We start from the raw sequence: 113,288 nt of genomic DNA, 5'->3' as shown, positions 1-113,288 counted from the left end.
GTTTCTGAAGGCCAGGGTTTTATGGTGGGATGCTCCCTGCCTCATGCCTCGCCACAGCTTCTGGTTGAAACCTGAGGAAACTGGAGTCGAGAGTGGTTAGTGAGTTGGGGTGATGCTTGAGCGTAAGGCTGTGTGAACTGTGTGGCAACAAGGCTGTCAAGTACATGTGTGAAAATGCAGAGGGTGCAAGAAAGAGTTGGGGGACTGAAGAAGATGCAAAGATATACAGGACTCAGATGTCATCAGCAACGAGGGACAGCCAAAGCAGAGCTCACAAGAACTTCCAGGTACGAGGCCTTCTGAAGGTCTTACTGCACTTCCCTGGGGTTGCTCCCATGTGCAGGCAACAATCTTCCTTTAATGTGGAGTGGGACACTGAGTATTAAGTGATCTCAACCAAGCCCTCCTTCCCCAGTCAGGATCACCTCACTGTGAAAAAGAGGATGAAGAAAATGGGTCAACATATATCCAGCTCATTCCATAGTAATATCAGCCTACCAGGGTGGGAGTCTGGTGAGAACAAAGACCACATCCTCTTTCTACCCTTGTGGAAATTATTTTCTGACCCATTGAAAGGGTGGCCCTGTCATTTCTAGGAGTTGCCAAACTTTTATTTTTTTCTCCTCTTTTGAGTCAGGGTCTCTGTGTAGCTCACTCTGGCTTTAAACTCACTACGTAGCCTATGCTGGCCTTGAACTCAACACTCCGGTTTCTGCCTCCAGAGAGCTGGGAAGACAGGTGTGCACCACCACATCTGGCATTGCTAAGGCTAGGTCAAGGTGAAGGCGGCCTGTGGACAGATCAGGAAGCTTTGCCTCTGGAAGATCCCTGACAGTGGAGCAAAAGGCGAGAGCGGCTAGCAAAGCTTCTCTGCGTGGTCAGCACTGTGAACCATCGTCTCATGTGCAGGGCCACCCCCGAGGCCAGCCTCCTTTTGATTAATACCCAAAGCTTTGGGTCAGTGAGGCAGCCTGGTTGTCTGTTTTGGGTGGATGCTGTAACTTTGGTGTGACAAGATTGCCATGTGTGTGTGTGCATGTGTGAGTCATGGGTATGTGCCCGTGCAGTGCCCAGTGCACTTGCTTGCCATGCTCAGAGGGGAGCGTCTGATGTCCCCTCCAGTACTCTTCCACCCACCAGATCTTAATTAAACTGGAGTCTCTTTTTTTTTTTAACAATTTATTTTAAAAAGAATATGACTAACACGTGATTTGCTCATACTATAAAATTCATAATGATAAAACAATTTTAAAAATTATTGGTTGCTGGGCGTGGTGGCACACGCCTTTAATCCTAGCACTCGGGAGGGAGAGGTAGGAGGATAACTGTGAGTTCAAGGCCACCCTGAGACTACATAGTTAATTCCAGGTCATCCTGAGCCAGAGTGAGACCCTACCTCGAAAAGCCAAAAAAAAAAAAAAGTATTGGCAATTAGCTCCATGCATATACACAGGGTAAGTACCCTGATCATAATTTCCCCCCTCCACCCTCCTTGTCCCTTCTCCAAGCCCCTCCACTGAAGCCTCTCTTTCCAATTAGTTCAAATGTATGCCACAAGGGGGAGCCTCTTACTGATTCTAGAGCATGCTACAGGTTGCCCCCCACTTCCCATTGGTGATTCCCCAGTCTCTGCTTCCCACAGGACTGGGGTTAAGACTTGCCTGGCCATGCCCATCTGTTCATGTGGGACAAATAGGAGGCTCATTTGTGGGGACAAGTAACGGTTAAATATAATTCAGGTACTCAAATATTTTATTTTTATATTTATTTATTTGACAGAGAAACAGAGAGAGAGAATGGGCATGCCAGGGCCTCCAGCCACTGCAAATGAACTCCAGATGAGTGCACCCCCTTGTGCATCTGGCTTAGGTGGATCCTGGGGGTTTGAACCTGGGTCCTTTGGCTTTGCAGGCATGCGCCTTAACGACAAGCAATTTCTCCAGCCCCCAGTCTTTCTTTTCTTTAACTAAGGAGTAATTTATTCACTCATTTACATGCCATAACCGCTAAGCCATCACTCTAGCCCTTTTTTTTTTTTAAATTTTTGGGTTTTTTTTGTTTTGTTTTCTAAGGTAGGGTCTTGCTCTAACCCAGGCTGACCTGGAATTCATTATTTAGTTAGTCTCAATGTGGCCTTGAACTCACTGCAATCATACCTCTGCCTCCCAAGTGCTGGGGTTAAAAGCATGCTCCACCATGCGCTTTTTATTTTTATTTTTTTAGGTATTTATTTATCACTTTTTCAAGGTAGGGTCTCACTGTAGCCCAGGCTGACCTGGAATTCATTATGTAGTCTCAGGGTGGCCTTGAACTCATGATGATCTCCTACTTTTGCATCCCTAGTGCTGGGATTAAAATCATGCACCACCATGCATGACTCTGGCTTTTATTTTATTTTATTTTTTATCTTGGGGCTGGAGAAATTGCTTAGCAGTTAAGGCACTTGCCTGAAAAGCCAAAGAACCCAGGTTCTATTCCTTAGGACCCACATAAGCCAGGTGCACAAGGTGGCGCATGCATTTGAAGTTCATCTGCAGAGGCTAAAGGCCCTGGTGAACCCATTCTCTCTTTCTCTCTCTTAAATAAATAAATAAAATTTAAAAATAAAGACATTTAATTTTTGTTATTTATTTATTTGCAAGTACAGAGAGATAGAAAAGAGACAGACACAGAGAGAATGGACATAGCAGGGCCTCTGGCCACTGCAAATAAACTCCAGATGCTTGTGTCACTTTGTGCATCTGGCTTTACATGGGTACTGGGGAACTGAACCCAGTTGTTAGGCATTGCAGACAAGTACCTTAACCACTGAGCAATCTCTCCAGCCCCTGTTTTTTTTTTTATTTTATCTTAGGAATGTCTTTTAATATCACCTTGATGGTTTTTTATTTTTGTAGAAGGGCCTCACTCTCACCCAGGCTGATCTGGATCTCATGCTATCTCTCAGGCTGTCCCCCAACTCATGGGGATACTCCTGCCTCAGTCTCCCAAGTGCTGGGATTAAAAGTGCGTGCCTCCAGCCTGTCTTTCTTCTTCCTTTTTTTTTTTTTTTTTGAGGTAGGGTCTCACTCTAGCCCAGGCTGACCTGGAATTCACTCTGTATTCTCAGGATGGCCTCAAACTCATGGCAACCCTCCTGCCTCTGCCTTCCGAGTGCTGAGTGCTGGTATTAATAGGTGTGCACCACTATGCCCAAAAGTTCCTTTTTGAATATTTTATTTTATTTATTTATTTGAGAAAGAGAGAGAGAGAGAATGGGCATGTCAGGGCCTCCAGCCACTGCAAATGAACTCCAGATGTGTGCACCCCTTTTGCATCTGGCTTAGGTGGGTCTTGGAGATTTGAACCTGGGTCCCTTGGCTTTGCAGGCAAGCGCCTTAACGACAAGCAATTTCTCCAGCCCCCAGTCTTTCTTTTCTTTAACTAAGGAGTAATTTATTCACTTATTTAGTCCCAAGTTCCAGTAATGCTTGTCAAAAGCTTACATCAACAAATAGTTCTACACTAAAGTATTTAATTTTTTTTATTTTTATTTTAGAGCAAGTGAGAGAGAGAGAATTGGCGTGTGAGGGCCTCAGCTTCTGCAATTGAACTCCAGATGTTAGTGTGAACTAGTGGGCATGTGCAATCTTGCACTTGCTTCACCTTTGTACATCTGGCTTACATGGGATCTGGAGAGTTGAACATGAGTCCTTAGGCTTCACAGGCAAGCGCCTTAACGACTAAGCCATCTCTTCAGCCCCACTAAAGTTTTTTTTTTTTTTTTTTTTTTTTTTTTGAGGTAAGGTCTCACTCAGGCTAGCTCAGGCTGACCAGGAATCCACTCTGTAGTCTCAGGGTGGCCTTGAACTCATGGTGATCCTCCTACCTCTGCCTCCTGAGTACTGGGGATTAAAGGTGTGCACCACCATGCCTAGCCCACTAAAATTTTTTAAAGATATTTTTCATTTATTTGCAAGCAGAGAGAGAGAGAGAGAGAGGGGAAACAAACAGATGTGCCAGAACCTCCAGCTATTGCAAATGAGCTCCATATGCATGTGCCACATTATGCATCTGGCTTTATGTGGGTATTGGGAAATCAAACAAGGGTCATTAGGCTTTGCAGGCAAGTGCCTTAACCACTGATCCTTCTCTTCAGTCCCTAAAGTGTTTATTTTTTCTTCTTTTTTGGGGGGGACAGGAGAGTATTTTCAAGGCAGAGTCTCACTCTAGCCCAGGCTGACCTGGAACTTACTCTGTAGTCCAGGCCAGCCTTGAACTCACAGCAATCCTCCTACCTCTACCTCCCAAGTGCTGGGATAAAGGCATATGCCACCACTCTATAAAAGTTGTAAAAGAACCACTGGCAAGTGAGCCCTCAGCCTATAAACCCATGATTGTGCTAATTTCATAAATCAGCTAATCCACTTATAAGAACCATAAAAATAAATAAATAAATAAATAAATAAATAAATAAATAAATAAATAAATAAATAAAAGTTGTAAAAGAAGAAAAGAGGTCTAGAGCCTGGGTCTGGTGGCTCATGCCTATAGTCCCAGCACTCTGGAGGCTGAGACAGGAGGACTATCATGAATATGAAGTCAGCTTGAACTACAGAGCAAGACCCTGTCTCAGAAGAAAAAGAATGGGAAGAAGAAAGGCGAGGGAAGGATGATCAGAATGACAACAACACATACCCAACAGTGGACACTGCAAGCCTTAAATTTGGCCAGCCAGGCCAAATAAGCCAACGGGTACAATAGTGGCATGTTGGTTATGGGGAAAACCAACTGCCCTCTAACTGGAGTGTAGGCCTACTCCATGGGAGGGAATATATCCCTGATACTGAAAATCTACAACAGGGATAGTCATGAGCCGTAGGGGTGTAACATCTGCTGCTGTCTGGCTAAATGTATATACTGTGCTCACCAAACTGCCAGCAAGCACTTCTCTTAATGTTCATACCCTTATATTAATGCTACTCTCACTTTTGGTTAGAGAAGCTTCTCTTTTCAGATGGCAGTGACCTTGGGATGACTCAGAAGGCACCATGGTGCTGAGAAGAAGTGACAGAGGAGTGCTCAGCACTGAAATATCCCTATTACATCCTCCAAGGGTCAGAGTCCATTGTGGAAGAGGTGGTGGGAAGAATATAAGAGCCAAAGGAAGGGTAGGACTCTACAACAACACAAAATGGTCTGGATATCCATGACCTTTCAGTGCCTGACACTACCTACACAAGACCATCATAATAGGAGAAAAAGATCATGACATCAAAATAAAAGAGAGCCTGATTGAGATGGGGAGGGGATATGATGGAGAGTGGAGTTTTAAAGGGGAAAGTGGGGCAGGGGGAGGGAGGAACTTACCATGGGTTATTGTCTACAGTTACTGAAGTTGTTAATAAAAATAAATAAATTTTAAAAAGCAAAAACAGGGCTGGAAGGATGGCTTAGCAGCTAAGGTGTTTGCCTGGAAAGCCAAAGGACCCAGGTTCAATTCCCCAGGACCCACGTTAGCCAGATGCACAGGGGGGCCCATGCATCTAGAATGCGTTTGCAGTGGCTGGAAGCCCTGGCACATTCATTCTCCCTCTCGCTCTCCCTCTTTCTCTGTCATATAAATAAATAAATAAAAAGAAAAAAAAGGAAAAAAAATAGTAGCAACAACAAAACAATTGAGGGGAAGGGAACTGCAGACTTAGGTCTCAGAAACATGGCTGACATTTTAGAAGCACCAAGCCATTGGGGAGACGATACGGACAGGTCAGCAACCATAGGATACACATGAATCACATTGGTTTGTGAAATGAAGTTAGCCAACATACCTGTGTGCATTGTTTTAGCTAGGTTCCTAGAACCCTGGGGTGAGAATGATCAGTAAAATATTCTAGTTGGGGAACATTCAGATCACTCAGAGGACAAACTTACAACTTAAGTTCAAAATTATTAGCTGTGCATACATGTATGCTGTCTGGGGACTCAGCCAGTCATCTGTGCCACCTGAATGCCCATGGGACTCGGTCCCCCAGAAATGATGACACCCATTTCTGCCTAAACTTCAGTGCTAAGCCCTCAGCATAAAGTAGATGAGCCAGGGGTGGAAGTGGTTGCCCTCCACATCCTGTCCTCTTACCTCTCCTTCCTCCTTCCTGGACACCATTCCTTTGGGAAGTGGGAAAAGGAGGGTCAGTTGGTGTTATTTATTTTATTTTATTTTGATTTTTTGAGGTAGGGTCTCACTGTAGCCCAGACTGACCTGGATTTCACTATGTAGTCTCAGGGTGGCCTTGAACTCATGGAGATCCACCTACCTTTGCCTCCTGAGTGTTGGGATTAGAGGCGTGCATCACCACACCCAGCTTTCATTGCTTTTAATATTTTATTATTTTTATTTATTGGAGAGAGAGAGAAAAGAGAGGAAGATGCAGATAGAGAGAGAGAGAGAGAGATTGGGCAGCTAAGACCTCCAGCCACTGCAAATGAATGCACTACCTTGTGCATCTGGCTTATGTGGGTACTGGGGAAATCAAACCTGGGTACTTGGGCTTTGCAGGCAAGCACCTTAACCACTAAGCCATCTCTCCAGCCCTCTTCTTGTCATTGTTATTATTATTTTTTTTTCCAAGGTAGGGTCTCACTCTAGCCCAGGCCGACCTGGAATTCACTCTGTAGTCTCAGGGTGGCCTTGAACTCATGGAGCTCATGGTGATCCTCCTACCTCTGCCTCCTTAGTGCTGGGATAAAGATGTGCACTATCACACCTGGCTTGTTGTTATCGCGACAAGGTGTCACATGTATCCCACACTGGCCTCAGGCTTGCCATCTTCCTAACTTGGCTTCCTGAGTGCTGGGATCCAAAGACTTCACCACCACACAGGCTCAGTTACCGCTTTACACCCTGGTGTGCATGGCATGGCATGGCAGCTTAGACATTCCTCTTTGCCTTTGCTGACACACTGGAGTGAAGCCACAGTTTTGGTCTAAGGTTCAATGTCCCCTAAGCCAACCTGCCTTGTTCTGTTCATCTTCCAGTATCCTAATTTTTTTTTTTTTTTTAGTTAGGGTCTCGCTCTAGCCCAGGCTGACCTGGAATTCACTATGTAGTCTCAGCGTAACTTCAAACTCCTGGTGGTCCTCCTACCTCTGCCTCCCAAGTGCTGTCATTAAAGGCATGCACCACCATGGCGGGCTGTCAGTCTCCTATGTGCAACCCTGAGTTTAGCTTGTTTTTATTTATTTTTCTTAATTAATTTATTTATTTGCAAACAGAGCGAGAGAAGAGAGACAGACAGAGAGAATGAACACACCAGGGTCTCTAGCCACTGCAAACGAACTCCAGACACATGTGCCCCTTGTGCATTTGGCTTACATGTGCCCTAGGGAATTGAACCTGTGTCCTTTGGCTTCAGAGGCAAATGCTGTAAGCGCTAAGCCATCTCTTCAGCCTACTAGCTGTTTTTATTAAGAGAAGTAGGAGAATATGTCTGCTTCACCCCCAACAATATACTCTTTCTTTGTTTTGAGACAGTGTCTTTCCATGTTGCCCAGGCTCAAATGATCCTCCTGTCTCAGTCTCTTGAGTAGGTAGGTACAGGCTTATACCTCTGTACCTGAGCAATGCACTTTTTTATCTTTACTTTTTAAATTTATTTATGTGCAAGTGAGGTGAGAGAGAGAGAGAGAGAGAAAATGAATATGGGTGCACCAAGGCCTCTTGCCACTGCAAACTAACTTTAGATGCACACACCACTTTGAGCATCTGGCTTACATTGATACTGAGGAACTGAGTCCAGGTCATCAGGCTGGGCAAGCGAGCACCTTTAATCACTGAGCCATCTCTCCTGCTGGGAACGTACTTTTAATTACTATAGTATTAGATTCTGTTTTGACACTTGATGAAAACTTTTCCTTTTTTAATTTTCTCTTTTTAAAAATTTATCTTGATTATACTGATGATCTTGTCCTCTGAGTGAACTTTTAGACTTAACATTTCAAATTCCCTTTAAAGAAATACCATTGAGCTGGGCATGGTGGCGCATGCCTTTAATCCCAGCCCTCGGGAGGCAGAAGTAGGAGGATTGCCATTAGTTGGAGGCTACCCTGAGACTACATAGTGAATTCCAGGTGAGCCTGAGCTACAGCAAGACCCTATCTCGAAAAACAAAACAAAACAAAAAAATGTGTGTGTGTGTGTGTGTGTGTGTGTGTGTGTGTGTATTTGGGGGATGCTAGAGAGATGCCATAGCAGTTAAAGGTCTTGCTTGCAAAACCTGATGGCTTGGGTTCAACTCCCCAGTACCCACATAAGCCAGAAGCAGAAAGTGGTGATACACCTGGATTTCATTTGCAGGGGCAGGAGGCCCTGGTGCACCATTCCCCTTTTATTTCTCTCCCTTCTTGTAAATGGGTGTGTGTGTGCATATATGTGTATGTGTAGGCACATGTGCACCATGGCATGTGTGTGGAGATCAAAGTAGTTTTCTGGGTTCCACTTTCTTTAAGACAGGGTCTTATTTACTTATTTATTTTGGTTTTTCAAGGTAGGGTCTCACTCTAGTCCAGGCTGATCTGGAATTCACTGTGTAGTCTCAGGGTGGCCTCGAACTCACAGTGATCCTCCTACCTCTACCTCCTGAGTGCTGGGATTAAAGGCATGCGCCACCATGCCCAGCTTTTGTATTTTCTTTTCTTTCATTTTTTTCGTTAGAGACAAGGTCTGTCTATATAGTTCTAAAACAGGGTCTTTTGCCACTGCAGGTGAGTTTGGCCCTCAAGCAGCTTTATATGATTGTTGGTGAATTAAACTGAGCTTTGCAAGCAAGAGCTTTTAACCACTGGGCTGTCACCCTAGCCTCAGGTTCTCACTTCTTTTTAGGTTTATTTAGCATAGTCACAGGTGTGTGTGTGTATGTATGTGTGTGTGTGTGTGTAGAATGTGTACTGTGTGTGTGGTGGTTTGAATGTAAATCACCTCATAGTCTCAGGGATTTTTTTTTTTTTTTTTTTGGTTTTTCGAGATAGGGTCTCACTCTAGCTCAGGCTGACTGGGAATTCAGTATGTTGTCTCAGGGGGGCCTCAAACTCACGGCCACCCTCCTACCTCTGTCTCCCAGGTGCTGGGATTAAAGGCATGTACTACCACACCCGGCTTTACTTTTGTTTTCTGGTCACAGGATATTTAATATATTTCTATTTATTTGCAAGCAGAAAGAGTATTGCAGTCAGGGTCACATTGCTGGCAAAAATCAACCGATCAAGAGCAGCTTGTGGGGGGAAAGAAAGGGTTTATTTTGGCTTACAGACTAGGGGGAAGCTCCATCATGACAGGGGAAAGCGATGGCATGAGCGGAGGGTGGACATCACCTCCTGGCCAACATAAGGTGGACAATAGCAACAGGAGAGTGTGCCAAACATTGGTACCGCGACACTGGCTAAAACCCATAAGCCCGCCCCCAATGATACACTGCCTCCAGGGGGCACTAGTTCCCAACTCTCCATCAGCTGGGAGCCCAGCATTCAGAACACCTAACTTTATGGGATACACCTGAATCAAACCATCAGAGAGAAAGTGAGAGAGAGAGCCAGCCAGCCAGCCAGCCAGCCAGACAGACAGACAGACAGACAGAATGGGCATCCTTGGGCCTCCAGTTGCTCAAACAAACTCCAGACACCTGCTCCACCTTGGGCAACTGGCTGTACATGGGTACTGGGGAATCAAACCTGGGTCATTAGGTTTTACAGGCAGCCACCCTAATCACTGACCCATCCCTCCAGCCCTTGTCACAGGATTTTTAAGAATTATGAATGTGTGAGTGGGATATTAACTAGCACTTTATTTTCTTTTAAGTATATTTTATTTTATTTATTTGACAGAGAGAAAGAGAGCGAGCGAGAGAGAGAGAGAGAGAGAGAGAATAGGTGTGCCAGGGCCTCCAGCTGCTACAAATGAACTCAAGACTCATGTGCCACCTTGAGTATCTGACTTACGTGGGTCCTGGGGGAATCAAACCTGGGTCCTTTGGCTTTGTAGACAAGCGTCTTAACCACTAAGCAATCTCTCCAGCCTCCCCCACTTTTTTTTTCTAAGATAAGGTCTCACTCTAGTACAGCTGACCTGGAATTCACTATGGAGTCTCAGGCTGGCCCCTAAATCGTGGCGATCCTCCTACCTCTGCCTCTCAAGTGCTGGGATTAAAGGTGTGCGCCACCACGCCCGGCTGGTATTTATCTTTTGTCTGGCCACTTTACTCAGTCCTTCATTCATTCTTTCAGTTGCTTTTTTTTTTTTTTTTCCCTGTACTAAGCATCCCTTTGACCCGAATTTCTCCTAGTAACAGCCACAGGAGTGTTTATCTCACGTGACCTGAGATCACCCAGTCAAAGTCTTTCTAGGGGTTCTCACAGCTACAGTAGACAGGGAAGAGGCTTGTTCTTCTCTGGTCATGAAGTCGTCAGCTGAAGTTCTGGGTGCTGGGGGCCAGCGGTAGCCAGTGTTCTCTGCTGGCATAGAGAAGTCATTCTAATTTGGGTGATTTGGCTTCACAGTGTGAAGCCAAACCAAGATGAGCAAGTGGGAGCGACAAAGAGAGAGGGAAGGAGGAAGGGGGAGAAAGAGAAGAGAGAGAAACTAGAATTTTGAATTTTGGTCCCTGTTTTTTTGTTTCTTTCTTTTTTTTTTTTTTTTTGGTTGATTTTTATTTATTTATTTGAAAGTGACAGAGAGAGAGAATGGGCACGCCAGGGACTCCAGCCACTGCAAACGAACTCCAGACGCATGTGCCCCCTTGTGCATCTGGCTAACGTGGGCCTAGAACCAGGGTCCTTAGGCTTCACAGGCAAGCGCTTAACCGCTAGGCCATCTCTCCAGCCCCATTGGTCCCTGTTTCTAATGCACCCATCCATGGGCCCATAAGCCCCCACCTTTTTTTTTTTTTTTTTTTCTCAAGGTAGGGTTTCACTCTAGTCCAGTCTGACCTGGAATTTACCATGTAGTCTCAGGGTGGCCTCAAGTTCATTGTGATCCTACCTCTGCCTCCCGAGTGCTAGAATTAAAGGTGTGTACCACCACACCTGGCACCTTTACCCATTGTTTTTAAATAATTATTTTACTTTTATTTATTTATTTTGGTTTTTTGAGGTAGGGTCTCACTCTAGCCCAGGCTGATCTACAATTCACTATGTAGTCTCAGGGTGACCTCAAACTCAAGGCGATCCTCCTACCTCTGCCTCCCGAGTGCTGGCATTAAAGGCGTGTGCCACCACACTTGGTTAAACCCCCTTTTATTCAAATTAATCTAAGTGGACTGCTTTATTTGCAGTGGAAAGATCATTGGCCATTGACCTAGCTTGTTTTTTTTTTTTTTTAGAATTTTTTTTAACAAATATTCTTTTTATTTTATTTTAATTTTAATTTTTATTTATTTATTTGAGAGCGACAGACACAGAGAGAAAGACAGATAGAGAGAGAGAGAGAATGGGAGTGCCAGGGCTTCCAGCCTCTGCAAACGAACTCCAGACGCATGAGGCCCCCTTGTGCATCTGGCTAACGTGGGACCTGGGGAACCGAGCCTCGAACCGGGGTCCTTAGGCTTCACAGGCAAGCGCTTAACCACTAAGCCATCTCTCCAGCCCCCTAGCTTGTTTTTTGTTTTCTGTCCCTCTGTCCTGCATCCTCAGAGCTGGCACACTCTCCTAATCGTCCACCAGCTCCTAAGGCTCTGAGCTTCCTTCTTCAATAGCAGCAAGAAAGAGCAAGTCCTGGCCAGGTGTGGTGGCTCATACCTTTAATCCCAGCACTTGGGAGGTAGAGGTAGGAGGACAGCTATGAGTTTGAGGCCAGCCTGAGACTACATAGTGAATTCCAGGTCAGCCTGGGCTAGAGTGAGACCCTACCACATAAAACAAAACAAAAAGAGAGAGAGAGAAGAAAAGAAGGGCTGGAGAAAATGGCTTAGCGGTTAAGGTTTTTCCCTACAAATCCAAAGGACCCAGGTTCAATTCCCCAGGACTCACGTAAACCAGATGCACAAGGGCACATGCATCTGGAGTTCGTTTGCAGTGGCTATCGGCCCTGGCGTGTCCATCTCTCTCTGTCTTTCTCCCTTCTATTTCTTTCTTTCTCTCTCTCTCTCTCTATCTCTATCTCTCTCTCTCTCTCTCTCTCTCTCTCTCTCTCTCTCTCTCTCTGCTTGCAAATAAATAGATAAGTAAAAGGAAAGGAAAGGCTTCAATCAGAATCTGGAGTGGAGACCTGATATACCAGACTTTTCTTCCTTTTTTACCCAATAAAACTTTGCCACACACACACACACACACACACACAGACACACACACACACACACACAAAAAAAAAAAAAAAAAAAAAAAAGGAAAGGAAAGGAAAAGAAAAGAGCAAGTCCCTGTGGCTGGAAAAGCACTTGCCATACCAGTGTGAGAGCCTGAGTTCTAATCCCAGCACCCACATAAATGCAGGACACAGGGGTACAGGCCATACTCCCAATGCTGGAGAAAGAGAGACAGGAGAACCCCTGGGGCTCACTGGCTGGCCAGCCCAGCTGAAAGCACAGGCTCTGGATCCAGTGAGAGACCCTGCCTTGACAGTCAAGTAAGCTGGAGGAAACATCTGATGTCGATCTCTGGCGGGCCTCTACACACACGTGCATACTTGTGCACATGTACCCATGTTCACATATGTGAACACCCCATGCATACAAACATGCACATACAGACACACACACACACACACACACACACACACACAAAGGCAAGAAAGAGCAAGTCTTCATCTTAGCATGCCCAGAAAAAGTCCTATGACTCACCCTGATTGGGCTGCCACAGACCATGAGCAATCATGTTGACTACAGAGATGGAAATAAACTCATTGGCACACCCCTAGATTTGGGAGTATAAAATGATTCTAGATCTAATATCCAGCCTGAAAAGCTGGTGTGGTGGCACACGCCTTTAGTCCTTGCACTCTGGAGGCTGAGGTAGCAAGGATTGCCATGAGTTCAAGACCAGCTTGTAAACCAAGCATGGTGACGCATGCCTTTAATCCCAGCTCTCAGGAAGCAGAGGTAGGAATATTGCCAAGAGTTCAAGGCCACCCTGAGACTACATAGTGAATTCCAGGTCAGCCTAGCCTAGAGTGAAACCTTACCTCAAAAACCAAAACAACAAAACAAACAAATATATATATATATATATATATATATATATTGGGGGCTGGAGAGATGGCTTGGTAGCAAGGCATTTGTCTGCAAAGCCTGAGGACGCTGGTTCAATTCTTCAGTACCCACATAAGCCAGATTCACAAGGTGGCGCATGCATCTGGAGTTCATTTGCAGTGGCTAGAGGCCCCAGCACACCCATTCTCTCTATCTGCCTCTCTCTCAAAATGAATTAAAAAATAATAATTTTTATCTCAGGAGGCAGAGGTAGGAGGATTACTGTGAGTTCAGGGCCACCCACCCTGAGACTACATAGTGAATTCCAGGCCAGGTCAGCCTGGGCTAGAGTGATACCTTATCTCAAAAAAAAAAAGATAAAGCCAGGCATGGTTTGGTGAACACATTTAATCCCAGCACTCAGGAAAGCTGAGTAGGAGGATCATCATGATTTTGAGGACACCCTAAGACTATATAGTAAATTCCAGGTCAGCCTGGACTACAGTGAAGCCCTACCTAAAAATGTAATAATAATAATAATAATAATAATAATAGTTATTATTATTATTATTATTTTTAGGCTGGGCATGGTGGCACCCACTTTTAATCCCAGCACTTGAGAGGCAGGGGTAGGAGGGTCATTGTGAGTTTGAGCCACCCTGAGACTACATCAACTTGAGTTAGAGTGAGACCCTACCTTGAAACACCAATAATAATATTTATTTGAGAGAGAGAGACAGAGAGAAAGAGGCAGACCGAAAGACAGCATGGGTGCACCAGGGCTTCCTACCATTGCAAATGGACTCCAGACACATGCACTACTTTGTGCATCTGGCTTGCCTAGGGAATTGAACCTGGGCCATCAGGTTTTGCAAGCAACTTTAACCTCTGAGCCATCTCTCTAGCCCCTGTCCACCTTTATTTGAGATGGATCTCTCACTGGCCTGGAACACACCAAGGAAACTAGACTGGCTGCTCTGCAAGCAAGAGATCGCCTGTCTCCACTTCCCTAGGATTACAGGTGTGTGCTGTCCTACCTCCACCTCCCTAGCATTGGGATTTCAGTGGTGTGCCATCACGGCCAGCTTCTTTTGTGGGCTCTGGAGATCAAACTTAGGTCCTCATGCTTGCAAGGCAAACATGTGAGCGACTGAGGATCGCCTCATCTCTACACGCTCTCTTGCCATGTTTCTTTCCATCACCTTACGGTACCCTTGCTAGATGATGCTGATACGTATGCCCTTAGACTTCCCAGCTTCCAGAACCTTAAATTACATATATTTATTGTTTTTCTTTTTTTCTTTTCTTTTGTTTTTCGAGGTAGGGTCTCACTCTAGTCCAGGCTGACTTGGAATTCACTATGTCATCTCAGGGTGGTCTTGAACTCATGACAATCCTCCTACTTCTGCCTCCCAAGTGCTGGGATTAAAGGTGTGTGCCACCATGCCCAGTTTACATAAACTTTTTAGTTACCCAGTTTCAGGCATTGTTATAGCAACAGAAAATAGACTAAAACCTAACTACTAATTTCTAGGAAACCAAACAACATAGAAGGTTATGAAGTGAACTATCTATTCCCAAGTCCTATCCCATGATGTCTACTCCTTACGTGGTGGGGTGTACCTTTAAGAGTTAAGAGTTGACAACAGTGGACACTGTGAGCCTTATAATTGGCCAGCCAGGCCAAATGAGTCAACGGGTGCAATAGTGGCACGTCTGTCATGGTGGAAACCAACTGCCCTCCAATTGGACTGGAGGCCCACTCCAAGGGAGGGAATACATCCCTGATACTGAAAACTTAAAACAGGGGTAGTCATGAGCCCTGGGGGTGTAACGTCTACTGTTGTCTGGATAAGTGTATATACTATGCTTATCAAACTGCTCAGTAAGCACTTCTCTTAATAGTCATACCCTTATATTAATGCTACTCTCACTTTGGGTAGAGAATCTTCTCTCTCTATCTCTCCTTTTTTTTTTTTTTTTTGAAAAATAGAGAAACATTTAAATTTCTCTGGTGGAAGTGCAGGAACACAGGGGCCAGAACATTATGCTTGAGAAAAAATTTTCAGACACATCATTTGAGAGAATGATTAAAAAACAAATGATCAAGGCCGGGCATGGTGGCGCACGCCTTTAATCCCAGCACTCGGGAGGCAGAGGTAGGAGGATCGCCGTGAGTTCAAGGCCACCCTGAGACTACATAGTCAATTCCAGGTCAGCCTGAGCCAGAGTGAGACCCTACCTCGAAAAAAAAACAAAAAACAAAAAACAAATGATCAGTCATGCAAGGCACACCCCTTTGCTTCTGTTCCATTTTTATCACTCCAGTCTCCCTTGCAAAATTCAAGTTGGTCGAGAATCTTCTCTTTTCAGATGGCAGTGACCTTGGGATGACTCAGAAGGTATCATGGTGCTGGAAAGAAGTGACTAGAGTACCGAGTAACATCTCGATCACACTTTCCAAGGCTCAGGGTCTAATGTGGAAGAGGTGGTGGAAAGAATGTAAGAGCCAAAGGAAGGGTAGGACTCCTTACAATGTGCTCCTTCAGACACAAAATGGCCTCAATATCCATGACCTCACAGTGCCTGACACTACCTACACAAGACCGTCATAAGAGGAGGAAAAGATCGTGACATCAAAGTAAAAGAGACTTATTGAGATGGGGAGGGGATAAGATGGAGAATGGAATTTCAAAGGGGAAAAGGGGGGAGGGAGGGTATTACCATGGGATATTTTTTATAATCATGGAAAATATTTTTAAAAATTGAGAAAAAATAAAATAAGATTAAAAAAAGAGTTAAGAGTTGAGGGCTGGCTCAACTGATGAGTGGATACTGAAGATGTGGCACATTTATACAATGGAGTTCTACTCAGTGGTAAAGAAAAATGAAGTTATGAAATTTGCAGAAAAATGGATGGATCTGGAAAGGATTATACTAAGTGAGGTAACCCAGGCCCAGAAAGCCAAGCACCACATGTTCTCCCTCACATGTGGATCCTAGCTATAGATGATTGGGCTTCTGCATGATATGGAAAATACTTAGTAGCAGAGGCCAGTAAGTTAAAAAGGAGATATAAAGGGAGGAGAAAGGAAGGGAGGAGGGTACTTAATAGGTTGGTATTGTATATATGTAAGTAGAATGATTGAGATGGGGAGGGGATATGATGGAGAGTGGAATTTCAAAGGGGAAAATGGGGGGGGGGTAGAGACGGTATTACCATGGGATTTTTTTTTTCTTGCCCTAGGGATTTATTTTCACAATAAACCAGTAAGTAGGAACATTTTAACATTTAGAATTTTTTGTTTGTCTTTTAAGGTAGGGTCTCTAGCCCAGGCTGACCTGGAGTTCACTATGTAGTCTCAGAGTGGCCTTGAATTTACAGTGATCCTCCTACCTCTGCCTCCCAAGTGCTGGGATTAAAGGCATGGGCCCAGTTGTCAAGAAACAATCTCATGCATACATTGCAACATGTGAATATATATATTCAATGTATGTCATTGACATCACTTTTTTTTTTTTTTTTTTTTTTTTTTTAGGTAGGGTCCTCCTACCTCTGCCTCCCCTAGTGCTGGGATTAAAGGAATGTGCTACCACGCCCAGCAATTTTAATTTTTTTTTAATTGACAACTTCCATAATTGTAAACAATATCCCATGGTAATTCCCTCCCTTCTCCCCTACAGGTCAGTTTTTTTGTACTTGGTGTTACATGGGTGCTGGGGAACGAAACTCAAGCTGATGGCCTTTGCAAGCAAGTGCCTTTAACTGCTCAGCCACTGTATGCGACTGCATTGTGTCCTTGCAGGGCCCCAGATGCTGGCCTGTGGTGTGGGTCACTGGCCTGTGGAGGCCCCAGTGGAACTTGGGACGAACGGCTGTGGCGTGCTTTCACAGGGTCTTGTTTTGAGATTCTCAGGCCTTTGTTCCAGAGGGACTGGGGTTCCAGGTGCCAAGCCCAACCATACCAGGCCCCCTCTGGCCCTCAGAACACACCCTCATGCTTGTTCAGGAAGCGCGCTTAACCACTGAGCAACCTCTCCAGGCTAAGGCCGCCTTATGTTTTGTGAGTCTCTCACTGATCCTGGAGATCACTAATTCCGCAAGACTAACTGGCTAGTAAGGCCGAGGGAGTCTCCTGTCTATGCGTCCCCAGGGCTGCACACTGCCACATTCAGCTTTAAAAAATTTTTGTTGTTGTTGTTGTTTGTTTTTTATTTTGTTTTGTTTTTTTGAGGTAGGATTTCAATGTAGCCCAGGCTGAACTGGAATTCACTATGTCATCTCAGGGTGCCCTCAAACTCACGGTGATCCTCCTACCGCTGCCTTCCGAGTGCTGGGATTAAAGGCATGAGCCACAATGTAAATAATAATAAATAAATAAATAAATAAATAAATAAATAAATAAATAAATAAAATTATTTATTTGAGGGAGAGAAAGAGACAAAGAAGGTGGGAGGAGAATGGGCATACCAGGGCCTCTAGCTGCAAGTAAACAAACTCCAGATGTGTGCACCACCTTGTGCATCTGGGGAATTGAACCTAAGACCTTCCTTTGGCTTTACAGGCAAGCACCTTAACCACTAAGCTAGGCATGATGGTACACGCCTTTATTTTTTTGTTGTTGTTGTTGTTTTTTTATTTATTTATTTGAGAGCAACAGACAGAGAGAGAGGCAGAGAGAAAGAGAGGAGAGTGGGCACACCAGGGCTTCTAGCCACTGCAAACGAACTCCAGATGGGTGTGCCCCTTTGTGCATCTGGCTAACGTGGGTCCTGGGGAATTGAGCCCCGAACCAGGGTCCTTAGGCTTCACAGGCAAGCGCTTAGCTTAACTGCTAAGCCATCTTTCCAGCCCTTTCTTTTTTTGACATGACTGCTACAATTGGAGTTCAGGTTCTCACATTTGCATGGCAAGAATTTTACTCATGAACCACTGCCTCAACCCCCAGAAGTAATCATTTAAATTAGTTCCCCCCCTCCCCACCCCCAGGTAGGGTCTCACTCTAGCCCAAACTGACCTGAGACTCGCTCTGTAGTCTCAGGCTGGCCTTGAACTCATGGCAAACCTCCTACCTCTGCCTCTGAGTGCTGGGATTAAAGGTGTGCGCCACCACACCTGCCTTAACCATTTTGCTTTTCAGATTTCCTGACAGCAGTTAGGCTGTGCAGGAGAAACATTTCAGTCCCTGCCTCATTTATCAAGACTAAACATCAGCTCTTAGCTCCCTGCAATGAAAGTTGATAAGTTTCAACTCGCTTTCACTGCTTCCCCTCCTCCTTCCATACCTGTCAGTCACACAGTGATTTGCTTTTTCTCTTATTTACTTTTAGGGCTTTAAATAATATTTGAACAACTGTATCCTGACTTCTCTTTGGATTGTTGCCTGCTCAAAATGATTTTGTTTTCTTCTCATTACTTGATTGATGCTTTTGGCTAGGTAGAATTTCCTTTCAATATCAGCTAGGATTAAGTTTAGCTGTACATCTGAGTGACAGCAGTCACTTCAACATGCTGAAGTTTCCTTTTCACATAAAAGACTGAAGGAAGTGAGGCTCCTGGTATACTTGGGACCACTCTGTCCATCCTCATGGTCCATGGTGATGGCCTCAGATCAGCTTTTTAGGCACTAGAATGAAGGCTGTGCAAAGAAGGAAGGAACAGATGGAATCTAACCACATGGCAAATGTAGGTGCAAGTGAACTTTTCTCTGCGTGGCTGTGCCCCCAGCTACAAATTTAAGGTTCTATTGCTAAGGAAGAACCAGAGATTGGGTGTTTTTAGATTTCCAGGAGCCCCACTCCTTCCTCCTCTTGTTCAGGCGATCTGTCATCTTTCTTTCTCTTAAGCTCTAAAAGACCCCCAAATGTGCCAGGGAGATGGCTAAGTGGTTAAAGGTGCTGGCTTGAGCCAGGCATGGTGGCACACGCCTTTGATCCCAGCACTTGGGAGGCAGAGGTAGGAGGATCGCCATGAGTTCAAAGGCCACCCTGAGACTACATAGTGATTTTGTTTGTTTTGGTTTTTTGAGGTAGGGTCTCACTGTAGCTCAGGCTGACCTGGAATTCACTATGTAGTCTCAGGGTGGCCTCGAACTCACGGCGATCCTCCTACCTCTGCCTCCCTAGTGCTGGGATTAGAGGCATGTGCCACCACGCCCAGAAAAATTACATAGTGGACTCCAGGTCAGCCTGGGCTAGAGTGAGACGCTACCTTGGGGAAAAAAAGAAAAGGTGCTTGCTTGTGCAAAGCCTGCCAGCTCAGGTTCAATTCCCCAGTACCCATGTAAAGCAAGATGCACAAAGCGGCACATGCATCTGGAGTTCATTTTCAGTGGCAAGAGGCCCCGGTGTGACTATTTCTCTCCCTTTTTCTCTGCAAATAAATGAATAAAAACTATTTTTAAAAAACAGTCCCCCTCACGAGACTACAGAGTGAATTTCAGGTCAGCCTGGACTAGAATGAGACTCTACTTCAAAAAACAAACAAACAAACAAAAAAAGCCCCCCCCCCACAAAAACAGGAATGGTGGTACATACCTTGTTATTATTTTTTTTTTTTTCTGGTTTTTCAAGGCAGGGTCTCACTCTAGTCCAGGCTGACCTGGAATTCACTATGGAGTCTCAGGGTGGCCTCGAACTCACAGTGATCCTCCTACCTCTGCCTCCTGAGGGCTGGGATTAAAGGCGTGTGCCACCACGCCAGGCTTTCTGTTGTTATTTTTTTAATTAACAACTTCCATGATTGTAAATAATATCCCATGGTAATGTCCTTCCTCCCCCCTCCCACTTTCCCCTTTGAAATTCCATTTTCCATCATCTCCCCTCCTCCTCTCAACCAGTCTCTCTTTTTTGTTTTGATGTCATGATCTCTTCCTATCATGATGGTCTTGTGTAGGTAGTGTCAGGCACTGGGAGGTCATGGATATCCAGGCCATTTTGTGTCTGGAGGAGCAAGTTGTAAGGAGTCCTACCCTTCCTTTGGTTCTTACATTCTTTCCGCCACCACTTCCACAATGGACACTGAGCCTTGGAAGGTGTGATAGAGATATTGCAGTGCTGAGCACTCCTGTCACTTCTTTCCAGCACCATGATGCCTTCTGAGTCATCCCAAGATCACTGCCATCTGAAAAAACAAGGTTCTCTACCAAAAGTGAAAGTAGCATTAATATATGGATATCAACATTAAGAGAAGTGCTTACTGGGCAGTTTGATGAGCATAGTATATACATTTAGCCAGACAGCAGCAGACATTACACCCCTAGGGCTCATGAATACCTCTGTTTTAAGTTTTTAGTATAAGGGATGTATTCCCTCCCATGGAGCAGGCCTCCAGTCCAATTAGAGGGCAGTTGGCTTCCACCATGACAGACGTGCCACTATTGCACCTGTTGGCTCATTTGGCCTGGCTGGCCAAATCTAAGGCTTGCAGTGTCCACTGTGGTGGTACACACCTTTAATTCCAGGAGGCAGAGGTAAGAGGATTTCTGTGAATTCAAGGATAAAGTGAGTTTCAGATCTGCCTGGGTGAGTGAGACCCTACCTTAAAAAAAAAAAAAAAAAAAAAAAGTTTGGAGAGATGGTGAAACATTTAAGGCATTGGACTGCAAGCCCATTACCCCCCCCCAAAAAAAAGGTATGTATGCGCAGTGGAAGAGGGGCAGAGTCTACATCCAGCTTTATGTGGGTGGCAGGATAACTGAACCGGCCGGCAGACGTTCCAAGCAAGTTCCCTTAGACGCTGAGCTATCTCCCAGCCCCACTTTATACTCTGAGAAATTTGTTTTGCCTTCTTGTACTAATGCTGCAGCTGAGATGTGTGCTGGCAACTGATATTCATTCTGTGGCAGTGTGGTGACTTGAATCAGGTGTTCCCCCATAAACTCTTGTGCTTTGAATGCTTGGTTCCCAACTGATGGCAATTTGAGAGGTGGAGCCTTGCTGGAGGAGGTGTGCTGTCAGGGGAAGGCTTAGGTGTGTTAGAGCCCGCTCCCCTTTGCCACTCTCCTGCTGTGGCCGAGGTAAGGTCCAACCTCTGCCTGTGCCATGCTGCCTCCTGCCATCATGGAGTGACCGCTCAAGACTGTAAGACAAAATGAAACTTTCCTCCCTTCAGTTGCTTTTTGTCAGATGCTTTATCCCAGAAACAAGAAGGTAACTACAACAGGCAAGTGATGCATTATTTTGCTTGGAATCTTTTTGTTGTTTTTCAAGACAGGGCCTTGCTCTAGCCAAGGCTGACCTGGAATTCACTCAGTCTCAGGATGGCCTCGAACACATGGCGATCCTCCTACCTCTGCCTCTGAAGTGCTGGAATTAAAAGCGTGCAGTACCACACCTGGCTTTTTTTTTTAAGGCAAGCCCAACAGACTGGCCTTTTTTTTTAATGTGAGAGAATGAGAGCATAATCAAAAGAGAGAAAGAGAGAGAGAGAGAGAATTGGTGCACCAGGGCCTCAAGCCACTGTAACGGGACTCCAGATGCGTGTGCCATCTTATGCGTATGTGCGACCTTGCACGCTTGTGTCACCTTGTGTATCCGGCTTACATGGTACCTGGAGAGTTGAACATGGATCCTTAGGCTTCTCAGGCAAGTGCCTTAAGTGCTAAGCCATCTCTCCAGCCTTTTTTTTTTTTCAAAAAAAATTGACAATTTTCACACACGTACATAATGTATTTTGATCATAAACCCCTCTTATTAATTCCTCTTGCCCTTACCTACTCTTACTCTCATCTTCTTCCCAATTAATCCCTCTTCTATTTTGATCTTTTTATTTTTTCTCTCTCCTCCAATGTACATGATAGAATGTTGGTGGCCTAACATTGTGCAGATGACAACAGACACAGAGAGGTCATGAATGCAGCAACCACTCCGTGACTGAACAACATCATTCCAACCCTCCGCCCTCTACCCCCCAGCTCTCACAGTCTTCCCGCCCTCTCTTCCCAGATGCTCCCTGAGCCTTGGAGGGCACGGTAGAGATGTCTCATTTGATGCTGACCACTCAACGGTCACTTATTCTCAGCACTTGGGTGAGTTTTGAGTTTCTCTAGTAGTCACCATCATCTGCAACAAGAAGCTTCTTGGTCTGGAGAGATTGCTCGGTGGTTAAGGCACTTGCCTGCGAAGTCTAAGGACCCAGGTTCAATTCCCCAGTACTTGCGTAAGCCAGAGGTTTTTTGTTTGTTTGTTTGTTTGTTTGTTTTTTGTTTTTCAAGGTAGGGTCTTGCTCTAGCTCAGGCTGACCTGGAATTCACAATGTAGTCTCAGGGTGGCCTCAAACTCAACGGCAGTCCTCCTACCTCTGCCTCCCAAGTGCTGGGATTAAAGGTGTGTGCCACCACGCCCAGCAAATTAAATTAAAAAAAAAAAAAAAAAAAAAAGCTTCTCTGACCCACGGTGAAAACTGGCTTGGGAATTTTCATTTTGATTTAATTTAGGTAGGTCATATAGATCAAGGAAATCATCCATTTCTTTCAGATTTTCATACTTTGTGGAGTATATGCTTTTATAGTATGTCCCTATGATTTTTTGAATTTCTCTGGAATCTGTTGTGATGTTACCTTGTTCATCTCTGATTTTATTAATTTGTGTCTCTTCTCTCTTTCTTTTGGTCAGATTTGCTAAGGGTTTATCAATCTTGTTTATCCTTTCAAAGAACCAACTCTTTGTTTCATTAATTCTTTGGATTGTTCTTTTTGTTTCTATTTCATTAATTTCTGCCCTAATCTTTATTATTTCTTCCCGTCTACTGATTTTTGGTTTGCTTTGTTCTTCTTTTTCCAAGGCTTTAAGGCGAAGCATTAGGTCGTTTACTTGCGACCTTTCTAATTTCTTAATATAGGCACTTAAGGCTATAAATTTACCTCTTAGAACTGCCTTCATTGTGTCCCAGAGATTTTGGTATGTTGTGTTCTCATTATCATTTGACTCTATAAATTTTTTGATTTCCTTTTTGATTTCTTCATTGACCCACTCATCATTTAGTAGTGTATTGTTTAGTTTCCATGATTTTGTGTATGCTCTATAGCCTTTCTTGCTACTGATTTGTAGTTTAATTCCATTGTGGTCAGATAGAATGCAAGGAATTATTTCAATTTTCCTGAATTTGTTAAGATTTGCTTTGTGTCCTAATATATGGTCTATTTTAGAGAATGTTCCATGTGCTGCTGAAAATGGCTTGGGAATTTTCAAATGAGAGATAATTACACCTCCAGTACCCCTGGAGACTGGAAACCACAAGCTGTTGGATGACAAGTGCTCACGTGGCCTGTTCTCTCCCACCTCCTTCCTGTGACTGCCTTCCAGGTTCATCTGCTTGGCAACCACAGATATGCTATCACCCTCCCTCCTCGGAGCACCGCACTCTCCTGTGGCTTTGGTTCCCTCCCACTGGGATGCATTCCAAGTTCATCTCCACATTTCCTAACCTCAAGATCCAGCGCAATCTTGTCATCTGCTGGCTATCGCCAACTGAGGGACCCACAGCACCTCACTGCCCATGTGCCAGTGTGGATCCCCCAGTTCTTCCCTCTCCTCTCCTCCCCTCTCTGGGAACTGAGCAACTCTTTATCCCCTTCCTCCAATCCAAAGCCTGTGGCTTCCAAGGTCTATGCCTCTAAACGTCCTCCCCGCCCGCCAACCGAACTGCGTCCTTTCTCTCCTTGGCGAGTTCTCCCTCATTTTCCATAACTCAGCCGAAGGGCAACATTTCTGTCAGTTTGTCCAGGTTTCTTTCTGTCTCTGTCTAAGGTTAACATCAGATGTTTTCCTCAATGGCTCTCCACGTTTTTGTTTGTTTGTTTTTCTGATAACGTGTCTCACTGAAACTAATGTGCACTCAATCAGCAATCAGCTAGCAAGCAAACTCCAGGCACTTTCCTATCTCCTGTCTCTGTCTCCCCAGTGCTGAAATTACAGCCATGCACCACCTTTTACATGGGTGCTGGGGTGCTGGGGTCCTCATACTTGCATAGCAATGACTTTACCAACTGAGCCATCTATCTAGCCCCCTTGTTTTTGTTTTTGTTTTCAGATGAGCTCTTGCAGTAAGACCCCGTCATGTAATGGTCAGCACTGTGCACTCCGAGATGAGCTCTTGCCCTGGCACCCAGGCTGTCCTCAACTTCACAATTCTCCTGCTTCAGCCTCCTGGGCACTGGGATTGCAGGCATGTGCCACCATGGTACTGAAGGACTTGAGTTGGGTGGGTGTTTCTTAATTCTGTTTCCTCTGTAAAAGTGGACATGTCGGTTGGAAAGATGGCTTAGTGGTTAAGGCACTTACCTGAAAAACCAAAGGTTCCAAGTTCGATTCCCCAGGACCCACATAAGGAAGATTCACAAGGTTCACATGCTTCTGGAGTTTGTTTGCAGCAGCTGGAGGCCATGGCACACCCATTCTCTCTCCCTCTTTATATCTCTCTCTTAAATAAATAAAATAAAAATAAAAATTAAGCAGGGTGAAAAGGCCCTAGTGAGGTCAGGGGAAGATTGAGTAAAGGAAAGGTGGAGGAAGGGCTAATCAAAATCTAAGAGGATATAAATAAGTCATATGGAAACCTACTTTTTTGGACAATGGAACACATAGTAGCCATTGATTGTTACTAGAAAATTTTCAGTGCCAGGGATGAGATACCTTCCAGTGAGTTGTTGGCCAGAGAGATCTCTGATGCCCCAAATACATTATAGGCCATTGCTGAGTCCCTTGGTTTCCCACCAGGAATACATGGTAAGACCCTATTGCTGAAGACTCCACATACTTGGGCTGCAAGGCCACTGAGAAATCCTGCTGGAACTGAGCTGATAACCTCCTCCATGTAGACCAGCTGACAGAAATCTGGAAGAAGCTATTCTGCATGTAGTTCAATGGGAGAAAGAGAAATCACCAGCGAAGATACTCAACAGTGGACACTGAAAGCCTTATATTTGGCCAGCCAGGCCAAATGAGCCAACTGGTACAACAGTGGCATGTCTGTCATGGTGGAAACCAACTGCCCTCTAAGTGGACTGGAGGCCTGCTCCATGGGAGGGAATACAGCCCTGAACTGAAAACCTAAAACAGGGGTAGTCAAGAGCCCTAGAGGTATAACGTCTGCTGCTGTCTGGCTAAATGTATATACTATGCTTATCAAACTGCCCAGTAAGCACTTCTCTTAATGTTCATACCCTTATATTAATGCTACTCTCACTTTTGGTAGAGAATCTTCTCTTTTCAGATGGCAGTGACCTTGGGATGACTCAGAAGGCATCATGGTGCTGTAAAAAAAGTGACCAGAGTACTCAGCACTGCAATATCTCTATCACACCTTCCAAGGCTCAGTGTCCATTGTGGAAGAGGTGGCGGAAAGAATGTAAGAGCCAAAGGAAGGGTAGGACTCCTTACAACGTGCTCCTCCAGACACAAAATGGCCTGGGTATCCATGACCTCCCAGTGCCTGACACTACCTACACAAGACCATCATAAGAGGAGGAACACACCTTTAATCCCAGCACTCGGGAGGCATCGCCAAGAGTAGGAGGATCGCCAAGAGTTCAAGGCCAGCCTGAGACCACAAAGTGAATTCCAGGACAGCCTGGGCTAGAGCAAGATCCTACCTTGAAAAAAAAAAGGTTAATGAGAGCATTAATAAACTGAGTGGGCCATCTCCAGTGCCTCGTGCCTGGTTTCCCCCACCACCACCACCACCACAGGAGTGCAGGGAGAACCTGATGGCATGCTCCAAGGGGAGTGATTGGATTCCTTGCTTGTACTTACAGCACTAGTCAGAGCTCAACATCTCTGCAGTCCGACTCTTGCGCTCTGACCCCAGCTGTCGGGCCAAATCTCTCCTCTCCCCAGGTCGTCTTAGCTCATGTCTCTGAACCCACCCTTGTCTTCAGACTATGGGACTTGATGTGTGTGTGCGCGTGCGCATCTCACCTGCAGCTCATCTTGACCCACCCTCCAAGGCTGAGCTCAAAGGCATCTCCTGCAAAGCCTTCCTTCCTCCCTCAGCCTCCCCTTGTGCAGTTATCACCTCCTCTGAGACGACCGACCTGCTTAATCACAGCCATGTTGACTCATCGTCCCTCCTCTGCCACAGGGTCCTGTAAGGCACAGCTCTGCTCCTCACTCGTGCTTGCTCCACACCCACGACACCCCATCAGCAAGCATGTGATGAGTGGGTGCTCTTGGGAAGAGGCTGCATTTCCTCCTCAAGGCGCCTCGTTCCCCCACACACACCAGGGTTCCAGATTTCAGAAGAGAGGCAAGACTTGTGACCACCCACTAGGACCCTCTCTAGGTCCGGAGGGTGTGAGATGAGAAGGCAGCGTGGTCCTCACCTGATCACTGGTGTCCACCTTAGCTTCCTGTTCTTTAGTGAGAGGTGCATTAGCATGCTCTGGCAGCCCGGAGAGCCCCCATTTTCCACCAGAAGCAATTGAAAGCAGCCATCCATAAGAGGGCTGGAGAGATGGCTTAGTGGTTCAGGCACTTGCCTGTAAAGCCTAAAGACCCAGGTTCCATTCCCCAGTACCCATGTAAACCAGATGCACATGATGGCACATGTATCTAAAGTTTGTTTGCAGTGGCTAGAGGCTCTGGTGCTCCCATTCTCTCTCTCTCATAAATATATAAAAATAAAGTATCAGACTAGAGAGATGGCTTAGCAGTTAAGGTGCTTGCTTGTGAAACCTAGACTCCCCAGGTCCTACATAAGTTAGATGCACAGTGATGCAAGCATGCAATGTTGCATATGCCCATAAGGGGATGCACATGTCTGGAGTTCAAATACAGTAGCTGGAGGTCCTGGCATGTCAATTCTCTCACTCTCTCTCATAAAAAAAAAAAAAGTCCAGTGTGGGGCTGGAGAGATGGCTTAGCAGTTAAGCACTTGCCTGTGAAGCCCAAGGACCCCAGTTTGAGGCTCAATTCCCCAGGACCCACGTTAGCCAGATGCACAAGGGGGCGCATGCATCTGGAGTTCATTTGCAGTGGTTGGAGGCCCTGGCATGCCCATTCTCTTCCCCCCCCCCCCGCCTGTCGCTCTCAAATAAAAAAAAGTAAATCAAAAAAAATTTTTTTTTAACTCTGACAAGACAGAGCCATCTCAGGAAGGTACAGGGTGAACTTTGAAAGTCAGAGAAGAGGCTTGGGGAGACTCCTGTTGGACACACAAACATCCCTCGGCTGTGACTGTGTTACTGTGCAAGGTTTCCTGCACCAGAGAGAGGCAGCGTGGGGAAGTTCTTAATAGCAAAACATCTGGAATCCAGAGGAGCAGTGTGGCCTTAGGCAAGTCACTTAACTTCTCTGACACATTTAGCTGTAAGATATAAATGACTTATTTATAAAAAACACGCACTGATTGCAATGTGACGGGTTGTTTACGCAACCATGGCATTTTGTATGTTGAAATTCTGTCTGGAGATCCCGTGGTAAAGGAACTTCTTCCTGTGCTCGTAAGTGGCCTGTGGATGGTGTACAAATGTTTACAGAACAACTTGGGGGATGGAATAAACACAGTGGAATTCCTCACGTATCCACACCAGGGCACCCCAATTTTCCAAAAGAGCCCCGTTCACCATCATGTAGCCCCATGGGACTGGGCGACCTTCTCTTATGTCACTTTTCTTGGGTGTCTCCACCGAAGCAGGATCAATGGAGGTCACAAATGTATGACGATGGCTGAAAGTCTGCTCGGTCAATAAATAACCGTTACAGGAGGGCTGGGGATGCTGCTGAGGGGTCAGGTGCTGTCTTAGCATGCACGGGGCCCTGACCTACACCCCAGCACTGCATAAACCAGCTGTGGCCCACACCTGTAATCCCAGCACTTGGGACGAGAAGGTAGGAGGATCAGAAGTTCAAGATCATCCTCCACTACATAGCAAGTTAGAGGCCAGCCTGGGAATACATGAAAGCCTATTTTAAAATGAAGGAAGAGCTGTGACATAGCTCAGCAGTTAAAGGCAGAAAGATGCCAGGCATGGTGGCACACATTTTTAGTCCCAACACTCAGGAACCCGAGGTAGGAGGAGGATCGCTGTGAATTCAAGGCCAGCCTGGGACTACAGAGTGAGTTCCAGGTCAGCCTGGGCTAGAGTGAGACCTTACTCAGAGAAGACCAAATAAAAGTGGGCGGGGGGGGGGGACAGAAGAAGAAAGGGAGAAAGGGAGGGAGGGAAAAATAAAGATAAGCTTCATATAGAGGCTGGAGAGATGGCACAGTAGTTAAAGGTGCTTACTTAAAAAACATGAAACCTGATGGCCTGGGTTCAAGTCCCAGTACCCATGTAAAGCCAGATGCCAGATGTATGAAGTTCATTTGCAGTGGAAAGCAAGAGGCCTTGGTGTGTCCATATTCCCTTTCTCTCTCTCTCTCATTCTCTTCTTGAAAATAAATAAATGGCAATATGTCCTACAGAAACATCTCCAAACTCATGCTGTGTGCCCTCTCCCACTGTTCAGAGAGCCAGAAATCCAAAACTTTCACACCATTCCAAAATCTGCTACCCCGAGAGCTGCCAGGATACTGGGGACAGGGGGCATGAGGTCCTTCCACATCTGAATGTGCTAGTTCTTCAACCCACATTCCTGCTCCTGAAATACAGGACCCTCCACTGGCCTTATCCATTGGATCTTCATAATTCTAAATCTTAAGCCACCTCTCCGGCCTTCTGTTTTCCCAGCTGCCTGACCACTGGGTCACCTGGGTCTAGCTCTCGACCTCCTTTTGGCCATCTACAGAGAGCTGTCAGTGGAGTTGGAGAGATGGAAGCCTTGCTGAGAAACGTGAGGCTTGGACCAGAACCCCCTATGTACTCTCAGAAATTGCTTTTACCAGTCACAGTAGTTTGACATCAACTCTTCATCAGGAATTCCTCTTGTATGCGGCTTGTGAATCTCTTTTGATTATATCATCCCTGAGACATGCTTTCATTTGGTTTGTTTCAGGAATTAAAAGGTCTGGACACCCATTCTTAGGCCAGCAGCTTTCTTGTAAGTCCCCCCTTTCAGCCACTGGATAACTAGTCAAAGCATTGTCTGTGAAATTGGACAGTTTCCTAAAGGTTCTATAAAGCATACCTCATGTGCCATCAAGAAGGTTGAGACTGGGCTGGAGAGATGGCTTAGTGGTTAAGGCGCTTGCCTGCAAAGCCTAAAGACCCAGGTTTGATTTTCTAGGTCCCACGAAAGCCAGTACACAAGGTGGCACATGCGTCTGGAGTTCATTTGCAGTGGCTAGAGGCCCTGGTGTGTCTATTCTCTCTCTCTCTGTCTGTCTCTAATAAATAAATAATAAAATAAAATATTTTTAAAAAAGAAGATTGAGAGCCGGGCATAGTGGCGCATGCCTTTCATCCCAGCACTTGGGAGGCAGAAGTAGAAGGATCGCCATGAGTTCGAGGCCACCCTGAGACTCCATAGTGAATTCCAGGTCAGCTTGGACTAGGCAGACCCTGTAATCTGGTTGTCCAGTGGCAGGGAGTGGGGCACAGAAGACAAAGGCTTCTGCCTTCTCTTCTGCTGATAGAACAAGCCCAGCGCAGAGACAAGAAGCATCCACACCTGACCCCAAACTCCCAACAGTGCCGTTCCCTTCCCATATGACCTGGAAGGCCCCAGGACCAAAATCCTATCTGACAGGAGAAATGCAGAGTCAGGGCCGCCAGAAAGATAGCGTGGTCATTTAAATATGTGTCCCCCAGTAGACCCAGGTGTTTTACTAAAGCTTACCTCTAGCTGCCTGGCTGGAGGAGGTGCCTTTAGAGTGGGATCGTGGGGTTCAGCCCCGAGGTGTTACTGGGGGTGGATCTGAGTTTCAGGCCAGAAGCATGCAGAGTGAGTGGCTTGGCCTCTGCCTGGGTCCCTGCTGCCTTGCTGCCTGTTCATGCTTGCATGCGGCGCTGGCAGGTGATGGCTCCTCTCTGCTTGCATCTGTGAAAAATGGGGGAGGTGGGCAGCCAACTGCCATTATGGAGCTTCCCCCTGGATCTGCAAGCTGAAATAAATGTCATTCCTCCCATAAATGGTGTCTGTTCGGAAGTCCATCCCAGCAGTGTGGAGCTGACTACAGTAGACAGTGACCATGTTGGCCATCACTGGCACTGTTACTGGAATCGTCCCCTGCTGTGAAGCCTTAAGTCACTGGCAAAGATTTCAGGGCAGAGACGAAGTGGAGGCAGGATGTGTGAGCAGGGATGCAAAGCCTCCCAGGGACCCCAGAGTGCCTCTCCACTGTCCATGGTGCTGGTGGCTACAAGGACCTTGCTGTGAAGGACACTGAAAGGGCGCTGGCTATGACATGTGTATGGCCTGGTGATCAAGAGCCTAAGGAAGGGGCTGGGGAGATGGATCGGTGGTTGAGGGTACGTGCTTGCAAAGGCTGCTGGCCCAAGTTCAATTTCAAGGCCACCCACTTAGGTGGCATACAAAAAGAGCCACAAGTGTCTGGTATTCATTTGCAGTGTGACATGAGGTCCTGCCATATCCATGCACGCACACACTCACACGTGCAAAATGAATAAAAAAAAAAAAAAAAGTCGGGCATGGTGGCGCATACCTTTAATCCCAGAATTTGGGAGATTACGTGAACTCCAGGTCAGCCTGGGCTAGAGTGAGACTTTACCTGGGAAAACAAACAAACAAAATATAGATACACATATATATATGTGTGTGTGTATATGTGTGTGTGTGTGTGTGTGTATATACTTTTAAAAAAGAGCCTAAGGACTGGAGAAATGGCTCAGCAGTTAAGGTGCTAGCCTGTAAGCCTAACAACCTGGGTTTGATTCCCTCTTACCCACATAAAGTCAGATGCACAAAGTGGGACATGCATCTGGAGTTTGCTTGCAGTGGCTGGAGGCCCTGGTGTGCCCATTCTCTTCCTCCCTCCCTCTCTCTCCCTTGAAAATAAATAAATAAAAGATTTTAAAAAGAGCCTAGGGGGATATGTGAAATTTCTCCAAGAGGAGGCCTCTCATCTTGACCTCATCTTACCTAGCCCATTGCACAAGTTTTGGCATTTCCACTGGGATGAGGCATCCTGAGTGTCTCACACTGGACTGAGCTCGGTAAGGAGGTGACTCAATTATACCTTAGAGCAAAGATAAAAGTTCCAGCCAGGTGTGGTGGCACATGCCTTCCATCCCAGCACTTGGGAGGAAAGGTAGGAGGATCGCAGTGAGTTTGAAGCTATTCTGAGACTACATAGTGAATTCCAGGTTAGCCTGAGCTAGAGTGAGAGAGACCCTACCTTGGGAAAGAAAAAAAAAAAGTCCAGGGCTGGAGGCACATGTGTCTGAGTTTGTTTGCAATGGCTGGAGGACCTGGAGCATCCACTCTCATTCTCATTCTCTCTCTTTCTCTGCCTCTTTCTTATTCTTTCCCAAATAAATGAATAAGTAAATAAAATTTTTTATTTTTAAAGTTCCAACAAGCTTCAAAGAACAGGAGTCATACTCATTTCACTATATGACCATAATGCAATTATGTTAAAATTTAATAATGAGCCAGGTGTGTGGCACACTTTTAATCGCAGCACTTGGGAGGCACAGGTAGGAGGATAGCCATGAGTTTGAGGCCACCCTGAAACTACATAGTGAATTCCATGTCAGCCTAAGCTAAAGTGAGATCCTACCTCAAAAAAACAAACAAACAAAAAATAATAATGGAGACAAGTATCACTCACCATGTATTTGAAAATGAAAACACCTCTAAATAATCCATAGGTCAAAGAAAAAAGCCTAGTAAAAATTCAAATATTGCCAGGCATGGTGGCACACGCCTTCAATCCCAGCATTTGGGAGGCAGAGGTAGGAGGATCGCTGTGAGTTTGAGGCCACCCTGAGACTACATAGTGAATCCCAGGTCAGCCTGGGCTTGAGTGAGACCCTACCTCGAAAAGCCAAAAAATCAGCACCCAGCACCCAGCACTGGCAACCAGAGCAGTGATCCAACAACCCAGCCAGCCTACTTGGACCCACGGTGCACCAAAGAGGGACCCAGGCAGGAGTGCAGCATAACTGAGACCAAAACCATCCCAAAAGGTAACTGGCATTACACCAGGTCAGTACCCACCAAATAAATCTGGTATATAGGCTTGAACTGGAAGTGCTAATTGCACCTTTCATATCAGGATAAATTATATGTTAAATCTAATAGATGGTCAGATTTGCCATTCCTTTTTGGTTTTTCAAGGTAGGGTCTCACTCTAGCTCAGACTGACCTGGAAGATTTGCCATTCTTAAATAAGCTATATTTTGGGCTTGTTATTTGTTGCTTCCTGGTTTATAGTGGTTTTATTTCCTCTTCTGTTGTACATTAGAGAAGGGTCTCACTTGGTCACAAGCTGACTTGGAACCTTCAATAGACTAGAAATCTTAACCTGCTAGTTGACAGATTAAGGGTGTAGGGCAATACACACCCTAAGGGATTGAGACTTTGTTAGAGGATCTGGTTGTCATAATACCTACTTTTGCATAAATACTCTGTGCTGTTTCTCATTGAATGCGTACATTGTTTAGTTAAATTTCAGAATAAATGTATTTTGTTCCACTCAGCCTACTTGAATACTCTCATAGTAGGCAGACCCAACATCTAGGGTCACTTTCGTAGATACTCTGAGTGTCTTAGGAGCCACACCTACCACATTAAGCTCCTACACTGAAGATATATAACACCAGATTGATTGATACATCTAATAATACTGCAGTTCACTAGAAAATCCAAGCATTAGATTAATCCAAGATGCAAAAGTATGTACATTATAACACAAGAAACTCCAAAAATCAAGACAATATAAATCCACCGAAAAGTATTAATGCATCAGAAATGACCTCCAGTGAGAATGAGTTACAGAAAAAATGCCTGAGAAAGATTTCAAAAGAATGACTATAAATATGCTCAAAGAAGTCAAAGAGGAAATCAAACGGATGAAAGAAGAAATCAAAGGAATCAAAGAAGACACAGGAAACCAATTTAATGAAATAAATACGTCAATACAAGACATAAATAAGGAAATAGAAATAATAAAGAAAAACCAGTCAGAATTACTAGCAATGAAGAACAGAATCAATAAAATTTTTAAAACTCTGTAGAAAATCTCACCAGTGGAATGGATGAAGGAGAGGACAGAATATCTAAACTAAAAGACCAGGTGGCAGATCTAATACAGTCCAACAAAGAGAAAGACAAACTAATAGGAAAGTATGAGTGGAAATTTCAAGATATTCAGGACACTATGAAAAGATCAAACATAAGAATTCAGGGTATAGTAGAAGAAGAAGAATTTCACTCCAAAGCATAGTAGGTGTTTTCAACAAAATCAAAGAAGAGAACTTTCCCCAAATTGGGAAGGAGATGCCAATGCACATACAGGAATCCTTTAGAACACCAAACAGACAAACCTGGAAAGAACTTCTTCTCATCATATTATAATTAAACTATCAAACGTAGAAACCAAAGAAAATACATTGAGAGCAGTTAGAGAGAAAAACCAAGGTACATACAAATGCAAGTCCATCAGAATCACAGCAGATTACTCAACACAAATGTTAAAAGCCAAAAGGGCTTGGAATGATGTATTCCAAGTTCTGAAAGATAACAACTGTCAACAAAGATTAATTTATCCTGCAGCTATCCATTCAAACAGATGGAGAAATAAAGACATTCCACTAGAAAAGCAGGCTAAAGGAATATTTGAAGACAAAACCAGCTCTACAGAAAATACTTGAAAGAATACTCCATGCTGAAAGAAAAGCACATATATAAGGAACCTGGAAAAAATAAACCATACTCAAATACTAGTTAATACAAGAGAGCAAAGGTAAAACTGGAAGAACTACAAAAAAAATGACAAAAATAAATACACACCTTTCAATAATATATCTTTTTTTGTTTGTTTGTTTTTGTTTTTTGAGATAGAGTTTCACTCTAGTCCAGGCTGACCTGGAATTCATTATGTAGTCTTAGGGTGGCCTCAAACTCACAGCAGTCCTCCTACCTCTGCCTCCCGAGTGCTGGGATTAAAGACATGCACCACCATGCCCGGCTCAATAATATCTCTTAATATAAATGGCCTCAATGTCCCAACCAAAAGATATAGGTTTGCAGACTGGGTTAAACAGCAGGATCCTTCAATTTATTGCCTCCAAGAAACTCACCTTTCTACAAAGGATGGTCACTATCTTAGGGTAAAAGGTTGAAAAACAGCATTTCAAGCAAATGGGCCTAGAAAACGAACAGGGGTTACTATCCTAATATCTAACAAGGTAGACTTCAGTCCAATATTAGTTAGAAAAGATAAGGAAGGTCACTTTATATTGATTAAAGGCACACTCCAACAAGAGGGCATTACAATCCTAAGCATATATGCACCTAATATGGGGGCTCCCAACTTCATCAAACAAATGTCATTAGAACTAAGGTCACATATAATATCAAACACAGTTGTAGTGGGTGACTTCAACACCCCACTCTCATCAATTGACAGTCATCCAGACAAAAAGTAAAGAGAGAGGCATGTGGATTAAATGAGGTCACAAAACAAATGGACCTAACAGATATCTACAGGACATTCCACCCAAATGCTGCAGAATACACATTCTTTTAAGTAGCACATGGAACATTCTCTAAAATAGACCATATATTAGGACACAAAGTAAATCTTAACAAATATAGGAAAATTGAAATAATTCCTTTCATCCTATCTGACCACAACAGAATCAAACTACAAATCAATAGCAAGAAAGGCTATAGAGCATAGACAAAATCATGGAAACTAAACAATCCACTACTAAATGATGAATGGGTCAATGAAGAAATCAAGAAGGAAATAAAAAAATTCAGAGTCAAATAATAATGAGAACACAACATACCAAAACCTTTGGGAAACATTGAAGGCAGTCCTAAGAGGGAAATTTATAGCTTTAAGTGCCTAAATTAAGAAATTAGAAAGATCACAAGTAAACAACCTAATGCTTCAACTTAAAGCCTTGGAAAAAGAAGAACAAGGCAAACCAAAAATCAGTAGACAGGAAAAAATAATAAAGATTAGAGCAGAAATTAATGAAATAGAAACCAAAAAAAAAAAAAAAAAATCCAAAGAATCAATGAAACAAAGAGTTGGTTCTCTGAAAGGATAAACATAAACCCTTAGCAAATCTGACCAAAAGAAAGAGAGAAGAGACACAAATTAATAAAATTAGAGGTGAAAAAGGCAGCATCACAACAGATACCAGAGAAATTTAAAAAATCATAGGGACATACTATAAAAAATACACTCCACTAAGTATGAAAATCTGAAAGAAATGGATGATTTCCTTGATTTATATGACCTACCTAAATTAAATGAAGATGAGATTAATCACTTAAATAGACCTATAACAAGTATGGAGATCAAGCAGTTATCAAAAATCTCCCAACTAAAAAAAGTCCAGGCCAAGATGGATTCAAGGGTGAATTTTACCAGACCTTCAGGAAAGAACTAACACCATTGCTTCTTAAACTTTTTCATAAACTAGAAAAAGAAGAAATCCTACCAAACTCCTTCTACGAAGCCAGCATCACTCTGATACCAAAACCAGACAAAGATAGAACAAAAAGAAAATTACAGACCAATCTCCCTCACGAACATAGATGCAAAAATTCTCAACAAAATATTGGCAAACAGAATACAACTATATATCAGAAAGATCATTCACTCTGACCAAGTAGGCTTTATCCCAGAGATGCAGGGATGGTTCAACATATGCAAATCGATAAATGTAATACATTATATAAATGGACTGAAGGACAAAATTCACATGATCATTTCAATAGATGCTGAGAAAGCATCTGACAAAATCCAACATCCCTTCATGATAAAAGTACTACAGAGACTGGGAATACAAGGAACATATCTTAACAGAATAAAGGCTATTTATGACATGCCTACAGCCAATATATTACTAAATGGAGAAAAACTGGAAGCTTTTCCACTAAAATCAAGAGCAAGACAAGGGTTTCCACTGTCCCTACTTTTATTTAATATAGTACTGGAAGTCTTAGCCATAGCAATAAGGTAAAAGACACACATAAAAGGGATACAAATTGGAAAGGAAGAGATCAAAGTTATCATTATTTGCAGATGACATGATTCTATACATAAAGGACCCTAAAGACTCTACTAGAAAACTGTTAGAGCTGATAAACACCTATAGCCATGTAGCAGGATACAAAATAAACACAGAAATCAGTAGCCTTCCTATATGCCAACAACAAACACACAGAGGATGAAATCAGAGAATCACTCCCATTCACAACCGCATCAAAAAAATAATAAAGTACAGCCAGACGTAGTGGCACACGCCTTTAAACTTAGCACTTGGGAGGCAGAGGTAGGAGGATCTGTGAGTTTGAGGCCACCCTGAGGCTACATAGTGAATTCCAGGTCAGCCTGGGCTAGAGTGAGACCATACCTCGAAAAACCAAAAAAATTAAATAAATAAAAAATAATAGGGCTGGAGAGATGGCTTAGCGGTTAAGCGCTTGCCTGTGAAGCCTAAGGACCCCGGTTCGAGGCTCGGTTCCCCAGGTCCCCAGGTCCCACGTTAGCCAGATGCACAAAGGGGCACATGCGTCTGGAGTTTGTTTGCAGTAGCTGGAAGCCCTGGCGTGCCCATTCTCTCTCTCTCTCCCTCTATCTGTCTTTCTCCCTGTGTCTGTCGCTCTCAAATAAATAAACAAAAAATATTTAAAAAAATAATAAAGTACCTTGGAATAAATCTAACCAAGGAAGTGAAAGATCTCAACGATGCAAACTTTAAAACACTCAAGCAAGAAATTGCAGAAGCCGGGCGTGGTGGCACACGCCTTTAATCCCAGCACTCAGGAGGCAAAGGTAGGAAGATTGCCATGAGTTCAAGGCCACCCTGATACTCCAGAGTGAATTCCAGGTCAGCCTGGGCTAGAGTGAAACCCTACCTCGAAAAAACCATAAAAAAAAAAAAGATAAAGAAATTGCAGAAGACACTAGGAAATGGAAAAACAACCCTTGTTCTTGGATCAGAAGAGTCAATATTATGAAAATGGCAATCTTACTAAAAGCAATCTACACATTTAATGCCATCCCCATCAAAATTCCAATGGCATTCATTCTTCATGGAAATAGAGAAAACAATCCAAAAATTTCTGAGTTGGGCCTCTAAGATAAATAAAAGCAGGATGAGGCCCTGGCATCCACCCAGATCTCGGTTTTGCATGTGTGTCCTTTACTTTGGGTCACCCCCTTGGCTCTCAGTAAGCAGGTTAATCACTCAAGGGGCATCATCCAGAAACAGATGATCCCCCACTTGTCTCATCCCCTTTCAAGGGTGACGGTACAAAGGTGAGAGCAGCTGAGGAGCTGAGAGATGGCTCAGTGGATAAGGTGTTTATAGCGCAGGTGTCAGCACCTCAGCTGAAAACTGGAAAGTGTGACAGGCCCCTGTCACCCCGGGATCCCTACAGCGAGGCGGGAATCCGAGGTGGGAGCAGTTCTCGGGTACTTGCCAAACCGCTAGCCTGGTGAACAAGAGACCCTGCCCCAAGTGAAGTGGACGACGAGGACTGACACCCAAAAGTTGTTCTCAGGCTGGAGAGATGGCTTAGCGGTTAAGGTGCTTGCCTGGGAAGCCTAAGGACCCAGGTTCAATTCCCCAGAACCCACATAAGCCCGATGTACATGGTGGTGCATGCATCTGTAGTTCATTTGCAGTGGCTAGAGGCCCTGATGCACCCATTCTCTCTCTCTCTCTCGTAAATAAATAAAGATAAAATATATTTTTTAAGCCAGGCATGGTGGCTCACACCTTTAATCCAAGAGGCAGAGGTAGGAGGATCACCTTGAGCTCGAGGCTACCCTGAAACTACATAGTAAATTCCAGGTCAGCCTAGGCTAAAGCGAAATCCTACCTTGAAAAGCCAAATACACACACACACACACACACACACACACACACACACACACACAGCCTGAGCTACAGCAAGACCCTACCTCACTCTAGTACAGGCTGACCTGGGATTCACTATATAGTCCCAGGGTGGCCTCAAACTCACACGATCCTCCTACCTCTGCCTCCCGAGTGCTGGGATTAAAGGCGTGCGCCACCACGCCTGGCTCTCTTCCACTTATATTCTGTCACCATTGCAAATGGGCACAGTATTAGGCACAGCACTAGTACTGTAGACCTAAGAATGAGTACCTAGGGGCCAGAGGAGGTGCCTTAGTCAGTAAAGTGGTTGCCTTGAAAGCGTGAGGACTCAAGCTCCATCGTCAAAAGTCATGTAAAAAATGCCAGGGGTGGGCTGGAGAGATGGCTTAGCAGTTAAGCACTTGCCTGTGAAGCCTAAGGACCCTGGTTCAAGGCTCGATTCCCCAGGACCCACGTTAGCCAGATGCATAAGGGGGTGCACACCTCTGGAGTTCGTTTGCAGTGGCTAGAAGCCCTGGCGCGCCCACTTTCCTCTCTCTCTCTCTGCCTCTTTCTCTGTCTGTTGCTCTCAAATAAATAAATAAAAACAAACAACAACAACAACAACAAAATAAAGGTGTGTGCCATCATGCCTAGCTCATTGAAAAAATTCCAGGGGTAGCCTGGCATGGTGGCACAAACCTAGCACTAGGGAGGCAGAGGTAGGAGAATCACCACGAATTCGAGGACACCCTGAGACTCCATAGTGAATTCCAGGTCACCTTGGTCTTAAGTGAGATCCTATCTCAGAAAAAAAAAAAAAGCCAGGGATGGTGGCACATTATTATAACCTCAATACTGGGGAAGCAGATTGCTGGGGCTCCCTGGCCAGCAAGTCTACCTGCTTGCCAAGCTCCAGGCCAGTGAGAGACTGTCTCAAAAAAAGATGGGGGCCGGGAATGGTGGCGCACACCTTTAATCCTAGCACTCGGGAGGCAGAGGTAGGAGGATCACCAAGAGTTCGAGGCCACCCTGAGAATAGTGAATTCCAGAGGTCAGCCTGGGCTAGATCAAGACCTTATCTTGTAAAACCAAAAAATAAATAATAAATAAAATAAATAAATAAATAAATAAAAGAGGTGGGACACAGTGGCTAATTCCAGCACTCAGGAGGCAGAGGTAGGAGAACTTAAAATATTAAATATTTAGGGAGAAGCTGGGCATGGTAGCGCACGCCTTTAATCCCAGCACTTGGGAGGCAGAAGTAGGAGGATCACCATGAGCTGGAGGCCATCCTGAGACTACAATAGTGAATTCCAGGTCAGCCTGGGCTGGAGTGAGACCTTACCTCAAAAAAATTAAATAAATAAAAATTAAAAATCAGGAAAAAGAAGAGGAGGAGGAGGAGGAAGGAGGAGGAAGAGAAGAAGAAGAAGAAAACGAGACTGAGAGACATTACAATGGGTTAGAGGCCAGTCAGTCCAGGATTTCAGGGTCATAGGTACCCGGAATGCTATCTGTGAGGGACCAGGTGAATATATTTATACAGTATACACCTGTGGAGAGACAGAGAGGAAAGCCAAATAAAGCCCCAAGCAGAAGGCCCTGAGCCAGTGCTCCTTTTGTTAAGATCTAAGGACAGCACTCTTCTTAGGCCCCACCCTATCTACCTTTCTTCTTCTTCTTCAATATTATTTATAGATAGAAGCAGAGAGAGAGAGAGAGAGAGAGAGAGAGGGAGGGAGGGAGAGAGAGAGCGCGCGAGCGCATGCCAGGGCCGCCAGCCACTGCAAACGAACTCCAGACACATGTGCCCCCTTGTGCATCTAGCTAATGTGGGTCATGGAGAGTCAAAGGGGGATTCTTTGGCTTTGCAGGCAAACGCCCTAACCGCTAAGCCATCTCTCCAGCCCTTTATCTACCTTTCTGTTTGGAAGCTCCAAGTTATAGGATTAAATTGAGCAATGCCCATTCCAGTGTGTGATGGTTTCTGGGACTCAAGAGAGATATTCGTGGTTACTAAGGGGAAAGGTCACTTACGCAGGCTCCACGCGGTGGAGGGCTTGACTCACCTTTCTGGGGCCCTGTTACATGGCAGTGAGGGGAGCTGACCACCCTCCATTGGGGTCTAGGTGACATCCACACTTTCCAGGAAAGGGAGTTTTCTGACTCATGAGTGCTCTCTGAGTCTGAAGGAGGCGGTAGTGGAGTGACTAGACACCCGCAGGAATCTGTCTGCTACTGTCATTTATCTCTGCTGATCTGCACCCCAGGGACAGCCACATGTTTGGGATACTCTGGGGCTCAAGATGTGGCAGAACTTCCTTTTCTTAAGTCTCAGACGCCCTCCTGAGGATTATTGGAGAATTGCACCACCTGGTCTAAGACATTAGCATCCTCTGAGCTCTGGGCCCTGACCCTTCCAGTCTCTTCTTCCACCCTCAGCCTTCAAATAGCCATGCCCGCTTACCCATCCTCCTCGGGACAGACCATTAAACACACACACACATTTTATTTTGTTATCTTTTTGTTTTGTGTTGTGTTTTGTTTTCAAAGTAGGGTCTCACTCTAGCCCAGGCTGACCTGGATGCACAGGCTACTATGTGCATCTGGCTTTGTGTGGGTACTGGGGAATCGAACCTGGGTCATTAGGCTTTGCAGGCAAATGACTTAACTGATGATCCAACAACCCTTTATTTTGAAAGGCCTCTTAAAGTAGGAATCAACCATGTCCTCCCTGTCCAAGGTTCTGAAACCACAGGGCATGATGCCAAAGACTCCCACCCCATCCATGTGTGCTGAAGGTGACCAAAACTCTCCAAGGGCTGCCATGGGCCCTGGACACTGTCTATGGAGCCCAGTCTGGAGGCAGCACTCCCAACTCCCATCAAGCTGGCCTCAGCTCCCTCTTATGAACAACCCACCAAAACCTGGGCTGGTATGTGATGGGTGCCTGTCATTCCAGCACCTGGGAGGCTGAAGCAGGACATTGGGTTCAAGGCCTGAACTACAGAGAAAGACCTTGTCTCAGAAAAAAAAAAAAAATTTTTTTTGAAGTAGAGTCTTGCTCTAGCTGAGGTTGACCTGGAATTCACTATTCAGGGTGGCCCCAAACTCACATGATCCTCCTACCTCTGCCTTCTGAGTGCTGGGATTAAAGGTGTGTGCCACCATGCCTGGTTTCAAAAACTCCTAAACTACTTTATCTATTTATTTGAGAGAGAGAAAGAAGAAGAGAGAAAGAGAATGGGCACATCAGGGCTTTTAGCCTCTGCAAATGAACTCCAGACACATGTGCCACCTTGTGCATCTGGCTTATGTGGGTCCTGAGGAATTGAACCTAGGTCTTGTGGCTTTGCAGGCAAATGCCTTAACCACTAAGCCATCTCTCCAGCCAATGAATTTTATTTATTTACTTGAAAGAGAGAAAGAATGAGCACACCAGGGCCTCTACCACTGCAAACAAACTCCAGAAGCTTGCACTGCCTTGTGCATCTGGCTTTACGTAGGGACTGGGGAACTGAACTTGGGTCTTTTGTTGTTGTTGCTGTTGTTATTTTGTTTTGTTTTCCAAGGCAGGGTCTCACTATAGCCCGGGCTAACCTGGAATTCACTCTGTATTCTCAGGGTGGCCTCGAACTCATGGCAATCCTCCTACTTCTGCCTCTTGAGTGCTGGGATTAAAGGCGTGTGCCACCACGTCCAGCGGGTCCTTTACATATTTTTCTGCCTGTGTGTAGGTGCACCAGGGTCTCTTGATACTAAAATAGAACACCAAATGCTTACACCACTTCTTGCATCTGGCTTTACATGGGTGCTAAGGAATAAACCCAAGGCTGGAAGGCTCTACAATTGTCTTTAACCACTGAGCCATCTCTCTAGCCTCTCAAACATTTTTTTTTTTTAAGTTCTTTGAGGTAGAGTCTTGCTCTAGCCCAGGCTGACCTGGAATTAGTTTTAGGCTGGCCTCAAACTCACAGCGATCCTCCTACCTCAGCCTCCCAAGTGCTGGGATTAAAGGCCAGGCTGACCTGGAATTCACTATGTAGTCTCAAGGTGGCCTTGAACTTTATGCAATCTTACTTCTGCCTCCCGAGTGGTGGGATTAAAGGCGTGTGCCACCATATCCAGCTCTTTTTTTTTTTTTTTTAAGAAAAAACAGGCTGGAGAGATGGCTCAGCAAAGAGTGCTCATCACTTAAGCATAAGGGTCTATTGACTAAAGATTACCAAGGCCACAATCCACATAAACAGCTGCGCATGGCCATGTGTGACTGTAATCCCAGTCCAAAGAAGGCAGACAGGAGAATCACTGGGGCTCGCAGTCAAACAGCAGCCTCAGGACTAGAGGAAAATACTGTCTTGAGGAAAGAAATACATGGATGAGCGATAAGAGAACACCTGATGTTCCCCTCTTTAAGCATGCACATGGGGCCTGTGCATCTGCACACACATGGGCATACAGCACACATCTCTCGCTCTTACACACACACACACATGCAAAAACAAAACAAGTCCTTCAGGGCTGGAAGAGTTAAGGCACTTGCCTGCAAAGCCAAAGGACCCAGGTTCTGCCGGGCATGGTGGCGCACGCCTTTAATCCCAGCACTTGGGAGGCAGAGGTAGGAGGATTGCCTTGAGTTCTGAGACTACATAGTGAATTCCAGGTCAGCCTGGGGTAGAGCAAAACCCTACCCCAAAAAACTATAAAAAAAGGACCCAGGTTCTATTCTCCAGAACCCACATAAGCCCGGATACACATGGTGTCAATGCATCTGGAGTTTGTTTGCAGTAGCTGAAGGCCCTGGCATACCCATTCTGTTTCTCAAAAGAGAAAGCGAGAAATAAGTCCTTTAAAGAAATGGTCATCAATTATGGAAGTTATCAATAAAATTAAAATTAAAATTAAAAAAGAACTTAGGGCTGGGCTGGAGAGATGGCTTAGCTGTTAAGGCACTTGGCCTACAAAGTCAAAAGACCTCAGTTCGATTCCCCAGGACCCATGGGAGCCAGATGCATAAGGTGGCACATGGGTCTGGAGGTCATATGCAAGGCTGGAAGCCATTCTCCCCACTGTGTCTTTCTTTCAAATAAATAAAAAGAGAAATGGTCATTATCTGCTGGAACTGGCAAATGACCAGTCTTACCTTCCCACCTCACCCCATCTGCAGCTATTAGCCACACGTGGGCCAGCCCGGAGAGGACATGACTGCAACGGCACAAACCTCAGAGGACTGCTTCCACGTCCACTGGGACATTAGCACTGGGATTTGGCTTAGTCTACATGGAGGGTGAACACAGGCTGTGCTAGCACTGTGTGCTGCTCAGAGGGGGAGGTGTTGGAGAAGGAGCACACACTCTCAAAAAAAAAAAAAAGTCCTGATGTATTTAGGTTTTGGCTGGCTTGAGGTTATTTCTGGCACATGATGTTAGAAGGAGCATGTTCATTTTATCACTCTCCATAAATAAACTAGAAATATGAGGCAGAGGGCCCTGAGTTGGATCCAACCCGGGCTACATAGCAAGATCTAGTCTAAGAAATAGTAAGAAACAAAACCAAAAAAAAAAAAAAAAAAAAAACCAACAACAGCAACAAAAAAAAATGGTAGTTGGGCATGGAGGTGCATGCCTTCAATTCCAGCACTCAGGAGGCCAAGGAAGGAGATCTGCTGTGAGTTCAAGGCCAACCTGAGACCACACAGTGAATTCCAGGTCAGCCTGAGCTAGAGTGAGACCCTACCTTGAAAAACTAAAAACAAAACAAAAATAAACCCCCAAAAAAATGAGGGCTGGAGAGATGGCTTAGCTGTTAAGTGTTTGCCTGTGAAGCCTAAGGACCCTGATTCAAGGCTCAATTCCCCAGGTCCCGCGTAAGCCAGATGCACAAGGGGCGCACGCATCTGGAGTTCGTTTGCAGTGGCTGGAGGCCCTGATGCACCTGTTCTCTGTCTATCTGCCTCTCTCTCTATCTCTTTCTGTCACTCTCAAATAAACAAAAATAAAAAAAAAATTTTTTAAATGGAGCTGGCATGATGGCTTGTGCCTGTAATCTCAGCACCTGTGAGGCTAAGGCAGGAGGACTGCTATGAGTTCCAGGCCAGCCTGGACTACAGAGTGAAACCCTGTCTAAAATAAATAAAACTAAAATAGCGCTGGAGAGATGGCTTACCAGTTAAGGCACTTACCTCTGCAATCTAAGGACCCAGGTTTGATTCCCCAGAACCCATCTAAGCCAAATGCACATAGTGGTGCATACATTTGGAGTTTGTTTGCAGTGGCTAGAGGACCTGGTGTGCCCATTCTCTCAAATTAAATAAGTAAATATAAATAAAAGTTTTTTCTTTGTTTTTGTTTATTTGTTTGTTTTTCGAGGTAGGGTCTCACTCTAGCTCAGGCTGTCGTGGAATTCACTATGTAGTCTCAGGGTGGCCTCGAACTCATGGCGATCCTCCTACCTTTGCCTCCCAAGTGCTGGGGTTAAAGGCGTGTGCCACCATGCCTGGTAAATTAATTTTTTTAATTAAAATATTATACACAGGGGCTGGAGAGGTAAGTTAAGTTTCTTGCCTGCAAAGCCTAAGGACCCAGGTTCAATTCTCCAGTACCCACATAAGAACAAGGTAGCACATGTGTCTAGAGTTCATTTGCAATGGCAGGAGGCTCTGGTATACCCATTCTCTCTCTCTCTCTCAACTAAGCAAATATTAGAAGAAAATCTAGAAATGAGGAGCCCACTTCTCCTTGGGGAGGAAAGGACCATGATTAGGAATACCATAGTCCTGGGACCCCTGCCCTTGCCACCCCAGGCATTTTCTCTCACCCTTCACAAGGGAGCAGAGAAGAAGGGCCTGTTGTAGAGGGAGGCTTTGGAGAGGCAGTAAAGGGAAACAAGGAGCTGAGGCACCTCACTAAAGAAGCCTGCTGAGAGGTGGAGGTGTCAAAAGATAAGGAACCCGGATCAAGACCACATAGCTTTGGAAACAAAAATTTGATTTACTTGGGCATGTTAACACTCAGGAGGCTGAGGTCGGAGGATTGCTATGAGTTTGAGGCCAGCATGGGAAGAGTGTGCTCCAGGTCAGCCTGGGCTAGAGTGAGACCCTATGTCCAAAAAAAAAAAAAAAAATGACTTACTTGCATACATATGTGTATGGGCACACTAGGGTCTCTTGAAGCTGTAAATACTAGACACCACGTGACCCAGTTTGCATCTGGTTTTATGTATGTGCTGGGGAATCAAATCGTGGCTGGAAGGTTTTACAAGCCTTTAACCTCTGATCCATTTCTCTGCCCGAGACTGCCTAGCTTTGGAATGACAGCTGTGATTGGCCTCAACCCAGTGGTGGGGGCCTGTAGCCTACTGTTCTACCGTTCTCTCTTCCTGAACACTCGCTGACCTTGGGACAGGGGACATAGGTTGCCTGAGGACACTCTCATTGCATGATATCTGCATTCCATGCCAGATAGAGAGACCATGCAGCTTTCTACTTGGCTCAAGATGTTTATTTTTGCCTCAAGGCACTGGGAAGCAATGGAGGCATGTTAAGCAGGAAAGATGCCACATTTTTTCTTTTGAAATAATCACCCTGAAGCAAGCATGGTGGCTTGTGTACACTCAGTACTTGGGAACTGAGGTGAAAGAATTGTTGCACGTTCAACATTAGCCTGGGCTACATAGTGGGTTCTAAGCTAGCCTGACGTAATTTGAGACCCTGCCTCAAAAAAAAAAAAGGGGGCTGGAGTGATGGCTCTGTGTTTAAAAGTGCTTGTTTGCAAAGTGTGATGGCCCAGGTGTTTGACTCCCAGTACCCACATAAAGCCATATATGCAAAGTGGTGTATGCATCTGGAGTTTGTTTACGATGGCAAGAAGCCTTAGTGAGTGCTTATTCTCTCTCTCTTTCTCTCTGCTTGCAAATAAATATTTTTAAAATTTATTTTTAAGTAACGAGAGAGAGAGAGACATACAGACACAGAGAGATTATGGGCATGCCAGGGCCTCTAAGGAGCCCCTGCAAAGGAACTCTAGATGCATGTGCCACATTATACATCTGGCTTTGTGGGTATGTGAGAATCAAACTCAGGTTGTTAGGTTTTGCAGCAAAAGCCTTAACTTTAACTCACTGAGCCATTTCTCCAGCCCATAAATAATTTATTTTATTTTTTATTTATTTGTATTTATTTGAGAGTGACAGACAGAGAAAGAGGCAGAGAGAGAGAGAGAGAGAGAGAGAGAATGGGCGTGCCATGGCCTCCAGCCACTGCAAACGAACTCCAGATGCATGTGCTACCTTGTGCATCTGGCTTACATGGGTCCTGGGAATCGAGCCTCAAACCAGGGTCCTTAGGCTTCACAGGCAAGTGCTTAACCATTAAGCCATCTCTCCAGCCCCTATTTGTTTTATTTTTTATTTATTTATTTTTCAAAGTAGGGTCTCACTCTAGCTCAGGCTGACCTGGAATTCACTCTGTAGTCTCAGGGTGGTCTTGAATTCATAGCGATCCTCCTACCTCTGCCTCCTGAGTGCTGGGGTTAAAGGCGTGTGCTACCCACCACATATGGCTATCATAGATTTTTTGTTTTGTTTTTCCAGGTAGTCTCACTCTAGCCCAGGCTGACCTGGAATTCACTATGTAGTCTCAGGGTAGCCTCGAACTCATGGCAATCCTCCTACCTCTGCCTCCTGAGTGCTGGGATTAAAGGCGTGCACCACCATGCCTAGCACATAAATATTTTTTTAATGAAAACAAAAACATAAAAATTGAAGTGAGGCTTGATAGCACACAGCCACAACCCCAGCATTGAAGAGAGACAGGAAGATAATAAATTGGGGGCTAACCTGGGGTACCTAACCAAGCCCTGTGTCAGAAACACCCAAATCAAACAAAAGAATAAATAGGAGGCTATGGAGATGGCTCAAAAGTTAAATGTGGGCTGGAGAGATGGCTTAGCAGTTAAATGCTTGCCTGTGAAGCCTAAGGACCCTGGTTTGAGGCTCAGTTCCCCAGGTCCCACGTTAGCCAGATGCACAAGGGGGCTCACGCGTCTGGAGTTCGTTTGCAGAGGCTGGAAGCCCTGGCGTGCTCATTCTCTCTCTCTCCCTCTATCTGTCTTTCTCTCTGTGTCTGTCGCTCTCAAATAAATAAATTAAAAAAAAAAAAAGTTAAATGTTTGCAAAACCTAACGGCAGTTATCCGATACCCATGTAGCCAGCTGCACAGTGGTGTATGTGTCTGGAGATCATCTTCAGTGGCAGAAAGCCCTTGGTACATGCCTATTCTCTCATTCTTTCTGCTAGCAAATGAATAATCAATAAAAACACTGGGGAAAAAACAGGGATGGAGAGATGGCTTAGCGGTTAAGGCACATGCCTGTGAAGCCTAAGGTCCCCGGTTTGATTCTCCAGGTCCCACATAAGCCAGATGCACATGGTGGCACATGTGTCTGGAGTTTGTTTGCAGTGGCTAAGAGGCCCTGGCGTATCATTCTCACTCTCTCCTTCTGTCTGTCTCTAATAAGTAAATAAAAACAAAATCTTTTTAAAAATCAAAACTTAAAAAAAAAACAAAAACAGCCAGGTGTGGTGGTACATGCCTTTAATCCCAGCACTTGGGAGGCAAAGGTAAAATAACAGCTGTGAGTTTGAGGACATCCAGAGACTCCATAGTGAATTCATCTTCCTGCCTGGGCTAGCATGAGAACCCACCTTAAAAAACAAAATCAACCAAACACATACACACACACACACATACACCCCAAATAGGGCCTGGGGTAGGTGTAAAGAAGTGACTAAAGGTACTTGCTGGCGAAGTCTGTTGCCCGCCTGGGTTCAGTTATGTAACAGGATACAAAGTGGCGCCCGCATCTGTGATCCTAATGACAAGGGGAGGCTGAGCTAGGAGAATCCAAAGTCAGAGGGCTAGCTAGTCCAACGTTCCTTTGCAATCTGGCGGTTCATTTGCAGTGGCAAGAGACCCTTTGAGACACCTCAAACTTGTCTTCTGACCTCCACACATGCACCATGGAATGCGCATCCCCTCCCACACACAAACTAATGAAGTCAAGCCAGGCGAGGTGGCGCACGCCTTTGATCCCAGCCCTCGGGAGGCAGAGGTAGGAGGATCACTGCTGTGAGTTCGAGGTCACCCTGAGACTCCATAGTGAATTCCAGGTCAGCTTGGGCTAGAGCAAGACCCTACCTCGAGAAAACAAAAACAACCTAATTAAATAAAATTAAAAAAAAAAAATCCAGAAGTTCTCTCACAGCTCAGGCTCAAGGTCTGCAAGCACAGCTTTCAGGGGGACATGATCCAACCCGTGGCAGTGGTTATGTATCTTCCCCAAAGCTTGAGAATATGTAGCTTTCAATGAGTGGGGGGTCACAGGCCAAAGTCTGGGACAGTCTTTATTGGAGCTTGGAATGTCATAGCAATTCACCTGACTCAGAGGCAAACTGAAAAAAAAAAAAAAAAATTGAGCAGCAACAGTGAGGACACCCAGTGCGGGGGATGTCCGAGCTACATTAAGGAATCCTGCTTGCCCGCAAGTAGGACACGAGTGCACACACAGGCGCGCACGCTCACGCTCACACACACTCTCTCTCTCCTACACAAACTTACACTCACACTGGCTCCCTCTCTCTTGCGGGGGTGGGGGGTCTGAGCCAGGCTCCTGAGACTGTTACCTGCCTCTTGGAGAGGCTAGTCTACACTGGGACATTGGCCAAGCTGAGACCAGAAGGACCACTGGAGGACCAGGGACAGAGGAGCTGGAAGCTGCAGGCGCTGTGTGGTTTTGGGAGAAAGGGATAGTAAGGACAGGGGCTGGGGCCTGCCAAAGGGAGCCGAGGAAGCCCTGCTGGGCTGGGGGAGGGGGCAATGCTGGAGACAGGCCAGGTGGGGGAAAAGGCATCTACTGTCCTTCACTCACTCGAACCTCACAGTGGGGCCAGCGCCCTGGGCACAGAAAAGCCTGGGGAGAGTCAAGTGGTCCTCTGTGTCCCAGGAAGGCACTGAAATGGGGAATACATCTAGGGAGACTAGCGTCTCACCCAAACACTCCCGGGGGAGGAGGAGGATGGCAAGAGAAGGGCTTGACATGCCAGTCGCTGGGGCAACAAGACTGGGGAAGCACAGGTTCTGTTTCCACCCCAACTTCGGGGCGGGGGGGTATGCTGAGATGCTGCAAAGCCCCTCTGGCCAGCAGAGGGGAGAGGGCCAGGAGCCAGGGCTGCCACTTTGGTCTCAAGGGCAATGAGAGAGAGCCTGACCTCACCCACATGTCCATGATAGGGGTAGGGGCAGGAGTGAGGACCCAGAGTCTTCTGCCCCCACTGTGTGGTGGTGGGGGGACGCCTGGGCTACCAGAGCACGGCCCCATCCAGGTTCCCGTAGCCAGGCTCGGCCCGCAGCCTCCAGTACGTGTGGTTGGTCACCCACCACTCCTTGCCACTGCTGTCGGTCTGCCGCCTGGAGGAAGAGTGTTGGTGGGTGTGGACGGCGGACAGCAGGACGCAGGCTTGAAGCAGAAGGGGCTTAAGCGAGAGCTGGGCTGAAATACCTGAAGAAACGGGCCTGGTGCACGATATTGTTCTCCTCCATCACTCTCCGTCTGTCTCGCTGGAGCTGTTCAATCCTCCTCTTCTGGGCCTCGGCGGCCTGGATGTTCCCCTCCTCCAGGTACCTGGTGATCCAGCCACAGTCAGTGGAGCGGCTACCCCTGAGGGCGACCCCAAAGCTGCAGTGGCCGCACTGCTTCTCTCTCTCAAGCTGGGCAGGCACTCACCTCTGGTCGGGCCGCAGCCTCGTGTCGGTGGAAGGCAGCGTCCGTTTCAGCTCTGCCGTCAGCTCATTCAGCTCCAAGGCAAACTGAGTGAAACCGAAGTTTCGCTCATGGTCTGGGGGCATCGAGTCTGGGGGGAGGCAAGGGACTGGGGCAGGCGGACTGTGCCACAGCCCCCTTCACCCTGCCCGGCCTTCCCTGACCACCTCACTTACTGGGTTTCCAAATGCACTGCCCGCCCGGCGGGGGACCTCGGTACAGCCCCTCGTGCCACTTCCCGAAGAGGCGATGGAGGACCCGGCCACTCCGGCTGAGCACGGCGCCCTGAACCTCATGGATGTTGGAACTCCAGTACTTGGCCTGCAGCGGGGAAGGCTGGGCCTGAGGGAGGGTCTCTTCACCTTCCCCAGGGTGTTTCCAGATGCAAGGCTTCTCGGGATGGACTGGGGGGGTGGTCAGGGTGGCACGCCCACCTTGCAGAAGGTGATCTTGCAGTGGCAGGAGCTGTCCTGGGTGTTTCGGATGAGCACCTCTCCATAGTGTTCTATCCAGCGCTGGCCACTCAGGATGTTGTGAATGCAGGACGTCACCTTGTTCCACTCAAAGTGGTCCCCAAACCTAAGAGAGATGGGGCGTAGGAGGCCAGCAGCTGGCCATGAGTGGGAGAGCTACTGTCTTGCTGGAGCAAGTCACATGGGACTGGAGAAAGAGCCCCCAGGGTCCTGGTGCCAGCTCTGTGGTGAGGGAGAACTTGTGTTCATAAAATGGAGCTATGAAGCCGGACGTGGTGGCGCATGCCTTTAATCCCAGCACTCAGGAGGCAGAGGTAGAAGGATCACTGTGACTTCGAGGCCAACATGAGACTACATAGTGAATTCCAGGTCAGCCTGGGCCAGAGAGCAAGACCCTACCTAGAAAAACCAAAATAAAATCAAAATAAAATAAAATGGAGCTGTGGGCTGGGGAATTGGCTGAGCTGGTAAAAGTGCTTGTGATGCAAGCAGGAGGGCCTGAGACTAACTTTGGTCCCCAGCACCCAGATAAAAATCTGGGCAGGACCATGCACATGGAGACTAGAACATTACTGGGACTGGCTAGTCAGACCAAAAAATAAATAAAAAAGTACTGATGGGCATGGTGGCGCACGCCTTTAATCCCAGTACTCAGGAGGCAGAGGTAGGTGGATTGTTGTGAGTTTGAGGTCAGCCTGAGACTACATAGTGAATTCCAGGTCAGCCTGGGCTAGCGAGCAAGACCCTACCTAGAAAAACCACAAAAAAAAAAAAAAGAAAGAAAGAAAGAAAGAAAGAAAGAAAGAAAGAAAGAAAGAGAGAGTAGTAGCTCTGGGTCTAATGAGAGACTGTCTCAGGAAAACAGTGAGGAATGTAGAGAGGGACACCCAGTGCTTTCTACCCTCTGCAGGCAGGGTGTGTGCAACTGTACACACACACACACAGAGCACACACAGATGCATTCACTATACACATACATACCACACATATATTACACATACATACATATGCCAAAACAACAATATCTGGATTCCATTACAAAGTTCTCAAGTGCCTATGTCATGGAATATAAATACAGAAGGTAGCAGGGTGTGGTGGCGCACACCTTTAATCCCAGCACTCGGGGCAGAGGTAGAAGGGTCTCTGTGAGTTTGAGGCTAATCTGGGACTACAGAGTGAGTTCCAGGTCAGCCTGAGCTACAGTGAGAACCTACCTCAAAAATAAAACAACAGTGGGGCATGGTGGCGCATGCCTTTAATCCCAGCACTTGGGAGGCACAGGTAGGAGGACAGACATAAATTTGAGGCCACCCTGAGACTTCATAGTGAATTCCAGGTCAGCGTGAGCTAGAGTGAGACCCTACCTCAAAAAACTAAAAATAATAATAATAATAAATAAATAAATAAAACAAAAAAAACCAGGGGTTGTTCTTTTTTCTTTACTTGTTTCAGTCTGCCTACCTGTAAAATAAGGGTTTTTTTTCCAAATGTGGTTTGTGACCCATTAGTCCTGACATCAACTTAGGCGTCTGCGTGTGTGTGTGTGTGTGTGTGCATGCACACATGTGCATGTGTGCACCCTCGCACGGGGTAGTTTGAAGTCTTCAGTGCATGTCTTACTGTGAGTCATGGTCAAAGCACTGTGATGGACACTGAGTCAGGCGACCTTGGTGCACCCTCCGAGTTACCAATTCTCAGGCTTCTCACCTTTCTTGATTGCAGCTGCTGCAAATGCAGGTGCAAAACGTGTACATGCTGCCATCGCCCCCAGCAGCTTCACACCAGACCTTTCTTCCTGTCTGAGAGCCGGGCCTGGACGGAAGGCTGGCAGGAGGCCCGGCTCTGGGAGATGTTACGGAACTCACCTGGGCAGGCTGACGTTGACTGTCCCTACAGGAACGATCTCCAAGGATTTGCCCCAGAACTTGTTCTTCCACTTCATGTCTGGAGTTGGGTCGGGAGAGGGAGAGAGAGTGGCAGAGGATGCCAGAGTGTCCCAGCTGTCCTGGCTTCCCTGACCCTCACGTCCACCGAGCCCCACATCCCTCACCTTGCCAGAAGACAAAGTTCTCGGACTCCGCGTGACATGCTGAGATCGGGGGGTGATGGGAGACCTTGAAGAATAGAGGGGTTCTCCTGAGGCTATCCGTGAGGAGCTTGGGGTCCTGCTTCTGACACTGGACCCCTAAAATCTCTTACTCCCCCCCAGCCACCCTGGTTCCCTGGGGATCAGAAGGCCAGTTAATTGTAAGTCTCTTTGTCATCTTTGGCCACCATCCAAATCCACAGTCTCTCTTGTCCCCGTGGGGTCCTGGGTTCTCTCTGTTTGCTCATAGGCTCCTTGCGTGCTCTCCTGGTCAAGCCTGTCTATGGAGACCTTGGGCAGCCCTGCTCAGGCCTAGACATTCCCAACCCCAACCAACATGCCACAGCGGGGCCTCAGTCCTATGCCTTGTGTGAAACATAGTTCCCCCCGCCCAGGTCCCTCTTCCCTCACCATCTCCTTCCCTGAAAGCTGGCCACAGCCTGCTGGCTCCACCTCACACTCTTGGAAACACCAGGCCTTGCTCTCACTTGGAATGGCGCTACATCTGCAGCCTTCAATTCAGAAGTCCCCTTCCGCCTCTCCTCGCCTCTCTCCCTGTTTCCTGTGGCTCTGGCCAAGACGCCCTCCCAACTGCTCTGCATTCTCATGGTCTGTCAACACCAATCGGCTTCCCTTCCTTCCACCCAGCGTTTTTACCCTCTCATTTAACAACCTCAGCAACCTGCTCCCACCACTCCCCCAAAACGCCAGCACAACACCCCTGGCTCTGACCTCGCCAACTGGAATCTTCCAATTCCACGTGGCTCTATGTCTGGACTCTTCAGCATCCCAACAATCCTATGAGGGTCTGGACCCAAGCCAGCTCCATCATACCCTTTTGCTCCCACAGTCAGAGGTAGAACAGAGAATGTGGCGGGGGGGGGGGGACCCTTCTGGGGCTGCAGCGATGGCTCAGCGGTTAAGGCACTTGCCTGCAAAGCTAATAACTGGGTTGAATTCCTCGATGCCCACATCAAACCAGATGCAAGAAGTGGCACATGCATCTGGAGTTTGCAGTGGCTAGAGGCCCTGGCATGCACATTTTGTCTGTCTCTCTTCTATCTCTCTTTGCTTGCAAATAAATAAATAAAAATATATTTTCAAAAAAACTCTTTGGGGCCCAGGCTTGGTGGTGCATGCCTTTAATCCCAGCACTTGGGAGGCAGAGGTAGGAGGATCTCACTAAGTTCAAGACCACCCTGAGAGTACAGCCTGATCTAGAGTGACACCCTATCTGGAAACAAAACAAAACAAAACAAAAAGCAACAACAATAACAAAAAAAACAAAACAACAAAAAAAAAAAACAACTCCTTGGGGCTAGAGAGATGGCTCAGCAGTTAAGGCACTTGTCTGCAAAGCATAAGGACCCAGGCTCGATTCCCCAATACCCATGTAAGACAGATGCACAAGGTGGCACATGCATCTGGAGTTTGTTTATAGTGGCTGGAGGCACTGGCATGCCTATTCTCTCTCTCCCCACCCCCTCAAGTAAATAAATAAATACTCCTTCCATTCTAACCTTACTCCTACCACCTATTCCATTAATTCCTTCCTTCCTTTCAGATGTCTCCTCTGTCCCCTGCAACAACCCACTTTTCTTCTGCAGCCTCCCCATCCCTCTCACTCCCCTCCCTCTTCTGTATGTATGTTTTTCTTACGCTGTGAACAGAAATATTTCCTTTTTCTCCCATCCTAACCAGTAAACCTTCCCTTTCTCCCCCCACACACAAATGTTCATAGCACTTTTATTCATAATATCAAAAACAAGGAGACAATCCAAATGTCAATCAAATAGAAAAATAAACTAAATATAGTCCATTCATACAAGAGTAACATTCACTAGGGCTGGAGAGATGGCTCAGTAGTTAAGGTGCTTGCCTGCAAAGCTTAATGACCTGAGTTCAATTCCCCAGGACCCACATAAAGCTAGATACACAAGGTGGTGCATGTGTCTGGAATTGATTTGCGGTGGCTAGAGGCCCTGGTGAGCCCATTCTCTCTCTCTTTCTTTTGGTTTCTCTGTCTCTCTCTCCCTGCTTATAAATAAACAAAAATATTTTTTAAAAAATAATAATATTCACTAACCAAAAAAAATATTGTTTAAGCCAGGCGTGGTGGTGCACATCTTTAATCCCAGCACTTGGGAGGCAGAGGTAGGAGGATCACCATGAGTTCAAGGCCACCCTGAGAATACAGAGTGAATTCCAGGTCAGCCTGGGCTACAGTGAGATCCTATTTCGAAAACAAAACAAAACAAAACAAAAAAATACTAATACATTTTTTTAAAAAGAATAATATTCACTAACCAAAAGGAATGAATTATTGTCACACTTAACACTAGGGATAAAGCCTTATCAAATAGCATACTCTCAGACTGGAGAAATGGCTCAGCAGTTAAGGTGCTTGCCTGCAAAGCCTAATGACCCGAGTTCAATTCTCCAGTACCATATAAAGCCAGATGCACAAAGTGGTGCATGTGTCTGGAGTTCACTTGCAGTGGCAAGAGGCCCTGGTATGTCCATTCTCTCTCTTGCACCTTTGATCCCAGAACTCGGGGTGGGGGGGGGCCAGAGGTAGGAAGATTGCTGTGAAATTGAGACCACCCTGAGACTACATAGTGAATTCCTGGTCAGCCTGGCTGAGAGCAAGACCCTACCTCAGAAACCAAAACAACAGCAACAACAACAAAAAGAGATGCTCTCAATGACTGCATTTGAAACCCACCCTTTCCAGACTTGCACGTTTCTGCCTCATCTGTGCCAAACACTTCTGGGAGGGATGTGGCAGAAGAGTCCTCTCCACTCTCCACAAGTTGGGATAGGAGGCTTCCTTCCTTGTACTGTGCAAAGTGTTCACAATTAAGATCTAAACAAATAAGCAAGTTGCCTCAGCCCTTTATCCTCCCTCTAGAAGCCATCCTTTCCTCTTGCCCTAGTGTTAACTTTTTTTTTTTTTTTTTTTGGAAAGTGTATTATTTTCTAGTTCTTTTTTTTTTTTAAGTAGGGGGGCTGGAGAGATGGTTTTTTAAGGCATTTGCCTGTGAAGCCAAAGGACCCAGGTTCAACTCTCCAGAAGCCATGTAAGCTAGATGGTGCACACATCTGGAGTTCATTTGCAGCAGATGGAGGCCCTGGCACACCCATTCTCCCTTCCTCCCTCCCTCCCTCTCTCTCTCTCCCTCTCTCTCTCTCTCTCTCTCTCTCTCTCTCTCTCTCTCTCTCTCTCTCTCCCCCAAAGAAAAATAAAATATTTTTTAAAACTAAAAAAACAAAAACAAAAAAAAAGTTCATTCTAGGTCTGAGGGCTCAGTGGTTAAAGGTACTTGGTGGCAAAGCCTATTAATAGAAGTTCTGTCCTCCCCAGCACCTATTTAAAACCAGATACAAAATGGTGCAAACACCTGCAATCCCAATGTGCCTAAAGGCTGAGCCAGGAGAACCCAAAGCTCACAGACCTGCAAGTCTGGTATTCATCTGCAGCAGCAAGAGACTGTCTTAAGCAGAAAGAGCACAGACACTTCAAGGCTGTCTTCTGACCTTTGCACACATGTGCACACACACAAATAAGTAACTTTAAAAAATACCTTCACTCTACACTCTCTCTAATACTGTCTCTGCCCTGTCCTTTCTCTGAAATTTCCTTCACTCAGGAAACCACTGACACCTCCCCTCCTGCCGACACACTTCACAGGGAGTCTTGACTTCTCCCACCTGTAAGCTGGGGAGTCACCAATCCACCAGCTCTAACCAGTTCCAGGTCCACTGACTCCAGAGCCAACTGGACATCTCCCCAAGGAAGTTCCCTCATTCTACCATGGGCAACATGTTTTGCTAACAGTTTCCTCTCTCCCATACCCTGTGCCTTGCTAACTGGCACCACACACACACTGAATTCCCCAAACCAGAAAGATGGGACCACTCCAACCTTCTTCCCCCCTATACCGACCACCTCCCTATTCCGCATGCTGTCAGGGTCCTTCCAGACCGGCTGCAATCCGTGCCCACAGGGCGCGCAGCTCCCTGGAGCACAGGCCTCTGCCCCACCATGGCCTCCTGTATCTGGCACAGGACTACTTCCCTACTCCTCCCCATCCTCCTGACCCTAGGGTCCTGCCAAGGGCAGCACATACACAGTTCTTGAATGCACCATGCCACAGCCATGCATAGGTTGTCGTCTGCTCTTAGGGAGATGACGTTAATGGCCTACTAAGAGCCTCCACACCATTTTGCCTGCATGCAACTCTGAGCATACAGCTCCCTGCTTCCAGCCCTCCACACCGCCCACTGCCCTTAGGATTTAAAAACAAACAACATCCCAGAATGTTCCTCTCCTTCACCTACGGGGTTCCTCAGGGTCTGGCACAATCTGCCTTCCAGCCTCAACTCTAACCTTCCTGAACACCTTCCACCTTATTCTTCACACTGCTGGGAACACAGGAGTTTCCACAAGTCCCTTCCCAACCTCACTAAGACCTAGCTCAGGGCCACCCCCTTACAGTACCTGGGGTGCCGCTTCCATGACCACCCCACAGAGCTGTTTCACTCTGCCTCCCACATGGAGCCCAGAGCTCTTTGGAGCAGGGCCCTCCCCCACTGGCATGTGCCAAGGTATCTGGCATGGGGCCACTGTTCCACTTTCTCCTCCTTGCCCTGGCCTCACTGGCCCAGCTTCTGGTTCCTGAAGGCCAGGTCCTCCCCTGGCCGGTGCTGGAGGCCGCCCTCCTGCTCCCTCCTCTCGGACCCACACCTGCTCACTGATGAAGCGAAAGCCCCGGTCAGGCCGCTCACACTCGTAGGTCTCCCCCAGGACAGGGTTGAAGGGCTTGCAGCCTGCTCGGTGATACGTGGAGGAGTAGGCGGAGACAGCAAAAGCTGCGACGTACACCTGCAATGGGGTGAGGAGAGGGTTACAGGGGCAGAGGCAGGAGGAGGCCCCGGGAGGGGGCACCAGCCCACCAGCAAAAGCAAAGTCTGCGGGAGGGGAGGGAAATATCATGGTTTATTGTCTGTAAGTATAGAGGTTGTCAATATACATACACACACTCACACACACACACAGATATACATATATATATATTTTTTAAAGCAAAGCAAAGTCTAGGGCTGGAGAGATGGCTTAGTGGTTAAAACGCATGCCTATGAAGCCTAAGGACCCAGGTTCAATTCTCCAGGTCCCATGTAAGCCAGATGCACATGGAGGTGCTTGCATCTGGAGTTCATTTGTAGTGGCTGGAGGCCCTGCGCACCCATTTTTTTCTCTCTCTTTCCCTCTCTCTAATAAATAAATAAATCTTTAAATTAAAAAAAAAAAAAAGCAAAGTCTGAAGCCGGGTGTGATGGCTCATGCCTTTAATCCCAGCACTCGGGAGGCAGAGGTAGGAGAATCGCCGTGAGTTCGAGGCCACCCTGAGACTACTTAGTGAATTCCAGGTCAGCCTGGACTAGAGTGAGACCCTACCTCAGAAAACAAACCAACAAACAACAACAACAAAGAAAGCAAAGTCTGGGGTCTTAAGCAGCAGAGACTCATCAAGCCAGGCTGTGGGGAGACAGGGAAACAGGGAGGAAGAGGCAGCCCTGAGAAGGTACCATGCGCTCGCAGGGGTCAGCCATGCGGCTGGCCTGGTCCAGGAGGCTGCTGTACTCCAGCTCCTCACAGAGCCGCTGCAGCGTGTTGAGAGGCTCGTTCAGCTGCACAGGCATTGACACCTTGGACAGGTCTTTGCCAATGTTGTTGCGCAGAATGTTCCACAGGCTCACATCCATCCCAGGTCCGCTGGCAGCTGGCAGGCAGCGGCGGCGAGGAGGCCCTGAAGGTCTCCCTGGAACACAGCCCCCTGGGGCCACCCCAGTCAGGTCACCCGTCCTCTAGTGTCCCATCATGATGGGCCCCTGGGCTAGACTGTGCGGAGCCGCCTCCCAAGGAACTCATGTGGATATGCACATTCCCAGGACCCAGGCCCTGGCCACTGTAAGCAGGAGGCTGTGGCTCTAACTGCTGATGAACTTCTGGGGATTTAGGTAGGCAACAGGGCTAAGAACCAGTCAGACAAGGCAGTTCCGCTGCCAGACATAAGGGCCCCAGAAACCCTGAGTCCCATCCTTGCCTCTGACCTGTCCCCTCAGAAAGAGAACAGATGCTGGGAACATTCAGCGGCTCCCCCTTTTTTGGAGACAGGGTCTGATGTAGGAGCCCACACTGGCCTAGAACTCATTACATAGCCAGGAGTCCTCTTTGACTGCCAATCCTTTTGCTTCTGCCCCCTGGGTGCTGGGATTCCAGGCCTGTGCTGCCACACCTGCTTTTATGTGGTGCTGGGGATGGAACTCGGGGCTTCATGCCTGACAGACAAATATTCAGCCAGCAGAGCTACATCCGCAGCACTCTGCCCCTTTTATAGAAAAGAAGAAATAGGTTCCAGGTAGAAAAATAACAGCTCTAAAACTACTCTGCTAAAAAGTAGCCAAGGGGCTGGAGAGATGGCTTAGCAGTTAAGGCGCTTGCCCACGAAGCCTAAGGACCCATGTTTGATACTCCAGATCCCACATAAGCCAGACACAGAAGACGAACAAGCATGCAAGGTCGCATATGCACAGAAGGTGGCGCACATGTCTAGAGGTCGACTGTAGTGGCTGGAGGCCCTGGTGTGCCAATTTTCTCTTTCTCTCATAAAAAAAAAATTACAAAAAAAAAAAAAAGTAGCCAAGGATAACGTTTTGCTTTTCTTCCAGGCCCCACAAAAACTGGCTGGGCCCAGGCCTGAGTCTGACCCACCCCTAGTGCTATTCCTGTGTTCCTGGAACACTTCCCAGTTCATGGCTCCAGGGTTAATTCTGAGGTCAGTACCCAAAGCAGTCCCTTGTGACTGCTTCCACGTGTCACGCAGGCCATGGGGTCACGTAGTTTCTTCACCCACCCCAAGCTCTCCCTGGCTCTGCCACCTGCACGCCCAGCTGGCACCTTTCTGGTAGCGCTCAGCTCCCCTGAGATCCAGCACCTCCTCGGACAGGCTGGTGGTGATTTCGCTGGCACATGACTCCTCCTCCTCCTCCGAGCCCTGGGCAGAGACAGATGAGAAGTGTGGTACACTCAGCATCCCTAGGCACTGAGACAATGCCCAGGGACTGGCAAGAATCAGCCAGCCTAGTCCGTTAGTGGGAAGAGGAAGGGGGGAGTTGGCTGTATATCCTAAGATCCTGTCTGGGCAAGCCGGGCCCTCAACTGGTAGGAGAGCTTGGGGACTGAGCAGAACAGAGGGAAGGGAGGCGTCAGGCTGCTGGGATCCAGGCTTAAAGAGACGGGGATCATGGGATCACTAAAGCTGAGATGAGGTCATGGGAAGACGAGTAGGGTCAAGCCTCGGGCAGCAGTTGTAGAGACCTAGTGGAGTCAGACGTTCAAGCTGGGAGAAAAGGAACCAAGACGAGGCTTCTGAACAGAGCCATGCCGAGCAAACAGACCTGGACGTGTTCCCAGGGACAGCTGCTGGGGACGCAAGGAAGGACTTGCGAATCTAGAGTCCAGTCTCTCTGGACCAACTATGAGGTGGGGTTTTTTTGTTTTGTTTTGTTTTTTTTTGGTTTTTCAAAGTAGGGTCTCACTCTAGCACAGACTGACCTGGAATTCACTCTGTAGTCTCAGGGTGGCCTCGAGCTCATGGCGATCCTCTTACCTCTGCCTCCCGAGCGGAGTGCTGGGATTAAAGGCGTGGCGCCCACTAGGATTTTCTGGAGGTCCCTTCCCGCCCGATGCCAGCTTCATCCCCCCTCACCTCATTCTCTGAAGAGCTGGCAGAAAGGAGAACCTCACAGGCATCGAAGAACTCCGTGTGGGAATCGGCAAGGGACAGCACGCTGCTCTGGGACAGCTGTGGGGTCAGCTCTCGGCCTTTCATGTACAAAGCTTCTTGCTGTGGGAGCCAGATGGGCATGAGGCCCCAAGGCCCACACTAGAGGGGCACTTCCTAGGGAGAGAAGCCCTACCCCCTATGAGCACGTTCATTGTGCCAAATCCCTGCCGAGTACAGAGCAGGAGAGAGGATGAGGCTCAGGGGAGAGCCAAGAGTGGGAGGAGGTGATGGGGGTCATTGTCATTGCTCAAACTTCCTGGACACAGACTGAGCCTGGCTCCAAGTGCTCTTCCTATACCAACCGTTCTGTCTGTTCATTCGCAGCATGGAGAGGTGGCACTGCCTCCCCATGTTCAAGATTAGAACACTGAGATCAGGACACAACACTGGCATGCAGTGGCACCAGATTCAGACCCACAGAGTCTAATTAGGTCTGGTCACATTTGGGAGAACCTACAAATGGAATTTGGGGGGTTCTAGTTCTATCACCTACACCTTTTTTTTCCTAAAGTTAGAGAGAGAATAGGCCTGTCAGGGCTTCTAGCCAGTGCTAACAAACTCCAGACGCATGTGCCACCATGTGCACCTGGCTTACATGGGACTTGGAGAATGGAACCTGGGTCCTTAGGCTTTGCAGGCATGCGCCTTAACAGTTAAGCCATCTCTCCAGCCCCTAGGTAAGACTTTTAATATTTATTTATTTGCAAGCAGTGAGAGAATGAGCATACCAGGGCCTCTAGCCACTGCAAACAAACTCCAGACATATACCCCACTTTGTGAATTTGGCTTTCCATGGGTGCTGGAGAATTGAACCTGGGTTGTTAGGCTTTCCAGGCAAGCATCTTAACCACTGAGCCATCTCTCCAGCCCAGGTGAAACTTTTAAATCAGAGCTTGAACCTCAAAACAAAAGAGACTAGGGGTTGGAGAGATTGCTTAGTGGTTAAGGCGCATGTCTGTGAAGCCTAAGGATCCCGGTTTGATTCTCCAGGTCCCACATAAGTCAGATGCCCATGGTGGTACATGTGTCTGGAGTTTGTTTACAGTGGCTGGAGGTCCTGGCATGCCCATTCTCACTCTCACTCTCTCTCCCTTTTTCTGTCTCTAATAAATAATTTTTAACAATCTTTAAAAAGAAAAAAACTAATGGAGAGAGGGAGGTGATATGATGGAGAGTGGACTAGTGAAGGGCAAAGTTGGGGGAGGGGATTATCATGGTTTATCATCTGTAGTTATGGAAGTTGTTAATAAAAAAGTTAAAAAAAAAGACAAGTAAAAGCTCTCAGAAGTGGTAAAGCGCTTGCCAAGCACTGGGAAGGCCCTAGGTCCAAGTCCAGTGCTGCCAACAAAACAAAACAAGACATGACAGTCGCCGCAGCTGCTAAGGATCAGGCCGGAGCCCTGTGACATTACGTGAGAGGAGAAAAGCTAGAGCTCTTCTTACCCTGCCAGGGGTCACTGCGTCAGTTTCTAGACCGGAAACCAACCCCGTACCCCACTCCTTCTGCGGAAGAAGGCGCTGAGGGGAAGCGGCCCCGCGGGCGCCCTGGCTCCTCACCTCCTCAGGGTTGAGAGAACTGAAGGAGTCTGCGGTGGTGTCGGAGGAGACAGACAGCGAATGGAGGCGCCTCTGTCCACCGGGGGCCTCGGAGACCTGAGGCAGAGGGTGAAGGGACTGGCTGCAGAGCTGCCACCTTCACCCCCTCAGGGACAACCCCTCGGCCGGGGTGCGGCCCTCCCGAGGGACCTGCGGTCGGTCCCCTTGTCCCGGAAGCTCACCCCCATCCGTGACAGCTCCGAGCCCTGGTGCAGGTCCCGCAGTCGATCCCGCTCGGCGGTGAGGGCGGCCAGGACGCTGCTGAGGGAGCTGTGCACTGCGGAGCGGAGCGGCCGGCCGCCCCGTCAGAAGCCCCGCCCGCCCGGCCGCCCGCCCGCCCGCCCGGCCCGCTCCTCAGCAACCCCGCCCGGCGCCCACTCACCCTTCTGCGCCAGGGCCCAGAAACTGCGCTGCAGGTGGGCGTAGTCTGGGGGCGGCAACCCTCGCGGCCCTGAGGAGTCCCGAGACTCCAGGTAGCGGGACAGGTTGGGAACAGAGCCATGGAGACGACCCACCTGCCAGCGGAAGGGAAAGGTGAGCGACAGTCTCCTCCGGGCGCCCCGCCCTTGCAACTTGGAGCCCCCCACCCCCGCCCCCCCGTGCCCCACCTCACCCGTCCAATGGTGTCGTCCTTGGCAAAACCCTGCGTGCACCACATGCGACTGGTCCGTTTCCCCTTCTTTGGTCTCTCAGTTGTCACCGATGCCTGGCAAATCAAGGCAGGGCCATTTCACTCACAGGGTGGCACAGGCCACGCCAGGAGGGGAGGGCGCAGCTGAACTCAGGCACAAGCAGGTGTGGCGTGTTGGCATGGGCATGGGCAGGGAGGCAGCCGGGAGGTCTCTGGACATGAGGAGAGGCAGCTGGCCAGATGTGTGGCTCTGCAGGAGACCACGGGTGATGCAGAGAGGCCAGGGGTCCCGGCCCAGGAGGCGATGAAGATGAGGAGTCCTGAGCAGGCCCTGCCTCCTTCCTCCTCTGGCCCTTACCTGATGCGTGGGGATCACGGGGGCTGAGGGGATTCGGTGCAGGGACTCCAGGCTCTGGAGGAGTCTGTGTAGTTCCTGGAGCTTCCCCTGACACTCAGAGAGTGCTGGGAGAGAAAGAGGATGCTGCATGCCCAGTACTGCCAGGGCCCCGGTCTGTCCCTCAGCTTCCTTCCCGTTCCAAAGCCAGCACAGGCAGTCAAGGAGAGACTGACCCTGCTCCCCTTCCCTGTTCAAGAGCCCAGAGAACTTCTAGTCCCCTGGTGTGGCCTCCGCTGGTTTCCTGGGAGACCCAAAGTCCACCCCCACACCCTATCTCCAGATGTCCCCTCATCTCTCCTGTGGGCTCATAGGCCGTCCGGCCCCTCCTTCTCAGTGTGCACTACTCTCTCTCGATCACCGTCTCGGGCTCTATTATAGCAGAAACCCAACTCCAGGCCACACCCCTTCCTTGGCAGTGCTCCTCAGTACTCTTCCTGTACTGACACTGAGCATCTTCTTTGGCAAGAGTCCCTGTGCCCATTATGTGACGAGGGCCTGCCCCCCAACCATCTTGTGTAAGTTGGGGTTCCTCAGGGAAAGGTCTGCCAAGTAACCTCGATCACCTTGGAAGCAAAAGCTATCTACCCCAGTAGATAGGGGCTCCCTAGAACAGGAATAGAGGTAACACTTTCCCCTCCAGCTGACGCCATCCAGACAGCATGACCCTACCTAGAGGTCCTGGACCAGGAACCCTCACCATGAGAGCATCGGTCCAGCCCATCACTGTCCCTTAGCCAGGAAGACACCTTCTCCCGAGGTCCAACGCCTGGTAAAGCTGAGGTGCTGCCTGCAGTTAGAAGCTGGGTGCCAGAAACCTGTGGATGAGCAAAGGGTCAGGAAGGACGGTACCCAATTCCCTGGGCTCAGTTCCCACAGACTCTATCACTGAATTGCCACATCACCCACCCTTACTCCAGGGCCAATCTTACCTTCCGATGAGCAGTGTTGGGGATGTCCAGGCGCTGGGCCAGGCGGTGGGCACGCAGCTGCGACACCCAGCTTTGGAAAAGGTCCTGGGATTTGATCTGCAGAAGTGATGGAGAAGCAGAGAGGTGTGAAGTGATGAGCTGCTTTCTAGGAACAAAAAAGTTGGGCTCTGGGGCTGGAGAGATGGCTTAGCGGTTAAGGTGCATGCCTGTGAAGCCTAAGAACCCAGGTTCAATTCTCCAGGTCCCACGTAAGCCAGACGTACATGGTGGCACATGCAGGTGGCCCTGGCACTCCCATTCTCCCTCTCTCTGTCTCAAATAAATAAATAAAATAGATAAATAAGATGTTTTTAAAAAAAGATTTTTTAAAAAAAGAAAGAAAGTTGGGCTCTGGTCCCCAAACACAGTCTTTTCCTATAGCACCCAGTTTTTGCAAAGTCCCCTTGCAGGTAAGTAGAGCACAACATCCCAAACACAGGACCCCCGAGCTATGTCTGTTCATGTAACAACCAACAAACAAGGCAGCTCTGCCCCTGGCTACTTTACCCAACAGCCACTTCCTTCTTGTCAGACTCGGAAAAGACCCTGAGCCCTACAGACCCCTCAGCCCCAGCGCCTGTTCCTTGACACTTCTGCCATTATAGTGGCCATAACACTCAATGATCCCAGAGATGTCACCTTGAGGTGGTAGATATTGTCTTCTGTGTCTAGGTCAATGCGCTGGGCCTTTTTGTTGATGGACATGACCGACAGCCGGACATCAATGGAGCCATGGAGCTTCCCTTTGGTGATCTGTGGAAGAGAGTTAGTGAGGGACAGAGGACGAGTTTTAGGCTCCCAGGGCCATAGAGCAACCATCTCCCTGAGGCTGCTCTAGACTCAAGGGCTAGGCACCCTCAGATCCAAGTCATCTTATGAGGGAACTTGTCAATCACCTCCTGTGTACAAAACACTCCTTTATGTCAACTTCGCCCTGAGCTCTAGGCAGTGTGAGAAAAGAGATTCCCCACCAAGGAAGCTTCATGGTGGATGAAGGAAACTGGGAATCCTGCCTTGTTTCTTGTTCCTAGCACGAGAGGAGGACAAGGACAACAACAAGGTGATAGAGTCCCATTGCTTAAGCTGGACATGGTAGCTCATGCCTTTAATTCCAGTACTCAAGAGACTGAGGTAGGAGGACCACCATGAGTTTCAGGCTAGTTCTGAGTAGAGTAATTTCCAGCCCATCTTGGGCTAGTGTGAAGCCAGGCCTCAAAAAAACAAAACAAAGGCTGGGTGTGGTGGCGCACACCTTTAATCCCAGCACTTAGTAGGCAGAGGTAGGAGGATCACCATGAGTTCGAGGCCACCCTGAGACTACATAGTGACTTCCAGGTTAGCCTGGGCTAGAGTACAACCCTACCTTGAAAAACCAAACAAAAAAAAAACACACACACACACAACTATATATATTTGTATATATATGTGTGTAATAAAAATTTTAAAAACTGTTGGGTGTGGCGGCACACACCTTTAATCCCATAATCCCAGCACTCAGGAGGCAGAGGTAGGAGGATCACCATGAGTTCTTCAGCCTGGGACTACAGAGTGGCTGCCAGGTCAGCCTGGGCTAGTATGAGACCTTACCTGGGGCGGGGTGGAACCTCTCCCATTTCTTGGGCTTAGTTTGCATCGGGCATCATCTAGAGCCTGGTGCGTGTGCCTTATCCCTGTCACCACAACACTACAGAGGGTGGGCATGCTCTCCATCCTAGCAGAGAGGAGGCTGAAACACAGGGAAGTACAGGTGCCCCAGAGGCACAGTTCCAGGACCCACCGAGGATACCAAAATGCACAAATGTTCAAGTCTCTAATATAAAAAGGGCATAGTATTTGTACTCAACCTACCCATAGCCTCTGTGCCCTTTAAACCATCTCTTGATGCTTCTCATCGCTAACAGCATGTGGAAGCCATGGAAATAGTGGTTTAGGGAAGCATGACAAGAAAACCTGCACCTGGTCAGTGCTGACGTAATGTGTGCCCTACCCTCGACCAATATGTTGATCTAGTTTATTGAGCCTGTGCATATGAAGCTCAAGATACAGAAGACTGAGCTGGAGAGTTGTCTTAGTGGTTAAGGCGCTTGCCTGTGAAGCCTAAGGACCCACACTCAACTCTGCACGTAAGCCAGACGCACAAAGGTGAGGTGAGTGCAAGGTTGCACATGCCCACTAGGTGGCCCAAGCGTCGGGAGTTCGAATGCATTAGCTGGAGGCCCTGGCATGTCAATTCTTTCTTTCCATCTCTCTTGCTCTCTCATTCTCTCTATTAAAAATTAAAATTTTAGGGCTGGAGAGATGGCTTAGTGGTTAAGCGCTTGCCTGTGAAGCCTAAGGACCCCGGTTCGAGGCTTGATTTCCCAGGTCCCACGTTAGCCAGATGCACAAGGGGGCGCACGCGTCTGGAGTTCGTTTGCAGTGGCTGGAGGCCCTGGCGTGCCCATTCTCTCCCTCTCTTTCTCTCTCTCTCTTGCCACTCTCAAATAAATAAATAAAAATAAAAAATATTTTTAAAAAATTAAAATTTTAAAGCCCAGTGTGGTGGCACATGCCTTTAATCCCAGCACTTGGGAGGCAGAAGTAGGAGGATTGCCATGAGTTCAAGGCCACCTTGAGAAACTACATAGTGAATTCCAGGTCAGCCTGGGCTAGAGCAAGATCTTACCTCAAACACACACACACACACACACACAAATAATAATAATAATAATAATAATAATAATATATAGAAGGTTGCCAAGCATGGTGGCACATGCCTTTAATCCCAGCACTCAGGAGGCAGAGGTAGGAGGATGGCTTTGAGTTCATGGCCAGCCTGAGACTACACAGTGAATTCCAGATCAGCTTGGGCCAGAGTGACACCCTACCTCAAAAAATCAAAAACCATCCAAACAAAATAAAAAAAGATATAGAAAGCTGATTGTAAATTGCCTGAGGGCACATACTTAGCGAAAGGTGGGACTCAGTTCCTGCTCCATCTAATTACAGACTCCCAGCCTTCCCACACCCCAAAGCCAAGGCCCTCACTTACATCTTGCCGGGTTGTGGCATAGTGGAGGATCCCGTCTTCGAGCACAAAGTACCTCTGTGTTGTTGCCCAGGAGGGACAAGATCAGGTGGTGGCCAGGACAGGGAGAGAGCAAACACACACATATATTTCTTTTCCCTCTCCACACACAAACGTCTGGGTTGCCCAACAGCCTCGCCCAGGTGGCTCCTCCCCTGCCCTGCCCCGATACCTTGTGCCATCCCTTCAGAGGCCACTTCCTCTTCTTGAGCAGGTGGCCTTCCTGCCTCTCAGGTGTGATGGCCTCCACTCCCAGCTTTCCCCGAGGTTCCTCCATCACCTCCCACAACTCAGAGGCCTGCAATCCAGGGTGGGGGGAGCAAAGGAGAGCTGAGCCCACCATCTCCACCACTGCCCTCCCGCCCAAGGTAGGCCCCACCCATCACTGCTCCCCCAGACCTGTTGAGTGCTGCTGTGCTTGGAAGACTGAGTGCTCTCAGCCAAGGAGGGGGTGTCCCTCTCTTGAAAGTCCATGAGGAAGATCAATCCTCGCTGAGGAGGGTAGAACAGGGTGGAAGGAGAAGACTGTCACCTTGTCCTAAGGAGGCCCTTGAAGCAAGATAAGAGACCCATTTACACAACTCTACTACCCTACAATTAGAGGTTTTTCCCACCTCTAATCCCTCCTGCACGAAGATACATATGCTCTACTACCCGCTGTCCCTGCCGCTCTCCCAATCCTGTCCTGTGGCATCCCAGGTCTAGCCAGCAGATGCCCCCTGTTCCTTGCCACTCCTGGGAGAGGTGAACTAACATTCTATAGCGAGAGGCCGAGCAGACAGGCTGGTGCCAGCAGTAAACCAGAAGGGCATGCGGGCTCCGCCTAGGGCACACACCTTGGTGCTCCAGGAAACATTTGGTGTTTTCTTGAGAGGATCCCCTGCAGGGGGGTTTAAGGTGAGGTAGGGGGAGTGAAGGAAAAAGAGGAGGCTCCAAGATGAAACAGAGGGACTCAGAGACTGGGCAGGCAAGAGCTCTTCAGTCCGGCTGCCTCTTCCTCCATAACCCTCCACCCCGCCGCCGCGGTTTGTTGGCTCCTGTCACAGCCACCATCCTCCAGAGCATCCGGCAAACTCGAACCAACTGGCCCTCATATCTATAGCTTTTGGTCTCCCGTCTTCTGCACAGGGAAACCGGGGCCTGAGGCAGCCTTATTCTGCAACGCTTCCTCCCACCAAACAAGCCCCTGGGGTTCCCACTGGCACCTTGAAGCTGAACCCTCCGTCTCCGCAAAGCCTCACCAGCGTCTTTCCACCACGCCAGTCCTCGTGGCTCCCAAGAAGCACCACCCACCCAGAGAGAGTAGGACACTGGCTGGTTGAGATACCGTGGGCGGGAGAGGAGTAGCCAAGAACATGCCAAGGTCCGCCCAGGTCCCGCAGCAGTGCCCACAGGCGCCCTTGGCACGGGCCCTGGCCATCCTGGCTCCGCTGGGAGATCAATAATGCATGAGGCTCAGTGTGTGAGCGCGACGGGGGAGGGGATAGGAGGGGCGAGGTGGCCCGAGGCTGGAGAAGCAGCTAGAAGAGGCCCGGAGGGTACAGGGACGTGGCAGGGTGAGTGAGAGTGGCCGGGAGGTCATAGCGGAGGGGCCCGGGCTGCAAGAGACATGACCCAAGGGGAAACTCCTGGACTCAGCCATTGAAAGTTCCCAAAACTCTTCCAGCGTTTGGGTATTTCTCAACCCTGGTCCTGCCCCCGTGGACCCTGGCACTTCCCCGCTGGCAGGCAGCAGGCGCGGGAGGTGTCTGCCAGTAGGAAGGAGGGGTGGAGGTGAGACTGGCAGGTGCCACACTCGCCACCTCCATTCTCAGCCCTGTCCCCCTGGGGGGCAGACCCACCAGCTCCAGGAGGGAGAAGCCTTCCCGGGGAGTGTCAGCTGGTCCAGCGAGAGCCACTTACCCCAGGGTCCATGGACGCCAGCGCTCCTTGGCCCGCGCGCTGCTCTGCCCCTGAGTCACCGTCTCCGAGTCACCGGCTACCTCCTCGCGGAGCTGAGCGGTGGCAGCAGCTGCAGCGGGAACCAGGAAGGAAGGAGACGTCGGAGCCGTCCCTCCAGCCGGATCTCCCCACCCGCCCCTCCCCCGTCACCTCCTCCCGCCAAGCTCCAGGCGGCCGCTCAGCTCTGCCCCCCTGCTCCCCGGAGGACTAAGGGCTGAGCCGAACCAAGTGACTTGGGAACGGGGGACACAGTCCCTACTGGGCACAGTTCTAGGTGGATCCAGAGGACTGGGGAACTGCTGGATTCAGGCCAGCGGTTTTAAGGATTTATTCAGACTACCATGCCCTTGACCCTGGTGGAACACCCAAGACTATTTCCTTATTAACAATGCCTCTCATTTTACATCTGAAATATATAGCAAATTTTGGAGGGAGCAAAAGTATCCAGTTGACGGATGCACGCGCACACACGCACACACACACATGCACACACGTTTCAGGAGCAGTCAGCTGGCACTCCAGAGGGACCGCTGAGGTGAGGGGAAGGCCCTTCCAGGCCCAGCCTTGTGGAAGTGATTTTGGGCTCTGACAAAACTCTAGAGCACCAGCAATCTGGGCTGACAGGTATGAAATAGTAGCCAGCTGACTGTTAAAAAAGGAAAGCCAGTTGAGGGACCCCTCCTAGCAAACTGGGGGATAGCCTTTGGAATACTGGGGTTCAGTTGCTAAAGTAAAAATGGTCTTCAGAAAGACCTAAAATTCATTCAGATGGATGTGGCACAGACTGGTGGGTTTAAGGGCAATGAAAAGTTTTTTTTCTGGAAAGAAGTAGGTTTTTTTTTTTAAACTGGGCATGGTGGCACACACCTTTAATCCCAGCACTCGAGGAAGAGATAGGAGGATCCCTATGAGTTTGAGGCCACCCACCCAGAAACTACATAGGAAATTCCACATCAGCTTGGGCTAGAGTGAGACCCTACCACAAAATAATAATAATAATAAATTAAATAAAAATGAAATGGGTTTTAAACACTTTTTAAATTTTTGAGAGTGTCAGGTAGACAGAATGGGCACTCCAGGGCCTCTAGTCACTGCAAATGAACTGCAGATGCATGTGCCACCTTGCACATCTGGCTTATGTGGGCACTGGGGAAGCAGACCTGGGTTCTTAGGCTTAACTGGCAACCATTTTAACTGCTAAGCCATCTCTCTAACCCAAGAAATGGGTTTTTAAATGGTGACACTCAGGTACCAGCAGGTGAAGGCGAGGTTCCTGTATGGTCCAGAAAAGCTGTGGGCCATCTGTGTGCTCCACCTTGTCTCCACAGAGGATTGCCTGCTATGCCAGTTCCATTCAGACCTCAGCACGCTTTTTTTTCTCCATAGGATGGGTGCTGGACTCTAGCCTCCGCAGGGGGAGGGTGGTGTGTTTTAGAGGTAGATAGAGCCACTAAGCAGCACTGAACCAACCAGTTCTGGCATCTGGGAGTCCCAAGGGCCTTTTAATTCACTTCCCAGTGATTAAGCATCCTGGGGCATCTGCACCGAGTTGGGCTCTGTGGGGAGTTGGTCCTGGCCCAGGCCACAGGACAGTTGCTGCAGATCTTCACTGCCAGACAGTTCCTGTCGAGGACTGAGGACACTGTGGCTCTGCTCCAAGACCAGGAAGGAATGCTGAGGAGCCACTCTCCATTCACCATGGATCTGCCTAGGGTAGCTCCAATCAAGGACAATGGCAGGTCACAAGCTAAGCATTTTAGCTCTTTCATTAAGGAAAGTGCTTTTGTTTTCCAAGACTTGGGACAGGCCTGCTACTACAGTCCACAGGGGCCCTACTTTAAAAGATCCTAGTTCTCCCAGTCCTTTTGTGCAGAACTACCTCAGACCTGTTGGCTACTGGGCACAGCGGTGGGCCGCCCTCTCATGGATTAGCATGTGAGAGATGGTGTTTGTGGGGAAAGACGCAGGGGAAGTGTGGACAGGTGAGATGACTGAGACAACTCTTGAGAGTAATTGTGTAAACAAGAGTCTGCAGAATGCATTTTTTATTTTACCAGAAAGTGTTCTCATCCTTTTCACAATACAGCACACCCCATGGGTGGGACTCAAACATCTGAGCCCACCAGGCACCCAATGAGCAAGCTCTCATGTGGAAATTCAGGGTTTCAAAACAGAAAACCTGATTCAAGTCCCTATTCTGCCACTTACAAATAAAGGAGCCGACATATGTATGTGTTTAGCATGAAGCCTGGCCCACAGTAGCTTTCAAGAGGTACCTTTCAATTTAATTCCTCAGTGGTATTTTGGGGCAGGTTGTATCACACAGCGCAAGCGCAGACAAGAAGGGTAGGGCAGGATCCTCCTCAGCCTTTGCCTTGTACCTGGAAAACTGAAGGAGACTTTGCTCTTACCAGGCCCCAAGTTAGAAAAACTAAGGACAAGTGATAAGTGAAACAAGAGACAGGGAACAGCCTTCCTTCTTTTTATTTTCATTTATTTACACATACGCTCATGTTGGTGTGTGTGTATGGGCATGCCAGGGTCTCTTGCTGCTGCAAACTAACACCAAACTCTGGCTTTGCATGAGCGACAGGGGAGCTGAACCCAGACCAGCAGGCTTTGTAAGCAAATGCCTTTAACCTCCAAGCCATCTCCCCAGCCCCACCCTCATTCTGAAATGGGACTTTTCCACATTTTCAAGTGGTCCTGTACCCAAGGAGGTCATCCTGACTGAAAGCCCAGTCACATGTGCCAATCCCTTGCCCCAAGTTCTTCCACAGCTCGGCAGGAGGGCAGCACAGGCACTAGGGCCAAAGCGTACTTAGGGGCGGTGCTACATCAAACAGGCTAGCTAGGAGTCTGGAGCAGCATCAGGAGGATCTGCCTTCCCACTGGCCGACACGACAGAATCCCCCGCTTGTTGCTGTGTGACGTACTGATCCAACAGGGCAGTCAGCTGGATAGGCTGGTGCCGAAGCAGGGAGTGGGTGTAGGTTGTGAGGAGTGTGAGCCCCCCTACCAGCTCCCCCTGCAGCAGGGTCAGGCTGGGCAGCTTAGCGTAGTTGATGAATCCCTCTCTGCTGAGGATGGTGTCATCGATGCAGCCACCTAAAAGAACACAGGGTCAGCTGGGCTCCCTGCCAATTCCCTCCTTGGGAAGCAGCACCCCAACCATAAGAGTCTGCTCTCCTCTGCCCTTCTCTCCTTCCAGCCTGCCCTAGGACCAAGGTTCCACTTGTGTCCCTACTTCCGCTGTTGAGGCCTGATCCTATCTCCTTCCCCATGGAACTTGCATAACACGTTCACCTGGTCCCAACGCCCCTGAAATGCTTCTTAAACTTCCTTGAAGACAGAACCATGGAGAAGAGGAAAGAAGCAGGGAGCTACTGCTTGAGATGTACAGCTGTTCCATTGACAAGACAAAAAGGTTATAGATGTCTAATATCACTGAACTGTACACTTAAAAAGGGGTAAGACAGGGCTGGAGAGATGGCTTAGCAGTTAAGGTGCTTGCCTGCAAAGCCTAAGGACCCATGTTCAATTCTCCAGGTCCCACATAAGCCAGACACACAAAGACACAAGCATGCAAGATTGCACATGCATACAAGGTGGCACACACATCTGGAGTTCAATTGCAGTGGCTGGAGGTGCTGGTGTGCCAATTCTTTCTCTCATTAAAAAAAGGGGGAGCAACATGGCAGAGCACATCTTTAATCCCAGCACTTGGGGTAGAGGTAGGAGGATTACTGTGAGTTCAAGGCCACCCTGAGACTACACAGTGAATTCCAGGCAAACCTGGACTGAGTGAAACCCTACCTCAAAAACAACAATAAAAAAGGGGGGGGGCACTAGAGAGATGCCTTAGTGGTTAAGGCATTTGCCTACAAACCCTAAGGATCCAGGTTCGATTCTCCAGGTCTCATGTAAGCCAGATGCACAAGGTGGTACATGCATCTGGAGTTCATCTGCAGTGGCTAGAAGCCCTGGAACGCCCATACTCTATCTCTCTCTTTCTTTCTCTTTCCCTCCTTCTCTCTGTCTATCTAATAGACAAATGAAATGGGTAAGATGATGTACTTCATGCGATGTGTGGAAATAGAAGCACTGAGGACTGTATGGGAGGTTATTACAACCAGATTCCTATGGAATCTGAATTTCCTGGAGACACAGGCAGTGTCCTCTATAGATGAGCCTCCCAGTGGTCACTGGCCCAAATGGAATACTTGATTTTTTGTTGCTGTTGTTGTTTTCTTTTTTGCATTCTAATCCTAGGTTTATCCAATACAATTCCTTTACACGAAGTACAAATACAACCTCATCTAAAATGCTACAAAATGACAAAACTCAAAACAAGTTTACAGTACTAACTATACAATGAAAGAAAAAACAGTAATGTACTCGTTGTCAAAGCATTTGTTGTTGTTGCTGTCATTTTGGTTTTTCAAGGTAGGGTGTCACTGTAGTCCAGGCTGACCTGGAGTTCACTACATAGTCTCAGGGTGGCCTCAAAGTAATAGTGATCCTCCTACCTCTGCCTCCCAAGGGCTGGGATTGAAGGTGTGCACCACCATGCTTGGCTCTTTTTTTGTTTTTGAGGCAGGGTCTCACTCTAGACCAGGTTGACCTGGAACTCACTCTATAGCCCCAAGCTGGACTCAAACTCACAGAAATCCTGTTACCTCTGCCTCCCAAGTGCTGGGACTAAAGATATGCACTGCCACTGCCACACCTGGTAGATACTTGGTTTTTTATTTATTTATTTATTTATTTTTAGTTTTTCGAGGTAAGGTCTCACTCTAGCCCAGGCTGACCTGGAATTCACTATGGAGTCACAGGGTGGCCTCGAACTCACGGCAATCCTCCTACCTCTGCCTCCCGAGTGCTGGGATTAAAGGCGTGTGCCACCACACCCGGTGATACTTGTTTTTAATACTTTTACCTGTGTGGATTTCAGCATCCATTACCTGACGGCTAGACTCAAGATGTTTGATGTCTCCTCTCTCACCCAGAGCCCCCAGCTTCCCTAATATTTCCTCCAGTACAGAAGTGACTGGGGGCAATGAGACAACATAGTTAGCACCCAATAAACATGCCACTGGCTCAGGCCCCATCAACGAGGCTCTGTGGTGCCCACCCCAGCCTCACTCACCTAGCAATGGCATGAAAGGCACACTCTTTAGGATCCGCACCATCTCCTTGGCCTTGGGCTCTTCACTGACCAGCAGCAGGTTGTGCCCCACAAAAAGGGGCAGCAGATTTTGGTACTTGGATTCCTTCAGAAAGGGCCTCAGAACCTGGGGCACAGGAAAAGAACAGCTGATGAGGTCAAGAAAGAAAAAGAGCCACTCACCTTAGTCACAGGCTGCATCAGGCTGACAGTACAACTCCAAAGTCCCCTCCGATTCTACCCATAGTTTAGGTATCAGACTAGAAGAACAGTTAGAAGTACCCTATGGAGCTGAGCATGGTGAAGCATGCCTTTAATCCCAGTACTTGGGAGGCAGAGGTAGGAGGATCACCATGAGTTCAAGGCCACCCTGAGATTACATAGTGAACTTCAGGTCAGCCTGGGTTACAGTGAGACCCTACCTTGAAAACCAAAAAAAAAAAAAAAAGTACCCTATGGAAGATGTGGAACCTACATCCTTCTGGTAGGCATGAGGGCAGATAGACCAGAACCCCTACCTCGTTGGGGAAGATCTTCATCGAGATCTTGTGTTTCTGCAGCTGGTGCCGGATAAGAAGCTTGTCCTCCGTGCTCATGGCCACATTCTGGCAGACAGCAATCATTCGGTTGTCTCGGAACACCACTGCTATCTCCTGACGAAGGAGCCGGATGAGAGCTGACTCCTGCAGGTAAGAAGGGATGGCCAAGGAAATGTGAAGGTTTCTTCTCTGGCACCTGCCACTTCCTCCTGGATAGTCACTAGGGCTGCCAGTGATACCAAAATGTGGAGCACACTGGGAAATGGGTGGGGAAGTTGGATCCCTGATTCTCAGATATGTCTAACACCTCCCATTGTAACCTTTCCATTATCATTAGAGAACTCCAATCTTTAGAGCAGTGTTTTTATATCTGAGAACACTGATTCCTTCCCCAACAGGTCAGCAGTGGCTTAGTCAACATACTTAACAAAACTTACTTTAATTGCTAGGCCTGGTGGCTTAGGCCTGTAATCCCAGCTACTCAGAAGGCTGAAGTAGGATTGCAAGTTCAGGGATTGCCTGAGCTACAGAGTGAGCTCAAGGCCAGGCCTTGTAACTTAGTATGACTGTCTCAAAACAAAAGATTAAAAGACATCTGGGGCTATAATGTAATGGTCAAGCACTTGCCTAGCATGTGTAATGCTCTAGGTTCAATCCCAAATCCTAAAAGGAAACAGAGGAAGAAATAAAGGTTGGGAAAGAGGAAATAAGGGGATAATCCTTTTGTGTGCTAGTTTAAAACTGAGACATTGCCACAGAATAAGGTTTCACTTTCCTAAGACAATGTTTCTTAAAGAAGAGGGCTAGACCCAAGAATGAATATAAATATATAGGTAGGTCTCACTCTAGCCCAGACTGACCTGGAATTTACTATGTAGTCTCAGGGTAGCCTCAAACTCACAGCAATCCTACTTCTACCTCCCAAGAGCTGAAATTAAAGGTGTGTGTCACCACGCCCAGCCCAAGAATGTATTTACAGACCTCCATAAACATTGTTTCAAGAGATCTTTTTCTCCCAAGATTCTTAAAGTTAAGCAGTGGAATACCTAGAACTCATGGTGCTCTATGGAATGCCACCATGAAATTTCACTACACATAAGTTAAAATAGCAGAAGATACATTACTGTGATGGAGGTTCTAGGTCTGCCATGTCTAAAGCAGTAACCAAGCACATACTGCTTCATTCAAATATATACACACACACATATATATACACACACACACATATATACATACATACAACATATATATATGTGTGTGTGTGTACAACATATATATATGTGTGTATGTGTATATATATATATATATATATACACATACACATATACACACACAAACACTTTATATATATATATATAAAGTATTAAAATCAAACACAATTAAAAATTCAGAGCTGGATGGGGTAGTGCACATCTGTGATACCAGCACTTGAGGTAGCGGCAGGAAGGCTGTGAGTTCAAGACCTGCCTGAACTATTGAGACGTTGTCTTACCAAAACAAGGACTGGGCACTTAGCTCAGTGGTAGAAGCTGGTATATGCAAGGCCCTCAGTCATAAGAGCTTCACTTCAGGTGCTCAGTACTCACATATGGTTAATGACTAGCATCATAGACGGTGTAGATAAAGAACAGTTCCTCAATCCCAGAGAGTTCTACTGCATATGTCCATCTGAGCTGGGAAGACGTGCCAGTGGGTAAAGGTGCTCACATATGCCTGTCTCTATTCTTCTATAGTGATGATGTAACATGCCCAAATGACATAAGAAAAAATTATGGTGCCAGGCATAGTGGCACACACCTTTAATCCCAGCACTCAGGAGGCAGAGGTAGGAGGATTACCATGAGTTTGAGGCCACCTTGAGACTACATAGTGAATTCCAGGTCAGCCTGGGCTAGAGTGAGACCCTACCAAGAAAAACCAAAAAAACAAAAAGAAGAAAAAATTATGGAAGAGAAACAACTGAAAAAAATTCTATTCTGGGCTGGAGAGATGGCTTAGCAGTTAAGCTACTTGCCTACAAAGCCTAAGGACCCAGGTTCAATTTCTCAGTACCCATGTACACCAGATACACAAAGGGATACATGCCATCTGGAGTTCATTTGTAGTGACTGGATGCCCTGGTGCACCCACTCTCTCTATCTGCCTCTCTCTCTCCCACACACACTTTGTCTCTCAAAATGGATAAAAATTTTTTTTTTTAAAAAAAGCCAACCAGAAGCCAGGTGTGGTGGTGCATGCCTTTAATCCCAGCACTCGGGAGGCAGAGATAGGAGGATCACTGTGAGTTCGAGGCCACCCTGAGACTACATAGTGAATTCCAGGTCAGCCTGGGCTAGAGTGAGACCCTACCTCGAAAAACCACCAAAAAAAAAAAAAAAAAAAAGCCAACCAGAATAAAAACCCTTTAGAAAAAAATTCCATTGAGTTGGGCATGGTGGCACACGCCTTTAATCCCAGCACTTGGGAGGCAGAGGTAGGAGGATCACAGTGAGTTCCAGGCCACCCTGAGACTCCATAGTGAGTTCCAGGTCATCCTGGGCCAGAGTGAGGCCCCACCTCAAAAAAAAAAAAAACAACTATTCAACTGGTCCAAATTGAAAGGGAAATGCTGTCAATTTTAGTTGAGCAGGAGATAGCAGAGCATACCTGCAGTCCCACTACTGGGAAGGTAGAGGCAGGAGAGTCTCTTGCACTTAGGAATTTGAGACCAAACTGGACAACATGGTAAGACTAAGCAACCACAATGTTAGCTGGAAGTTGGGCAGGGCAGTGCACACCTGTGATCACAGCTCCTGAGACAGGAGGATGTCGAGTTAAGAGGCTAATCTAGGTTACAGAATAAAACCCTATCTAAAAAAAAAAAAATACAAAAACAGGGCTGAAGAGATGGCTTAGCAGTTAAGCACTTGCTTGGGAAGCCTAAGGACCCCAGTTCAAAGCTCTATTCCCCGGGACCCACGTTAGCCAGATGCACAAGGAGGCACATGAGTCTGGAGTTTGTCTGCAGTGGCTGGAGGCCCTGGCGCACCCATTCTCTCTCTCCCCCTCTATCTGCCTCTTTCTCTCTGTTGCTCTCAAACAAAAAAATACAAAAACAATAGAACACATTTATAATCCCAGTTACTCAGGAGGCTGAGGCTGGGAAATTTCCAGTTTAAGGTAACCACGGCTACAGAGCAAATTCAAGACCAACCCAAGTAACTTAGCAAGACCACATGTCTAAGTTAAAAGAGAGGGGGGTTGGTGAGGGTGGGTGGAACAGACACTAGGTTGTCTTCCCACTCATCCATGAGGAAGACCAACGACTTTTCCTTCATCCCTTTGGGAGGGTTTGACATCCACAATAAGTCCCTCAAGCAACAGGTGCTGTTGCTTTCTGTCTGGCAGGAGATGACAGCCTAGTCCTTAAGCAGCAATAGGCAACGAGACCACTGGAATTTATTATGTGCTAAAACAATTACTGTATAGTTACAATATTCTACTGTTCTTCCTGCTTTTACTTTTTTACTCTTTGTTTTTTCAAGACAGGATCTCATTCTAGCTCAGGCTGGCCTGTAATTCACTATGTAGTCTCAGGGTAGCCTTGAACTCATGGTGATCCTCCTACCTCTGCCTCCTGAGGGCTGGGATTAAAGGTGTGTACCACCATGCCAGGCTCTTTTATCTTTTATGTGTGTGCATATGATGTGCATGTATGTATGGGTGCACACATGCCATAGAACACATGTGTAGGTCAGAGGATAAGCTTGGGGTTTCAGTCCTTGCCTTTCACCTTGGTTCAGTAAGGCTGTTTCTTGTCACTGTGTTTGCCAGAGTAGCTGGCTCACAAGCTTTGTGACTGTCCTAAGTCCAGCTCCCACAGCTGAAGGCACACTGAGATTACAGAGTGTGACACTGCACCTGGCTTATATGCAGACCTGGGGATCCAAACTCTTTTAACCGCTGAGCCATGTACCCATGTCCAGCCCTGGTTTTTGGGAGTGGGGGAGACCATGTCTCACTACTACACTGAGAAGCCTACACTCATCCTTTTTCTTTTTTCCCTTCAACAGGGTCCTACTCTAGCCCAGGCTGCTGACTTGGAATTCAGTCGAGTACAAGCTGGCCTTGAACCCATAGAAATCCTACTGCCTCAGCCTCCGAAGTGCTGAGATTATAGATATGGACCACCACAGAGATTTTTGTTTGTTTGAGTTGGGATTCTCATGTAGTCCAAACTCCCTATGTAGCCAAAATGACCATGAACTTCTGATCCTCCTGTCTCCACCTCCTACATACTAGGATTACAGGTTTGTACCACCACCACACCTGGCTTTTCCCTTTTTTTTTTTTTCCCATGCCTTTAATCCCAGCACTCGGGAGACAGAGGTAGGAGGATCGCTGTGAGTTCAAGGCCACCTAAAGACTACAGTGAATTCCAGGTCAGCCTGGGCTACACTGAAACACTACATTGAAAAACCCAAAAAAGCCAATACAGAACCAAGTACAAACTTCATTATTAAATTTCTAGACCACAGGGTCAAAGTGGGAAAGTATAATAATGATGCGATTATGACTCGGAGTCCTACTTCACCATCACCAATTAACACGCACCTAGTCTCATCCTTACCTCCTTGGGGGGCTTGGGTGGAGGTGGTAGACATCTGGGGCTTATGGCAGGCTTTGGGGGGATATACTCAGTTACAGCCATCAGCTTCTGCCGCTGAAAGTGCATGACACGACGGTGGCGGGTCACAGCTTTGGAGCCATGGCGTACGGTCTGGAGGGTGGGCAGCCAACCTGACAGGGAATGGCAACATGGTGAGAGGCACCCTCCTGGAACCCCTAGCTTGCCCCAGATAAAAAGCACACCCTCTGGACAGACAGACATGGTGTACACAGCTGGGCCCAGAACAAGACTGGGACAAGGACCTGCCTGGCAGAAACCTTGAATTCCCAACCCTGCTCATTTCCGTGGGTAAACTTGGCTCAGAGGCTTGGATCCCTTGAAGCTCCCATTAATCTACTCTTAAAAATTTTTTTTTAAATGTATTTATACTCATAAGCAGAGAGAAAAATGGAGAGAGAATGGGTACGCCAGGGCCTCTTGCCACTGCAAGCAAACTTGAGCCACATGTGCCACTTTGTACATCTGGCTCTAGGTGGGCACTGGGAAACTGAACCTGGGCTGTCAGGCTTTACAAGCAAGTACCTCTGAGTGCTGATCCTTCTTTCCAGCCTTATGTACAGAAATGGAATTTAAAAATGAAAGTTAAGGGCTGGAGAGATGGCTTAGCAGTTGAGGCACCTGGCTGCAAATCCAAAGGACCCAGGTTTGATTCTCCAGGATCCACACAAATCAGATGTACAAGGTGATGCAAGCGTTTGGAGTTTGTTTGCAGTGGCAAGAGGCCCTGGCACTCCCATTCTCTCTCTCTCTCCTCCATCTCTCTTAAATAAATAAAATTATGGGGAGGGGATATGATGGAGAATGAAGTTTCAAAGGGGAAAGTGAGGGGAGGGAGGGTTATTACCATGGGGTATTTTTTTATAATCATGGAAGTTGTTAATAAAAACTTGGAAGAAAAATAAATTAATTAATTAAAAAAATTAAAGTTAAAGGCGCTGGTTTGCAAAGCTTGCTGGACCTGGTTCAGTTCCCCAGTACCCACGTAAAGCCAGATGCACAAAGTGGCGCATGTGTCTAGAGTGAGTTTGCAGTGGTAAATGGCCCTGACATGCCATCCTCTTCCTGTGTACCTCTCTATAAATATCCTCCCAAATAAAAATATTTTTTGTAAAAAATTAATACATAAAAATATAAAGCAAATAGAGAGCCAAGCATGAATGGAATTCAGCATTCAGAAGGCTGAGGCAGGAGGACCACCGTGAGTTTGTTAGACTAGGTTAGTGAATCCCTGTCTCAAATAACTTTTAAAAATTAATTCGTTAGCCGGGTGTGGTGGCACACGCCTTTAATCCCAGTACTCGGGAGGCAGAGGGAGGAGGATCACTGTGAGTTCGAGGCCACCCTGAGACTACATAGTGAATTCCAGGTCAGCCTGGACTACAGTGAGACTGTACCTTGAAAAAAACAAAACACAAAAACAAAAACAAAATTTAACTCATTAATAAAGCAAATGGAGAGAGTGTGTGCAAACCTTTTTCTTAAATGGCCAGATAAATGCATTAAGATGGGAGTTCATACAGTTTGTTACACTCAACTCTGCCACAAGCAGCCCTAAAAAGTCAGGTGTGACCAGGCATGGTGACACACACCTTCAATCCCAGCACTCAGGAGGCTGAGGTAGAAGGAAGCCATGAGTTTGAAGACAGCTTGGAGCTAGAGTTAGTTCATGGTCAGTCTGGGCTAGAGTGAGACCCTGCCTTAAAAACAGCAGCTCGAGTCCGGCATGGTGGCGCACGCCTTTAATCCCAGCCCTCCGGAGGCAGAGGTAGGAGGAAGGGCACCTTGAGCCTACATAGTGAATTCCAGGTCAGCGTGAGCTACAGCGAGACCCTACCTTGAAAAAAAAAAAAAAAAAAAAAAAAGCTCTATCATATATATGCCAACCCACTGTCTAAGCCAAGGGCTCTTGAAGTACACCCGTCTCCATCAAGTCGGCAACATCAGCATCATCTAGGAGCTTGTTAGAAATACAAATTCTCATGCCTGGCGATGTTGATGCATGCCTTCAACCCTTGCTCCTGCATCTGCAATCCCAGCACTTGGCAGATGTGAGGAAGGAGAATCAGGAGTTCAAGGCCAGCTTCTGCTACCAATAAAAGAGTTCAACGTCCCCCTGAGCTACATGAAACTCTGTCTCAATAAACAAAACTAAAATCTCTCTTCCCTCTTCTTTTCTTGATAACAGACAAAGCTTGAGAGCATCCTTAAGAAGAAACCAAGGAGACACTCCAAAGCTCTGAACCAATGTACTGTCTTCACACCCAACACAGGGCCAGGACTGGAGCTTCTCACTTCCAGCCTTTCCCAAGGCTCAGAAAGGACTTCAGGAAAAGGGACTGCTTAAAGATGGCTTGAACAGCTCAAGAATTTAAGAGATTAACTGAGACAAGAGGGTTTTATGGTCTGTGACCACAAGCAAAACCTAACTGCTAAGAGCAGTCTGGAGGGGCTGGGAAAACGGCTCATTGATTAAAGTCATGTGCTTGCGGCATCTACTAGCCTGGGTCCCAGTGCCCAGTACCCAAGTAAAGCCAGTAAACACACGTTGGCGCATGTGTCTGGAGTATGCTTGGAGCAGCTAGAGGCCTTGGTGTGTCCACACTCTCTCTATCTCGAATAAATAAATATTTTCTTAAAAGAGCAGCGTTGGGATGAGATGGAACTAGATTTTAATCCCCATTTTTCTGCTTACTAGCTATAATCTTGCTGTCACTCAGCTAGTCTGAACCTTGGCGACTTCATCTGTAATGAGGGGATGACATCTTCCTCACAAATTATTTTTGCTTAAGACTGTGATGGGACTAAGGGGGCGGGGTGTCATTGAACAAGATCCAAGCTCCGGGTTTCATTGAGGGCACCTATTTTACAACGGGTGGCGGGAGGTTTGAGGAGACAACGTTTAGGCTGAGACCTTCAGAAAGCACTCGGGAGGTGGGAGGATCGCCCTGAGTTCGAGGCCACCCTGAGACTCCATAGTGCATTCCAGGTCAGCCCTACCTACCTACCTCGGGGGAAAAAAAAAAAAGTGAGCAGAGTGTAGAATCCCAAAGTAGGGTGACTGGGGCACACAGGGAATAAATATTGCTGTTGACACAGTCGCGGTGAACCGGCCGGCGTCACGGCTCACCGGAAGTAGTAAGAGATTACAGGAAGGATCAGAAGGAAAGAATGGGGAGACGAGGACTGGACAGGGTGGCCAGTGAGGTCCCGGGCCGCTCCTTACCCGCCTGGGGCAGGAGACCCCCTCGCAGCTTCGCAGCCACGGCCGCAGCCATCGCCACCGGAAGAACGGACAGGTGACCATGGGCGACGGAAGGAGCTAAGGATTGTGGGAGCGCGGAGGACTGTGACTGGGGGGGGGGCCAACGGGGAGGAGGCTTCGTGCGCATGCGCAGATCCGGCCCTGCAGACCCCGCCCCCTGGCGTTAGGTCTCCTAGCAACGACTCGACTCTTCCGGTCGCGCGCGGTTTACAGAACTCCAGTTTACGGCCAGTAAAGCCTCGCTACACCTCTCCGGCCCGAGACCCTCCACTGTGATCACCTACTTCTGTCTTCGACCCCGCCGCTGACAAGTCGCCCTTTCTCTTATCTGTGTTCAGCCATCCCCAGGGCCTCCTCTCGTCCATCAGCTGTCTATTAGAGGTCATGCCTGGAGGTAAGCAGGGAGGTGGGCTGGTCAGTACGGTCGAACAGCCGGACAGCATCAGGGTCAGGCTTCCAAGAATGAAGAACGATCGCAAAGGGACTCATCTTTTCACAGCCGAGGATGCCCAGAGTCCAGAGGAAGTGGGTGTTTGCATTACTGAAGCCCTTATCACCAAGCGGAACCTGACCTTCCTGGAGGATGAGGATCTGTCAGAAAAGATGTGAGTGGGTGGGGGAGGAAAGAGATGCTAGAAGATTGAAACACAGGTGTCCAGTTCCCTGAGCTGGACTGACATGTAACCAGCTCACCTTTCTTTAGCTACTCCGCACTCCAATCAGTGGTAGTGTCCAGCTGATTTTCCCTCCTTAAAGGTTGTTCTCTTTCCATCTTCTGCTGCCTTAATAAGGCTGTCGCCACCTTGGACAAACTTATAATTTATTTCCCTGTTCCCACGTGATCCTTGTATATCTGATCACTCCCTGGTAGAAATTTCATCAGCTCCCTATTATCTTCAGAATAAAATTCAAATGCTTTAGCAGGAGTTCATCTCTGCTGTCTCCCCTCCAAGTACTGATCAGGCCCGACCCTGCTTAGCTTCCAAGAATGGATAAGATCAGGGGCATTCAGGATGGTGTGAGCATAGACCACCTCTGCTATCTCATCAACCTTATTTTCAGCCACCCTCCACAAATATGCAGTTTCTCACACCAGAGATGAAGGGAGTAAGTAGCCTTAGCATCACTCAGTGCTTATTACAAATGAAAAATCTTGGGCTGGAGAGATGGCTTAGCAGTTAAGGCATTTGCCTGCAAAGCCAAAGGATCCCAGTTCAATTCTCCAGGACCCACGTCAGCCAGATGCACAAGGGGGGGGCAGTAGCTGGAGGCTCTGGCATGCCCACTCTCTCTTTCTCTCTCTGTCTCTCCTTCTTTCTCCCTCTCAAATAAATAAATAAAAATATATTTTTTAAAAATGAGGAATCTTGAGCATGTCTTTAATCCCAGCTCTCAGGAGGCAGAGGTAGGAAGATCGCTGTGAGTTCAAGGCCAGCCTGAGACTACACAGTGAAATCCAAGGTCAGCCTGAGCTAGAGTGAGACCTTACCTCGAAAAACTGGGGAAAAAAGAAGAAGAAGAAAGGAGAAGAAAGAAGAAAGAAAAAGAATCTTGGTCTGGGGAGATGGCTCAACAGTTAAAGGCACTTGCTTGCCAAATCTGCCAGCTGGGGTTCAGTTCTCAGTATCAACATAAAGCAAGTGATGGAAATGGCTGGAGTTCATTTGCAGCAGCAAATGGCCATGGTGCTTGCTCTCTGTCTCTGTCTAATAAATAAAAATAGCTTTTTAGGGGCTGGAGAGATGGCTTAGCGGTTAAGGTGCTTGTCTGCAAAGCCAAAGGACCCAGGTTCGATTCCCAAAGATCCACATAAGCCAGATGCATGCATCTGGAGTTCGTTTGCAGTGGGTAGAGGCCCTGGCATGCACATTCTCTCTCCCTCTCTCTCTCTCAAATAAATAAAATAAAATTTAAAATAATAGTAGTAATTTTTAGAAGCTAGGAGTGGAGGCGCATGCCTTTATTCCCAGCACTTGGGAGGCAGAAGTAGGAGGATTGCCATGAGTTCGAGGCCACTTTGAGACTACATAGTGAATTCCAATTCAGCCTGAGCTAGAGTAGGACCTTACCTCGGAAAAAAAAAAAAATAGGTCTGGAGAGATGGCTTAACAACTAAGGCTCTTAACTGCAAAGCCAAAAGACCCAAGTTCAATCCCCAGGACCCACATAAGCCAGATGCGTAAGGTAGTGCATGCATCTGGAGTTCGTTTGCAGTGGCTGAAAGCCCTGGCATACCCATTCTCTCTCTCTCACTGTGCCTCCTGCCCTCTCTCAAATAAGTAAATAAAAATAAAATATTAAAAATATATATATACATATTGCTGGGCATGGTGACGTACACCTGTAATCCCAGCACTTCGGAAGCTGAGGTAGGAGGATTGCCATGAGTTCGAGGCCACCCTGAGACTACGTAGTGAATTCCAGGTCAGCCCGGGCTAGAGTGAGTCCTTACCTTGAAAAAAAAATAGATATTGTACCAGACAGCTTCAGGTTCACTGAGATGAACTTCCAGACCAGGCACAGTTATGGAGGAAGGGATATTTATTGAAGCTTACAGATCCAGGGGAAGTTCTTTAGATTGAAATCTGAAACCCACCACCACACCTTAAGGTCCACCCAGTGACACTGCCTCCAGCCAGGTAGCTGCAGATGCAAACTACAAACAATAGAAAACTGTATATATTGAGGGCCATCTATTCAAACCACCACAGATATGTACACATTTTTCAATGGTTTTTCAAGGTAGGATCTCACTCTAGCCCAGGGTGGCCTGGAACTCACAGCAATCCCCCCACCTCTGCCTCCCAAGTGCTGGGATTAAAGGCATGCCCCACCACTTCCAGCTTTAAATATATATAAGAGAACTGAAGAATCTTGTGCCTACCCCAGAATTAGAATCTGCATTTCACAGTGCCCAAGGGATTCCTAGAGGCATTCAAGTTCAAGAAGGGCTGGATCAGTATGTGCACGTACTATTTGTTCTGCTTGAAATGCCTTTTCCTATCCCTCTCCCACCTTTGTAGCTAACTTCTTACTCACTGGTCAACTCCTGCAGGAAGTTGCTCCTAACCCCCTATTCTGGATTTGGTACACAGCCTATGTACTTCCTTCATTCCTTGTTTCTGGGTCCACTTGTCAGATGTATGGCCTGATTCCCTAGTAATAATAGAAAAGGAATCTGTCATTGGTCTGTATTAGGCACTCAGTAAATATTGTGTAAATGACGAATGTGTAGATGGAACAAATTATTTTCTTGGCATGGGTCACTCAAAAGGAAGGTAATGTCAAGTGTGATGGTGTACACCCTTAGTCCTAGCACTCAGGAGGCTGTTGTAGGAGGATCACTATGAGTTCAAGGCCACTCTGGGCTAGAGCATGAGTTCCAGGTCATCCTGAGCTGCCTCAAAAAAAAAGTGGGGATTCCAGATCAGCCTTGGACAGAGTGAGACCCTACCTCCAAAAAGGGGAAGGTATGGGCTGGAGAGAGATGGCTTACTGGTTAACTACCTGCCTGAGAAGCCTAAAGACTCCAGTTTGAGGCTCCATTCCCCAGGACCCACATAAGCCAGATGCACAAGGTGGCTCATGCCTCTGGAGTTTGTTTGCAGTGGCTGGAGGCCCTGGAATGCCCATTCTCTCTCTCCATCTGCCTTTTTGTCTGTCTGTCACTCTCAAATAAATAAATAAAAATAAAAATAAAACAATAAAAGGGGGTAAAGGTGAGGAAGGCTCTTCTAGAAGATTAGATACAAGAGCACTGGTCTCATTCTTACCTCTACCTCCACCATTCAAGCTGGCCAAGGAAGGCTTTTCTTGTCTCCATATATCCAGGAACCATGAGTGGCCATCCTCTTTTTGGTCCTTCTGGGCCCACTGACAGAGGACTAGGTGTTCAAAGTAAGCTAGTTTCATTACCTGAACACCAGTTTCCATGCCAAGAAGCTGTTGACATCTAATCAAAACCACTCAGCTATCTACTCTTCCTTGAACCATGCCCCCCTCCTCCCTTGCTCCCATATCCCACTAAAGAACACAGATGTGGCCTCCAGCACACAAGCCTGCCCACTCTTCCTCAGGTTCCATACCATCGCTGAACTGGAGACTGTCCGTCTGGACCGGGAAGGGATTACCACTATCAAGAACTTAGAGGGTCTCCAGAACGTTCACAGCCTCTATCTGCAAGCGGTAAAGTCTTGTCCCTTTTCCCTCCTTTCCTCTCCCTGCTGTAGACCGAGTCTGTCTAATCTGAAATCAGTCAAATGGGTCAACTTGTGCATTTTATGGTGTTCAGGCAGACAGACCTTTGCTTAAACCATTGCCAGATGAATTACAAAACTGATCCCCTCCCTCAAAGACATCCTAAACATGCTCTGGAATCACCATTCTTTTTTTTTTTTCTATGTATATTTTTTATTTATTTATTTATTTATTTATTTGAGAGCGACAGACACAGAGAGAAAGACTGATAGAGGGAGAGGGAGAGAATGGGTGTGCCAGGGCTTCCAACCTCTGCAAACAAACTCCAGACGCGTGCGCCCCCTTGTGCATCTGGCTAACGTGGGACCTGGGGAACTGAGCCTCGAACCGGGGTCCATAGGCTTCACAGGCAAGCGCTTAACCGCTAAGCCATCTCTCCAGCCCTCTATGTATATTTTTATTTATTTTTTTTTTTTTAGAGAGAGGGAAAGAGGCAGAGAGAGAGAGAATGGGCATGCCAGGGCTTCCAGCCACTACAAACGAACTCCAGACACATGCACCACCTTGTGCATGTAGCTTATGTGGGTTCTAGGGAATTGAACCTGGGTCCTTAGGCTTCACAGTCAAGCACCTTAACCGCTAAGCCATCCCTCCAACCTGGAGTCGCCATTCTCTTTCTTTCTTTCTTTCTTTCTTTCTTTCTTTCTTTCTTTATTTATTTATTTATATTTACTGGCTTTTCGAGGTAGGGTTTCACTCTAGACCAGGCTGACCTGGACTAGCCTCCAGAGTGCTGGGATTAAAGGCGTGCGCCACCATGCCCAGCTATTGGAGTCACCATTCTTGAGTCAAATACTTCTTTTGGTTCAGGAGTTCTTCCTAGTGTCTTCCCTAAACCTTGCATGTCATACAGTCCAAGCCTGTTCCAGCCAGGCATGGTAGCTCATGCCTGCAATCCCAGCACTCAGGAGGCTCAAGCAGGAGGATCACAGGCCAACCTGGACTACATAGTTGCTGCTTGTTTTTGTTTGTTTGTTTTGGCTTGGTTTGGTTTTTTGAGGTAGGGCCTCATTCTAGCCCAGACTGACCTGGAACTCACTATGTAGTCTCAGGGTGGCCTTGAACTCACGGTGATCCTCCTACCTCTGCCTCCTGAGTGCTGGGATTAAAGGTATGCACCACCATGCCCAGCCAGACGCTGTCATAACCATAAATAAAAGCACCCATTTCCTGTTTTGAAAGACAGCAAAAGAAAAATGAGGGAGATTCCTCTATAGCCTACATTCTTCAGACCCTTGAGGGCTGTGTGCTGGTGGTGCTGGTGGTCAGGTGATCTTCAGCTTTTTCTAAATGGAATATGCCTAGCACTCCCCTTGCTAATCAAACTCCTGTATGCCCACGGTTCCCTGTTGGCTCCTTGGTTTCCTTTCCTGATTCTCTGGTCCCTCTTTGGTTGCTTCTTGAGCAAGCCTTGAGCTTACCCATTAACCATTGACTTGGAGGGAACAGCTCATCTTCCCCAAAGTAGTGATGATGAGTCATTTGGCCAAGTGTGGTGACCACTTCCAAAGGGCCACCCCAGCTACAAGAGTAGACATGGTCTTAGGATCCCCTTTGAGGACTCCCCATCCAACTGACCTTAGCTTGCTTTTCCCACCTTGGTTTCTTTCTGCAGAATAAAATCCAGCGAATTGAGAACCTGCCATGCATCCCCTCCTTGCGGTACGTGTGGGCAAGGCTCAGGCAGAGGAGTGAGGAGCATGCATCAGGAGGGCGGGGGAGGGGCTGGCGACACCTCTAGAGCTGGCTTGTGGCTCCCCGAGCGTGGCTCTTTGTCAGCTGGGGATACAGCAAGCCTAGCTCTGCTCTCCTCACACCTCAAAGCTGTGTCATCCAGCCACCTAAGAAGGGGACACAGGTACACCCCGCCCCGGTACTCTTCTGGCCTCCCCAGCTGTTCTGGAGCTCAGCCCTCTCTGCCCCTCTTTTTCCCCTACAGCTTCTTATCTCTGGCAGGAAACCAAATCAGGAAGGTGGAAAACCTCCTCAACCTCCAGCACCTCCAGTTTCTGGACCTTTCTGAGAACCTGATAGAAACACTGAATCTGGGTAGGAACCCCCATGCCCTTGTTCATGAGACACGCCCATGCGGAGCCCTCCCTCCTCTCTGCTCCCTGGACTTGTGACATGCGTGCGCATGTACAGGGCCCAGGCTGGCTTGAGAACCTTGCTGTTTCTCTCTGCCATGCAGACCAGCTCCCTGAGAGTCTTCTCATCCTTAACTTGCTGGGAAACCCTTGCACCAACCAGGATGGCTACAGGTGAGGAGAGACTGAGGATGGGAACAAAGAGGTACCTTAACTCCTGCCTTGATTCACCTAGCCCCTCAGCCGGCAAAGCTGGTGCTGCCAATGTCCCCTGCTCCTCCCCACCCTCCATCACATAGGCCAAGGCTCTCGCTTTCCTATTCCATTCCTGACACCTCACAGAAGGCACTCTGGGGCTGTCCCCAGGCCCATCTCCTAGCCCAGAAGCCTTACCCATCCAGGTGTGGGTGCGTGATACATTGTTCCAGATTCCACACTGGGGGTGCCCTTGCGGGGAGCCTGTATCCCTTCTGCTCCACAGGAAGATGGTGATAGGAGCCCTGCCCCTGCTCCTGGACCTGGACAGGCAGCCTGTTTTGGAGCGCTGGGTTTCCGATGAGGAGGAAGAAGCCTCAGATGACAAGGAGGTGTTCCCAGAACTGAGTGGCCCATTCTGCTCAGAGCGAGGTGACCACTGCTTTCCAAGGCTTGCATTGCCCTGGAGGGCTGGGGGAAGCTGAGATAGTGATGATGCTAACATGATACCGAGCGCCTGGATCTGCAAAGGGCCCCTTTCCCCAGCGCTGTAGTCTCCTCCACTCCCAGGCCCCCCAAATTTCAGAGTGCCAGTCAGAGGGGAAGGTACATGACCTTCCAATGGCTGCATGGCCCCTAGTCCCTGCAAAGAGTAGGGTTACCTGATCACTGTCCACGAACTCTGGAGCCCATAGTAGAGTGAGTGTCAGTGATCCGCCTGGGCATGGAATTGGGGCAGGATCTGAACAGGGTCCTGTGCAGGCAGGGGGCTCATTCCTCCCCAGTCCCAGCCCCAAGCCCCTCCACAGTAGGAATGGCAGGACACCATCCAGTCTGCCTTCTAGGGCCCAGAACCCTCCTGCTGAGCCCAGGGCTCCACCCATATCCACCCCATGGCTCCTCAGGCTTCTTCAAGGAACTGGAGCAGGAACTCCAGGGACACCAGGAGCGCAGGCAGCAGGCGGCCCTGGCAGAGCACCTGCAGAGGATGGAGATGAAGCCCGCCCTCACCAGCCTGCCACCTGGGACGCCCATGGCTGGAGACAGCAGCTCTTCTGTTACTCCACAGCCAAGGAAGGAGTCAGTTCCGAAGGCCACCTCCTCACCCCAGGTCTCCTCTCCCACCCAAAAACCATGCACTCTTGCTCCCAAGGGACAAAAAAGCTCTGTCCAGGCAAGGAAGGGGTTCCCAGCAGCCACAGCAGCCAAGGTCTCTCCAGTTGCAGCCCCAAGCACAACCAAAACTTCAACTAAAAGAAGTAAGAACTGAAGCACTGGGCCTCTCTCTGCAAGTCCTCTTCCTCTCCGGCCCCTCACCTGTGACTGGAGCCCCTCCCCCAATAAAGTGTCTCAGGGCCGGGAGTGTTTGTGGTGTCACTTGGAGCATCTCAGGGAAATGAACCAGTAAAGTCACCCAGAAGCAGAAAACAGACTTGACAAACAACCTGGCCTTTCAGGAATGGCTGAAAGTGTTGGCATCTTTCCAAGATCCCAGCTGGTTTCCTGGGTCTCAGGAAGGCAAGAAATGGATGGTACTTCACAGAGAATGCTGTCTCACGGTGAAATGTCTTACTGCCACTCCAAGGGAATGGCTTTCCCAGGTCCAAGTCAAAATCCCTTGGTCCTAATTATCCTCAAACAGTAGCCAGTTACAGGGAGACATGACCTTTGGTCTCCAAGCACACACACACATAGACACACACACTCACTATTAGGGATGCTCCCTCCCTGTGTTTCTTGCCCCTTCACAACCTTCACATATAGTCCCACCATTAAGATTTTTGAGCATAGAACCACAGGCCTAGCAGCCAGCTTGCTTAGGACTATTCTTTACTAACTCCCAACCCCAACGGACCTGGGATTTGGTTCACTGAGCAAGGAAATAAAACACTTTATTAAAGCAAAGGTTACTCAGAACCCAGCTGAGGGGTACAAAGGGATCACTGACCCTACCCCCCACCAGCTCAGAGCATCTGGCCCCAGGGCTCCTGCACTCAGTGGACCAGGAGGAGCTACAAGCTTAGTGCTTAGGTGTAGGCCTGACACTCCTTCTCCACAAAGGCCTGGAAGAGGCTGCCCAGATCCTGGGGAAGTGGGGTCTGTTCACAGGCCAGCAGTCCACGCACAGCCTCCAAGCCTTCCTGCTCCAAGTCCCGCTGCTTCTGCCGGAGCTGCTGTCCCCGTGCCTGTCAGGAAAGGCCAACCAGGGAATACAGTCCCCCTGCCACAGGCAGGAGAAAGCCAAGACCACCGACACTGTCCCATGCGGCTAGCTCCACAGAGCAAGGCCCCTCACCCCAACTCTGTCATCTCAGCTCCCAGGCCCTGAGCTCATATTTCCAGAGTGCCCAGAAGGTGGAAGGTATGCCACTCCTCCCTTCCCATGCATGGCCCCTAGTCCCTGGGCCATTACCTGCTCACTCTCCATCATCCCCAGGGCCACCTGGTGTCCACGGTAGAGTGAATGTCGACGATCCACCTGAGTCTGGAATCGAGGCAGGATCCGAACAGGGTCCTGGGCTCCAAAAGTAGGAGATAGTACCTGTGGGGCCTGAGCCACGCCCACACCAAAGATGAAAGGTTTGAACACCGACCTAATGGAACACAGAACAAAGGGCTGAGGTAGGGGATGCCCTATCGTGTCCCCTGCCCAGGACAACCTCTCCAGCTTCCCCATCCTTGTCCACCTCACCTGGATGGGTCTGGTGTGGCAGTGAGGAAGTGGACACAGGGTCGTGTGGGATCCTGGGGCAGGACAGATACTATGCTGGCTGTGGTGCGGAACCCTCCAGAGTCCATGCAGATGCCACTGTCCTTGTTCCTGAGAATGTCCATCATCGCCTCTGCGGTGACGCTCCCTGACACGGAGAAGGTGCTGAGGCCCCTGGCAGGCGGCATGTGTGAGGGCTACGGGCCTGGCAGCGCCGTGGCCGTCCTGTCCCCCCCCAACTCACACACCTTGCCGCTGCTGCAGCAGCTCACAGCCAGCCCGGAACCGGGCCTTGGCGGCCTCCATGCGCACAGGCTGCTGTGTCAGGGAGAAAACCTGTGCAAAGTCAAAGGTGCCCGGTCCAACCCACCAGCCCTGAGCCTGGGCGTGACTTCGGAGCTGGGGGTGTTCAGCCGAGATGTCTGTGCCAATGCTCAGTTGGTTGGAGATGTTTCGAGTACCCCCTGTGGAGGAAGGGGAGCCATGCACTTATCATGGGGCACCTATTCTATGATAAGTACATCCTACCCTTATGAAACCTACAGGGATGGGGAAGATGGACAGAACAGTCACAGAGATAAGTCACAGGGATGCTCGTGATGGCCAAGAGATGTGCAGGTGAGACGGAGCCCAGACACCCAGGGAAGTCCAGGTAGGCTTGCCAGAGGAGGGTGGCAGGCTAAAGCAGGGGAAAGAGGACAGGTCCTAAGTAGGCTCATTTCCTATGTCCCAAGAAGTGTGACCTGAAGGAGACCCTCTCCCTATTCCAGTAGCCCTCCCACCTCTCACGGCTGGCAAAGGGGAGAGAAGTGTCCACCACTGGACCTCACCCTGAATCCTCTGAGCAGCCCACAGCTTGCCAGCTGTCTCCAGCACCCAGGCCTCCATCCGGTCAGCCAGTAGGAAGGTGTTGTGGTAGCAGAATGGCGTGGGGTCCTCACGGCAGCTGCCCCCCTGCCCATAGCGCTCCAGCAAGCCTGTGATCACATGCACGGCCTCCTGGGCAGTACTGCTCCGTTCCAAAGCCAACCTGACAGAGAGGTCAGGAAACAGCAGTGACCCAGACAGGTGTGATGAAAAGTCCAAGTCACATAGCGGCTTAACCATTATATATATAATTATATATACATACATATATATATATATATATATATATATATATATATATATATATATATAAAATAATGCAGGGCCAGGCATGGTGGCTCACGCCTTTAGTCCCAGCACTTGGGAGGCAGAGGTAGGATCGCTGTGAGTTCAAGGCCACCCTGAAACTACAGAGTGCCTTCTCCCCAGCTCCTGTTCCGTCTTTATCAATTCTATAAGCCAGGATTCAAGATGAGGTGTCAGTTGAAAAAAAAATGCTGACAAACATATTTAAACCACTGCCACCCCACTTCTAGGACAAAAGAAGCTCCTTATCAGACTATGGAGATAGGACAGGGCAAGATAGGGGCAGGGCAGCCTCCCTGGTAAGGGCACAAGGGCAAGGTCAACAGAAAGAGCTCTTTAGACCAGCTAAGAAGAGGGGAGGAAGTAGGGCATGAAGGGCAGCTCTGCACCTGAGTAGGTCCATGCCCAGCAAGGCTTCCCCTTCCCCAACAGGCTCCTTGGTCCACACAGCTTCGTTGCCAATGCAGACACCATGTTCGTTGGCACCCATCTCAGCCCCCCACAGCCAAGAAGGGCGGCTCAGAATCACAGCGTGTGTCTTTGATACCTGTTCCACCTCGATGTAGGTACACTGAAGGTAAAGGAGGAGAGGGGAAAAAATGTCCACTCAAAAAAGATCAGAACTGAGGGACTGGGGAAATGGCTTAGCAGTTATGGCATTTGCCTGCAAAGCCTAAGGACCCAGGTTCGGTTCCCCAGGGCCCACATAAGCCAGATGCACAAGGGGGGCATCTGGAGTTTGTATACAGTGGCTACAGGCCCTGTCATGCCCATTCTCCCTCTCAATTAAATACATAATAAATAAAATAAAGTGTTTTAAAAAAAAAGCAAAACAGCTGGGTGTGGTGGCACACGCCTTTAATCCCAGCACTCGGGAGGCAGAGGTAAGAGGATCACCATGAGTTCGAGGCCACCCTGAGATGACATAGTGAATTGCAGGTCACCCTGGGCTAGAGTGAAACCCTACCTTGAAAAAAACAGGGTCAGAACTGGAGGGGAAAAAAAGAGAGAGAAGCCAGGCGTGTAGTACATGCCTTTAATCTCACCATTTGAGAGGCAGAGGTAGGAGGATTGCTACAAGTTGGAGGCCAGCCTGGGGGGCTAGAGTGAGACCCTACTTCGAAAAAAAAAACAAACAAACAAGGGGGGTCAGAACTTACACTGCTGGCATTTTTTCAGTCACCCTACAAATGGCCTTAAGAAAGGTCTTATGCCCAGTTTGTAGATGAGTAAATTGAGGTCAACAGAGTTTAACAGGGTAATGGACTTGAGTTTCATATTCTTTTCACTACACCTGGCAGGGTCCTCAGTGCAGGAGGCAGAGAAAGAAGGCAAGAAAAGGACCAGGAAGAAGGCCTAGAAATGCCACGCCTCCCAGCCCCTGACCCACCTGGAGCCGGCTCCCAGGGGTGTGAGTGCCTGCTGGTACGAACACCACTTCCTGCACCTCATCTCGAGGTCGGTCCGAATTCTTTGCAAATATCACTGCCGGGATGGCTGAAGCCGGGGGCACCGAGACAAAGCAGTCACAGGAACAAGGGGCATCAGGACTACCCGATGCCATCTGCAGAGAGACGGGTTTGACCATGTCCCTCCCATGCCACCCAATGCTGGCCACCCCTAGGGCATTCTCCGCAACAGCACGTGCAGGGAAGCCGGCGCCACTGCGCGCAGACGGCGGACTTTGGCTGGAGCGGACAGACAGACCCTGCAGGCTCCGAGTGCACGTAGCGGCACTTTCTCCCGCAAGGCTCCAAGAATCCCACGCTCCTGCGCATGCCCACAGACCCGCCCCTCTCCCACCTCTTTTTGGATCCCTCTCACCCTCTCGGCCTCTAAGACCCTCAGCTCGGTCCCGCGCACCACCTCCTGGGCTTCAGGTCTAACTCTGTCCTATTGGACGAAGCTTCCCAGGTGACCGGGAAGGCCTTTGGCCCCTGGGGGCGGGACCGGCACGGAACGCCTGCCGTTCCACCGTTGCCCACTAGGGTGCGCGCTGGCACCGCTTCTTGGAGCTGACCCGCCTTCCGAGGCCCGAGGCTCCCGTCCCGGCAGATAAAGGCTGAGACAAACTTGCTGTGTCGCTAGATGAGAGTAATACGATCGCGAGGCAAAGCTCAGCATGGAAAAAAGCCTGAGTGAAAAGAAAGGTTTCGGACCGAAAAGATGGTTCAGCGAAGAAGAGCTCACGGAAAAAAAAAAAAAAGGAAAAACAGCAAGCTGTGGCCGGGCGTAGTAGCTCACGCCTTTAATCCCAGCACTCAGGAGGCAGAGGTAGGAGGATCGCCGTGAGTTCGAGGCCACCCTGAGACAATATAGTGATTTCCAGGTCAGCCTGGGCTACAGTGAGACCCTACCTCGAAAACCAAACCAAAACAAACAAAAAGAACGGATGAAAGAGCAGTAGATACCGATATTCCGCTATGGGCACAAGGGCACACACCTACACACACCGCCACCACACACACACATTACACATACAGGCAATAAAATAAAATAAAATAAAAAAGTGCAGTCGAGGACCAGCAAACAGGAGGCTTTTGGACTGTAGGAGCAGAGGAATGCCTAAATCAAAGCAACTTGTTTCTTCAAGCTCAATAGTGAAGTTGAAAAAAAAAAAAGTTGTAAAACAAGCAAAAGACTGGTGAAGCTTCCAGAGCGCTGGCCTCCCTCCCCTACGCAAAGCCGCAGCAAGAGAGATGACATGTTTCCGATTGAGAGAATGAAGCACATTGGCATTCAGGAATTTACAGGGAATGTTCTAATAGATATTACAGAATATTGGATGAATCAGGATGGTGAAATTAAACCAGGAAGAAAAGGTATTGCTTTTAGTCTGGAGCAGTGGAACCAGCCGAAGGCACAATTTTTTAAAATTTATTATTATTTTTTTCCTCGAGGTAGGGTCTCACTCTGTCTGGCTCAGGCTAACCTGGAATTCACTATGTAGTCTCAGGGTGGCCTCGAACTCACAGTGGTCCTCCTACCTCTGCCTCCTGAGTGCTGGGATTAAAGGCATGCGCCACCATGCTTGGTTTGAAGGCACAAGTTTGTTTTTTATTCTAATGTTTTGTTCATTTTTATTTATTTATTTTAGAGCGACAGACAGAGAGAAAGAGGCAGATAGAGAGAGAGAGAATGGGCGCGCCAGGGCCTCCAGCCACTGCAAATGAGCTCCAGACGCCTGCGCCCCCTTGTGCATCTGGCTAACATGGGTCCTGGGGAATCGAGCCTTGAACCTGTGTCCTTAGTCTTCACAGGCAAGTGCTTAACGCTAAACCATCTCTCCAGCCTACACAAGTTTTTTCATTGATGATGTAGTGAAAAAACTTTAAAACCTGAGCCATGTAAAACCTGTACAATTCTAGTTGTATTAATCTGTGTTTTAACTTTGGCTTTTATTTTCTAAATGTTGTTTTACATGCTGTTGTCTATTTGGATTGCAGAGCCAAAAAAAATTTTTTTTTAGCCAGGTGTGGTGGCACAGGCCTTTAATCTCAGCATTCAGAGACAGAGGTAAGAGGATCACCGTGAGTTCAAGACCACCCTGAGACTACATAGTTAATTCCAGGTCAGCCTGGGCCAGAGTGAGACCCTACCTTGGAAAACAGAAAACAAACAAAAATTTAAATATGTCTATTTATTTTCAAACAGAGAGAGAGAGAGAACAGAGTCAAATAGAAGGAATGGGTGTGACAGGGCCTCCAGCCACTGCAAACAAACTCCAGACACACCACCTTGTGCATCTGGCCTTACGTGGGTACTGGGGAATCAAACCTAGGTTCTTAGGCTCTGCAATCAAGTGCCTGAACTGCTAATCCATCTCTTCAGCTTGAATACTCTTTGTTTGTTTGTTTGTTTTGTTTTGTTTTGTTTTTAAGGTAGGGTCTCACTGTAGCTCAGGCTGACCTGAAATTCACTCTGTTATCTCAGGTGTAGCCTTGAACTCACAGCGATCCTCCTACCTCTGCCTCATGAATGCTGGGATTAAAGGCATGTGCCACCATGCCCAGCTTGAATACTGTTTTTAAAATGTGCATTATTAAAAATATTCTGGAGCTGGAGAGATGGCTTAATGATTAAGGCACTTGCCTGCAAAGACAAAGGACTCAGATTCGATTACCCAGAAGCCACATAAGCCAGATGCACAAGATGGCTCATATGTCTGGAGTTTATTGGCCGTGGCTGGAAGCCCTGGATGTGCCCATTCTCCCCCGGCCCCGCCTCTTTCTCTCTCTCTTAAATAAATAAATAAATAAATTTTTAAATTCTGGGCTGGAGAAATGGCTTAGCAGTTAAGATGCCAACCGGTAAAGCCTAAGGACCACATTTTTTAAAAATTTTTTATTTATTTATTTGAGAGCGACAGACACAGAGAGAAAGACAGATAGAGGGAGAGGGAGAGAATGGGCGCGCCAGGGCTTCCAGCCTCTGCAAACGAATTCCAGACACGTGTGCCCCCTTGTGCATCTGGCTAACGTGGGACCTGGGGAACCGAGCCTCGAACCGGGGTCCTTAGGCTTCACAGGCAAGCGCTTAACCGCTAAGCCATCTCTCCAGCCCTAAGGACCACATTTGACTCCAGGCCCCACATAAGGCAGCTGCGCAAGCGACACAAGCTCACGAGGTTGCACCTGCGCACAAGGTGGCGCCTGCACGTGGAGCTCAATTTCAGTGGCTGGAGGCCTTGGTGTGCCAATATTCTCTCTTTCTCTCATAAAAAAGAATTTTTTTTTTTAAAGTTTCAAGTGAGGGATGGAGAGATGCCTGAGAAAGCCTAAGGACCCATGTTCTACTCTCCAGATCCCATGTTAGCCAGACGCACAAAGGTAAGGCAAGCACAAGGTCACACACGCTGCCTGAATCAATTCTTTCCTCTTTCTGTCTCTAAAACATAGTAAATTTAAAAAATTTTTAAAAATTCTGAGTGAAGCCAATTGTCAACTTTATTAAGACGATTGCTTGTTGTCCCACCCATTGTAAAATAAATATCAGATCATTACAATCTTAAAAAATAAAATAAAATGACTTCAACAAGAACGAGCAGGGTGTGGTGGTGCATGCCTTTAATCCCAGCACTACGGAGACTAGGAGGATTGCCGCGTTGGAGGAAAGCCTGGGGCTACAGAGTGAGTTCCAGATCAGCCTGGGCTAGAGTGAGACCATACCTGGGGGAGGGAAAGAAGGAGAAAGAGAAGGGAAGAAAAATGAGAGAAAGAGAGAAAACAGTATGTGGGGGATTAAGGAGAAAAAAAAAATTTAAGCTATTTGAGTGCTGGCTTTAATTCTAAAGATGCCACCCCAGTAAGATACATTGAATGGTCACAAGTCAGAAGACACAGGGATAATTTAATATATCTTCTTAAAAAGGCACAAGGAAGCCGGGCGTGGTGGCGCACACCTTTAATCCCAGCACTGGGGAGGCAGAGGTAGGAGGATCACCATGAGTTCGAGGCCACCCTGAGACTACATAGTTAATTCCAGGTCAGCCTGGACCAGAGTGAGACCCTACCTCGGAAAAAAAAAAAAAAAAAAAAAAAAACACAAGGAGCCAGGCATGATGGCACATCCCTTTAATCCCAGCACTTGGGAGGCAGAGGTAAAAGAATTGCTGTGAGTTCAAGGCCATCCTGATTACAGAGTGAATTCCAGGTCAGCCTGGACTAGAGCAAGGCCCTACCTTGAAAAACAAACAAACAAAAAGAAAAACAAAGAGACAAAAAAAGGGGTTACTGGAGAGATGTCTTAGTGGTTGAGCACTTGCCTGTGAAGCCTAAGGATCCCGGTTTGAGGCTCGATTCCCCAGGACCCACGTTAGCCAGATGCACAAGGGGTGCAGGCATCTGGAGGTCCTTTGCAGTGGCTGGAGGCCCTGGTGTGCCCATTCTCTATCTATCTGCCTCTTTCTCTCTCTCATTCTGTTGCTCTCAAATACATAAATAAATAAAATTGAGAAAAAGTATATATATATAAAGCATTTTTTTAGAAAAGGCACAAGGAAGCTGGGAGTTATGGCGTACACCTTTAACCCCAGTACTCGGGAGGCAGAGATAGGAGGATCACGTGAGTTTGAGGCCACCCTGAGACTACATAGTTAATTCCAGGCCAACCTGGAATTACCTTGAAAATATTTAAATTAATTTTTTTAAATTACCTTAAAAAAAAAGAAAGAAAGAAAGAAAGAAAGAAAAGACACAAGGAAGCCAGGCTTGGTGGCTCATTCCTTTAATCCCAGCTCTTGGGGGGCTGAGGCAGGAGGACGGCCAGCCTGGCCACAGTGCTAGCGTGCCTCCTGACCCAAGCCCGAGGATGCCCGGCACAATATGCCATCCAGCCCAGAAGCCCAAGTCCTATTCTACCCCACAATACACAAGTTCATAGGAAACAGAGAAAGCTCTATTCCAGGCATTTGATGCCTTTACATATATAGTGAAACGGAAATGGCTAAAGGAGCAGTCTTGGTCGAAGGAGACACCCAGCAGTGGATTCTGATGTCAAATGTCCTGGTTTCCAGTTTACCTTCTTCTATAAACAACACTTAAGCAGAGGCATCTCACATGCAATAGCTCCCTGGAGCCCTCCAGGAATTGGGGTGAAGGTGCAGATTATCTGTATGCAGGGATTTCATGGGGGTTGTAAATGACTGCGTGCACTCCAGTGCTGTTCTTCCAACTCACAGCCACAGAATGTCGGGTTCTGTGTGTATGTGTGTGGGTGTATTCTCCAAATTTTTAAAATCTTTTTGTTGTTGTTGTTTGTTTATTCATTTATTTTTCTAAATATATTTTTAATATTTTTATTTATTTATTTGAGAGAGGGAAAGAGGCAGAGCGAGAGAGAGAGAGAGTGGGCACATGGGCACACCAGGGCTGCCAGCCACTGCAAACAAAATCCAGACACATGTGCCACCTTGTGCATCTGGCTAACGTGGGTTCTTGGGAATCGAACCGAGGTCCTTTAGCTTTGTAGGCAAGTGCCTTAACCGCTAAGCTGTCTCTCCAGCCTTTTAAAGTTTTTTTTTTAAATATTTATTTTATTTTATTTATTTATGAGAGGAAGAGTCAGATAGAGAGAAAGAGAGAATGGGCACACCAGGACCTCTAGCCATTGCAAATGAACTCCAGATGGATGTGCCACCTTGTACATCTGGCTTATGTGGGTCCTGGGGAATCGAACCAGGGTCCTTAGGCTTCATAGGCAAATGCCTTAACCACTAAGCCATTTCCCCAGCCCTATTTTTTTTTAATATTTTTTGTTCATTATTTATTTATTTATTTGAGAGCGACAGACACAGAGAGAAAGACAGATAGAGGGAGAGAGAGAGAATGGGCGCGCCAGGGCTTCCAGCCTCTGCAAACGAACTCCGGACGCACTCCAGACGCGTGCGCCCCCTTGTGCATCTGGCTAACGTGGGTCCTGGGGAACCGAGCCTCGAACCGGGGCCCTTAGGCTTCACAGGCAAGTGCTTAACTGCTAAGCCATCTCTCCAGCCACACCCTATTTTATTTATTTATTTATTTGAGAGTGACAGACAGAAAAAGAGACAGAGAGAGAAAGAGAGGGAGGGAGAGAATGGGTGCACCAGGGCCTCCAGCTACTACAAACAACTCCAGACGTATGTGTCACAGTGTGTATCTGGCTTACGTGGGTTCTGGGGAATCAAGCCTCGAACTGGGGTCCATAGGCTTTACAGGCAAGCACTGAACCACTAAGCCAACTCTCCAGCCCCTATTGTTCAAAACTTTTACCAAATTTTAGTGTATAGATCTTTCCTTTTTTCATTATAAAGTACTTCTGCAAATTTTTGTACCTATTTTATTGTTTTTTTTTTCCAAAAATATTTTATTTATTTATTTAAGAGAGAGAGGGAGAAAGGCAGGTAGAGAGAATGGGCACACCAGGACCTCCAGCCACTTCAAACGAATTCCAGAAGCATGCACCACCTTCTGCATCTGGCTTACATGGGTATTGGACCTGGGTCCTTCGGATTTGCAGGCAAGTGCCTTAACTGCTAAGCTATCTCTCCAACCCTACTTTATTGGGTTTTTTTTTCTTTTTTTTGAGGGGGGGTTCAAGGTAGAGTCTCACTCTAGCCCAGGCTGACCTGGAGTTCACTCTGTGTTCTCAGGGTGGCCTCAAACTCACAGCGATCCTCCTACCTCTGCCTCCCAAGTGCTGAGATTAAAGGTGTGTGCCATCACATCAGGCTTTTAGTAACTATTTTGTTTTGGGGGGGGTTATTTTTTGTTTGTTTTTTTTAAATTTTTATTGTTGTTGTTGTTCATTCTTATTTATTTGAGAGTGACAGAGAGAGAAAGAGGGAGACAGAGAGAGAGAGAGAGAGAGAATGGGCACGCCAGGGCTTCTAGCCACTGCTAACGAACTCGAGAAGCGTGTGCCCCCTTGTGCATCTGGCTAACGTGGGTCCTGGGAAAACCTGGTCTCGAAACGGGAGTCCTTAGGCTTCACAGGCAAGTGCTTAACTGCTGGGCCAACTCTTCATCCAGCCCTTTGTTGTTGTTGTTGTTTTGGGGTTGGTTTTTTTTTTTTTTTTTTTGGTTTTTTGAAGTAGGGTCTCACTTCTGGCCCAGGCTGACCTGGAATTCACTATGGAGTTTCAGGGTGGCCTAGAACTCACGGCAATCCACCTACCTCTGCCTCCCGAGTGCTGGGATTAAAGACGTGCACCACCACGCCAGGCTTTGGTAACTATTTTAAAGGATATTATTTTCTAGTTTGCACTTTTGGCTATTTTATTGTTACTGTACAAGTACATAAATACTACTAAATTTTGTGTGTCAACTTTGTATCTGTGACCTTTTTTATTTCTAGAGGTACAGTCTAGCTCTAGCTTAGCCTAACTTGGAATTCACTATGTAGTCTCAGGGTGGCCTCGAACTCACAGTGATCCTCCTACCTCAGCCTCCTAAATGCTGGGATTAAAAGTGTGTGCCACGCTGGGCGTGGTGGTGCATGCCCTTAATTCCAGCACTGAAGAGGAAGAGTTAGGTGGATCGCCATGAGTTCAAGGCCACCCTGAGACTACATAGCGAATTCTAGGTCAGCCTGAGCTAGAGCGAGACCATACCTCCAAAAACCAAAAAAAAAAAGGGGGGGGAGGGAAGCCACCACGCCTGCCCTGTACCTGTGACTTGTTTCTAAGTTTTTTTTTTGTTTGTTTGGTGGAGTTGGATTCCTAAGATTTTCTTCAAGTCTACTGGACTCTCATGCTGAGCGGACCAGGATTAGTGGGGAGGTGAAGTCAGCTTGGGAGGCAAAGTGGAGGAGGGGTCGTGACGTGGCCGTGGGATGCGGTCCCACCGCAAGCCAACTCCGAGGCACCTTGCAGGAAAGCCGGTTCCTCTTTTGCACTTCCCAAGCTGTCCGCGTGGGGGCAGGAGCGGGCAGGAGGACCCCGCGCGAGCGCAGAGGCCACTGCGCAGCCCCGGGCTGCGTTCCCAGGCTGTCTTCTCCTGTCACGTTTCCATTCCTGACTTCATTCACCCACCCTAAAGCTATTCTACTCCACTTTCCAGGACAGGAATCGACTCATAGAGGTCGTCCAGAGGATCAACCCAGATGTGCTGATTTCCCCAACTCCCTCCCGGCCTCTCCAGGAGCCACATCCTTGGGGTCAGAGGTGGCCTTGGGCTCTGTCGGGGAGAGGGGGGGTGGGTCAGGCCAGCCAGGCAGCATTGCAAAGGAGCAAACAAGTGTCAGAGCCCCGCCAAAAGGCCCCTACGAAGAATGCAGGTCAGCGGGAGGAGCGGCCAGGGGAGGAGGGGCAGCCCTTGCCAAGCCCAGACAAGCCCAGCCCGCCACACAGCTGCCCTCCTGTCCCTGGGGGCAACGATGGGGAACTGTAGGGGACTTAGCAAGTTTCCGGGGTCTAACTCCCCCTGGAACCAGGAAGACAAAAGAGGCTCCCCCTAGGAGGAAAACAAGTCCTCCGGGTCTGCTAAATCCAGTAAGGGTTGAAGCAAGTACCTTCCCTGCCCCCAGATAGGCCTGGTTTCCACCATAACCCTTAAATCATTGTGATGTTCCCATCCCAAGGTTTCCTTAAACTCTGAGGTCCCAGAATCTCATAGACATGAAAGAATTCGGGCCAACCCGAGGGCCAGCTTTGGCTGGAGAAATTGGTGTGGGGTTGATGAGAGAAAGATAATAAGTTAGAGTGGAGAAGAGACAGACCAGGCTGGAAAGGGGAAAGGACGCATCCAATTTGCAGCTCCCTGCAGAGCTAAGAAAGGGTCCTCCACTCACTTTCCAAACGTTGGGGCTCTAGAGTCAGGAGGTTACTAACTTGATATAAAGTAGGTGCCAACTGTATGCCAGTTAGAGAAGCCTCGTGTGGATGGACATTTCTACTCCTCTCTGAAGGCAGTGCCACAGTGGGTCCTGGGAGAGTGTATCTGTGCACACCGAGGTTGCGTAACCGTGGCCAGGTCTCCAGCTTCAAGTTGTAGTGACAACCTTTCCCTCATACTTTCCAGCTGGGCTGGCGCCCATCAGATATCTTGGCTGCCTTTCATCGCCTCGTCCCTGATAGGGATCATCCTGGGTGAAGAAATCGCTGTCAGTCACCCCCACCTAACTCACAGCCAGAGGGACAGGCTGACATGCATGCTCCCGTGGGGGTGGGGGGTGGGGTGAAGAGACCAGCTCAGAACTCAGAAGGGAGAGAACCTGTTAAGAGGGGACCTGTTTGTGGAGGAAGGAGACATCAAGAAACATCTCATCCTCACCAAGGAGTGACGGCCCACCTATCAACCCAGGAGCAACCCCTTCCCTCTACCTTCTTTCTCCTTGGGACAGGATCAGACCCCCAAGCACATGGTGAGGCTGCAGGCGGGGGGAGGGGGATTTAGGATCAAAGGGAAGAATCCATCCCAGACCAGGTCCTCACTGTGAGGGACACTGAGTCAAAAGGAAAAAAAAAAGGAAACTGAGCTGGAAGATAAATGAAGCAATAATGCGGTCGATGACTTTATTGTTGCATTATAAAACACAGGCTGTTTCTGTCTCCTCCTCTTCCTCCCCTCCAAGTGGGTTCACAGCAGTTAAAGAAAAATAATTCCTACATTTTCCTCTAGGGGGAGGCTGTCTAGAAAGATAGGCAGCCTAGAAACCTAGATCTATAAAGGGGAGGAGGGCAGGAGAAAACCTATCCAAAACCCCACCCACAGACCTTAGGGTTCAGGGACACTATAAGGGGGAACATCTGCATCCCCCAACCACCAACACCCATGTAGGAGTTCCCCTAAGGATGGTCACTGGAGGAGTAACACGGAGGGGGTGGCTGGTTTCGATGGGTGGAGGAGAAAGCACCCCACACCCATGGCTTCCTCCTTTCTCCCCCTCTGTGCCCCGCCAGACAACCTTCAGGCATGGCCAACTATGCTCTGGTCCTCAGCTCCCTTGAAGGAAGGGGACCTCTGGCTGGGTTAGCAGGAGATGGTTGGAGGAGGGGGTGGACAGGGAGAATAAAGAAAGGACCTTACTTCTTAAGCTACCCAGGCTCCTGAGTCCCATAGGGACAGTCCCCCTGTCTGTTTTAGGGAGGAGCCCTTTCTACAAATATTTCCTACCCAGATCCCAGCCCCTACTTCCCATACAGCTCCCAGTCCTTGGACTGGGCTCCAGCATTTCCAGTGGTGGACGACATGCTGTGGATCTAGGTCCCAGACCTTGGACGGGTTGAACAAGATGGGGTCTCAGGAGACCCCCAGGCTCAGTAGAGAAACACATACGCATCCACAGATACACACAACACACACATACACATCCATGCCCTAATTATTAAATAAAATACCCTTTGCTTATAACTTAAAAATCAATACACAGCTAATCCCTGCAGAGGGTTCTGGGTGGAGAGAGGGGAGCAAGAGGAAGAAGGCCTCTTCTCTAAGCCTGGAAGTGGCCCCCAGCCCCAGGGTCCTGTGGCCCACCAGACCCTTCCCTGTATCTGCTTCTGCCCAGCTCAGCTTCTGCTGGTCATCTACCCTCCCCCCCCCCCATCCCCATGATTCAAATCCAAACTTATCTCTAGTTCCTAAAGGAAAAGGGGACATGGGCACAGCATCCCAGAGCCCCTTCCAGTGGAGAGCAACGCCTTCATATAGAAGGAGTTCTGTCTGGAGATGACAGGGGGAGGACGCTAGAGCCATGGCAAGGGACGTGGACCGGTCAAGCTAGAAAGAATGGGACAGTAAAGTCCAGGCAGGAGCAAGTCCCCCACTGAAGTCTTCCTGCTGGGACAACCTCAAGCAGGCAACCCCCTCTTCCTCTCAATCCCAAGAAGCCCTGGGAAAGGTGAGCGGGGGAACTATGTTAATTCTAGAGCTGGTGCTACTGGCCACCTTAAAAAAACTACCTAAAAAATGGACGGGGAGTGTGGACTCCTGAGCTTGATTTTTTTTTTTTTTTAAGACTAAGAGTTAAGAACTGAATCAGAGTTGAAGGGGGAAGCAGGGATAGTTCTTTCATTCCCTGCTTATTCGCCTCCTCCGTCTTTGTCCTCCACTCCTCACAGCTCTGGTTGGGGAATTATCCCATCCCTTCATCCTTCCTGGCTCCATCGCACTGGGTCTGAAAGGGTTAGTAAGAATCCCAAGGGAAGTATTACTGCAGTAATAGCCCTCCAAGCTAGATAGATACCCCTCAAGGGAGTCCCCCAGACTCCCTTGCACCTCATCTCACCTCTCCCTCCAGTAACCCTAGAGGCAGAAGCACTAGAAGGGGGATGAAAGCGACCAGGGCTGCGGGGCTGCTCTGAGGCGCTTTTATGCCCGGGTTCCCAGGCGCTAAGGACGTGTCCAGACAGCTACAGCGCAGCATCCCGAGCCTGTCCAGCTCCCCCTCAGTTCCCGGGAAGCACCATCTCCTCCAGCCGGTCCCTTCCGCCCCTAGACGCGGCAGAGGTGTTGTCCCCTCCCAAACGAAGGCAGCTCAGGACCCGGTGAGATAGTGGGGGGAGAAGAATCAAGCGTCAGGCGAACATCCAAACAGTCACACGCCCCAGAGACTTAAACAACAACAACAAAACACCCTAGCATTCCTGTCCCCTTCACCGTATATCTTCCCCATCAATAAATAACCACCTTTTAAACTCAGCCTGTCCCCCCATCCCCCAAGGACGTCGGACCTAGGGATCTCTGGCGATGGCCCCAGGAGACCAGGCAGGGAGGCAAGACAGCCAAGGGGGCTCAGTTGGAGGACGCCGCGCTGCCCTCGGCCTCGCGTTTGCCCTTGCCCCCGGGCGGCTCCACCGCGCCACCAGCCTTGGCATCGCCCGAGGAGGCCACCCCGGCAGCCTCCTCCTTGGCGCCCTCGTGGGTTTTCATGTGCTTGGCCAGGTGGTCGCTGCGCATGAAGACCCGGCTGCAAACGGCACAGGGGAACTTCTTGGTGCCCGTGTGCGTCTGGAGGTGGCGCTGCAGCTCGTCGGAGCGCGTGAAGCGCTTGCCGCAGAAAAGCCAGTTGCACACGAAGGGACGGTCGCCGCTGTGCCAGCGCAGGTGCGCCTTCAGGTGAGACGTCTTGGCGTAGGCTTTCCCGCAGCCTGGGATGTGGCAGTTGTGCAAATGCTTCTTCTTGCTCCCATCCGGCCCGCACGGAGACCCCAGTCGCTCCGCCTCCAGACAGTTGGGACAGCGACACACCGTCTGGCCTGAGCTGCGAGGCACCGATCGCCGGGAGCCTTTGGGTCGCGTCGCCGCATCCAACGTGGAATCCAACCCTTGGGACTCTGGCGCAGCCGCTTCCAAAGCCTTGGCGCCGTCGGGTGGCCCCAGGAGGTGCTGCCCTCCGGCGGCTGGGAGGAGGTGGTGCGGGTGCGGGTGCGGGTGGGGCGGCGGAGCGCAGAGCTGGTGGTCTCCCACGTAGCCCCCCAAGCCAGCCTGAAGCGCCCCCGGGTGGCCAGGTGAGGTCAGCGCGCCCTGAGTGTGGGGGAGGTCCATCCAGCTGGTCCCCGGATGAAGGTCCCACCAGGAGCCATCCTCCGTGCCTGGGTGAGTCGGCCGGAACCACGATTCGTAATGGTGTGACATATCGGGCTGCAGGAGCTTGGAAAAGGGTCCCGGAGCCAAAGGACTGTCACTTTCCAGATCCTCGCAAGTTACCCGAGAGGATGTCCCCGGCAGCTCATAGCCCTGAGAGAAGTCTACCTCCGGGCCCAGTGGGAGGCTCTGCAGCTCTCCAGGCTGCAGCGGGGAGGGGTAGTCCCCGGCCTCCGGGCTCGTGTGGCCCTGGTATGTTTGGAGAGGCTGCAGGTCTAGGCGCGGCGGCGAGGTGTGAGGCGCGTCCGTGTGCTGGCTGCCCAGAGAGCCACAGACAGCGGTTAGCATTGCCGGGATCTGGGGTGGGGTAGGGGCAGGGACGGTCAGGGGCACCTCGGATGAGACCTAAAAGAGACAAACAACGAAGAGAAATGAAGAAGGGAACAAGCTGTCTTTCTCTCCTAGTGCAGGTGCCCTCTTAGCCAAGGGATTCCACTGGTCTCCCCAGGTAAAAAGGAAAGGTGGGCCTCTGGGTGGGGAGTACAGATCACTTAGACCCTGAAAGTGCTTGATCAGGGCTTGGTGAAAGCTTGGTCAGGGCACAGGACGGTCCTCTCTCTAGGTAATCCTCCCTTAGGAGCCAGTTCACCACTGGCGTTCTGCTTGACCCGGGATGGCAGAGCACAATGCCAGGACCCTCCCCACCTGGGTGCCTGGCCATTTCTCACTAAGACCTTTAGCCAGCCCAAATAGATCATCTAGATTCATCTAAACTTCCCTAGGGTACAGATGGGAAATAAGAGTGGAGGGGGGATCTACCTCTGGAAGCTTGATGTGACTTACCCTTCAGACAGCCAAAGTAGATCTGAACACTTTTTTAAAAATATTTTATTTATTTATTTGAGAGAGAGAGAGAAAACACAGACGCACCAGGGCCTCTAGTCACTACAAATGAACTCCAGATGCATATGCTACCTTGTGCCTCTGGCTTACATGGGTACTAGGGAATCGAACCTGGGTCCTTTGGCTTCACCAGCAAACACCTTAACTGCCAAGCCATCTCTTCATTTGGGTCTGAACTTTTTAAGAGCCCATTACAGGCCTTCTCCAGAAATGAAGAAGGTTTCATCTCTACACACTTCCCTGGCTCCCTGCCTGGCCTCATTGACTTTGACCCACCAAACCAACTTCCACACACAGCCCCTCAGTATGAAGCCAGGAAGGTTAAGACTCTCCCAGAAAAGAGATTGTCAGTACACTCAGGAAAGTATAATTGCCACCCCATTAAAGGAGGCAGAATTAGAGTTCAGGAAAAGAAGGCCAGCAAGGGAAACCTTAATCCCAGATTTAAGGGCAAGAACTGCCCAGACATCATCTCAAAAGCATGGAAAAATTTTTAGAAGTCCTCCCCACACCCGCTAGAATATGCTATTGTGCAGCCAACTGTTAAGAACTACTGTTCTAAGCTAACTCTTATTTAAAAAAAAACAAACGATTTGGAGCAGTGATTTGAATGAAATGAACATTTAATTTATTCATGCAACAAACACTGTGGACAAGGACTCTTTCCCAAGCCATTCGAAACCTAAGGCCCAGCAGAAACCTCAAGATACCCGAGGACAGAAACGCAGGCCTGCAATCCCAGCCCTGAAGAAACGGTGGCAGAATGAATTCTAGTCCAGCCTGGACATCTATAGCAAGACTGACGGAAGGAAGGCAAGATGAAAGAAGGAGGTCAAGGAGAAGGAAGAGGAGGAAAAACCGTTTAATCCCCGCACTCCAGAGGCTGAGGCAGGAAGACTCAGCCTAGGGCTCCACATTGAGACCATGTCTCAAAACGAAAAGAAACCTAAAGACTCCCCCCTCACACGCCTCTTTCTTCACTACACATCGGCGGCCGTTCCACCCCGCCCCACGACATGGGCCCCTTGCTCATGTGTGCGGCAGGTGTGGAGGAAGCCACTGATTCCCTTCTGTCCCGCAAGCAGAGCTCAGCTGACCCTGCCACCTTCCGCCTCAGGGACCAGGGAGGGAGGTGGCACTGATAGTCTGGGAGAGGCAGGGAAAAGGAGGGCCAGGGCGCCTACTCAGGCTCTGCTGCCTCACCACAAGAAAGGAACAGGGTGAAGCAGCAGGAATGGAGCCGCAGGCCGGGGCGGGGCAGCCCAGAAGGGGCCGGGCAGGAGCAGTGAGGCCTGGGACCCTAATAGCTTTTGGCGCCTGGGAACTGCCCCAGGGACTGGGGGGGGGGGTGGGGATGGGGAGGCTAGCACGATCCCGGCTCCAGAGGGGCCTATCTCAACAGAAAGCCCAAGCCCAGGCACAGGGTGCAATAGCTTGCTACCAAGATTTCAAGCAAAAAAAAAAAAAGAAGAAGAAGAAAAAAAAAAAAAAAAAAAACAACAGGGCGAGCACCACGGCTCCCCAGTTCACGAAAGAGTGAGTGGGTAGAGAGATACCCGGACGTCCCATTCAGCCGGCTACCTCTCCCTGTTCCCAGCGCCCAGGCGGTGGAGATTTTCCTTCTCTCGGTTCGCAATATTCCAATCCTCCTGTTGTCCCAGTCGCTCCAGTTTCCCCAGTTCTCAAGCTCCTCTGTTCCTCCAGTCTCTCCCGTCCTCCCGGTTTTTCCCCGCTCTCTCGGGGCTCTCAGCCACTCGGATCCTTTAGGACCACCCGTCACGCGAGGTCAGGAGGGACTGCAATGCGTTCGTGGGCAGCGCGTTTTCCCTCCCCTCCCCGGGGTCTCGGCAGCGCCCAGCCCCCTGGCCACCCGGACCCACGGGACTCCTACCTGGAGGCTGCGCTCGAGCTCCGAGCACGTCTGGCTGGCGCGCTACCGCCCCGCGCTCATGGACCCCGCGCGCCGGTCGGCTCCGAGCCACGAGGGGACCGGGGCGAGCTGGGGGTGGGGTAGGGGTGGGAGGAGGAGAAGAAGAGCCGAGACCGGAGCCGGCGACGGGTGGTGGCGGAGGCGGCGGGGAGGGCGGAGAGGCGGGCGGGAGCGAGCGAACGAGCGAGGCCAGCCCGGCCCGTGACTCACCGCGCGCGCTCTGCCTGCATCCTCTCCGCCGCGCTCCTTTTTCCCCGGGACTCGCGGCCCCGCCCACCTCACCTGCGGCCGCCTTTAACCCTTGCGGGCTCGGCGGGACCCGAGGCTTGGCCCCGCGCGCGAGGAGGGGGCGGGCGGGCGAGGAGGAGGAGGAGGAAGAGGGATGGCTCGTCTGGCCGCGTTCCTCCCGCGCTCGCTCCTCCCCGGCCCTCTCCACTCCCTGGACCAGGGGCTCGGCTTCCTAAATTCTGAGACCCTCCGGATCCAGTGGAAAGCTGGCTGGGTCAGGCTCCAGACCCTTGGGGGAGTCGGGGTGGTATGGTGGGTGGATGCTATTGAACCCATGCTTAGGGGCCGCCGATGACTTCGTGCGCCCTGGACGGTGCTGGAACTGAGCGGGGGAAGGAGGAGAGACGGGTTGGAGCTCCGAGTATGGGTCCGGTGCACTCCCAAACCTTGGCCGTGAGAAATGGACCTTGGATGCCCGGCTGCTCCGCATCGTCGCCGCCCGCAGAACGTTTCCCTCTCGCTTCTTCCTCGGTCTTCCCCCCCACCCCTCTGCCGCTCGCCTTTCTGGGGTGACCACTTTCCCACCAACTTCTTCCTCATTTTTACTGGCCTAGGCCCTTTTATCCCCACTCGTCTCCCAGGCCCCCCTCAACGTTCCTGCAGCCCCGTCAGCCCTCCTTGCCCTCGGAAGGGGTCTGATGCCCAATCCCCCTACGCACCCAGCATCTGAGGGTTGGACGTGACCTGGCAGGGCACCCCCCCCCCCGCCCGCCCCCAAGGGACATTTCGGCAAAGGATTGAGGGAGCCCCTGCCACCCGATTCGCACCCAAATACCTAAGTCTGGGGAAAGACCTTAGATTCTTTTGATGAGAACGCTTGCACACGCACATAATGCCACACGACGGTAACATTTCAGGGCGTTTGCGACGCTCCTCTAAAAGCCTGTCAAGATCGGGATTGGTGGGGATTCTGAGGTGCCCCCCTCTCCCAGGGCTCTAGATGGATTGGGGAGTCCTCCTCCACCACCCCCACTCCCTGCCTTGCTGGCTTATGCTGGGAAGCAGCTTCGGGCGCCCTTCCCGTTGCCTCGCAAGTCTGCGCATTGACTTCCTGCAGTCACTCCTTTTTACGAGGGATTTCTGTAGAATTTTCGTACTTCTTTCATTGCCATGAATGGCTTCTCCTATGCGCTTTCCCATCAGCTGTTTTTTTTTTTTTTTTTTTAATTTTTGAGGGACAGGGTCTCACGCTAGCTCAGGCTGACCTGGAACAAAGCACTCTGTACCCCAGACTGGCATCCAACTCTCTGCGATCTTCCTACCCCAGCCTTCGAATGCTGGGATTATAGGCGGGAGCCACCATGCCTAGGTCTCCTCCCATCATTTCTCTCTCTCTCTCTCTTTCCTTCTCTCTCTCTTTCTCCATCCCCCCCTCCCAGTCAATTTCCTAGAGTTCAGGGAGTAAAGCTGGCTGATTTAATCTCGTCTCTACAGAACCCCCTTCTTTGTTTTTTTTTTTTTCCCCTCCCAAGGTAGGGTGACCTGTATCTCACTGATGTTCTCAGGCTAGCCTTGAATTCATGGAAATCCTCCTACCTTCGCGCCTCTCAATTGCTGGGATTAAAGGCGTGCACCACCACCACCCTGTGCCCTTTTTCTTCTTTTCCTCCGTTTTTGAGTTTTTGAGTTAAGCTCCCACTCTGTAGTCCAGGGTGGCCTCCGCTTTGCAGGGCTCCTCGTGCTTCACCCTCCCAAATTCTGGACGTACGGGTATGAGCCGCCTTGCCAGGTTTACCGACCCCATTTCACCCAGATTGGTTTGCCCGCGGGGCATTCCCATTTTGGGGAAACACAAAAAAGTAACTATGAAGCAGTTTAACCAAGTCCGCAAGCCATTTGAAAACCAACCTATGTGGCTTCCCCAAACGTGCATACACCCCTGTCTTCAATGTCTCGTTCGCCCCGGGCCTCTCTCACTTTTCTACTGCCAACCTGGGTACTAATCGGGAGGGTTTCTGGAGCTTAAAGGAATTGTAACTGAAATCACAAAGTCTGTGGAGTCCCTGCTGAGCACAGGGTAAACAGAATATATCCTTGTCATTGTTAAATACATCTGTTCCTAGAAATGTGCATGGGTTAAGGTATATTGACAAAAGTCTTTGGGCTAGGAAGTAGCGGACCTCCATTCTAGTCTGGCACTGCACTTGTTAAAATATCACTAGCGGTAGGTGAACCGCCTGCGTTTAGAGGTCGAAGGCATTGTCCCTGATGGAGAATTCCAATCCATCAGGATTGTTCTTTTCCCTGCACTTGGGATGCTGTCTTGTAGACTCCTGAGAAACACTCTGTACCCTTGTGTCCGTGGCTAAATGAGCTCTTATTTTATAAACATGGGGCTTTTGTTTTTGCTTTGTTTTCTCAAGGTAGGGTCTCACTGTAGCCCAGGCTGACCTGGAATTCATTCTCAGTTCCAGGCTAGCCTTAAACTCACAGCGATCCTCCTATCTCTGCCTCCCACCACGCTTCAACATGTTCATGTCCCCCCCACCCCCCACTCAGGTAGCATCTCGCTCTAGCCCAGGCTGACCTGGAATTCACTATGTAGCCTCAGGGTGGCCTCAAACTCATGGCGATCCTCCTACCTCTGCTTCCCCAGTGCTGGTATTAAAGGCTACAACATGGGTTTTTATCTTTGTCCTCAGCTTCCAAATCCTGGCTAGTGGGATTTGCATCCCAGTTCACAGCCACTTCTGGGAAAGAGTTAGAGAGGTTCCTGACCTGCCTGGGTGCCTCGGCTCCTGACTGGACCCCCTTTTCCCCACCGCCGGATCTGCTGCTCTTCCTGGTGGGGCGCTAAAGCTGGTGTTGAGGTCGAGTTTCCACATCCATTTATAGGTGCCAACTGTGTCTTCCCCGTGCTATACATCTTTTCTTGGAAAGCAACAGGGGAAAAGATGGCAGAAAACCACACCCTAGTCCTCCTTCAAAGCTCTACTCCTATCCGCAGCTATTTGAACTGGCCTGGAGCAAAAGCCCTGCATTGCTTGTGGGCTCATCCGTGTGAAATTCAGCAGTCACAGTGATGAAGTTGCCCCTGGAAAAAACTGGTAGTAGCCATTTTGACTCTCTTGCCCTTCCTATCACTTTCTCCCAGCGTCCCCAAGCCTTCATTCCTGTCCTAGATGTTTTCCTTCCAAATGCACTAATGTCCAAGGCCATTCTAGCCTGTATTCTTGACTCAAAATTGAATTGCCCGCCACACAAACAGACCCGCCCAG

General features: G+C 48.5%; 5 protein-coding genes across 9 annotated transcripts; 1 reads left to right on the top strand and 4 right to left on the bottom strand.

Annotated features, from left to right (window-relative positions):
* Positions 1 to 48,448: 48,448 nt before the first annotated feature.
* On the bottom strand, positions 48,449 to 68,993 carry Osbpl7 (oxysterol binding protein like 7). 3 transcript variants are annotated; one of them, XM_045158838.1, is made up of 23 exons: positions 68,852 to 68,993; positions 67,349 to 67,498; positions 67,122 to 67,247; positions 66,914 to 66,967; positions 64,522 to 64,635; positions 63,844 to 63,939; positions 63,612 to 63,729; positions 62,876 to 62,979; positions 62,500 to 62,592; positions 62,269 to 62,401; positions 62,069 to 62,163; positions 61,848 to 61,943; positions 60,213 to 60,350; positions 59,402 to 59,498; positions 58,030 to 58,277; positions 57,188 to 57,325; positions 52,405 to 52,468; positions 52,220 to 52,298; positions 50,316 to 50,460; positions 50,058 to 50,202; positions 49,846 to 49,972; positions 49,621 to 49,743; positions 48,449 to 49,529 (listed from the first exon to the last, which is right to left on the bottom strand). In XM_045158838.1, the coding sequence occupies exons 2-23, from the start codon at positions 67,421 to 67,423 to the stop codon at positions 49,421 to 49,423; spliced, it is 2,517 nt and encodes an 838-aa protein (XP_045014773.1). In that variant the 5' UTR covers positions 67,424 to 67,498; positions 68,852 to 68,993; the 3' UTR covers positions 48,449 to 49,420. The 3 variants fall into 3 exon arrangements, with proteins under 3 accessions (XP_045014773.1, XP_045014772.1, XP_004655564.2); XM_045158837.1 differs by having other exon boundaries at positions 58,030 to 58,262; positions 67,349 to 67,441; positions 68,852 to 68,970; XM_004655507.2 differs by having other exon boundaries at positions 67,349 to 67,441; positions 68,852 to 68,968.
* Positions 68,994 to 70,903: 1,910 nt separating this feature from the next.
* Mrpl10 (mitochondrial ribosomal protein L10) lies at positions 70,904 to 82,610 on the bottom strand. Its single transcript, XM_004655508.2, has 5 exons — positions 82,489 to 82,610; positions 79,206 to 79,375; positions 74,576 to 74,740; positions 74,040 to 74,184; positions 70,904 to 71,998 (listed from the first exon to the last, which is right to left on the bottom strand). The coding sequence occupies exons 1-5, from the start codon at positions 82,538 to 82,540 to the stop codon at positions 71,742 to 71,744; spliced, it is 789 nt and encodes a 262-aa protein (XP_004655565.1). The 5' UTR covers positions 82,541 to 82,610; the 3' UTR covers positions 70,904 to 71,741.
* Lrrc46 (leucine rich repeat containing 46) lies at positions 82,437 to 90,428 on the top strand. Its single transcript, XM_004655787.2, has 9 exons — positions 82,437 to 82,561; positions 82,741 to 82,921; positions 83,027 to 83,132; positions 86,604 to 86,712; positions 88,400 to 88,446; positions 88,724 to 88,833; positions 88,976 to 89,045; positions 89,353 to 89,498; positions 89,972 to 90,428. The coding sequence occupies exons 2-9, from the start codon at positions 82,912 to 82,914 to the stop codon at positions 90,334 to 90,336; spliced, it is 963 nt and encodes a 320-aa protein (XP_004655844.2). The 5' UTR covers positions 82,437 to 82,561; positions 82,741 to 82,911; the 3' UTR covers positions 90,337 to 90,428.
* Positions 90,429 to 90,932: 504 nt separating this feature from the next.
* Scrn2 (secernin 2) lies at positions 90,933 to 94,905 on the bottom strand. Of its 3 annotated transcripts, XM_004655509.2 has the most exons (8): positions 94,774 to 94,905; positions 94,340 to 94,513; positions 93,339 to 93,520; positions 92,607 to 92,806; positions 92,025 to 92,240; positions 91,759 to 91,924; positions 91,480 to 91,660; positions 90,933 to 91,252 (listed from the first exon to the last, which is right to left on the bottom strand). In XM_004655509.2, the coding sequence occupies exons 2-8, from the start codon at positions 94,511 to 94,513 to the stop codon at positions 91,094 to 91,096; spliced, it is 1,278 nt and encodes a 425-aa protein (XP_004655566.2). In that variant the 5' UTR covers positions 94,774 to 94,905; the 3' UTR covers positions 90,933 to 91,093. The 3 variants fall into 3 exon arrangements, with proteins under 3 accessions (XP_004655566.2, XP_045014619.1, XP_045014621.1); XM_045158684.1 differs by lacking the exon at positions 94,774 to 94,905 and having other exon boundaries at positions 94,340 to 94,709; XM_045158686.1 differs by lacking the exons at positions 92,025 to 92,240; positions 94,774 to 94,905 and having other exon boundaries at positions 94,340 to 94,709.
* An 11,252-nt stretch (positions 94,906 to 106,157) lies between these two features.
* Positions 106,158 to 107,297, bottom strand: Sp6 (Sp6 transcription factor). Its single transcript, XM_004655510.2, has one exon. The coding sequence runs from the start codon at positions 107,295 to 107,297 to the stop codon at positions 106,158 to 106,160; it is 1,140 nt and encodes a 379-aa protein (XP_004655567.1).
* Between the last annotated feature and the right edge of the window lie 5,991 nt (positions 107,298 to 113,288).

This window comes from Jaculus jaculus, chromosome 9 (genome assembly GCF_020740685.1).
Source record: "Jaculus jaculus isolate mJacJac1 chromosome 9, mJacJac1.mat.Y.cur, whole genome shotgun sequence".
In the NCBI taxonomy this organism is placed as follows: Eukaryota; Metazoa; Chordata; class Mammalia; order Rodentia; family Dipodidae; genus Jaculus; species Jaculus jaculus.
This window is presented reverse-complemented; position numbering and strand designations above follow the sequence as displayed.

Coding starts and splice junctions, on each gene's coding strand:
- Osbpl7 (XM_004655507.2), bottom strand. Junction 62,980..63,611: donor GCTGGACCGATGCTCTCATG/GTGAGGGTTCCT, acceptor TTTCTCTCCCAG/CACTCTCTGAGTGTCAGGGG. Junction 49,744..49,845: donor AGGCTGCGGCCCGACCAGAG/GTGAGTGCCTGC, acceptor CTGGATCACCAG/GTACCTGGAGGAGGGGAACA.
- Mrpl10 (XM_004655508.2), bottom strand. CDS start 82,540: ATGGCTGCGGCCGTGGCTGCGAAGCTGCGAGGGGGTCTCCTGCCCCAG. Junction 79,376..82,488: donor GGGTCTCCTGCCCCAGGCGG/GTAAGGAGCGGC, acceptor ATTCCCTGTCAG/GTTGGCTGCCCACCCTCCAG. Junction 74,185..74,575: donor TGAAGATCTTCCCCAACGAG/GTAGGGGTTCTG, acceptor CCTGTGCCCCAG/GTTCTGAGGCCCTTTCTGAA.
- Lrrc46 (XM_004655787.2), top strand. Junction 83,133..86,603: donor GAGGATCTGTCAGAAAAGAT/GTGAGTGGGTGG, acceptor ACTCTTCCTCAG/GTTCCATACCATCGCTGAAC. Junction 89,046..89,352: donor ACCAACCAGGATGGCTACAG/GTGAGGAGAGAC, acceptor TCTGCTCCACAG/GAAGATGGTGATAGGAGCCC.
- Scrn2 (XM_045158684.1), bottom strand. CDS start 94,537: ATGGTCAAACCCGTCTCTCTGCAGATGGCATCGGGTAGTCCTGATGCC. Junction 92,807..93,338: donor CTGGGCATGGACCTACTCAG/GTGCAGAGCTGC, acceptor CCTCTCTGTCAG/GTTGGCTTTGGAACGGAGCA. Junction 91,925..92,024: donor GCTGCTGCAGCAGCGGCAAG/GTGTGTGAGTTG, acceptor TCTCCGTGTCAG/GGAGCGTCACCGCAGAGGCG.
- Sp6 (XM_004655510.2), bottom strand. CDS start 107,297: ATGCTAACCGCTGTCTGTGGCTCTCTGGGCAGCCAGCACACGGACGCG.